We start from the raw sequence: 144,179 nt of genomic DNA, 5'->3' as shown, positions 1-144,179 counted from the left end.
TCCCACTGTTGCTAATCCCTGGGTTGCAGCCCTGTCATTGTTGGAATCTCAGCTCTTCCAACATCTTGGTAACTGGTTCTCCATATTAAATCACCCCTATTGATCTACTGTTTCTCTCATTGGACCCTAACTGAGAAATAACCTTTTTGGACACTTCACACTCTGTTTTCTGTGGGAAAAAGAGGCTATGGGATGAGCAGGAGCTTGAGGCAACTGAAGCTCTTACCGAGGTACTTTAAAAAACAACAACACCACATTCTGTTTACCTTCTGCTGAAGTGGTTGTAGTCATTCTATGGAAATATTTGAGCTCACTCCTGATCTGGGGCCAAGGTAGGTTTCCATTGTTCCCAATGCCCATGTTCTGGGACACAGCGACGATGCAAGAATCGACCTTTAAAGGACAGGATTAATGCAGTCCTCAGTAGAGAACTCAAGGAACCTCCACAAGGAGCTCATTTTCTTGCCAGAAGTCTGGATGATGCCTTAAACCTTATTGAGAAACTAGAATTAACAAATAAAGTGGACATGGTTTGGATAATAGGAGGCAGTTCTGTCTATAAGGAAGCCATGAACAAGCCAGGCCATGTTAAACTGTTTGTGACAAGGATCATGCAGGAATTTGAAAGTGACACATTTTTTCCAGAAATTGATTTGGAGAGATACAAACTTCTCCCAGAATACCCAGGTGTTCTTTCTGGTGTCCAGGAGGAAAAAGGAATTAAATTCAAATTTGAAGTATATGAAAGGAGTAACTAATATGAAGATGTTTTCTGATTTATTTCAAGTTGTTTCCCAACCCCTCCAAACAATTAATGTATTTAAACATTAGAAAAAGACACTTCTGCCCTGGCTGGTGTGGCCAAGTGGATAGAGCATCGGCCTGTGAGCCAAAGGATCGCCGGTTCGATTCCCAGTCAGGGCACATACCTGGGCTGCAGGCCAGATCCCCATTAGGGTTTGCACACATACATTGATGCTTCTCTCCCTTCCTCTCTCTCTCTCTCTCTAAATAAATAAATAAATAAATAAATAAATAAATAAATAAATAACAACAACAAAAAACGAATGGTGGAAACTGCTGAGATGACATGATCTCTTCTAGGAATGTCAACAACTGCCACCAGTTCAGCCAGGCAGTCCAATCATCCAAGTTGACCCCAAATTAGCTTTCTCACTTGAGGGGCCACCCTGACTCTTCCCTGGGAGGATGCAGCAGAAGGGAATCAGGATACAGATTGAAGCTTCTTAAAACCAGTCTATTTGTTATTGGTCGCTATTATTTTTTTTGTAAATAATTTTTATGGTTACAATTTAAAAAAATTATTGTAGACATTTTGGGTAATTCAGAAAATACTGTATTTAAAAATTAAACACGCACAAAACCCAGAAGTATATTTTTAATTGAGAAGGGAATCTGTTTTTATTAAATGGGACCTATGAAACAAAATATTAGATCTAAAATATTTTGTTTATTTGGTGCTATGTTTTAAATGCCCTGCTCTTTGCCGATAAGGAAGCTGAAATGAGGACCTTTGTGATCTGACTACTGGGATAGTAATGAAGGCCTCAAATTGGAATAAATTTGTCTGTGCACTGATATCCATCAAGGTACAGATTTTCCCATTAATTATAAAAGGATAAAAACACTATTGTCAAATGGTTTTTCTACAGAGCCTTCTTCATATCAAATGCAAACCTGCCACATTTATATGGACATAAAGGCTTGTGATAAAGCCTTTGACAGTCCTGGAAGATAATGGAACAATTGTAGGAGATGATGTTGGTAAAAAAACTACTTATTATTAATCACATGGGGATGTGTACATGAACTTCCATTAAGCTCAAAGCATTTTTGCCTTCTTTCTCACCTTTGTCTGGGTTTTTCTTTAAGGAAGCACAGGGAGATTTCTGGTGTTCAAGGCAGTGAACACTAGCTCTGTTATCTTCCTTCTACAGTGGTTTAAAACAAATAAATAAAAGTTCTTATGACAATTTATAAACCTAAAACTCACTGGGGAGCTTTGTTTTTCCAGACAGTGAATGTATGTATGTGTGTGTGTGTGTGTGTGTGTGTGTGTATCTATATCTATCTATCTATCTATCTATCTATCTATCTATCTATCTATATGTATTCAAAAATATATATTATTCTGAGCTTAAAGACTGGCTGTAGCAGTGGCTGTCACACCACAGCCCTACACGGCTTGAATAGTAGCTGGCAGGACACCCCCCCAAGTAGTACCTCTCCCTATAGCATCTCTCCTGTCTTTTCCTTGCTCCTGTCCATCCTTCTCTTAGATCTACCTTCTCCCAACCTCTCTGAACCAGAACTGGCTCTGATTCACCACCTCTAGACTCACTCAGTGTGTATATACTCAACCCAACCCAGCAGGATGAGTCTTGGGCCTTAGGCAAATAGACTGCCTATTGTTCCTCAAGTATACCCTGGGGGTCTCAAGAAAGAAATAATTTTTATTTTATTTTATACAAATGAAATCATCTGACTCCAGACATAGTTTTGGGCAAGTGATTTGTTAAAACTGAACAATGTGGACATTTTCACCTATTAATTCACATAGTGCTTCCCCTTTCTTTTTCATGGCTGCATAGTACTTCATGACACGCTGACCATAATTTTTAAAAACCAATTCCCATGTTGACTAACATTAAGGTACCTTCCCTGTGTTTCGCTGTGACAGATAATGCTGGGACAGACAATGCTGTGATTTCTTCATGGATTTGTCTGGGGAGTCAGGTAGAAGTGGAAGGAAGGAAGGGTAGCATGTCGAAGGACTTCCAGCATGGTTTTGGATGTGACTCCAGCTCCTTCAGTCATCACTTGTCTGGGGAGACGATCATTTCCTACACAGGACATTTTGCAAACAGCAAAGTAGCTTTAACAATTATAGCCACGTGTAATATGATGTGATCTGTATATACTAAACTACGCATCTGACTGCAATCTAACACCAGCCCTCCAAAAGAAAAACGTTGGAAATTCTGTTTTGTAGAGTATAATTGAGTGTCTGAGCTAAATTCCTACGTAGGGATGACTGCACAGGAAGGCTTTAATTCCCTTTCCTTCTACCGATGTTCACCCTTTGGTTAAAGCATGGCTGTGCTTCCCAAACCTCTTCCCACCTTTGCTCTGCTTTGGGCTTCCCTGTGGGTAACCTGCCATCGGGCTTCTGTTCAGCCTGGTGCCTCCCAGGCTGAGTTTCTCAGTCTTTGTCGTCAGGACCAAGTGAGGGCAACTCTGCTCGCTGCTTCACATAGGCTGCCATTTGCAGAGAGCTCAAGCCCATGGAGAAGCCCTGGAGGGACCAGAAGAAGGCACCTTCGACATTTGGTGCTTTGCTTCTGTCATGAGTCTCTCATATTGCTCCCCCTGCCAACCTTTTCCTACTCCTCTCAGGAGAACTGTCTTCTTCCCTGCCAGGGCTTTTAGCCTTCGCTTCCACAGGAAATGAGTTTCTCAGTCTCTCCACAAAATTCCAGGAGGAAAGGAACTGGCCTTTCATTCACAATTGACCACAGAATGATACGAGAGGCAGTGGGAGCCGGAGTAAATGTTCTCCGGAGTTGACATAAATGCATCTTCCAATAAAAACCAGCTGCTGCTGTCACTGGGACGGGTAGAAAGCTTCCTTTGTTTGGAATGATCAATGATGGGATTACTAGAAAGTCAATGTGTCCAGGAGTGACTTAGAATATTTACTGGATGAGGAAATGAAGATCAATTTGTTTTATTCATGGTGTATATGAATGAGTATGTGTGTGATTTCCTTCCTTTGCAAAGGAACAGGCTTCTAAAATTGAGAGGGCCAGTCTCCAAGGGGATAATTAGGATTTTAACAGCCTGCTGCGGGTGGAAAATTTCGCTTCTTTCAGTATCGAGAGGTGCATGCTAATAGTTATCCCAGCCATCAGTTAGTCGGCCAAAGATTTCTATCAGACTCAGACACTCAGATAGATGTTCCAACCAGCTCTACAATCAGCAGGGACTTGTAAAGACTTTTCTGGAGAAAAACAGTTTGTACCCGATGCATTATCCAGGCATGTTTGTTTTTTCAGATTCATAAGTCATTTTGTTATTAGAGCAGCCTTTTTATTCCCCTTGACTTTCTATTGAATTCTTCAAAGCAGCTGTTCCAGATACTTTTCACTCTTCCCAAAGAACTTCGGAGCTCTCCCCCGCCCCTGAGATGACTTGCACAACTAATATGCCGAGGATGTCATGGCCTCCGCTCCAGTCTCTGCTGTCTCGATTTTGTCTGCGGGATCATGTAGTCTTTGCTTTTTCCTTCATTCTTTCTACTCATTTCCAGAGAAGCCACATCCTATCTTTGTTCTCAAAGCTAACATTTTCTGGGATTCCTGATTTGACCAACTCTCCATCTCCACTTCTGTCTCCCTCTTTCTGGCATCTTCAAGTTCACATTTTGTTCTGGTTTCTTCCTCCATTGTCTTGACTGCAAAAACCTATACCATGACTACGCTATCCTGTCTGTGTGGAAAGTGTAAGCTATAGTGAATTTATCTGGAACCATCACAATTTTTATTAAAGCTGGCCTCCTAAAAGTTGTCAGTGAACTGCTTAAACACCACTTCCAAGGACCTCATCTTGCTGATTTCTATAACCCTTGATGCTCCTGACTGCGGGCCATACTTAGAAAAGGAAGACAGTGGGAATTAGAAAGTGAGAAAGAAGTAAATGAGAGTCCAGAAGGAAAGTGCAGTTTTTGCAAACAGCCAATGGGAGACGTAAAGCTGAGTCAAACAGACCAGGACCTTGGGCTTTGTTCCTCACTGTGGAGAGTGGAGAGGGCGGAGCTGGCTCCCAGGCCCTCCCGTCAGAGCCAGGACAGCAGTTCTGTGCAAACTGATGGGCTTGGGTACAGCACAGCTTGGGTAGAGCAACGGCCATGTGGCTCTTATTTTAAGAACAGGAGTTAGACAGACACCCCAAAGGTCACAGGAGGTTTCCCTTTACTTTATGAATTTAGGCGTATTCATAATGCTTACCCCAAATTTCTCTAATCTAAAGAATCCAAGTTATTCCAAATCCAAGACTGTACCCAGGAATGGAAGGTAACCTTAGAGGCTCTCTCTTTCTTTAGATTCTTAGCAGAATACCACCCTATTCCTCCCTCTCTGGCCTTTCTCTGTCACTGGTTCGTCCATTACATGTGCTGTAAAAGTTAAACTACCCCAAGGTTCCCCTTCAGGCTGATTCCTCTTCTCTCAGTTTCTCTACACTTGATTTCTCATTCATTCCCATGCTTTCTGAAAGCTTGATGAAACTGTCTTTGATGTGACCGAGAGTATACTAGGTCCTAGGGGGTACAAGTGTATTTTGGATGATTTTGAAAGGTGAGCAAATTTGTATTAAGTAACCTGACCCTAATTCACCAGTTTGGAAGACTGTATGGTGATGGTGGCCCCATAAATACATGTTAGAAATTACATTATCCGTTTCTATAGAAACAATAGTGCTGATTTCATAGGTCCCTTGATGTTGCTACATTCTTTCACTATTTGTGACCTTTAATTTAATGGTAGATTTCCTAGTTGGGTACCTGAGGGCCTATTTCTTTAAGACGCTCAAGATGCATTGAATGTAATAATAATTAATGAAGACGTGTAGGAAGAATGATGGGATTAGAAAATTGCCACTGGCCCTCACCACAGTAATAATTGCTTTAGGCCCAATTCATCAATACAAGCTAAAATTAGCGAGCAAAAGTATGATGAGGAACAGAATACTTATGTAATAACATCTCCCATAAGAGACTTCTAAAAAAGATAGAGTTAGCAATTTTACGATGGAGAAACCTGGCAGATACTGCCTTAACCAAGTGATCAAAGGGAACATCCCCAGTAGCAGGATAAACAGGAATCACGTACCCCTGACACAAAATACCCAAAAGCCACTCCAGGGTTTCTGGAATAGTCCTGACAAAAAAAAAAAGTATAACTTAATCCAATTACAAGGAAACACCAGACAAATGCAACGTGGCATTTCTACAAACTAACTAGCCTGTGCTCTTAAAAAATATCAAGGTCATGACAAACAAAGAAGGACTTTTTCACATTAACAAGTATTAAAGAAACATGACAGCTAAACACATCGTAAAATTTCCAATTTGATTCTGGGCTGAAAAAAAATTAGTGGGGCAATTGGTGAAATTTGCATAAAGTTTGCAGATTAGCTAATAATATTGTTTTTATGCCAGTTTATTGATTTTGGCACTTGTGCTATGCTTAGGTAAGAAAATGTCTTTGTTTTTAAAAATTCACATTGAAATTTTACATGTAAACAGACATCACATCTGTAATTGATTCTCAAATATTTCATTAAAAATTGCATATGTATAGGGATAGAATAATAAAATTAAGAGTAATAATGTATTAATATTTGGGAAATTTGGTACATGGCAATTCTTTGCACTGTCTTTGTAACGTATCATTCTGGAATTATTTCATAATATAAAGTTTAAAAACAACTCATAATACCAATACTAACATTTACTGAAGGCAATGGATACTTACCAAGGACTTACTAAGTACTTTTCCCTGTACCTCACATGTATAATTTCTTTTAATCTTCACAGTAACCCTATATGGTATATACTCATTATTAACCTCAGATAAAGAAGGAAACAGGTTTAGAAAGGTTTAAAAAACCTGGCCAAATTCACACTGTTAGCAGTGGTACAGTCACAATTTTAAAAGAGGATGTCTGCATCCAGAGGTCATGTGCTTAGCTTCTGTGTCATGTATAATTTACTGAAGATTGCTTAGGTAAGTTAAGCCGTTTAGCTGGCTAGCTCAGTTCTCTGGACAATTTAGCGACACCACAACATATAGATATAGCCAGGTGACTCTGGCTGAGACACAGTTTTCAAACACAGTTTTAAATAAGGTAGGGAAGAGACTTCTTACCTGTATCTGGTTCTTTCTCCTTCCTAGAACACATCAAACACTACATTTCCTAGCTTTCTTGCTATTAGGCAAGGCCACGTGACTAGTTCTAGCCAATAACATGTGAGCAGGAGTGCTGTGCTTCATTCCCACGGTGAAGCATTTAAGGGCACGCGTGTCCCCTCTGTACTCTCTCTTCTCATCTATGGTGACCATGAAATCCACAAGTTTAAATGGCAGAGCCACAAGGTGGAAATAGCCTGGATACTAGAGTCACTGCAAGAGAGACAGATGCCTGGAACAATCACCCACCCCTGTTGGATTTCGGTTGAACAAGAAATAAAACTTCTGCTAAATTAAGCCACTGAGCTCTTGAGGTTTACAGTGACTCTAGCCTATTGTAGTCTGTGGAGACTATACGGGCTTAAAACTGTAGGGGTTTGAGCTACAGTAGGCAATTAAAACGAGTTAAGTAGCTATGAGTGGGACTGAGAGAAGGGACTAGGAGTGGGGAAGAGGACTATGCAGCATTGGGTGGGTGTTTCATTACAGAAAAGAGCTGCTACTCAGATCAGGCTCATTCTCTTATGCAGTACTTTGGGGTCATTATTGCCAGATCTTAACCTAATTATTTTTCAAGAAAAAAGCTGGAAATCTGGATGTTGATGTAAAATCCCTCAATTTTTAAATGTTGTCTGCTCATACAGACAAAAAACAAACAAACAAAATGAAACTGAAAACAAAGCCAAAAACAAAAGGCAGATACCCTCACTGTTTCCTAAGCATCATAGATATGTTTCTGTCTCAAGGATTTTTGCAGTTGCTTGTCCTTCTGCCTAGAATGGTCTCCCTCTAGACAACTGCGAGCCTTGCTCTTTTTCCTCTTCACGTTTTCGCCCATATGACACCTTTTCCACAAAGCCTTTCCTGACCACCCTCTTTGAAATTATAATACCCTCTCTCACACATTTTATAATCTCTCCCCGTTCCCTGGTTTCTTTCTCTATACTATTTTATCACCTTCTAAGTGGACAATAATTTACAAAACCTATTGATCGACCCACCCATTTCCTACCACGGTAACCGAAGCGTACAAAGACAGGGCTGTTGTCCCGATTTGTTCACTTTTGCATGCAGAGCACCTAGAATACTAGCATCTGGCACATAGAAAATGCTCGGTATTTATTTGTCAGGTAAATTCATTTTTTAAAACACCCCACTATGTGGGTCAGACAAAGCTTGGTTGGAGATTTAATTCAGTTGTGGGACATCAGTGTATGATTTCCCTGTGAGACCGTTATTGAGCTGACCTTGGAGAAAAGTGCCATTTAGAGTTGCAAGCAGTTTTCTGCCTCCCACAGAGTAGACATTTGATTTATTTTGTTCTGAGCAATGGACCACAATGACTTTTAAGTCTTGTAAATTCCAGGGAGCCTCATGCTCGCCTGTGTCTTCACAGAACACTGACAGCAGTGTATTTGTCATCTTGTCTCTGCTATAAGTCCTCAATTCATTCATTCATTCATACTCAAATTTCTGTCTCCGTCCTGGTGTGCAGACCAGTCCTGGTCTTCCTGTGGCCAGACTGCTTCCCGGCCAGGGGCTGGCAGGGTCCGGGAACTTTCACATGTCAGATGACCTCCAGGTCCTTGCCTCAGCCAGGAAAAATTTCAAGGACAAATTGGAGTGAGAACAAAGCAAATTTTACTCAGGGAGAGAAAAAGAAAGAGGCCAGGGCATGGACACCGCTGAGAAAGAAGCGAAAAGTACATGTCCGAGTGGATGCTGGCCAACTCCAGAGTGAGTTGTGCGCTTGCTCAGTTAGTTCCTGGGGTTTTGTGTGTGTCCAAGGGTGAGGGTGTGTTGTCTTCAAGTTTTGTGGCTCCAAATTTTGTCTCTGCCTTCTGGTTGGGAGGGAGCCTTGTTATTGTGACTTGTAAAACCACCAAGGCAGGGGTTTCCTGCTGTGAACTGTTTCCCTTTGATCAGGCCCAAAGGTAGGGGCTCTGGGGAGAGGATGTCAGCTCCTGCTTCCTCACTCCACCTGATGGAATCTTTCCCTGACTTCTTTCTGCCCTTCCTCATTCACAGTTACACAAGCCAATGCATTCCCTTGTGCTTGTTGAGGTGGTTTGATCTGGGTTTCTGTCACTGTGAACGCAAGAGCCCTGAGCAATCTAATGTGACTTTGAGCAAGTGGCTTCATGTTCTAAGTCTCGGTTTTCTCACTTAAAAAAAGGAGGGGGTCTGGGTAAATAAGCACAAAAGCCTTTTTCAGGATTTTCACATTTCAGAATTCTAACATAGAAGGCCCCCAGTCTGTGGAGCCCCAGCATTTTTGACTGTGGGTGTGCTTAGTTCCCTGGAGGCACACTCTACCCCTATCACCATCGACCCCTCGGACTTAGGGTGTCCACTGTTCCCACCTCATTTCAGGGTAGGCTGTTCTGGCTGTTAGCATAGGTGGCTAGTTAGTCATGAAAGAAGGTCGTAAAGGGAATCAGACATTGTTGAGTGAGCCTAATGGGCTGGGGGGCTGAAATGGACACTGGGCCTACTTGCTTCACTAGGCAGTTACAGCATCACACACTCCCCAGGGCATCTTCCACCCTGAAGCAGACAGGAAGGACCAGTCCTGAGGGAAGAATGAAAACAGCAGGAGAAATTCCTCTGCTGGGCACATGCCCAGTAGAAGTTAAGATGGTTCAGGGGGAGGTACCCCCACTTTGAGGCACGTGGGCCAAAATTGTGACCAAAGAGGCCTGTCAGTCTAGTGTGGTGAAAGGATTGGATTGGATAAGGGACACAGCACTGAGGGGAAGATCTATGAGATGGATGGTTAGCAGGAGGACCCAGTGCCAGTCTGACAAAGATTGGGAAGTGGATTGGTTAGTTTGAAGAAGAGCCTGGTCCTTCCCAAGCCCAGGATAATGAAAAACCCAAGCTAAACATAGTTTCTCTCTATCTCTCTCTCACCCCTCCCTCTAACCCTAGCACACACTCACTTTCACTATAGCTTTGGCTCTAGCCTGGTAACACTGCTTGGTCCATTCCTTTGGGCATTTTCTCTCCATAGCAACCATGCAGCCCCAATACCCACCTGGGGTCCAGCAGTCTGAGCGCAGTGCCAGCCGGTGGAGCCCAGTGGGGAGCAGACTAAGCTAAGCTGATCGGGACAGAGACAAGGGCTAAACCAATGGCACAACATGTCTGGACGCTGGCCCTGTTTCTGGGCCTGATGAAGACCAGGCTGAAGTTTTTCCAAGGTGGGACAGTCAGAGATGGGGCACTGGGAGCCCAGGGGCAGTCCTCTGGTTTTGCTTCTGCAAGAAAACCTTGCCATGCCACACTTCCCGTGTGTAGGTATCTGGATTTTCGATCCCGTGAAAGAACACCATTTCCACCAGCAAAATGGCCACACGTTCAGGACCTGCCCCTGGGCAGAGCCACTGGTACTTTACTTTGGGTGTGTCCAGATGTGTCCTCCAACATGGTCTTTCTCTGCACCTTTCTTCCTTCTGACCCCAACTTCTGTTTGTCTTTTTCCCTTCTCTTGTTCCATATCTTACTGAAGTCATATTTACTTGATAATATAAAGGCTTCGGATATTTTTGATCTTTCATTCCAAGACCCCATGATATACCTTTTTTTCCTTCTCTAGTGCCTTCTATTTTTCTCTGGGATGGGTAACAATCTTGTTATCAGTTCAAGTTAGAAGGTTATGTTACTTTATTTCTTCAAATCACAACAGAGTCTAATTCTGAGTCCCCATTTGGCAGGGCTGGTGGGAAATTCAGTCTTAGGCATTATTAGAGATTCCTCTCCTCACTCCAGAGTCAGATAAAATCCTGGGGATCTTATCCAGAGCAAAACAAGTGGAGGGGTGCTCCCAGTACACAGAATGCTGGTTACTGTGCATACTTTCCTAGCTTACGTCATACCCTGATGTCTGGTAGCTGCTGGGCCACACTTGGGCCTGAAAATAACAACAGTGATGAATATTTATTGAATGTTACTAAAGTGCCAGGAAGTAGTTGTGCTTTACATAAATAATTTCATATGTACCAACTCCTCTTTGATCTAGAACATACTTTTCCCCAGATAACTGGTGATTTTCCTTCATCTCTTTCAAGTCTTTCTTCCATATGGCCTTCTCAGTGACGCCCGTCTTGTCTACTTGCATCCATGCCTGCCCCCCTGCCCCCACAACTCCCCATCCTCTTTCCTGCTCTGCTTTTCTCCCCATTGCATTTATCTTCTAACTTACTCTGCTGCACGATTTACATAGTCATAGTGTCTTCTGTCTGCCTGCCCCCTGTGGCATGTAAGCTCCATAAGGGTAGGATCTTTTCTTTGTTTACTCTGTCTCTCAAGCCCCTAGAACAGTACCTGACATAGTTCAACAAATGCTTGTGGAATGCATTAATAATCATTATTTTGCAGATGAGGACTGGCAGAGCTCAGGGTCACACTCGGGCCATCTGATTTTTTTTGAAACCACTGTACTATCTTTGTGTAAAATGAGTAGCCCAGAACTAGATCTGGCCTCTCGGGGCACATCACTCCTCCAGCAGGCCCTGCCGTATCCCTAGACCCCTGAGAGAGCATAGAGTGTGGGCCCGTCACCCAACCACCCATGGACCCTCTTCCTCCTCCAGTTCAGCCCTCCCCCAAGCACTGTCCACTTCCACAGTAATACGATGTCCTCAACAAGGTTAAACTTCTTTCATTTAGGCCAGGAAAAGCATTTATTTTCTAGAAACACCAGAATTCCACCAGGCAAGTGCCCCTGAGGCTAAGGAATACAGACTAGCCACTTTCTTGGAATGAGGAGATGAAATACCCAGCAAACCAAACAATTAGCTTTGAGTGTGACTGTGTGCATGTGTATGTGTGATAAGCATGACTTTTACACCCTGAGCTCCCCTCCCCATACCAGCTGCAAGATTCTCTCTCTTCTATCAATTCTAGTCTCAAAATCCAGTCATGCTACCAATACCTGCTAAAACACCCCTGGATGGAACAGGCTTGCACAAAGCCTACCTCCCAAGAGGGCTGGAGGGAGTGGAGCTCCCACTTCAGGTGTGAGATGGGGTCGTTCTTCCATCACTGGACGATTTCCCCTCTGCTCCTCAATACCTTCAGCTGTAGCCTGTAATTAAAGCCTCCCGAGAAAGTTACTCCTCCACATTGGGAAGAAAGGCTAGCTTTTTCTTCATGGAAAGTCTCCTCACTTACCCTCCTGCCCACTGGGCTAGGGATGGGGATGTTTTGAAACGAAAGAGTGTAACAAGTGGAGAGGGAAAGAAAGACATGCTATGGCTGAGGGCAAAGCTCCATGGACAGTACTTAGAAGAGGTGGCAATGGCTTTTCTGCCCTTTGAGAGAAACATGTGTCTTCAAAGTGCAGCCTCCCCTTCAGGACCCGACCCCTTTGAAGACGTTCACAAAGACACTAATATTAAGAGGCTATTCTTTTCTCCTCCTCCCACCTTCCTTCTAGAAAATCAGCACTTGTGAATATTACAGGGAAGGAGAGGCAGAACATTCCCTTAATCCCAGTCTGCCTAAACGACCCTGGCAATTTGTGTGAAAACACATCTGTGCCATCTGACCAGGTCAGTTTGAGGATGGATCACCTTTCCATCCTCTCTCTGTGGTTGACAAGTAGTTTTACATGCTGGAGCCTGATTAAGAACAAACCCAAATCCTGTTGTGATCCTTTCACCTCTGGACCCTTTATGTCCCATCTCGGAGTGAGAGGCAGGCAGGACCAGTGTGATTAAAGAAGAGAAAGTTGAATGCACTGTCACACCCAAGGAGAGAGGAAAGCAAAGTGAGGGGCGTGGAGAGAGCCTGCGCCGTGGGCCCAGAGCTCTGAGGCGCCCGGGTCACAGGACTGGGAGAGGCGGCCCCACACACGAGGCAGTGAAGCGCCCTTAACACCAGAGGAACTCCAGGAGGGTCACTTTTCCTGGCCTCCATTTTCCTCTCAGGTAATTTGGCTGGGGGGCAGGGGGGAATTCCTTGATGGGATTGCCTCGGGCAGACCAGGCATTCTTTCAGTTCACTGTTCTCATTTGCAAAGGGGACCCGTATGCAATAGCTGCCTCTAAAATGACAGGAGGCAGGAGGGGCCAAGTCTCAGGAAGCCAAGCTATCCAGGAGGACTCACTAGCAGAAGTGGCCACATCTCTCTCTGGACAAGTGGTTTTCAAACTTGAGAGTTCCCCCAGAGGGCTTACTAATTTAGCACAGACAGCTGGCTCCACCCCCAGAATTGCCTTTCTGTAGAAATGGGGTGGGGCCTGAGAATGAATATTTCTAACAGTTCCCAGGTGATGCTGTGTCTGGGGACCAAGCGAAGAGAGCCACTGCTCTAGTCCCCCTCCCAGTGGGAGGAGCCCTCTGAGACGGGGATCACCTGGGTGGGGCCTCGCCTGTAGGGGGCAACCTACACTGGTTCTGCCTCAGTGTAGAGGAAGGGCTGGGTTAACTGTCAAGTTAACTCCTGATAAAATCCTCCTAATTCATGAAAATCATAGATAAATGCTAAGGCTGCCTAATAGACCCAGGCCTGGGCCTTGAGCTGGGATCCCCGTTAGGCTGCGGTCCCAACCTGGGTGGGGTAGGGCTTTACTATACCCCGAAATAGGCAGCTTTGCCTATGCTGGCTTCCCAAGGGCAGGGACTGTATCTCATTCTCCTTCGTGTCCCCACTTCTAGCCAAATGCTGGCTCAGCATTAGGGCCGAATCAATGTTTCACAAACCAACAAATGAAGGCCTTGACTATTTGTGCAAGAGCTACTGAAAAAGGACAGAAATTGATGGAACAAATTTTGACATGATCAGTCCACAGGGACACTTGACCATTGTTTCTAACAGCAAGAGCATCTTCTGAAGTTGGATGATTCTCCCCTGTGAAACCACACAGGACTATTACAAAGGCTAAATAAAGCATTTTGACCTACAGAGGGCTGCAGGGGCAAAACTGGGCAGCAGGGGGAGCTTTTACCTTTCTTCCTTAAGCTCTTAGCTACAGGCAAGGTCTCCCTTTTCTTCCTCTCCTCCTCTTCCTCCCGCTCCTTCTTCAAAAGAAATCTGTTATATTGCAAGATGACTCAAACTTTTGTTTAAAACAAGGTAAAAATAAATAAGCAATACACAAAAAATCCCCAAGTTAAACAAAAGCCTTCTATTTGTACAGCAATCAGAACAGACAGCCTGCCCAGTCCAGAGGTAGACTGCTCCACCAGATGACACCTGTCCCTTTCAGGAAGCTTCCAGGGGAGTAGAATCGTCCAGGGTAGGAAAGGAATTATGGTGTGTTCTGGTGACACGGAAGGCGCAGCAGAGGCTCTGAGATGGGCCAAAGATGTTTGGGGAGAAAAGAGAGGAGTCTAGGCTAATTGAAAAAGATTCCTCTCCTCTCTCCATCCCTCAGGCCAGGTCAGATTTGGGCAGAGACTCAAAGCAGGGCCTGAGGACAATCACACTGTCAGATCAGTTAGCCCTGTGTGCTCGGGTTTCCACGACCAGCAGATTTCTGTCCAACCTCTAGACGTTCAGAAGATGTGAAAATGGTACCACACTGGTCCACTCTCAGTAGGAGAAGCCTTCTGGTTGGGTCTCTTGTGGGGGGGTGGCCAGGCTTGTACTGCTCCACTCCCACAAAGTGTGTCTGGTGGCCACAGTGATCGTGCCCTGGGGCATGGTCAGCATTGAGGACAAGCTGTGGATGTGGGTCAGAGTACTTGAAGCTATTACAGGGAGATCAACTCACAATGGATCATTGAAGCAACGACTGACATTAGCAACATTTTCTGTCCCCTATACTGGTAACTGGACACAGGATTGAAATCTTAGGCATCATTATATGCTACTTTCCACTAAAGCCGTTCCTCAAGTTTTTGTCACCCCTCCTCTAGTCTTCTGGTGTTACCAGTCTACTTTTAGTGGTGTCATCATTCATGAGGTCATGTAAAAAAGAAACTTTCTTGTTATTTGTACTTTCTTTCTGCCATACACATCCATCCAGCCAAGAAATCCTGATCATTCTGCCTCTTAAATAATCTGTATCTTCTCTCCTGCATGGCCATTAGCTGGATGGCTACTAGCCTTTCCTTCTCTAATTCTGTCCTCAACACTGATTCCAGGTGATCTAAAGATCACATCTGAACATGGAGTTCCCCTGCTTAAAAACCATTGGTAGCTCCCCAGTGCCTATCGATTATGAGGCCGCCCTGCTTTCAAGAATAAGGCGAGGTGTGGATACACAAATGAGTGGATGAAGAGAAACAGACTGAGGAGGAGAACTGGGGGTAAGAGAGGTTTTTTGAATTCCTGTCATATAGGAGACAACCCACTGCCATTCTGCAAGCCCTACCATGCCCTAGAGTTGAATTCCAATCAACACAGGGGAATCAAAACTGTATTTAAAGCCTTTTATTCCACTGTTCATGCCACCCCAACCAGACATACTTCTAATTCCCTTCCGCACTCTCCTTTTAGATTCCGAAAGCACTTGGCACTATATTCCTAAGATTCACCCTAAGGAGAAATGAGGTACCATGTGATCAGCCCCCTGCAGATAGGTGGCCCTTCAGTAGTCATTGGGTGAGTAATTCCAACTGGATTTCCCTTCTAGCCCTGCCCAGCCTCTATATGGAGAAGAGAATGTGATCTCAGAAGTTGAGACATAGTTCCTCTTTTAACACAGGCCCTTCTTTTATACTCACATTAGAAAAATACCTTTTTCTGAACATTCACGCATTGTTTAGCTTCTTATAAAAACTACTGTTTATTGCCCTGACTGGAGTGGTTCATTTGGTTGGGTGTCATCCAGCAGAGTAAAGGGTCACCAGTTTGATTCTCGGTTGGAGCACATGCTTGGGTTGCAGGTTCAGTCCCTGGTTGGGGCTTGTATGAGAGGCAACCGATAGATGTTTTTCCCTCACACTGATGTTTCTCTCCCTCTCTTCTCCTCTCTCTAAAGATAAATAAGTAAAATCTTTTAAAAAACTGCTGTTACTGTCTTTTCATCCTTAATGTTTGCATTTCGGGGCGGTTGGCCCTTGCGCTGCACTTGACAGGAGCTGACAAGTAACCACTTGTGGGTGTCACTGATGCTGCATCTGAAATGTCTCCAGGACGAAGTGAAGAGAAGCTGGCTTTGTGTTTATGCACCCAGGCAACCTCATGTTTACTGTGTCTTTTTGGTCAGCTTCCAACCCAGCAGTACTGCACTTGTTAACACGGGCTTCCACACTGGTTAGTGACGGGCTGGCCTGCCAGTTGTGAGGAGTTGTTAGTTTTAACTTGAGCAATTAGTGTTTCATCTGAGGAAGAGTTTTACAACCGCACATCAGAGTTTCGCCTGACAAAAATTCCTAACGCCCAGTGAGGCCTTGAAACCAAAAGGCGTGGCCATATACCAATCAGACTGTCTGCTCTTCTTCTTGAGAGACTGATAAATATTATGTCTAGCAATCCATGTAAATTTGGTGAGATCCTCTTGTGTGTTTGGCATTGTTTTAGGCTTCAGAAATCCAAAGATAAGTAAGGTTTAGTTTGCCAGGAGCGAGGAGTAGGTGAATGTAATGTAGGGCCAACGTCGGGTTAGAGAAAAGCAGGCAGGAGTAAAGTGATGTGGGAACACAGGGGAGGTGGGGGGCCACCGGGAGGGAGTGTGAAATAGTCGACATTGAGCTGGGGTGTGGGGCAAGGACGCACACTTGACAAAGAGTGGACTTGGCTTGGTATTTCCCCTTCGTTGACTCATGTGCGACGCTCACAAAGCCCCTCGGAACTATTACTTACCCCCGTTTCACAGATGAGAAAGCAGAGGCTTAGGGAGGTTAAGTCACTTGACTAAGGTCACACACCTACTAAGCCAAGGAGCTGGAATTTGAGATACTGCCAGGTACATGGTCAGCTCTCAGTAAACATTAGCTGTTAATATTTTTTTACTATGATGGTCATTAAACCCAAGGCCACTGACTCAGAAGCCCATGCCCTTGGCTATGATGTTATCATGGTGCCAACAGCATGTGAAAGAATGTGTCTGGGACTTACCCTGGGTCACTGGGGGTAGGAGTCATTTTTGGTGACATAGTTCAAGTACTGAGTTATAACTTGGAGCCTTGCCTGCAAAGAAGGCAGTCTTGTCTTTGTGCCCCTTTTATGCTTCTTTCTTTAGGCTGCTCCTCCTGTGTGTTCTCCAATTTTGAAAAATCTATTTCTTTGCAAAGGATCAAACAGTTTAAGTAAGAATCTCAGAATTTGGAGTACAAAAAAAAGGAGATTATTTAGCTCAGCTCTTTGATTTTACAGATGAAAAACTGAGGCTGAACTAACCAAGATTCTTTTTACTTTAAGTGACAGAGTCCAATTTAAAGTGTCTCAGGAAGAAAAGGGAGTTTAGCTTTCGCCAGGAGAATTTACTTTAGAGATTCAAAAAGGTCACTAGTTTATTTTTGTTCTCTGTTTAATCTCAAATCTTTTGTCTCTCCCTTGGAACGTGAAGGCTTCCATTGTTTCTGGTATAGTTGGAATTCTTTATATAGTTGATAGAAGATATGGCCACGGGAAACCCCATGCTACGTCATTCCATGTTAGTGATTTAAGATGAGACAAGATCGCAAGCTCCTTTTTCTAATATATAGAAAGTCAAGGAAAAGCTCTGGTTGGCCAAGCTTGGTCCAATCACTGTAGCCAGGCGGATGTGCTATGATGACGAGCAGGCCCGGGTTTCATGCTATCCCAGTGTAGCATTAGTTGGGAATGGCAGGTATAATGAACATAAGCCCTGCCAGAAGCATATGCATGTTTAGAGAGGAAGGAGGATTGCTCTTAGCACAAGGGCAGTCAGGTAATCGGTCTCCTAAGAGGGTCCCCAGTGATCACCACCTCTTGGTATCTGGGCTTTCATGTAATCCCCTCTCTTTGAAAAGAAATCCCTTCTGACATTATTTTACCGAAGTCTGTGATTCTCTCTCCTCCCTGCTCACTCTGAGGAAGGCAGCTCCCACATTGTAAACTGTCCTGTGGAAAGACTCATGTGGCAGGGAAATGAGAGTTGCATTTGGTCAATAGCCAGCAAGGAACTGAGACCTTCAGTCTAATAGCCCACGAGGAACCGAGTCCTGCCAGTGGCCACTGAATGAACTCAGGGGTGGATCCTTCCCATCCCTGCCTTTGATTGATTACCCAACTCTTTGATTGCAGCCCGGTGAGAGAGCCTGAGCTGGATGATCTAGCTAAGCCATACCCATGTTCTAGACCCAAACTGTGAGATAATAAATGTGCATTGCTTTAAGCTGCCAAGTTTTGGAGTAATTTGATACAGCAGTATAAAACTGGTACAGGGAGGAAGGACATTGAACAGACAGAAAAACACAGATACCCACCACAGAAACTACTAGAACACAAAATACCATCATTGTTCTGGTTTCTGAATGTGCAGACTTTCCTTCTCAGGCTTTTGCTTCCAGCTCTTTCTCTCTGACTGGATTACCCCTTTTGTCTTCATACATTTTCTTTATTCCCATTTTCTTTGTGCTCATAAGAGCCAGCAGACAAGAGCAAGGAACAGGGAAGAGAAATATGTTAAGAAACTAGCAGTCATGAGGGCCTACTATGTGTTAAGCACTTTGCAGGCCACTTTTCATGACTGATCCCATTTGATCACTCTCCCAAACTCTGTGAGGCTGGCTTCATTAGTTCTCTCGTACAGATGAGAAAATTAGGCCTGGAGAGCTGACATAACTTGCTCAAGATCACTTACGTGGGCAGTGGCAGTGCTGAGACACAGCAAAGCCTGTCGTTCTACTGTGGCGCACTGCCTTCCCATGCACAGGTCACCGTTCCTATCCAACTATGAGTCCATTTGTTCCTGCTCGTGGGGCATGGGGCCAGCTCCAGCATCAGGCCTTCACACAGGGACGGCGGACTGGGTTGATTGTTCAGGTTTCGCAGAATTACTGTGTTCTTTTCTTTCTGTGCCAACAGGTAAATTTCTAACCAGACCTGCTGCCAGCTAAACAAACCCCCGAGAAGAAATCCCTTCTTCACTCTCCAAGTCAAATCGCTTCTGTGTTAAACCAAAGGCTGAGCATGCCAGGGAGGACACAGTGCCACCTGCTGCCACAGGTGCCTGTGACAGCCTTTGTTTACTGAGGGGGCTGCCCACCCCAGAGGAGAAGGCCAACTAGGAATTTGGGGGCCCGGAGAGGATGCCCCAAGCCTCCATACCAAGAAGTGGGATACCCTAGTGCTGACCTCTCTACACTGATTGAGACACTCAGCGGAGTGGACAGGCTCTGTTGCAGATGTAACTCCGACTCCTTCACCAACACAGTGTCATAAAGTCTCATCAGCTGGACAAGCAAAACCCGTAACAGAGGCTAGACTGCAGGCCTAGTTTCAGAGACACAGAAAGATAACTTCCCTGAAATGCTATTTGGTGCCGTGGGAGCCGTAGCTGAACTGCCAGAGGGAAGTAAGTGCTTTTAGAGCCTCACGGTGGGCACAGTCCTTGGTCTAAACCTTTGAAGGACTACATTTTGTAAAGGTCAATTGCTTTTTCCCTGAAGAGGGTCCTTCTAATAGGGACTACAGATGTGAAGAATTAATCATTGTAATGTTGAGAAAGTGGCCTGAAAGAAGGGAAATACTACTTGGAACCAGCTTCTCACTGGAGACCTGCCCCCTCCGTGCCTGCATTGCCCGGGCCTGGGGCTGCGGGGATGTGGGGAGCAGATCCCAGCGCTCACGGTCCTGACAGAGTTAAGAATCACATTTGAGCAGAAACCACTAACATGGAAATGTATCACAAATTCTTTTTCCTTCACTTGTATTTTCAAGATTCTTTATTAATTGCCATAAACTTTTTCTCATGACAAACGAATGATGTATTTGCACACACACCTGTAATGAGCACATACCTGGTATATAGCCTAATTTAAAAAAAACAATAATTGGGGAAAAGAATTGCATGTATGAGTTTTGAAGGCAGAACTATCTCATTTCTGGGACAAGCCACCCATTTTCAGTTTCACCTTCACTTTGAGAATTTCTCCCAGGCTGGTCTTCAGTCCCAACTGCCCCTGAATTCCAAGCGTTTCCGTCCCTGCTCCTTGGGCTGTTCTGCTGCCTCCTACCAGATTCTCCTCTGCTGGGACTATGACCTGCTGATGCTGCATCTGGCCCCCTTGGAATGGATCAGACACATTTTTGCTTGGCTCCTGCTGTGTTCTTGTAAGGCTCATCCTACTCTGAGAGTTGTTAATAATGAACTCCCTTGTTGAGCACTTAGATATATGCTGGGCTTGTGCTAAGCTCTTTACAGGCATCATCTTCATTAATCCTCACAAGAAGCTTGTCCTTCTTGTCATCCCTGCTTTACCAATGAGGACACACCGAGGAACAGAGAGGGTAAATAATACACACAAGGTCACAAATTCAGTAACGGTGCTGGAATCTGAACCCAGTCAACTTGGCTCCAGAGGCTGTGTTCTTCACCATGTTGCTACAGGTTGACTCCAGACCTTAGCCCAGGTCCCGAGGTGACCTCTGGGTCAGGTGCAGCGGTAACATGAAATAAGGATAGTCAGCAGTCTATTCAAGAATCATGTGTTGAACTTCTAAGGCTAACTTGCAAACCTGGGGTATAGGTTTGATGTAGGGATAAAGCATGCTAATCTTTTACTGAATGACTGGGAGGGGAGTCCTTTGGTGTGCAAAAGTAGTAGATCTGACCTGAGGCAGAACAGTGGGGTGTCTGTGTCTCATAGTCCAGCCTTTCTTGAACCCTGTTTTGTTCTTTTTTCAACTCACCAAGCTTTCCCTTCTCCTCTACCCAGGACGGTCTCCCCATGTTTCTGCACCCAGCACTGTACTCAGAAGTAGGTCACATGCTCCCCAGTGCATCTTTGATGTAAGCTTTGTCTTCAGATTATCCAGGAGTATGGGCTTCAACATTTATTTAGCTGCCTGGCTTTGAACAAGCTGTGACAGGTCACAGTATCCCAGCCTCGCTGAGCTTATACTTTGGTAGGTGAAGGCAGACGCTAGTCCTTCTCATAGGGTGAGATAAAATAAGTAGGAAATCTGAAGGGGAATACAGAAAGTGAGGTAGGACCCTGGGTTGATTAATAAGAGGCACTGTTTTTTCCTGGGGTGATGGAAATACTGCAAATTTCGAGGGAAGTGCTGTTTGCACAGGTAATGCATTTTTTTAAAGCTCATGAAATTGTGTGCTGAATATGTGTGCATTTCTCTGTGTCAGTTTTACCTAAATAAAACCTTTTTTGAGTAAGAAATTTAAAAAAGCATAGTTCTAAAGGAACACCAGTAAGTAGACACAGAGGCATTTCTAAGTGTCATTGAGGTAAATCATCTAACAGCCGTTCATTCAACAAAGGTTTATTGAGAACCTCATATGGACTAGGACCGTTCTGGGAGAAGAGACAAAATTCCCTGTGTGCAGGAGCTTCCACTCTACCAGGACCCGGTGAAAGGTGCCGAAGTGATGGGGGGAGGGGGCTGGTCTCAGATGGGTTCCATGGTCCATGAAAAGGGGGATTAATTAAAAAGGCTCAGAAAGCAGAAAGCAAAAAGTCCTTACATGCTTCGGAGATTAGACCTACTCTTTCAGGAGGGACACAAAGAAAGAGCCTGCGAATCTTCCAGGCCCAACCCAAGAGAATCCCTGAAGCTTGGGAGGGCAGCACGCGCCCCACCCCCCCATCTCCCCACCGCCCCACCTCCCCACCGGCGACTCCAGTGCGCGGAGAAGAGAGCGCCTCCGCCAGAGCTCGCGGTTCCCTTCCACACCACGGGCCCTGGGGCTCGGGCCAAAGGCAGCAAACCAGAGGTTGCAAACTCCGTCTCTGAATACTGGGAGGGGCGGAGAGGTGTCGGTGCTTTTTGAAACTAAACCTCCGTCCTTCTAATCACCACAGAAGGGCCTGGTAGACCCCCTGGGAGTTGAACGGTGCTGCTGAGAAGCACAGGAACCCCAAGAGACTAGAGGGGATCAGATTCTTCTTAAAAAAGGGTCTGGGAAGACTTGATCACGCAGAAAAGTTTAATGTCATTATATATCATAAAGGACAGTGAAGCAACATGTAGTCGTTGTTAATTTTAAATAAGTGCACGTGATCTCTGAATGTACAAAGATAGCACTATTTAGGCAATAAATAATATTTGCATTTAGCCTTTTTCAGTGGCAACAACTAGAGGATGTTAGAGGGTAGAGTTGGGGCTGTAGATTATGAGACACATAACGTATCTCACCTCTCGCTCCAATTTCTGCTCTCCCTATAAACCATGTTTTTGTCTTTTAATTGACCACACACACATTGTTTGCTTTCTGTTCTATTACTTGAAAACATATATGGTACTCCCAGGTGACATAGAAGTTTTGTTTGGATACTGAATAAGAAAAAGTAGGAATAAGAGTTTCCTTGAACCTAAAAACATGAAAAACTTCAACAATGTTATGAGAAAGATCAGAACGATCCCCAGGAACAAGCAAGCACCCAAGGTCTTCTGTAGCAGACTGCAACCCTCTCCAGAGGTGGGCTCGCCTGCTGGTTTGTCCCGGGTAGCGCGCCCCTCCCCCCGCCCAGGGCCTTCGGGGGCAAAGGAGCAGGAGTGGGAAAGACTCACTCAGCAGGGAGAGAACAACACACTTTTGGAATCTGGAGAGCTGAGGCATCTCGGCAGGAGTCATCACATTTTTTCTGTAAAGATCCAGGTAGTAAATACTTTACGCTCTGTGGCTATAGGGCATGAAAGCATCCAGATACAGTAAATAAACACGTGGGCAAGATTGTGTTTCAATAAAACTTGGTTTACAAACACCAGCCATAGGCTGGATTTGGCCCACAGGCAGTTGTTTGCCAGTCTCTGTGGTATCGGTAAGAGACAGCAGGCCGGAGACAACTAAAAACAGGAGTGGAGGACATGGGGCTGGGGAATGGAGTCAAGGACTGTGAAGTGGTCACTAAGCCCCGATTGCTTTTCCCTATGAACAGGTAGGTCGCTTATGTTTTCCCAGCCTCTCTCACAGTTAGATTGGGGCCATTTGACTGAGGACTATATAGTGGAATACAGGCAGACATGAGGTAGGCCAATTTCGGGCCTGGCTCCTTAAAAACTCTCCAGCGGATCTCCATGTTCTCATTTGAGAAGCAGAGATCTGTGTCTGCTGTCTGGGTGGGTACAGAGGATCTAGTGGAGAACTCGGAGGTCCTGGAAACCACAAAGCCACGTGGTGGAAGGAACCTGGGTTTTCAGATAATGAGGCCAAGTGCAGCTTTCTTGCCAAAGCCATCTCACTTTTGCATGAGCTAAGCATTCACTTTTTTTACACAGACACTGAGAATTGGGGGTTGGTTTGGTATAGCAGCCAGGGTTACTTATGGTAACCAGTGCATATTATAAGCATCTTGTTACTCTGAGCCACAGGTACACCGAAAGCCCCAGAATTAGAAGCAACATGTACCTTTGAACATGGGGTAAGGGTGGGGTTGAAAGCAGTAGAATTGTTTGAATTTGGGGACAGTAAACCAGTCAGATGCTGAAATCCTACCCTAACTCTGCAAAGTCAGGGGACAACCTTTCTACAGGAGTTTTCAAATGTTTCAGATAAAACGAGCCTGTCTGATTCTCACAGAAGCTTTGTGAACAAGGGTATTAGTTAGGACCCACACCCCAGGTTTATGAGTTAGTAATGGGAAACAGAGACTATTTAAGCTAGTAAGCAAAATTGGGGACTTTATGATAAAAACAGAGGGGCATTTTCCAAACTCACCTTTAAGAATAAAATCAAAGTGAAGTAAAGAGTAAAATTGTCATCTCAATCTTTAGGCCTATCTTTGACTGTTTCCTTGGAGTGAGGTCCTAGAATTCCTGGCTTAAATGGCATATCCATTTTTGATGCGTTTTGCCAGTGGCCTGCCAGCAAGGCTGCTCCGGTGCACGTTTCTACCAGCACTGTTTGAGAGTGTCTGCTGACAGAGGTCCGTTTTTTTTTAAGTGTTCTCTTCCGCTTTATCGAATGCTTTGAGGCAGCCTGCCAGTTCTTTCAGTCCAGGTGAGACTCCTGACAGGAAAGACTGGCTTGGGCGTCCGGATGCTTCGGGAGGTTGTGTACGGGCAGGCACCTGGGAAGCCTTCCAGGAGAGTTTTGATCTGAAATAGCCTCTTCTCCCATGAGCTGCCCTTTGGTGATCCAACAAGGAGGAGAAAAAAGGGAGTCTCCACGTTCACACACTCTGAAGCTCACTAAGTGTGGTTTGACGAACACAGGGACTTCTTACAATGCTTTCACCAGGAACTGAGCCCTTTTGAGACGAGAGGCTACAGGCTGCAGGAACATGGCATCCATTGAGGGCAGTGAGTGTGCGAGTCCACCCACAAGGCCTGGGAGTGGAGATGGCCCTGAGTCCTGCTTGACCGGGCTCATTATCAATGGCCTGAGAACCATCACTGAATTCAGAACCAAAATGAATTATGACAAAGCCTATGTCTTAAAGCACATTCACATTAAGGATAATCTAATCATCACAACGACCAAAATCAAAGCCACAGAAACTGTTCGTAACATGTATAAAGTATCCTAGGTCACACAACTAGTAACTGGCAGTTTTAAAATTGGGACTTGGTTTCCTGAATATTTGCTGGTTGGGTTTTCTACTGCCCTGTGATCTTCAAAAGAACCGTACCATGGGGGGAACTGGCTACGAAAGAAAAACACTAGGTCAGTGTATTCAATGTTTACTTACTGCCAGGGTGACTGGTAACTTTCTAAATGATGGCATTTCCATCAGCCTGGATCTTTAAGTGAGGGTGATGTGCAGCCCAATACCCTCCATCAGCCTGGGATAGACATGTAACAATGAGCAAGAAATAAATCTCTGTTGTTTTCAGTCAGTAAAATTCAAGGGTCGATTATGACTTCAGCATACGATCTAAAGTGAGGCAGGTAGGGAAGTTGATGGGTGTAAGCTACAATTCTTAGCACCTTTTTCCTCAAGGCCCAGGTTACACTTGGCCTTGGTGTCAAATACCACCTGCAACTCCCACCCACATTAAGTTATCAGTTACTGGAAAACTGAGGAGCTCCTATTATGGGGAGTATGGTGGTGAAGAGAAGCCCAGAAACTTGAAGTTCTGGCTGTGAGAACAAACGTCCACCTCACAGAACCACAGACACCCAATATGTTTGTGGAAGTGTAGCATCCAGTGCCCTCCATTCTCCTCAGCCTCAGTGACGGATGCAGTGTCCCAGGCTCTCTGTGCTGTCCCACTCCCCACATGGGCTGCTTAGGGTGTGAGTGGGGGCCTCAGTACATTTAGGGAAACTTGGGGCCCAGCTGTCTTCCTCACTGTCCCCACCCCATGTCCTTTCAAGGGTCCATATTCCTATCATCTGACTTAATTGGAAGGCCTCTTAGAAACCCTTGCCATTCCCTATTTCATAAGGATGAACAGTCCTCCACAAGGTGGAGACCCCAGGACCCGTGGATGAGCTGTTCCTGCAAACCAGCGCCTCTTCGGGGTGTGAACAGTGGGCAAACCTGGCAAAGTTGGCCCTTGGCACCTGTCTTTGGATAACTATGTCATTCTTGCTATCACAGATGATGAGTGTATCTCTGTTCTCTTTTAAGCTATAGAGATGCTATAGATCTGAACCCTCTACAATGTTTCCAGCAGGCTGCTGTATTTGCACAGCCTCCCAGTTCACCTTCACCCTAGCCCTTCTTTTGTAGGGCATCTAACTAAACTGAATAGGCCCATCTCTTTGTATTTTTTTTACCCATGAAGCAAAATTCAATTTCTTGGAGAGCCACCTTCATTATCCCCTAAACTGGGGTTATTCTTGGAAAACATGTGAGGTATTTGGAGTCCCCAAGTCCTTTCTTTCCCGTGGCTCTCCAGCAGCCTTGGAAACTCCCACCTCAGCTCTACCTCTCATGCTGCCTCCTCCTGCTCCTGGCTCTTTTCTTGCGAAGAGTCCTGGCCTAGGGAGTAGGAGATCTGGACTCATATCTATGTTTGGAAAACTGTGCGAGTTTAAGCAGTTGACTTCATCTTTTCTCAGTTTTCTCATCTGTGAATGTCAACCTTTAGATCAGCTCAAGAATGAGCTCTGTGCCTCCATCTGTCTCACTTTAGACCTGCCTTCTAAGTCCCAGTCTTACAGGGCCAATATGCTGTCCTTCTAGACACTTTCTTTGAACTCTTCCCAGTGCCTTCTGGAGGCAGGGCCTTATCTCCAGAGTGTGATCCTCCTGATGTGAACAGCACAACCTGCCTCAGGCGTAACCCATGGTGATATTCTGGAGCATGATTGTGTGGTGTCCACCACCCACTGAAATACTCAGCTACTGAGAACTACTAGTCTGATTGGTCCTCTCCCGGCCTAGACACTTCACTTGTAGCAAACTTAGTGCAAAGTGGGAGTTTTCTCTCTTTTAGGACATGGGGTGGGGGTAGGGTATATCTTGAACCTATTACAATGTGAACACAGATAAACCTTCCATTTAACTTTCATGTTGCGGAGGCAGGCACTATCTTATATATAGAGTTTTTCATAAAAAGCCTGCAACAGAGAACCATAACCTACCATCCTGACCTTAAAAGGGTCAGGTGCTTTGTTCATTGCTTAACCAGGGAGTTACTTTTTGTAGAAGAGAGGACAGAAAAGGAGAACTTCTAGAGCCCTGGGTAGGTTGTAATAGGTTCTAGAATGAATAAAAAAAAGTGTGTGCTCTTTGGGCTAAAGATGGAAGCCATTTAAGTGAATTAAAGGGAGATTGAAACCAGGCAAATACAAACACAGTCCCATAATTTCATATTTGCAAATGACTGAATGTCTACCCGAAAAGTAGGATGTAACTGTATGGATGACTAATTAAAGCAGGAGACTGCCCAGTGAGGAAAACCTTTAAAAAAACATAACAACCCCCCAAACCACCCCAAAACAAAAGCAAACCCATAACAACCAACCAACCAACCAACCAAACAAACAAACAAACAAACAAAAAAACCAAAGCACAAACAAAAAGATGGGATAATTAGTAAGGCTCTCAGGACTCTCCAGAATTACAAGCTTGTTAAGGCCTAAATGGTTGTTTTCCATGTGGCGATAGCTGCTAGACACACTCAGATGGCTCCCTAGAATTAGGGTGCCCCGTCACTGCTCTCCTACCAGCTGCTAATTAGTCCCTTCAAACCACTCCTGAGAGGTGGTGGGTCAGGCACAAGAGCCTTCTCTGAAGAATCAACCAGGGCAGTAACTGGAGTGGCAGCTCACCCCAGGCTGACCTCAGGGAGCCCCGATAGGCTACTGCCGTCTCTGCACACTCACCACCCTCCCAGGCTGGTTCCCCCTGTGTCTTCTCAGAGAGCCCTGCCCAGGATCCCGACAAGCAGCGAGCAGCAAAGTCACACTGTGGACGAGTCACCTAAGCTCTCTGGACTTGTTTTGCTCATCTGCAACATGATAACCTGACAAGATCTGCTATTCAGGTCACCATTCAGAACGGCTAAGTTGAGGTCTAGAATATAAAATAGCAGGTGAGGGTGTCTTCACTCTGATGTAGTTCTAACAGCAACCATTTACTGAACTCTCATTTCACTCCAGGCACGCTGCTAACTGCCTGATGGACCTTCTTTTGCTCATCCTTACTATAATCTTGCTAAGAAAAATTTTACAACCTTGTGTGACAGAAGAGAAAAAAGTGCTCGGATTGGTCAAAACTTAGACGGGGAGATCATAGAGCTGGCGAGCAGCAGGAGTTGAACCTCAGTCTGTGTGCTCTAATGCTCTTTCTCTTTGCACAGTATCTCTGAGTGGAGAGAAGCCGATTGTCTTCAAGTACAAAGCAGGCACCCCAATTATAGAGCCCCAGTCCAACCTTCCGATGACTGCAGCCCTGGCTGACAGCTTAACTGTAACATCAGGAGGGTCTGTGAGTTAGGACCGCTCAGATAATGCTGCTCCCAAATTCCTGACCAATAGAAACTATGTGAGATAATACATAGTTCTTATTGTTTTAAGCCTCTAAATTTTGGGATAATTTGTTGCAAAGCAATAAATAACTAATACAGCATCTTGGCTACCACTTATTCTTTCAACAAACATCAATTCATTTTTTTGTTGTTGTGGCACGGTGAGTAAGGTTAGCAAGGTGCCTGCCGTGGTGGAAATGACCAGCTAGCCAGAGAGGTGGACATGAAGCAAGAAGACACTGAGAGGCAGGAGGCACCTTCTCTAAAATAAGGTTGTTGCGGCGAAGAAAGAGGATACGTCAAACCTGAGTCTCGAGGACAGAGAGAACCAGGAAGCTCTGGCATGCTTCTTCTCCCCTCCTGTCTTAATGTCCTCACTTTCTGATGGCTTGAGTTCTTTTGAAAATGATGCAAGGTGTTAAAGAAACTAACAAATAAAAGAATAGAGAATTCTTATTTTTCTCTGGGGCAGAATTTTCCCTGTAGAGAAAATGGCTTCTTCAGGGTGAATGCTTTCAAAAGCCCCTGAGAAAGATGGTGCAGTCCCTAAGGGATCCATAAGGAGGGGAGGTGGGGAGCTTTAGAAGCTGCCTAGGACGGGCTTGGACAGGGACTTGAGGAGGAAAAAAATGTCTGCCAGGGATTGTTATTCCTTTGTTGAGTGGTATGTGGTGAAATGCTCTTCTTCCCACAAAATGGCAAGTAAAATCTCGTGCTCCCTATGCTTTCTGGAGTGGGTTGGCTTTTTGAGGATAGGACAAAGCACTGCATCCTCCTTCAAGACTGGCTTGACCTGGCTGGTGTAGCTCGGTGGATTGAGCTTGGGCCTGCGAACCAGACAATCGCGGTTCAATTCCCAGTCAAGGCACATACCAGGGTTGCAGGCCGGTTCCCTGCAGGCCAGTTCCCAGCAGGGGATGCATGAAAGGCAACCATACATTGATGTTTCTCTCCCTCTCTCCTTCCCTTCCTCTCTAAAGATAAATAAACAAAATCTCAAAAAAATATTAAAAAAAAAAGACTGGCTTGAGGTGAACTCAAGGGTGTTCACAGGAGACCCATCACTTACAGGTTAGACAAACACATAAGTACAGTGATGTTAGTCATAAAAATAACTAAAGGCTTCTGATCATCACTGCAATTCAAAATGGACAGCTGTGCTCCTGATGCTCATCGGTGACATCAGTGTTACTGCTCACCGCCAAACAGAGGTGGCTGAAGACTGAGGCCCAGGCAGGTGCTGTGGCAGCTGCCAGCACTGTTGCCAGCGTCTAGCACCATGCCTGGCACTTGGGGGATGCCGGGGAAGTGTCGGCTGGATGCGCGACTGGATGCTGGTCATGTGGTCTCCACCTTACCCCTCTGTGCTCCAGGGAAGGGGTTTCCCAGGGAAGCAGCGTGTTTATTGTTGCCCCTTGTTCTAGAATTCAGGTGTGGCTCCATTGAGCTGGGCCTGGGACAGAGCGAGCGACAACATGGAACTGACCACAGAGTTACCACTTTCTCCAGGAGCTTTCCTGACTTCCTGAAACAAACTGCTCTGTGGATTTTTTCTTCCTCTAGGATGAGTTCTTTCCCGGAGACACCTTGGTCTCATATAAATAGGTGTCTAGTAGCCTTCAGAAAGTGCCTAGACTTCCCTGAAGTTCAAAAGGGCTTAGTTTCAAACAGGAACTTCTGCTACTTACAATATTCCCTCAAGATCTATACCAAACATAAGCTCAAGAGGGTCTGATGTTCTAGACTTACGCTGTCTAATATGGTAGCCACAGGCCACATGTGGCTGTTTAAAGTTAAATTAATTAAAATTAAAAAAGTAAAAATTTAGGTCTTCAGTTGGTACTAGCCACAGTGTAAGTACTTAAAAGCTGCATGTGGCTAGTGGACTGTGCAGGTGACAGAGCCTCTCCAACACCACAGTGTACTTGGACAGCCCTGGGTCTAGGGCTGGGGCTCATAACGTGGATTTTGCTATCAAGGAGCTAGACATTAATTACAAACAAGAAGACTACCCATGGGGGATAAACACACACAGGTTAGGCACAAAAGTAAGCTTCATGTCAAAATTTTCCTGGACAAATGGCTTAGGAAGGGGATCACTTCGGAGACAAGTTCTCAGTAAATCCGACACTGCAGTTTTTCATCCAGTGTTGGGGCATGAAAACTTTGTTTCTTTGTATGAGCATCGGAAGAAGGATCTGGTTTGTACTTAGGAGCCGGGCACAAGAAAATCAACACTATCTGTAAACAGTGGCCTAACAGTGCAGGGAGAGGCCCAGCTGAGAGAGACCCAGGCAACGAGCAGGACCACTAAAGGCACATCTGCATCACATTCCTATTCTCAGGCTGTCCGCTCTTTCAGTGGGACAGCAGGTGGAATTGCTCACAGCATTGAATGTTTTTTTCCTACACCTGGTGGTTTTGTTTCGTTTTGTGTTTTGGTGGCAAATGTGTGGAGCTGAAGTTGAGTACAGTAAATGTATTTATGATACGGTCTCCCCACAGATACTCCACGAAGCAGTCTTTTCTTTGCTCAGGGCTTTGTTTTTTTTTCCTGCATCTGATCTTTTAAAAAATTCAATTACAGTTTATAGTCAATATTATTTTGTATTGGTTTTGGGTGGGCAGCATAGTGGTTGGACAATCAAATACTTTACAAAGTGTTCACCTGATACTTCTAGTACCCACCTGGAAATACTGTTACCATATTGCAGTATTATTGACTATGTTCCCTATGCAGTAGTTATCTCTGTGACTATTTTGTAACTACCAATTTGTACTTCTTAATCCCCTCACCTTTTACACCCAGCCCCTCAACCCCACTCCCCTTTACAACCGTCAGTTTGTTCTCTGTATCTGAGTCTGTTTCTCTTTTGTTTGTTCCTTTGTATGTTCTTTAGGTTTCTCATATAAGTGAAATCATGTGGTATTTGTCTTTCTCTGACCAACTTATTTCACTTAGCATAATACCCTCTAGGTCCACCCATGCTGTCTCGAATGGCAATATTTCTTTTTTATGGCCAAGTACTATTCCATTGCATGTATCACCACTTTTAAATCTACTCATTTATTGATGGGCACTTGGGTTGCTTCCATATCTTGGCTATTGTAAATAATGCTGCAATGAACATAAAAGTGCACAGGTTCTTTTGAATTAGTGTTTTGTGGTTTTTGAGTATATACCCAGAAGTGGAATCACTGAGTCATAAGGCAGTTTTATTTTGAATTTTTTGAGGAGATTCCATACTGTTTTCCACAGTGGCTGCACCAGTCTGCATTCCCACCAATAGTACACTAGGGTGCCCTTTTCTTCACATCCTTGCCAACACTTCTTATTTATTAGTTTATTGATGAGAGCCATTCTGACAGGTATGAGGGGATATCTCATTGTGGTTTTAATTTGCTTTTCTCTGATGATTAGTGACATTGAGTATCTTTTCATATGTCGATTGGGTATCTGTATGTCTTCTTTTGAGAAGTGCCTATTCAGGTCTTCTGTCCATTTTTTAAAAATATATTTTATTGATTATGCTATTGCAGTTCTTTCATAGATTCTGTCCACTTTTAATTGGATTGTTTATCTATTTATTTCTTGGTGTTGAGTTTTATAAGTTCTTTATACATTTTAGATGTTAACCCTTCATCGAATGTACCATTGGCAAATATCCTTTCCCAATCAGTATGTTGTTTTTTCATTTTGTTGATGGTTTTCTTTGGTGTGCAAAAACCTGTTTGATGTAGTCCCATTTGTTCATTTTTTAAAAATTTATCTTGCCCAAGGAGATATATCAGAGAAAAAATATTGCTAAGAGAGATTTTACTGCCTGTTTTTTTCTAAGAATTGCTTGGAGCTTCTTAAAAGAAAGGGTTTCCTCCCTACCAGAGACCCGACCCCGTCCCCCCCCCCCCCCCGCCAATGTGTTCTGTAATTAAAGAACACCAAGCTTCTCCTTGAAGTTTCTCTTTAGGAGGCCAGATTTCAACTTTGTCACTGAGCTTTGGGAAACACCATACTTGAAGTATTGATCAAGTTTGAAGCTGGTATATACTGACTGGTGAGTTGTATTTCAGCACAGGGTGTGAATGGTGCTCAGGCCCTTGGAACTTCGTTTGAAGCCCTTTCAACCCTGACACCCTCTCGAGTGGCCCCAGTGATACACAAGCTCTGTCTTCTGGAACTCCTGTGACAAGCAATGTGCTGCCCACTTAAGTCCAGCCCTATATCTTTATGTGTATTTTATATACATGTGACCTGTCTTTCGAGTTAGATCATAAATCCTTCAAGGAAAGGTGGTATTACAGAACTCAGCCACTTTCGGGTGTATGAAGTGGAAGTTTATTTTATGTGTGCGGACTCAGAGGAGTCAGTCTCCAAATTCTGGGCACTGGGCAGTGGGGGAGCAGTTATTTTTATAGAGCAAGAGAGGGCCGGTCCTTCGGACCCTTACTTCTGGCACAAAAGCAGGAGGCAGTTCACAGAAGCAGAAGGAGCAGAGCGTTATCTCTGGCGTGTAGACGATAAGTAGTCCAGAAACACCAAAAGAGGCTTTTGGCCTCTGGGCCAAATCAAGCCACCGGGCTGCAAAAACAACTGGGCTGCAAAAACAAATCACTCTCTAGTCACTGTGTTGTGTCTTAAAATAGCTATCAATTTCTCCCAACAGTGGCACATGGCATTTACCTCTTTTTATAATCTAAAGTGTGTAATGCTGTGCCTTCACAAAAAAGTGTTCCATTCATATCTAGCTTCATTAGCATCAATTATAAGTGATTCTTTTATAGGAGAGAGTAACTTCAGACAGGAACTAACTATATAGACATACTTTAAGAGCACAAACTATATAAAAAGGCCAATATTTGCCCCTTCTACTTAGCCAGTTAATTTTTTAAAATCATTTACTTAATTTTGAAGTTATTGAGGATTGTAACCTCAAGATTGAGGATTGCAAGAGGACTTTCAAGTCAGGAATTTACATCATTTGCAAAAGTAAAGAGAATGATTGTTGCCTTTGAAAAAATCCCAAATTGTGAGGTAACCCCGAATTTTGATATATCAGAGCTTATGAGTGTGTGTCTATTTCTAACCATGTCAGGTAAAGAGACCTTGGTTTTGTGTCCCGTATTGTGTATGGGGTTTTTTATTTGAGGATTTTAAAATGTGGGAAAAAGGAATAGTTAATTTGAATCTTAGGGTAACAGACCACATTACTCCATGAAGATTCTTATGAAAAAAATATTTTCAGAAGTTTCTCATCACTTTGTGCATATCTCTCTTATTCGCTTTTAAAAATAATATTAAAATTGTTTTATGTTGAACTAAATATTATTTTTATTGTATTAGGAGAAAGTTGTGCTTTTAATGTTGGAACCACTATAACAATGCACTATAACAAAAAGAATCCTAGGTACAATTTATAAACATCATTCTATATATTACCTAATAAACTGAAAATATAGGCTAGACTTTAAGTATAATAGATTTCAATGAAATTATATACAGATCATATTCCAATGGATTAGAACCAGTCCCAGGCTTAACTCTTTTATTTTTTATTTCCTAGGAAAATATAGTTTATTTATTTAATTTATTTTTTTACATAGCCAATTAATTTTCCTTTATTTTTTAAATTTTATTTAGTTATTTTTCAAGTACAGTTTTTTTGTCTAACTCTTTTAATAATATTGTTTTACAAAATTGTAGAGATTATAGAAATTAGTGTCATGATTATTTCACTCTGGCTTTACCAGTTGGAAGAAAGGTTTTATTACTATACCACCTGTTGTTGCCCCTGGCTCTCCAAACCCATAATAAGTGTCATTATTTCCAGTTCCTACCAGAGAAGAATTAAGGCTGGAGGTTTAAAGCACCCACCTGAGCACACACTCCAAATCCCTGAGGCCCGGTATCCCATTCCCGCTCCTATTTTTCATCCTCACAAAAGACAAAAGCCTTTTCCTCCTATTGCAGAGCCAACTGTGTAGGTAAGCTTTGATTATTTGCTACTGCCTTTTTAGAATTAATGACAGATTAGCTACAGAAAGGGAGGTGCTGGAGTATTAGCGAATGTTGTTATTGTTCTCTCTCATGAAAGCTCAGAAGGCCCCCCAAGCCCTGCATCATCCCCGCAGCCTGTGGCCTGCTTGCAGCTTCTCAGAATCTATCATTTAGGGGCTGTGTTGCCCTATCAAACCATATGGCCCTCCTTACCTTACGCGTTTGCTCGCTTAGTCACCGTCTTTCCCTGGAGGATGGGAGCCTGTATCAAAGCAAGTGGATGCATCAGTGGCTATTTCTTCCCCTCCTCTCTCGGTTGAGCGTTGTTTCCAGACCTTATATATACATCCACTTTAGTTAATTATGAAGTATATATCTTGGCCCTGGCCAGATAGCTCAGTTGGTTAGAGTGTCATCCTGATACACCAAGGTTGTAGGTTCGATATCTGGTCAGGGCACATACAAGAATCGAGCAATGGTGACTTCCGCCAAGATGGAGGTATAGGTGGATGTGCCTTGCCTTCTCACACAACGAAGTTTAGGGACAACTAAATATTAGCATCAGAAAACACAACCAGAACACGGAAAATTGAACTTTTCGGAAGTCCGTTAACAACAAATTCTTCAGCCCGACCGGTAAGGGGCGAAACCGGCGTCTGGTGAGAGGTTGCACAGGAGGACTGGGTCGGACCCGGGTGCGGAATCCAGACGCGCGAATCCAGATGCATGGGTTCCAAACGCAGGATTTGACCTAGTGACGACCGAGCAACCCACCGGGTGAGCGACTGCAGAGGAGACAGTGGGGAGGCGGTGCTGCATGTTGACTATTTGCCCGCGAGCGGACAGGTGAGGGAGTGGGTGGTTGGACCGGCTGTGGCATAGAGGGCACCGCCATTTCCCCGCTCTGACCACGCCCCCACATACAGCGTCACAACCCAGCGACCTGGGAGTCCAAGGCGCCGCTTCTCACATTTAAAGGGCCAGAACAGACCAAAAATGTCGCAGGAAGACCTCAAAGCCCCAGAGATAAATCTAAGCGACGAAGAAATAGCAAAACTCTCAGACGCACAGTTTAAAACACTGGTCATCAGGATCCTCACAGATCTGGTTGATTATAGCCACAAATTAGACAAACATATGAAGGCTAAACTAATGGAAATGAATGGAATTCCACAGGAAACCCATAGCGATGAAAAGGAAACTGGGACTCAAATCAATGGAGTGGACCAGAAGAAAGCAAATAATGGCCAAACAGAAAAGAGTCAAGAAGCAAGAATTCAAAGAAATGAGGAGAGTCTTAGGAACCTCCAGGACATCTTTAAATGCTCCAATATCCGAATTATAGGGGTACCAGAAGGGGGAAAGACACAGCCCCCAGTGGAAAACTTATTTGAACAAATAATAAAAGAAAATTTCCCCAATCTGGCAAAGGAAATAGACTTCCAAGAAATCCAAGAAGCTCAGAGAGTACCAAAGAAGTTGGACTCAAGAAGAAACACACCAAGGCATATCATAATTACATTAGCCAAAATTAAAATGAAGAAGAGAATCCTAGAAGCAGCAAGAGCTAAGGGGACAATCACCTACAAAGGAGTCCCCATCAGACTGTCAGCAGATTTCTCAAAAGAGACCTTACAGGCAAGAAGGGGCTGGAAAGAAATATTCCAAGTCATGAAATCCAAAGACCTACAACCAAGATTGCTCTATCCAGCAAAACTTTCATTTAGAATGGAAGGACAGATAAGGTGCTTCTCAGATAAGATCAAGTTCAAGGAGTTCATCATCACCAAGCCCTTATTATATGAAATGTTAAAGGGACTTATCTAAGAAAAAGAAGTTAAAGAAACATGAACAGTGAAAGAACAACAAGCTCACAGTTATTAACAACCACACCTAAAACGAAAGCAAACTAAAAGAACAGCTAGATCAGGAGTGGAAACATAGAAATGAAGATCTCAAGGAGGGTTAGCAACAGGGGAGTGGGAGGAGGAGATGGGGGGAGAAGGTACAGAAAATAAGTAGCATAGACAGTAGATAGAAAATAGATGGAGGGGGCAAGAATAGCATGGGAAATATAGAACCTAAAGGACTTGAGACACATGGACATAAACTAAAGGGGGGTAATGGTGTGGAGGGGGGGGCAGGGTGGAGGGGAATGAAGGGGGGAATAGAACAACTGTAACAGCATAATCAATTTAAAAAAATAAATTAAAAAAAAGTAAAAAAAAAAGAATCGAGCAATGAATGCATAAATAAGTGGAACAACAAATTGATGTTTCTCTCTCTCCTCTCCACTTCCTCTCTCTCTAAAATCAATAAATAAAAAAATTTAAAAGCATGTCTCTTACAAGGCAATTCTTTGCTCTTTGAAGACATTTTTAGAGAAAAGTCACTGTAAAATTACATGGTGATGAGGAAGCAAGGCAAGCACGCACTATCCTGTATAAACTCAGTGGTATTTTCTTGGAAGACTTTAGATTCATTTCCAAAATGCTATGAACAGCTCATTTGGGCCATTACTACTTGCCCTCTGTCCTCTTTACAAGTTATAAGTTACTTTGTATATTTGCCTTATGGAACAATTGGACTCCACTCTGCAGATTCTCCGTGGAATGAATAACTAATTGAAATGTTACCCCAGAGGAAGCAGCCTTGCCCCAGAACCTCAATCTTCTTCCTCAGAGCGTCCACTGTTTAAAGTAGGTGTCAGGGTGCTGCTGAGGTCCTAAATCAACTCAGACGAGGAGGATTTTTACAAAACTCGTTTGAAAAGCATTTTTGCTGACTACAGTGTTTTATATTTGAGGCAGGGGCAGAAAAGGAAGTTAAATCGGGGATAATGACACAGTTTTAACATTGCAATAACAGTTGCGTGATTTTTTTTTTTTGGCAAAGCTGACTGCCCAGTGTTGAAATAAAAGTTTTCATATAAAGATATCCACAGATCAGAATTTTCCGACTGTGCACAACTGAACAATTTGATTTAGTAAATGTTTATGGAGTTCCTGAAGGCAGAGGTGCTTAATTTGAAATCCAGGAAAACCCACACCATCCCAGATGTTTCTTAAAAATACAAATTCCTGAGACCTACTTGAGCTCTGCTGAAACAGAATCTTCCAGGGCTGATGATACAAATAGATCTGTATCGACCTGGCCAGACCATGGGGCAGAGGAGGGGCTGAGTGGGGAAGAGGTCTCAGGAAATGCAGGGCACAGAATGACAGATTTCCCTAGCCTCAGGCACAGATTCACTGGGAGGGGGCCGTGAACAAAGTCTGCAGGAAGCTGGCTAAGGTAACTGAGGAAGGGAAAAGGCCTCCTACTCCCTTCCCAACTTGATGGCAGGGAGGTACTGACCTGCCAGTCTAGACTGGGAAAAGTACAGTATTGGCTGGGGAGCTAGTCCCTTCTGGAGTGCACAGGATTTTGGGTCAGGAGATTTAAATGAGGGTAGGGAGAAACATGGCCTCTTTATTTTCCTCGCTCACATTGTGGCACGAACCTGAGGCGCATGCAGAAGAGGAGCAAGCTAAGCTGCCTGGAGGATCATGCAGCAGCTGCCTGCAGTTTCCCAAAGTATGATATTTATTTTTTAAATGGAAGAACAAAGTCTGGGCACCGACTTGGATTGGTAGGGCAGAGAGTGGCAGGGTTATTTTTCTCTGGGCGTTCTGAGGGGAGGGGCTCTGAGGCAGAAGCCTGCCATTCTTCCAAAATTGTGTAGCTTTTGAATAACTGACCACTTTTCTTTTTCACTAGACCTCTGCCTCCAGAGTTTTTCTGCGGGTGGCAGGCAGCAGAATCCCATTTAACAGTAAGGCTGGACTTCTGGTCTGTAAGGAGACTTTCTGGGTGATTCTTGAGCACACTGAAGTTTAAACCACCAGAGACCCTTCTCTGTTTTACTCATTGATGTATCCAGGTGCCCAGAACAGCAACTGACACAGCTCATTCAATAAACACCTATTGAATGAATGAAGGTCCAAAGTGTCTGAGGCACTCCAAGTAACGGATCTCTTCCACACCATTTAATCCGAAATGATGCCATAAAACAAGTATAACATGAAGGGGACACTGAAATTTTGCCCCTCCAAAATATGCCTTTTGGAATATTGATTTTAAACTGGTTATTAAGAAAAAAAAGACTCAGAATCTTTGATCCTTCCCATTATCTGCTTAAAGGAAGGGGCACATCACTTAGCCTCATCATATAAACTAAACGTGGCAAAGGAAGGAATTCAGCACAGCCTGTTGGTTGAACTTGTCTCCTCCGTGTCCCATTAGCACTGGGTGGCCCAGCAAGAATTTGTTTACATGTTTGCTCTTTCCGCCTCTACCTGCAGATGACCTGCTTTCCACTTGAAATCCTAGACCCCTGCCTCCTTCTTCTTGGTCCAAAACGGCTTACAACCCTCAACTGTTCAATGCATCTTCCAGTTGCATTCTATGGCACCCCTGAATGTAATAAATTTTAGACATTTTCTCCTACTAATCTGTTTCATGTTAATTTGATTATGAAACCAGCAAGAACTTAGAAGGTGGGAGGAAACCTTATTTTCCTCACAAATGTCATATCCCCCAAGGGACCTTCCCAGTGAGGCTGGGGTAGGGGACTCTCTCCTATCTCCGCCCAACAGCCTCAGCAAATTGTCCCCACCTTAACTGGCCTCTCCCTGCCTATTTTAACTGCAAAAGCTGTGAGCCCTGCCTCACATCTTTGAATACTTAGAAAAATTTTTAAAAGGATTAATAAAACTAATTAAGGTATAAGTAGATAGATGCCTAGATCCAGCATGTGAGTAAATATCTCTGTGCTGACCACTCATCACTGAAGCAAGGAAAACTTATAAGCCATAGCTTTACTTATCGGTAAAATAGCCAAGGGATCAAGTTTCCTTCCTAATCGTTAAAACCACAGGAAAGAGAAGGCAAGCAAAGTGCAGTCTTGCTTTTTAATATATTGTACTAAGACTGTATTTTATAATTTATTAAGAATCTACTCTATCCTTAACAGGAAAGAGGTTAAAAAACGACTGATAGATCTACACAATGGAATACTCCTCAGTAATGACAAGCAAAAACTATTGATACACACAACGTGGATCTCTATTATGCTAATGGAAAAAGGTAGCCTCAAAAGAGTATATACTGTAGGATCCTCTTATTATATGACATCCAGGAAAAGGCAAAGGTAAAGGAAGGGGGAGCGAATCAGTGGTTACCTAATTAGGGTCAGAAGTGGAGGGCAAGTTTAACTGCAAAGGTGTAGCACGGAGAATTTTGGGGGATGATGGAACAATTCTGTATCCTGCTTGAAGTGATAGTTATATAAATCCATGCATGTGTTAAAATAACTCGTAGAACTGTATCCTCCTCCCAAATAATGAATTTACTCTATGTAAATTGTTTTAAAAAATCCATAATAGGCTAAAGATAGTGTATTCAATAAATGGTGTTGGGGAAATTGGACAGATATGTGCAGAAAAAGGAAACTAGACTACCTTCCTATACCACACACAAGAATAAATTCAAAATGGATTAAAGACTTAAATTTTAGACTTAAAACCACAAAGATTCTAGAAGAAAGCATTAGCAGTAAAACCTCGGACATTGCTCATAGCAATATTTTATCTGACATATGTCCTCAGGCAAGGGAAACAAAAGAAAAAATAAACAAATGGGACTACATCAAACTAACAGGTTTTTGGACAACACAGGAAACATCAACAAAAAAAGACAATCCACAGAACGGGAAAATATATTTACTGATACATCTGGTAAGGGGTTAATGCCCCAAATTTATAAAGAATTTATAAAACTCAACACCAAAAAAAAGCCATCCAATTAAAAAATGGGCAAAAGCCCCGTCTGAAGAGACACTTTTCCAAAGAGGACATACAAATGGCTGATACATGAAAAGATGCTCAATGTTACTAATCACCAATGAAATGCAAATTAAAACCACAGTGAGATATCACCTCACACCTATCAGAATGGGTATCATCAATAAATCAACAAACAAATGCTGGTGAGGATGATGGAGAAAAGGGAACACTTTTGCACTGTTTGTGGGAATGCAGACTGGTGCAGCTACTGTGGAAAGCAGTATGCAGATGCCTCAAAATGGACTACTTTTTCACCCAGTGATCCCTTGTCTGGGAATATATCTGAAGAAACTCAAAACACTACTTTAAAAGAACATAAGCACCCATTTGTTTGTTGCAGTGTTATTTACAATCACCAAGATATGGAAGCAGCCCAAATGTCCATCAGCAGATGAGTGGATAAAACAACTATGGGACATTTACACTATTTGGCTGTAAAAAAGAAAAAAAATGTTACCCTTTGCAACAGCATGGATGGACCTGGAGACATGCGAAGTCAAATAAGCCAGTCAGAGAAACACACATACCTATGATTTTACTCATATGTGGAATCTAATGAACAAACTGAACTAACAAGCAAAACAGACGCAGACTCATAGATAGATGGTCAGAGGACATCTAAGGGGGAAGGAGGTGAGGGGGTGGAGGAAGCAAGAGAAAAGAAGGACTCATGGACTTGAACAACAGTTTGGTAGTTATGGGGCAGGGAAGGGGGGCTTAAGGAGGATAAATAGTAATGGAATAAAATTTTAAAGAAAGTGAAAGAATCCATTGCATACACAACATAAACTCAGTAGGTCTCTCATGGCCCTGAGACAATCTCCTTTCCTTTGACCAGTTTATCAGTGTGGGACATGGGGACATGTGGTCTTGGAAGGTGCGTGTGAAAGTGAGGAAACACTGCTATATATGGTTTATGGGACGTACATCACAATGGTGCCAAATTTAGCATGCTATCAACTGGAAACCATTTTGTAGAAAATTTCTTTATTATAGTGCAAATAACTTTCAGCAGTGACATAATAATGTAAGAACATATTATGCACATTTTACACCACACAGTAAATAAGAAAGTGTTTCTTTGAAAATATCCGTCAGAGGAACATTATCTCTACAGTAATGCCGGAAAACGCCGAGGCTGTTTCTCTCCAGGCAGTAGGGCTCCCTCCCTCTTTTTGGATATTTTCTTTTTAATGCAAATGAAAAGGTTTGCCATTTTAACAAATCACCTTCAATTCTATGAGTGATCTGTTAGAGGGTTTTGAACTGAGGGTGGCAAGATTTGAAATGGGGTTTCAAATTAAAAAAATAATGAAGAACTTTAAGACAATTCTGGGATAGCCCAGAAGTAGAAGCCACTTCCATTGACTTTTACGCAGATATAAACATTCACTCCAATTTTGATGCAGAAATGGACAGATTGTCTAAAGCCTGCCTTTTATTCTCCTAGAGCCTGACTGTTGTCACACTCCTTGGTTTTGGTCACATTGCAAAAGAGGGCTCTGGTCAGAAATAACTCCTTACATACCCGATGCTTTCCTGTGAAGCTTTAAATTGCACTTTCTATCCTGAATTCCCACCGTAGACCTTACATGCCAATGAGAGGGAGTGAACATTGTTTGAACATTGTCTCTAGTTTATAGCTAATGATCAGTACTGCTGGGTTAGGCCCCTACTAATTTACCTATATCTGAATCAAACTATCACATCATTTATATTAATTCTAAGAGGTTCCCACAGACCCCATAGAGAAATGAAGGGTTAACAGCCCATCTTTACACTAAGCTGCCTAAGGGCTTGGCTGCTAACCGGTTAGCTGATAGGTGGATAGTGCAGAGTGTCAATTCCAATCAGTTACACTTCCAACTCCTCTAGTTTCTGCTGAATTATGCAGTGGGTGGGAATGGATGGCCACGCAAGGGAAACCTCCGGTGGGGGTCTTCCACCATAAGTAGAATCAAAACCCCTACAGATATATTTCAGGATACCCTCCAAGTTTCTCTACAGACACTCCTCAAAATCTAGTGGCTTTGTGAGCCATGAGAAGTTAACCACAGACTTGAAAATACCTGGAGCCACAGGACAGCCCTCTTGGCTGAATATGGCTGATTAAGTCAGCTGGTCCACACAGCTTTTCAATGCTCAGCCAGTCTTGTTTGGGTAAAGTATCTTCTTATATAACACAATGGAACTGTGCTAAACAGGTTCAAAGGTTAGAAGAATCCAAATATATCATCTATAAAAAATTTTGAAGTTTTAGTTTTCTTTTTCTGAGACTTTGGTACCGAAACACTGTCTACATTCTTGACACATGAAACGACATGGCCATCTCAGTGCCTCTGCATGTTGTGTAAAAAAACTCAAAAGCAAAGCTGGGCAATGACATGTCATAATAAGACGCGGTATGCTGTACAAACAAAACCTAAATTATGTATAAATACACCCCTACCCCAGCACCCCTTTCTCCCCATCCCCCCACTACCTGACCAAAGCAATGCCAAGGGTCCTTCCCTCCAGGGCCAATGTGGTTGGGGGAGTTTGGCACCCAGGACCACCACCCCCCTTGACTCTCAACACTAACAGCACTGCAGGCTCCCGCTAGAGAGGCACTGCTGTCCGATCAGTTCCACAGGTGCAGGAGTCTCCTACAGCTTAGCTGGGAGTGTTTGCACTATTCGCTGGACTCAAAGACCTGGAGTTCTGGGGGTTAACCTTTTAGATAAACTAATTGGATCACCTCCTAATCTGGAGCCTGTCTTATCCTAGTATCTCAGCAGAGCCAACCCAGAAAACAGGAAGCATCTTCTACTCTGAAGCTGCAAAGGCATTGCTTAGGGATACTGGTGAGGGTCACGTAATAAAAGTGATACAATGAGCTAACAGCATAAGTTGATATAAATTATTTGCAAGTAAGTTATCTGGGGTCATTTGCTTCTGCTTTACACTGCAGTCCAGTATCATTTTCATATTATCCCCTTAAAAGTTCATATAATAGTCATTTAAAAATTGTCTATGCAATCACTTCTCATATGTTGTCAATTAGTTTAATAGCAACTTATGGAGACATTATGTAAATCTAGGGAAAAGTAGCTAGAGTATTTTTAAAAAGCCAATACTGTGGTAACTCACAGTAAGGAGAAAAAGCAATGTAAATATAATTTTACATTAATTATTAATAACTCAAAAAGCAGTTTTCCCAAAATGTTGGAAAATCTTCCCCAAAGCACTTACAGCAATTTATATCAAGAGATCCTAAGAGTTAGGAGTCTGGAGGATATGAGCCAATTCTTTAAGGCAGAAATCCACCTGTTTCATGACTGTGATATGTACTTTTCCCCCTGGGACCTAAGGTATTTGTACATTCAAAAGTTCTTAACTTGTTGTTGAGATATTAATCATTCTCTAATACATACGTTGAGTATAAATAAATATGAGAAAGCTTTAAAAACCTGAATTAACATAATGCTATGCAAAAAAAACAAAAACAAAAACAGACAGCCAAACGAACCTTGAACAGCCTACATTCCATGTAAATACCCTGACTAAAATGTTGGTTGTGCGACGCAATTCCACTTCAGTGCAGAATGAGTTGACTTCGGTGTACCGTTTTTGTTGTTATTTTGTCTTTAGCACTTTTGTTTCTGAGCATCACCTTGCTTTGAAAAGATAACTTGCTACCAAATCACAAATCATCACGAATCCACTTCAGTTTATCTGAATAAAATCCAGCATAAATGTATTACTTTGTTCTGGGAATAAGGGCTCGGTGTCTGTGTGCCGACAGTTCTTAAGGGCGAACCTCGGTTGAAGCCATTTTGGGTTTAAACTGCAAAGAAGAGACAGTAGAGCTTGCCTTTTGTTTTTGTTTCCTTTTTAAGTCTCCAGGTGTTGCCAAGACACTTCTTCCAGACCAACAGTCAGGGAGTTGTGGCACCTGTTCCTGTTTATGAAACAGAGGTGGTTTAAACATCAGCCGAGCTTTGTGATCTGGAGGTCCCCGTTTATCTTTATGGTGTCAATTGCAGATAATGTGTGAATGCGGTGGTAAAAATCAAAAAGTTGATGTCCATCCACAAACACTCTAAAACGTGGGTGCTCACAGAGAATTTCCACCTGGAAGAAATAAAATAATAACCTCAGTTCACAATTTCAATGAACCCTGCTGGGGAAAACAAACAAACAAACAAACAAACAAACAAACAATGCTTCATTTTAGAGAAAGAGAGGCAACATCGTCAGTGGTTCTCACACGATGCAGTGCAGTGGAATCACACAGAAGCTTTGTTAGAACACAGATTGCTGGGCTCCACTCCTAAATTTTTCAATTTAGTAGGTCTAGGGTAAGATCTAAAAATTGACATTTCCAAGTTCCAAGGGGATGTTGCTTTTGCTGGAAGGAGGAAAACACTTTGTCAATCGTTGCTCTACACTATTCAGTATCTTTGAAAAATCAAAAAATTGCTTATGCTTGAACATTTCTCCCTTCTCTTTGCACTCTAGAAAAGTGAAGGTAGCATAGCTTTATTTACATGGCACTTAATACCTCCACTGTCATCCCCCTGAACAATCCACCCCACCTTCAGAGGAGACCCTCACAATGCAGTACTGGTGCCTGTTAGTAGCATATAATAACAGTGGAGACTCTCAAACCTGGTAAACACTAAAGCAGACAGGTTACACAGTAATTACCACTGGAGCAAGGATGTATAATTAACAAGGCTTTGTTAAGCCAAACAGAAATACTGATTCCATATGGTAAAAGCTTTTTCTTCCCCTTTTCACTAAGTAATTCACCATAGAGTTTAATCACTGGTTCTGTACTGTGTATTTATTAAAAGCATTGGTATTCACCATGCAAGGAGAGATTCCATATGTGATATTAGTCACATTTAATTCATATTGTTACTAAAATTGTATCACCAAGAAGGGCTGACTTCATTTCAGTTTGGTTGTTGGGGAGCATTATATTCCTCTTGGCAGTTAGCAGCTCTGTCTACTCACGCTCATGAGTTATGCATTAAGATTCATAATTAAGAATCTGTCACAGTCAAGAGCCGCTGAAGGGACCATTACCATCCTAGAGAAAGGGATAATGAGTAGGGGTGCCTTCCCCAGACTATGATTAAAAGGACAACAATCTCAATTCTATTATTGATGTGAAAAGTCATGGATTCTTATTCCCCCTGCCCCCAGACTGTAAGATGGGAAGAAAAACAATTACTTCTTCATAAGGCCCTTGTAAATTTCTAGATGAATAGCAACAAGTAGGTAGTTCTGATTTATTAGGAGTATATGCAACACAGAGCTTTTAACTGAGTTGTTATTATTGTGATTTTGGTTAACCAGGGGTAATGTGGACAACTTCATCACCTGGTCTGACATTTCAGTAAATCCTTTCTTAACACATTACTGATTTGCATCTCTTACTTGGTGTTGTCCTTCATAGAGGAATGTGCTAATGCAGCTTAACTGGATGGGAAGTTTGGCCTATGCTTCTAGCCCAGGAAATAGTAAGGAACCAATTTATACTCATCCAGGCCCACAGAAAGAAATGTGTCAGCCACATAGTCTGTGACAATGAAACAGACTGAGGCTACTTAGCCCAGAGCGGGAAACAAAAACAGAGCCAGGCCTTCAGAAAATGAAATGATAACCACTATATTCTTTAAAAAGTCACACTCATAAGGCTTAGTGCTACCTAAAAGTTGAGGGGGGAAAATGGAGAAAATTAATATTTATTAACCAATCAGCTATTTTGAGACAGATACCTATTACATGCCTAGTTCTACAGTAAGCCCTACATGGAAAAGTATTCTTAACAATCAGGACATGTAAATATGGATTTATTTACTGAATGTATTGGCTAAACAGAGCAAGAGCTACTATGGCGAACATTAATTCGTACAGAGCTCTTTTGATCGTTTTCACCGAGTGACAAATTTCCTGGAGATGCAAAAATTCTGGCTGCTTAAAGTGTTCTTGGCATACGTCAGAGGAGGAAAACATCATCACCCTGCCAGTGGTTGGAGCTGACGCACTCGAGGTACTCACCCTGAATGGCTGGTCCGGGATGAATGGAAAGTAAGGGATTGCTGACTGCTCTTCACCCCTTTCGCCATTTATACAAGAATTTCTGAGTAGCTGCCGGTCTGTGAACACAGCTTTGAGTTCAATTGCCACATCAGCTGGAGGATCTTCCGAGTCACCACAGGTCAAGCTGATGGCAAAGCTGGTAAGAAAATATCTCATTTATTCAGGGTTGGATATAACAACATTTAACAATGACCCAACATCCCACATTTTCTCTCTCTTCTCAGGGTTTGTCAGCTGTTGATTGGACACTACTCTTCACACAGAAGGTTTGACTAAGTATGGAGATTACGATCAAACCAGTTACAGTATTTTGTTACATAAAGGAGGCTCTGGTGGTGTTGAAAATGATAACATTTGGAATTTCAAATACCCCAAACTACCCACACAACTGTATCTTAATTCATTTCAGAATTCTCAAAACCACCCCCAAAACTGACCAGGGGAAATACTATCTTGTAAATTTGGTTCTCATTTATATTGATAGTTCTCACTCTAAGCATCATGTTTAAAAACCATTAAAAAATTCTTTTGGCCTCCCTAAGGGTCAAAGAGAAAATGATGTGGGCCTATATTTATAATCTCTGATATAAATAGCTGTCTGGAGAAATGATGGCTGGGATTCATACACATTCTTTTCATGGGAACATGGTACTTTCTTGGCACTTCCAACTAGCAACACTGGCCACAGGGAGAGGAAGAGGAGGAGCAGTAAATAGGAGGGGGCAGGATCTTGTAACTGCCTGATAGCTCTGCCTTACCTCTCAGGGTTGAGGTCAACGATGCCCATCACTAACACCTTCTTGCCTGGTCTCATGCCCCCTTTAATATGCCCACAAAATGGAACTATCTGCAAAGGATGAAACGGGAAACAGGACATTTACAGCCTGTAAGGGAAGAGCCAAGCCCTCAGATCCTGAGGTCCTGACCATTAGAAAATGTAATTAAAAAAGGAACAGGATGCAAGCAAAGACACAGAGCACAGAACAAAATCATTTACCAGTCGTGGGAAGTACACGTCGGCTTGAACTGGAGAGCTCAAGGAGTTGTTTAAATGTCCACCATCTAGTTTCTAAAAATAGAATCACACATATTGTCTTTCCAAAGGCTCTTGTTTGGGGGAGTGGGGGTGCGGAGTATGGGAGACTGCCAGGAAGAACCTACACAGATCTGCCGGAACCCAACAACCCTTACAAGAATACTGGCAGCGTCTGCAGATGCTGCCGCCTCACTGTCCATTGAATAACCGCATAAACCTCGGAACAAAACCCGTCCTTTCCAACTGGTAGCTAAGTCTCTGAAGATATCCGGATCCTTCAGATCTAGCTCAAAATCAAGGTCGAGGCACACCGGGAAGCCGGAGCCCAGCACGGAAGAAGGGCAGGCCCCCCTCCAACCGCAAACGCATCCGCACCCCTTGTCTCAAAGGCCTGTCCTCCCAGACCTGGCTGGAGCGGAGCGGCCGCGCTCAACTTCTCCCGGGAGCAGCCGGCGCGGACCCATTTCCAAGGGGGAATCCCCAGTCGGGGGTGGGCGCCGGGCGCGCGCCCCGACACACTCACGCACGCGCACCCACACACGTGCAATGTGCACACACCTGGCTGGGGGCTGCACAGCACGAAGGAGGCTGTTAGTTACCCCCATTCTGCCCCCAAACACCCTCGCCGCTAGCGGCGCCCCCCCCCCCGCCGCCCCGCTCAGCCGAGGGCACCCCTCCCTCTCTCACGCCGTCCGCGCACTAGGGCTCTTGCTAACAGGTACCCGGGCGCCTTCCCACGCTGGGGGCGCTAGGCCGGGCCTCAGTTTCTCTCCGCCACGCTCGGCTGGAGCAGGCAGCGCCGCTTAGGGGACCTCAGGAAGGGGGCGCCTCGCGTGCTCCCAACCACACTCACCACTATGGCATCACTGTCTGCCACCGATCCCGCCATCTTCTTGCAGAGCGCGGCGGGCTGCACGACTGGAGGCCGGGTGTCGGGGGACTGGAGACTCTGCGAGCCGACGGAGATCCCGGGGTAGTCCTGCGCCGGGCGGGGGCGCGGGTCCGAGAATGGCTCGGGCGCGCGCACACACGGACGCGCGCGGGCGCGCGCCTGGGCCCCACGCCGACCCGGTAGGCAGGCCGGAGAGGTGGGGGAGGGGAGTTGGAGGCGGTGCCCGCCAGGAGGTCGGAGGTGGCCGCAGCTGCCCTGACCGCAGCTGAAGAGTCGGGCTGCCTTCTGCCTCAGGGTGCTGCTGTCGCCGCCCGAAGAAGAAGGGTGGCCAGGGCTTCACTGCACCGGCCCTGGGCGGCATTTAAAGGCCGCAGGGGCCCACCTTGGGAACCGGGAACAGGGCGGGGACCCGGCCGGGCTGCCGCGGCTTGCTCAGCTTGTCCTGCCTTTCGGCCATTGGACGGCGACGGGAGGCTGGGGCGGGAGGACCGGCCTGTTCGGGTAGGGGTGTGTGGGGGAGCGAAGACCAAGTCAGCCCTCCTGGGAGTGAGGGTGGGTGGGGCTGGGTGGGCATGGGGAAGTGAGGGAGCTTACCAGGTGACAGGTGCTTGTGACATCCCCGCCCCTCCCTTATAGCCAACCCGCTTCCTTCTCCGGCTGTGTTCTGGGGCACGTGGGGGCAGTGGAGGCCGAAGTCTACGGAAGATGGAGGTGTGGGTGTTATTCCAGAGCTCGAGATTTCTGTCAGAGAATTCCCCCCAAAAAGTGGGAGGTAAGAGAGCTTTCGGCTCTCTAGGGTAGAAAGGTAATGAGAGGTCTATAGGCTTGCATAAATAAATATTTGTCCCGATAGCCAGAGGCAGAGAGGATTCACCGTGGGCACTTCCATATCCCTGGAGATGAGACACAGAGCAGACCTCCCCCTCCTGTGGAAGGATGGGCAAGCCTGGGGATCCCTGAAGGCTCTTTCAGGCAGGGGTCGGCTGAGTCTTACCAAAATGAACTGGGCACAGCGACTGTCCTCAAAGAGCCTCTGTTCGGGCCCTGTTTTTTACAGGAGACCTGCCCAGTGTAGGATAATAAACTCGTCACTGAAAATCTTTGTGGAGTAATTGCCAGGAGGTGCACCCCTCTTTATTCCAAGACACAAATTCCTTTATGGCAGTTCTACATTAGGATGATTATGTAACTTCTCAGATAAAGCTGTATCAACATACCTAATGGTGACGTCTTGGCTTAAACATTCCATTAAGTAGAATCATCAGGGTGTTTTAAACTAATAAGTAAAGAGCACGTGTGACCTACTGCAATCCCAGAGGGGCCCTGCCAGCCACCGTTGCTGGCTGTGTGGCCTGGAACGTCACTGCGGCTTTTGTGTCTTAGCTTTCCCTTTATGGACCAGAGCTAATTGTGGTAATCTCAGTAGAGTAGGGAGAATTACCTGCACACGCTTCTAAGCCACAGTCATCTGTGTGTTTTCTGAATTAGGCACCGAAGTGCTACACAGTTGTAGCTCACAGTTTTGCTCTTACCAGTCTTAGCTCAAAATCACACTTAACTGATTACTTTAAAAATATTAGGCAGCTATGGAAAACTATTGAAATTGTAAAAGTGTACTTCGGTATATCTCAATTTCTGAGAGGCTGGTGTCACTGAAGTTGTCATTAGCTAAGCTAAGAGTAACACAGTACATCATGATGGCTAAAGTGTGTGTCATGGGTTCAAATTCTGTCTGCTATTGACTAGCTAGGTGATTTGGGGGCAAGTTACTAACTTCCCCGTGAGTCCATTTCTTCATCTTGGAACCAGAGGCCACAGTAATGGTGGTGAAGATAGTGCTTATCCCACTTATTGGGGAGATTAAGTTGGGTCCTGTACCTTCCTTGGAGTAGTGCCTGACACACAGAAGCACTTACTACAAAAATATTAAGTGCCTGCCATGTGCCAGGCACTGGGAGTCCATCTGGGATGTTTTTGGTTGAGCTTACATTTGAGTGGGGAGAGGTAGTCAATAAATAAATTTATAATATGTCAACTGGTAAAAAGTTTTAGATAAAAGAGTAAAGCAAGTAAAGTAGGAGAGAGAGCTAGACAACAGGGCATAGGGTGGTCAGGGAGGCCACCTATGGAAAAGTGATGTTTGAGAAGATACCTAAAGGGAGGGAGGGAGTCACTTGGAAGTCCGAAGAAGTTGCTGGCAGAGGGAACTGCAAGGGCCAAGACCTAGGGGAGAAATGTATGAAGAAAGTGTTGGGTGCAGCTGGGAAGTAATTGGAAATGGCATAGGCCATGTAGGCCATGTGAGGACTGGCTTTTTACTCAAGAGAGCTGGGAGGACATTGGAGGTTTCTTAGCAAAGGAGTGCCTCAGTTTGCCTTCTGTCATATATGCACGCTTCCCTCTGGCTGCTGTGTGGACTGGCCTGCCTTTATGGGCAGGGTGGTGTGTAAGAGACAGGGCAGAATCAGGCCTTAGCGGCTCTGGCACAGTCCAAGTGAGATACAGTGGTGGCTTTGACATGGTGGACATGGTGAAGGTGCGAGAAGCCGAAGGCCCTTGGTAAGTCTTAGCTATTGTCATTAGGTAGCTTTGAAAGTTTATGTTGACTTCTAAGCCTCAGTTTCTTCACCACACAGCTAAGGGGGTAGGCTCGTTCATCATTCCTTCTTGGATCTTACGAAGTCCTTCCAGTTTCTGAAGAGCTGTGTAAGTAGCATCTACATTTAAATGGGTTTGAGAGTAGATGCTGCTGAATGAAAATAATCTTGGATTCAGTCTTTTGATAAATGGTGTTGTGAGGTGAAGAATAACCCTTTGATTTATTTCGTAAAGGGTTTTAAAGACATTTGGATGCTTCAATGAGTTTCTTACATTTTGGGAATGTAAAGAATAGAATAAAAAGTACCAAACCTGCCCAGAATATTTTTACATGGAAAATTGCCTTTTATTTTAAAAATGCTCCATTTCTTCTCAGTCTATGGAATGGTTCATTTGGAGAGTGGGGAGAAAGCCTAGATCAATTCTTTGTTAAAATTAAAGCTAAGCAGAGTCAAACTACCCTTTACAGGGAAAAAGTCATTAGCAAATTAATGAATTATAGAACTTAAAAACATTTTCATGGTTGTACAGTGATGGATAGACAAACTTTGCTCTGCGCTTCAATTACAGGCATTTGTGTCTAAAAACAGTCCCTGAGATTGTGACTCTTTATGACAGGCAACAGTAAAATTTCAATGGACTGCATGGCTACTGGAAACTGCTAAAAAGGCCAAAGAAGGGGGAGGCAGTCGAACAGATGACTAGCATGCAAAAAGGAAACATAAGCAGGTTTTTCAAAATAGACTTTGCCAAATGACTTTCCCAGATAGCAAGAGTAAATCACTTCCTTTTTCCTTGCTATTTAATGTTGTGTTCAAATGTACACATGCAGAATTTCTTATTTGGGGAGGAGACTACAGCACTGACATTGATTCTGAAGCCATTCTATGAGTATTGCTGTGTGCTATGACACCAGGGACCAAAAGAGACATACTTGAAAAATGCACAAGTCTTGTCCTTGAGAAGCTTGTAGTTCACTCTGGTGACTGAGGCGGAAGGTAGTGGTGGGTAAAATAATAAAGACCTCAGACCTATAGCCTTAGCACTGGGGGTGGGGGGTGTGGGCTGGAGAAGGATTCACCCTCATTTGGAGGACCAAGTCAGCTTTTTGGAGGAGACAGCATATCTCTGACCACATGTATACCAGCAACTTCCAGAAAACCCACAAAAGCAAGTCTTCAAAGACCACATTGCAGCTCTGTTCATGGTCTGAATTCTAAACCTATTCTTCTCTTGACCTGGCAACCAGCTGAGCCCTGTTCCCAGAGGCTGCCTTTTGTCTCCTGCGCTGGTCCAGGTAGACTCGGGCCTCCTTCCCTTCTCCATCACTGTCTTCTTAGGCTTCCACTGGGACCTTATTTGCTAGGTCTGGCTTTGACCTTCAGACCACTTGCTTTCTAGAGCTGGGGTTCTCAAACTCAGCAATATTGACATTATAGGCTGGGAAATCCTTTGTCGTGGGGGCTGTCCTGTATATTATGGGATGTTCAGCACTAGATGCCGGAGTATCCCCCTTCTCAGTGTGACAACCAAGAAAGTCCTCAGAAATTAACATATGTTGGGGGCGGGGAAGGACAAAGAACGTTATACCCATTATTCATATTTATACAGATGACATGAAATTTATTCAGTCTAATCTAGAGTAGAAACTTGCACATCAGAAACCCCTTCCTTTTTATTGGCAAGTCATTGTTCCCTGACACAACACGAGCACTTCACAAAAGTTCCACAAAAATTCCTAAAGTGAAGGAGGACCTGTGGATGTAAGGCCTTTGTAATATTGAGAAATTTGTGTCAGTTTTGCATTCCGTTCCACAATGTCGCCATGTTTATTTTTGGTAAGAACATAATGTTCTCTCCACACCCATAAATGCAGTACAATTAAAGCATCCCAAATGTTTACCTTCTTTATCCTGTGGTTCGATTCGCTCCCCAGCCCAGACCCCAAAGCGTGGTTGTAGTGCACTCTGAGGAACAGGGCACTGCAGTTTTATAGGCCAGCCAGGCTTTCAACTTTCCGTGATTGTTTTTGTCCGGCCAGTCTCTGCTCATGATAAATATTCATGTAGGCCACAAAATATACAAACTCAGCACTCTTTTGTTTACCTAGTTAGGTAGGAGGGTAAACATTTATCAAGCTATTTTCCTATCTTTCGATTCATGATTAAAATTCTTAATTATTTCAGGAACAATGGTCATGGTTATCAAATCATTATGTTGGACACACACAAAATTGTGTTGTAGCAAAGTAATTAGGGGACAACCATAAAACTTGGCAGTCAATGCCAGCTCCTAACATTTCATTATTTTCGGTTTATTTATGAGGAAACCAGAGCCAGCCTCCTGCTTGTGTTTTAATTAGCGCAGGAAGGATTGATTTCAGAAAACCTGCATGCTGAAGAATAATGAGCCTACTCTCAGGAGGAGTTCAAGGTTTCAAAGGCATGTGCTGCTTCCTGCCCCAGGGATGTCACTGTGGGCCCATTAGCGTGTCTGAGACATCGCTGAAGTGCACCCCCTCTGGAGAAAGCTCGCTCCTGTGAAAGGTAACGAGAACCCTCGGTGACGGGAAGCAGAGAGTGTTCTGCTCCACTCAGGGTAACAGAAAGGACACTGCTTCCAGCTTTCAGAACTGGTGGCATGAATGAAAGATATTTTAAGATTCTTTCCAGCAGGGCTTTGTGCGTCTACTGAGAGCCAAGATGTATTTCTTCTGTGCTTCTCCAGCCTCACCTTTAGCAATTCCAAGAGGCGGGTCTGTTCTTCCACCCGTTGTTTGCCAATGAGGAATGCAACAGGTCTGGATGGCAGTGCCCTAGGCCCAGTTTCATTTTTCTCGTTATCCATGGTGTTTCTGTTTTCATTTGCTGCTTTTTAGTTCTCCTTTTTATTCCCTCTGTGACTTTATTTTCTTGTTGCTAAATGGCATAAAGAGTTTCTTAGTTTTGTAGTTTTAGGAAAACTTGCTGGGTAGAAGGAGACCAAGATTGGATCTAAGAGTCGTGTGGAAATCCTGACTAATGCAGAAGAAAACTCAGGAGGCATGCTGCCAAGGTGCCAATTTGACTTTTAGAGGAATCATGTTTGGGTGACTTAAAAGGAGAGCTACACAAAGTCGGGATGAGCACCACACAGCTTCTGCACAAATCACTAGCCTGAGAGACCTGGATTTAAACTTGGCACCCAAATTTGATGAACCAAAGTGATAGAGAAAACAGATGTTATTTTACTTTCTTTAAAAACAACAACAACAACAAACCACACATACACTTGAACTTAAAGTATTTGCCCTCCTTTTAGACATGAGTTTTTAAGGAATATCTCATATTATATATTTCTCCCAGTCCACTACCTCTTCCATCTAACAATACTCAGAATGAATGGGTCTGGAGCTCCCCCCGCAACATGCAACAAAGCCCAGAAAATAGAAATGAAATGTTCTGAATTCAGAGGCTAGTTCCAGTCCACCTCCAATCAGATAACATTTTCTATCTAAATTTAGTTTATCTGAAATGTGTTGATTTTAGACCTGAATTGTTCAGGTGATTAATTTATCTCATAGAGAAGATTAAGTGAAGAGTTAAATGTTTTAAATTGCAGAATAAGTTCAAATAGCAGCTTATATTAATTAAAGTAATTACAGTTCATTCATTCATGACTTTGGTCTTGTTAGCTTGGTGCTGCTTCCAAACCTATGGATTAGTTGGCATTCTATAAATTCAGGAGGGTTTGGCTGGGCTTGACTTCTCCAGATTGCCTGGTGTGTGTGTGTGTGTGTGTGTGTGTGTGTGTGTGTGAGAGAGAGAGAGAGAAAGAGAGAGAGAGGTGGGGGGGGAGAAAGGGAAAGTGGGGAAGAGTGGGGAGGGAGGGAAAGGCAATCCTCATTTTAATTACCAGGAATAAACAAAGGTAACTTGGGGAGAGGAAGCAAAGTAGCTGCCTGTGCTTGTTTTTGATTCCATCTAGTGAATGTCAGGGAAGGCTCCATCAAGAGGAGAGAGGAAACATGTCTTTTTTTTTTTAAGCTGACTGAGGCAGAGATTTAATATCTATTCTTTAAACCTTTCTCTGCTAATAGTTGCTGTCTTTGACACCAATTTAGAATCTTCCCACACATAGCTGGACTCCTGGCCCATACATCAGTTGCATGGCAATTAATGATCCCAAATAACTCATTTTCCCCGGTAATCCCAGCTTTTCTCCTGGACAGGTTGGCCCGCTTCACTTCTGTCTCTTCAGCCTCCTCCCTACCCTTCCATTAGCTCTGGACTCTCCTCCATACTTATGTTCGGTGAATGAGTTCTCAACCCAAAAGAGAAAATTAAAAACAAACAAGCCCTTTTTACCTACTTTGGCAGGAGTTCCTGTCTTTAATGAGGCCAGTATTCACCCTTTTCTTTTTAGTCACCATTGACAGACTTGATGCCACAGCCAGGACAGACCGAAGAGCGAGTATCATCCCATTTCAAGCCAAAGTGATATAGCTGACAATTACTGTAGAGAAGTTATAACTAAGAAGAGAGGATGAGTAGAATTTCTGACTACAGGCGAAAAGAGTTATTTTCAGGTCTAGTGATAGTTTTATTGATGTACAGTGTTGTTTATCCTTAGTGCCCTGATAGCCACTCATAAAAAACATCCAGAGGTTGACCCAAAAGCCCTTAGAAATTTTTACGCGATGTTAACATAGAATATCACCCAGGAGTGTGTGAGTGCCTGCATCTTTTAGTAAATTGTAATTCAGTCCCCTTCTTCAGTGTTCAGCTTGTATTTAGTCAGTGGGATCTTTAAAAAACACAGATTGTGTGATGTCAGCCCTCCTTAAAACGATTTTGTGGTTCTCATTGTATTTATGGTGAAACCCTATATTCTTTTCATGGCTTTTAAGGCCCTCCAGGACCTGGCCCTGTCTGTTCAACATCACCTGGGAGCCTCACCTCCCTGGCTGTCTACGCTTCAGCCAAGACTGGCCGCTCTGGTGTTCTTCCAACAGCCGAGCACACGCATTTCATTTGCTGTTCCTCCTGCCTGGAACATGGTTCCCCGGGCACTTTTCTAGTTTTTCATCCTTAACTTCTTAACTCAAATGTCACCTTTTGCGAGAGGCCTTTTTAAATGTAGGCCCTAGCCTGGGCTCTTTACTGCGAAGTCATCTTCTCCACAGTATTTACCCCATTTAAAATTGTTCTCTTTATTACCTGGTGTGGTCTTTCCGCACCAGCAGGTAAGAGCCTTGAGAGGAGAAGCTGGCCTTTCTTCTTCACAGCTGTGAGAAGTGAAGACGAACTGATTGTATGAGTGAACTGATGAATAATGCACAGCCATGGATCCGTGGAGGAAGAGCTGTTGCGCAGTCCCCTCCTGGCCCTCCTTTACTCAGCCTGAGAACAGGCAGCTCTCTCCTTGGGTTGACATGTGATGACTGAGAAGTCTGGGTTGTAGATGCTGTAGGGGTTATGTGTAAGTTCATGTTAGGCAGCAGTCAAAGTTGTTGAACCTAAATTTAAAATGTTAGAAAATACCCTTGTAAGTGGTGAAAACTGAATTGGTAAGATGAGCACAGAAAAGACAAAGGTGGGGGAAAAAGCCCAAAACACAAGTATAGCAATACAATAGCTGTATTAGTGGTATTATTGTTTCCCCATCCTGATTAGTAGACTCTGAGGCTCTTTGAAGTAACCTGATATTGAACATTAAGAGGGATGAGCAATGAAGGTGCTGTCTCTCCAGATTTCTTCTTTAATCTTACTTAACAAGCACTTACATAGTGTTCATTACGCTCCAGGTACTTCTCTGAATACTTGACAATGCCTTCTCAGGTTAAGTTTCCTGGAAGCAGTAGTTGAGACAGAGTTTGGGATGTTTATTAGGGACTAACAATGCCTTTGAAGAGAAGGGAGAGAAAGCAGGAAAAAGTTGATCTGCAGTACTGGCTCAGCAAAGCCTCTCTGCCAACCTGGCAGGAAGCTGGGGATAAGTGATGCTTGACAGGGTGTCTGCATCAGACTGGAATGGCCCACCTTTATACACCCACGTTGCTCAGTCGCCAATCATAGGCGTCCCCAGGAAGGGCATGGCCTCCTTGGGCCGAGCAGCTCTCTTCAGCTGAGACAGACTGGAGTTGCCCAGAGCTGGAGTTTGTCTGCTGACCATCCTCCCTGCAGCTGGGCAGCACATCTCTGTGTCTACTCAAATACTAACTACTTTAACTCCTGTGACAACCTTGTGAGGCTGGTCCTTTTATAGGTCCCATTGAACAGACAAGAAAACTGTGCATGGAGTCATTGGGTAATTTGCCAGTCCTCGGTCAGGTAGCAGAGCTGAGATTTGACCCAGGCAGTGTGGTTCCAGAACAAGAGCTCTTAACTAGTCAGCTTTGCTGTGTTAGCTATTACTTCATAGAGAGAGTTGAGAATAGCCTGGTAATAATAACAAAACAATATTGGCATTGCACTTTGACACTGTAAAGTGCTTTCACGTTAGTGTTTTAGTTTTTTATTTAGCTCTTACAAAAGTGGTATGTACAAGTGTGTGTGTAAGCTTCACTTCGTATTGGCTCATTTATTAAAGATAATGCCAAAAGGTGACAATTTGGGGCTGTTTACTGCCTTCGAATATTAACCCTGCTTGTAAAAATTTAAGAATCAGGACTAGATGCCGAGGGGCAATGACTGGGATTGAATTCCTGCGTAGGAAGAAGGAAAGGCCCCTTTGGAGTTTAGGGAAGGAGTGAGTAGGTGGAAGAAGGACTGTAAAATGCCGGGAAAGGCCAACCAGTTTTGTGCTCTGCAAGTCACAAGAGTGAGATATTAGATAAAAGGGCTCGAGGGCAAAGCAGGTGGCACCTTAGGAAAAGGGTAAAGGAAGGAGAAGAGGGTTGAGCAGGTGTGAGCAGGGTCGGCACCGGACACTCTTCAGAGGGTCTCTAAGGTAGTACAACACTGTGATGGACCAGGAGGGCATCAAGGGAGGTGAGCCACAGGGGTCTGGGCTTCTCCTCAAAGGGAAACGTGTGGACTTGGACAGAGGTGGGAAGGAAAAAGGAAACCCAGTGAGAGCAGAGCATTTTTTTCATCGCTGTTTGTGGAACTATATATTTTTTTAAAAATTAGACTTCTTGTTTCTAAAGATCAGGCTTACTTAGGTAAGGAGGAAATCCAAGGATAGCAAGTTTTAAAAAAATTTTTTCATCCTCACCCAAGGATGTTTATTGATTTTAGAGAGAGGAAGGGAGAGAGAAACATTGGTATGAGAGAGAAACATTGAGCAGTTGCCTTCCCTAAGCGCCCAACTAAGGCTCGAGTCTGGGACTAGGCAAGTGCCCTGACTGATTTGGTTTTCAGGACAATGCTCCAACCAACTGAGGCACCCGGCCAGCGCCAGGGATGATGAGTGTTATCTTGGATGATTCTGAATACACATTTTCCCATTGTGCAATTCTATTTTTGCCTAGAAGAGATCATGCAAGAGAAGTCATTATCTTGAAGATCTTTAGCTCCAGTGAAATTCACTGGTTGCACATTCCTTTTCTGGAGTTTGGTGAAATCCCCTCTTTGAGCCCCATTGAGAAATTCTGTTTTAATCCTGCACTACTTTATTTGTATATGAAAACAGGGTCCAAAAGGCTGAAACAAAATGTTGGTAGGAAGTGCTGTCTGCAAAAATAGTAAGTGGGGATAAAATTCAGCAACATGACATGTAAACTTCCTAGCAGACCAAATGCGTCCTGTGAGCTAGAGGGATTAAAGGATTCTACTTGGGATCTGAATAAAGGTCATTCTTGTTACTGAACGGATTATGTCACTGTCACTGACCCTTATGTTAACAGGTTCTTTCCCTTGTCACATACTCTGTCACATTCTCTTATGGGTACTTCAACACAATTTGCCCATATTCATACCACATAAAGCCGTCTTAGAAACTTGCCCTATAAACCCACAGAATAACAATACTCTACATAATTCACAAAGCAAAGCAAATATGAAGATGTTAGAATCTAATTTACAACTACAAGAGAACTCATGATGCAGATTTCAGAATAGTTACTCAAACTGATTTATTACACTAAACCAAATGGAAAGAATGTGAAGAGAATGTATTCATGTATGTGGAACGTAGAATATTTTAATGCCATCCTCTTGAAAATGAGCATGATTTCAGAGCAATGCAGCTGTTTCCTGGAGTAAGTGGTTTGTATTTGGAATGGGAGAGCAACAAATTTTTATGAATTCTAGGATTCTACTAAAGACTCTTTTCCTAAACACGACAGGCTTATGAAAGCAGAAGCAGGGATAAACGTGGAGGGTCACCGTCTAGCAGTAGAGAGCGAAGCAATGCTAGAAGGGAGAGGAGGTATCTTGGAACCCTTCAGGCGCCCTGATGACCATTGCCAATTCTGATCTGCCTTTCCACAGTCACTTTTCAGCTGGTCATAGTACATGGGACCCAGTGAAAATGAGCTTTATTGCAGAAAGCACTCAAAAGTTGGGTTGTTTCAGGACTTTGAGGTGCCTACATTCAATCCTTAGACATTGCCTTTGGAAGCCACCTTGACTTCTAAGACATTTGTCTCTTCCAAGATTTGGTATCAAAAAATGTACTGTTTCATAGAATGCTATGCATAACAGAAAAATCGGGCATGTTCTTGTGAAAAAATCAAAGCACTTGAATATTTAGAGGTGACACTTCTGGATTATAGGGTATACACATCTAATAGTTTTGTAGATACTGCTAGCTTTCGGTCCAGAGTGGCTGAACCAACTAAATACATTTTTCCATTCCCATATGTGATGTATCTCCACATAGCTGAACCAACCCTAGGGCAAGCTCATGTTCCAAAAGGCAACATCCAAGTCACTAAAATTTAATCTCTAGAAGACATTTGGTCACAGATAGATCTAAAATGAATTCGAAGGGCACTTGATATGGGTGGACCCTTGTTCCTGTGCCTCTCCCCTGTGATGCAGGCCATACACGTACTCATCAGCCTGGTGTTGTCCTCGAGTTAACTGTACACTTCTTCCATGAGATGACATTCAAGCCACATGAAGACAGCAAGGTCAGGGAGGGCTGGAAGAGAAAGTGAGCCTGGCTCATAAAACCAAGAGGCACTTACAATTTAACAAGATTAACAAGTGCTGTTGAAAAGAGCTACCCGGCCTGAGTCACGGGGGAAGGATGCCAGCTCAGTTCTCTTGGCATTGCTGTCACACGACACCATGGAAAGCTATGGAAAGCCTTGCTTGAAATAGCAATAAAGTTTTCTGGAAAATGATTGTATCTTTAATGATTATTTCTCTTGCACCTTTATGGAAGGAATGAGTCATTCTTTTTCACTGTTTTTTGTTGTTAACATTTCTTTTGTCTGCCTTACTGAGAAGGTCAAGTCTGAAGCCGTGCAGGTTTTAAAATCCAAGTCATTAAATACGTAGTAAACTCACACTGCACTGTTTTGGAAAAACTTCAACTAAAAAACTGTGGTGGATCCAGCAACAGCAAGCTGAGGAAGACAATTCTTCCCTCTTCAGGCTGTGTGGAAAGGCATGAATTAATGGGATTCTCTAAACTACTCATCACTCAAATGTCTCTCAATGTGCTTGTCCATGGGCAAAAGCAGTTCTCCAACACCAGTTTTTATGACAACTGCAGTTTTCAGAACACATATATCTCATATGCTGAAAGTTGGCTTTAAATGCTTAATAACCAGGAGATCTCAGGGATATTGGGCAATCCCTCAGTAAGCAATTTGTTAAGTGCTATATATATAAAAGGAGCTCTCATAAAGTTATGTTAGATATATATGTACACTGCAGTATAGGCAGGTAAACAGACATTTGTTTAGATGCCTGATTTTGGGGTGACATCCATATAGACGCTATCAGGGCTCTCTGCCTGCCAGGGCAGGTAGACTGGTGTTTCTACTATGTCAGACACGTCTAGTTGATTACCTATTATCCAATCCTCCCTTCGTTCTTACCCCAGAACCTATTTGGGGGCAAGTGGCTACTTGCCAGCTATAAAGCTCTATTTCCTCAGACTTTCTTGTTCCAGAAAATCATCATGTAACATAGTTCTGGCCAATGAAATTTAAAAAGAAGCCTAGATGATGAGGCTTTCAGAAAAGCCACTGTTTTCCCCATAAAAAGCTGGCCTATGCCTTTTGATCTTTGGTTACAGGCGCTCCTGGTCTCAGTGATGTCATAGGTCCCCCTCTCCCAATGGTACAATACGATTCTCTAGTAAACAAGTAACATCAAGAACAAAAGTCAGTTTCATGCCTCAGAGCACCAAATAATCAAGACTTCCTTAGTATATGTGCATCTGTACATGTACATGTGACCTTGTGTGTGCGTGTGCGTCGATGACATTGTTCTTTAGCAAAGAAGGGAAACCTAGACTTATTTTTTCTTTCACTCAAAGATCTAGTTTAAATTATGTAAAAATATATTTTAGGTTGGTAAACAGAAATGGGCCTATGAATTGAGAGGACAAGAATCCAGAGCAGTGGACTCCTGTTTGGCTTTCTTAATAAAGCCCTTTCCCCAGTGAATAGTTTGGTCAGAGTGGGGTACTTGACACCTGCGTGTGAGCGAGCCTGGAAAGGCAGACTGGGGGCTGACTGTAGGGTACCTTGAGGCCAGGTTCAGGAGTTGGGAATTTATCCTGGAGGATGGCTTTTCCCAAAGGCTTCATTAGAACCTTGAAACAATAAGATGTTTCACAAAAGGAGAGTTCCATGGTCAGATAAATTTGAAAACTATGCATGCTATATCCCTCTCAAAAACTCACACTTGTACTTACATATTAAAGGCTGAGTTCTGCATTAAAGGAGATGGTTAAACTTCATTCAGGTTGACCTCACCCTCTCTTAATACCTGTTAGCAAGGACTCATACGCTGTGAAAGGTACTAGAGGGGCAGTGGGGAGCCACTGCAGGTCTTCGAAAAGAGTAATATTAGCATATGCTGTAGAACTATTTCTGAAAACAATATATATATATATCCTGGGACAAGATTTGGGGAAGAGGGTGCTTGAAGGAAAAACTAGAGGCAAGGAATCATTAGGTCGGGGGCTCGTCAACTTGGCTACATATCGGAATCACTTGGGATTAAAAAATTTTTCTAGACTTTATTGCACTTCTAGATTCAGTAGGTGTGGGTTGGGCCTGGAAGTGTGTGTGTGTAATATAAAGACTAGTGTTGGGAATTTATGAGTCCAAATTAATCAAGAGAATTATGATAGCTCACTTAAAAGTTAGTGAGACTAGTTCTTGGATAGAGGCAGTGGGAATAAAAAATGGGAAGGATGAAATAAACAAAGTGAAGCAAAAATCTACACGCCTTGGCAAGTGGTTGAATGTGAGGCTGGCATAGAAGAGGGAGGAATAAAAGGGGTTTTAAGCACCTCTTTGATTCCTGGTCTATTGAGGAGGATGAAGGTATAACTATTGGAGGTTAAAGTCAGGGGATAAGTAAGTATTTTGAGGGAAGATGATGTTCTGGCCTTGTTTTGTTTTGTTTTGTTTTGTTTTGTACAAACAGCACATGGAGAGCCATTGCTGAGGGCACAGGTCTTTATCCGGACATTAGGAAGTTTCCCTCATTCCTGGAAGATGAGAACAGTTGTGGCTGCCCCACCAGTGGGATGTATGGGATGGGGGTGTCTCCGACCAGGCCACACAGTCCAAATGGAAGATACCAGTCAGTCACGAAGTCATGAGAGTGTCACACAAGCCTGGCTATAGGCCCAGGCATCACATAGGAGCCTGGGTGGCCTTGGACATGTTTTGATTGGGATGCCACATATGTGAAGGTTTACCAGGCCATTGGAAATGTAGGTTTCCAATGCAAGAGAATGAAGGAGTCTAGAGCCACGGAGAAATGGTGCTTACAACTTGGGATGCCAAGTGTTCCAAGGAATGGAGTGTAAAGAAGAGGAAAGCCAGGACTAAAGCCATGGGAAAACCCATATTCCAGGCTTGGAATTCAGCAGGAATGGTCAGAGAAGCAGAACAGCCACGAACTGTGTTGTGAATGTCAGGGAGGAAGGCATCCAGAAGCATGCATTGGTTCAGTCAGGGTCCTCTTCTCCCAGCCAGATCCTTCAGCAGACAAGCCTGTGCTGCAGGCTTTGGGCCTGACTTCCAGCTCTACTTCTTTACATTGTGTTCTTGAGCAAGTGTACTTAACCTCTCAGAGCCTCAGTTTCCTCATGTATAAAATGAGGATTCCATTGCCTTCATGCTATAGATTAGTGCCTAATGTAATACTGTGTAAAATGGTAGATAATGGTATATATGTTACACTATATTACATATTATTATTATCTTAGTGAGGTGTCCTTTGACTCTATTAAAATTAGTTGTATAGATAAAATAAGTGAGAAAGAGAAATAATCAACCATGTTTCTATTATCTTAAAAATCAGTTCTTTGGAGTTGCCATTTAAATTCCTCCATTTAGCATCACTACAATTTTGAATGCTTTTGAACTTAACTTTATACCCTAAGAATTTCCTCTCATTGTTACCTAATTTGCTTATTTATCATTTTACTTACTCAACAATTTTTTAATCAGTGGACATTTAAGTAGTTTCCAATGTGGTTGCTTGCTTTATTTTAAATGATGATCTAGCAAAGATGTAACAATGGAAGCAAAAGTCAGAGCAAAACAGAGCTTTGAAGATGTTATGCTGCTGGTTTTGAACATGGGGAGAGGGGACCATGAGCCAGGGAATGTGAGTGGCCGCCAGAAATTGGAAAAGGCAAGGAAATGGATTCTCCCCCAGAGCCTTCTGAATGCAGCCCTGAATACACCTTGATTTAAGAACATCTGACCTCCAGAACTGCATCTTGGTGCTGAATCGAGAAGTCTGTATTATAACAAGAGAGCAATGGAGAAACAAGAATTGAGATAAAAGAGTCTGTTCATGGCCAAGATATTCTCATTATACAGACAATATCCAGAGATGTGAACACAGCTGTGAGAGTTGTTGATCATGGCTTACACACTGAAGACTGTGCCAGAAATGTTATTGGAATCATTCATATTTCTCCTACAGCAAGCAAAGCAAGATGAGATAGATGGATTCTATTGTGTGCAAGATCCTAGCACCTATGTTGGTGAAAGTGGGTTTAACACATTATCATTATGGATCTTCATCAAAAGGAAATTCAAGGCATTTTCAGCTTTCCCATGGACAACCTTAGAGCCTCACCTTTCCTGCTTCAGTGTATCCAGGAAGAAATTTCAAATTACAGAAATGCAGTCATTGTAGCCAAGTTTCCTAATGCTGCAAAAAGGGCCAGTCGTCTTCTGAGAGACTATCTTGGTTTAGCTTTAACCCATGGAGAAGCTCAGTGTACTGTGCTGGACATGAATGATGGGCATCACTTTCCCCCAGTGGTCAAAAATGCTACTGTCCATCCTAGCCTGGAGTTGTCATTGATGATGTTCAAAGAGAAGCCACCAACAACTGTAGTCTAAGACATTGGTGGGAGCATAGTAATCATGGTGGATGACATTATTGATGATGTGGAAAGTTTCACTGCAGCTGCGGAGATCCTGAAAGAGAGAGGTGCTTATGAGATCTATGTCATGGCCACTCAAGGTGTCCTTTCTGCAGAGGCCCTTCACCTGACTGATGTGGTGGTGGTGACCAATAATGTCCCTCACAAGATGTAGAAGCTACAATGTCCCAAGATAAAGACTGTAGTATCAGTTTGATTCTTTCTGAGGCAATTTGGAGAATCTGCAATGGGGAGTCCATGGTGTACCTTTTCTGAAACATCAGTGTGGATGACCAGCTTTCATGGTTTCCTTGACCCAGCACTCCTAAAGAAAACAGTGCCAGCAATTATTTACACAGTGTTCCCTTTCAAGGGAGTCAGATAGTCAAGAGGGAGACAAAGACAATGGATAAATGGCCTTAAATGTATGCTCTCATCATTCTGTTCATTAAAGAAAAGACACAGGCAAAGAGTCTGAAAATATTTTAGTATTGAAAAGAAGTTAATGGCAGATAAAGGTTTAACTCTATAATTGTTCATTCAGTTGTGTCAATGGCAGGGAACTGTGTTAATATTGAACTTGGTTAGGGAAGCTGAGTGCTCTGGCACTGTTTCCAAGCCAATTGTCCTCTCCTTAGTCAACCTCACATATTTATTTTACAGAGAATCATATTTTTCTCTGAGAAACTACTGTGCCTAGAGCCATGGAACAAGTAAGTGCTTGTAGTGTTACCCCCCAACAAGGATGCCAGAGTAGAGGACAACACCCTCATTTGATGTCTGTGTGGCTCTTCAGTTGCAAATAAAAGAATCTGTTGTCTTGAAAAAAACCTCATAAAAAGATGATCTAATTAATTTCAACATTAATTAGCCCTTTAATTTTTATTAATTATTTCCTTTTGGATGAACTATCAGCAGAAGAATTATTGAGTCAAAAGGTATGAACAGTGAATGATTTGAAAATATATTGCTGATTGACTTTCCAAGAGTTGTATCAATTAGCAGTTTCCAAGGGTTGTACCTGTTAACAAAGTCTGAATGTGCCAGACTCAAGGTTCTCACCAGACCTAGAAATCTTATTATTTTTTATATTTTTGCCAGCGTAATGGAAAATGACTCACAGGAAAAAGTTTATTGTTGCTTAATTTGTCTTTTGATTAAAAAATGGAGCTAGATAATGAATAATTTCCCATATGTTTATTTTACTAATTATATCTTCTCCTGTAGAAAAGTCCTGTTGATATTAGTACAAAGGTAACCTTGTTCACTTTTAAAAATTAAGGTGTTAACTATAAAAAACAGTATATAAGGTCCTCAAAAAATTTAAAATGAAATGGCCTTATGACAGCAATTTCACTTCTGAATATTTACCTGAACAAATCCAAAACACTAATTCAAAAGAATATATGCACCTCTATGTTCATTACGGTGTTATTTACAATAGCCAAGATATGGAAGCACCCCCAAATGCGTATAAATACACAAGTGGATAAAAAAGTTGTGGTACATATATACAATGAAATATTCCTCAGTCATAAAAAGGAATGAAATCTTACCCTTTGTGACAGCATTAGATGGAACTAGAGGGTGTTATGCTCATGAAACTAGTCAGAGAAAGACAAATGCCATGTGATTTCTCTTATGTGTGCAATCTAAAGAAAAAAATAAACAAACAACATTGAAACAGATTCATACATGCAGAGATGGAAATGGTGTTGCCAGAGTGTAGGAATGCTGGGGAACTGGGTGAAAAAGATAAAGAGATTAAGAAGTACAAATTTGTAGTTACAGAATAGTCACAGGAATGTAAAGCACAGCATAGGGAATATCATCAACAATATTATAATAATAATGTACGGTGCCAGGTAGGTACATGAAACATCAAGGGTACCACTTTGTAAAGTATATGATTGTCTAACTACTATGCTGTACACCAGAAACCAATATAAAATAATACTGAAAGTAAACTGCAGTTGAAAATAAATCAATTTTTTAAAAATTAAAGGCTTATGGAAGTTGCTCTTGGAAAGTTGAAAGAAAATGAAGAAATGGGTAGGATATTCTGTCAGTCAAGTTCTTAATCTTGAACACGGTGAGGGAGGAGTATTTAATAAAGGGAATATTTACAAAGGCAGGGTAATGTTAAGAGAAGCTAACGGGATGGTGCCTTGCCCAGGACTGGCAACAATGGTGCCATTTCTAGGCCTGAAGTGTTAAAGAGAAGGCCCAGGTAATAAAACCCAGAGCAACAGTTACAGGAAAGGGCTCCCTCAGAGGGGCTGCAGCTTTTGAAAGACACAGTCAACCAACCCGTGGTTACCTGGAAAGAAGGGAACAGAGTATGAATATCCTGACCTGGATGATTTCTCTGATCTCCTGGGGTGCCTCCCACTGGCCCACCCTGCCCCAGCTGTCGGAGGGCAGTTAATGTAATCCAGAGAGGTCAGTCTCCTGAAGCCCTGAGCAGGATGAAAAAGAGAGGTGAATGTGTTTGGAAGAACAAATGGGAAATATTCAGCACAGGTGTTGTGGCATTAAGGTGTTTGAGAGTGGCTAGGTAATCTGAGCCTTCACAAATTGATTCAAGATTGTGGAGCTAAGGTTTCACTTAATTCAATTTTTGAGTATTATTAACAGATTATTTAGTTTACCTAATTTAGCCTTCAACTAGAAACAAATTAGAATGTTAATGCTGTTACTTGATCTTTTTTAGGAATCCAAATAGTAGAATTTATTCCTTTCTTGAAAGAAATTTTATTGGGTCAGAATCTCAGAAGCAGGTAAGAAAGAAGCACTACAGATCTCAGAAGTGAGTAAGAGGCAAAGGGATAAGCGAAGGGGAAACAGTTCAGGAATGTTAAGAATGAAAGGGATTATAGTGAGTCTACCCCAGACTTTCTAATTCAGTAGGTTGGATGGGTCTTGGAAATCTGTATTTGTAACAAGGCTTCCAAATGATTCTGATGGAGCCAGTGGGCTGTCATTTGGAGCAAATGAACAACAACACAAAATTAAGACAGAAGCTTCAAAATCTACAATCTCAGAGACATTCATGAACTCAACCCACATGGAAATGCCAGACTTGAAGGTGATCAAACAACTCACCAGGGACGAGGATTCCCTTGTCTTGAAAGCCAGTGTTTGCAGCCACAACTGTGTATGACAGTTAATAACAATGGTGATTATAACAATAAACACATCCTACAGGCTGAACCCTGTGACAAGCATTTAATGTGCATTATCTCACTGAAGCCTCTCAACAACTTCATGAAGTGCTATTAGCATCCATGTTTTATAGAAGATGAAACATAGGCTCATGATGATTGAGCATAAACCTTACGTCCTGAGGTTCCTAGTTTGTCTTCCTTGTTATCGCTATCTTTTAGAATTTTCTTATATTTATTTTATATATAATATCCAGAGTTTTTAGTAGTACCTAATGGGAGGAATAGAGAAAAGTATGCTACTTTATCTTTGTAGGGGCAGAAGTACTTTAAAATATTTTTTAAACAAAGAGGATCATTATACTTTACTCTAGCAAGAGTCATTGGTCTCATGCCTCCACAGCTCCCCAGTCTTTGGCCATGCATGTAAATATTTGTAAGAAGTTATAACCACAGTTCATAGTATTATGATGGAGTACTTAAGACTTTGGGCTTTGACTTGAGTTCCAACTCCACAACTGACTATGTGATCCAGTATAAAGACCACACAAAAACCCTGGACTTCTACCTCTACCCATGGTACCCCTTCCCTGCTTGCTGAGGAAAAGTCTCGGGTCAATATCTAAGCTCCCACCACTGGAACCTAGGAAAAGAAGAGCAAAGTAATCCCAAAGCAAGCACAAGGAATGAAATAGGAAAGACAACAGCAGAAAAATCAATGATGTTGAAAATAGAAAGACAATGGAGAAAATCACCACAACAAAGTGCTGTTTTTTCAAAGGTTGTGTGTTTGATAGAACTGAAAAACTTCTATCAAGACTGACGAAAGAAAAAAGAGACAGAAGGTACAAGGGCCATGTGGCGACCCAGCAAGAAGACAGCCATACTGGCCAAGGAGTGAGGCTCCAAGAAAAGCCAAACCTGCTGATACCTTGATCTTGGATCTATAGTCTCTGCCACTGTGAGAAAATGAATTTCTGTTGTTTAAGCCACCCAGTCTGTGGTGTTTTATCATGACAACGCTAGCAGATGAATACATCTGCCATCTGGAAAGTGTCTCCCTCAACCACGGAAAAGAGACCTCATGATCTATAACTTTGATGAGCTCCATCTGCCACCCTTGACAGACTTCTTCAACAACAGCCCTGGGCACTTGTGGGCCCCTCCACAACAGAAGGTGCTTGGCCCCCAGAATGGTGAGGATGGTGTGGAAGGCAAGACCCAGCAGAGGAACTTGAGTGGGGCTGGACCATGGTGAAAACCTTTCTGGTCACAGGTGCAGAAGTTCTTCATGGCTGACAGAGCTGCATCTTGGTAGGTTATGATTAACCTGCTTGTGAAGGGGCTGAGCCTCTGGGAGAAAAGGGTGAGGGGAAATTGGATTCTTCCTCTCACAGGATTCATTGACTTGGGGGGGACCTGCCTTTTATAAACAAACTGGGGGTGGCCTAGAGAGGCAAGTTATGGAATGACAAGTGACCAGCAAAGCTTCTGACAACAGCCATCCACAGCAAGACCCATGGATTTGCATTCCTGAGGAATTCTAGAAAGCCTTGGGTAGAGGATTCATTGAAAGGCTGGCCTCCTGGGGTAAGTACTTCAGAGTCTCAGACACTATTTTCAGGCCCCAAGGCAAAGGGTGACCTCTCAGTGTGGAGAAGTGAGGGACAACTGGGTGACAAGAGAGGCTTTGTGGTGGCCCGCATTTTCTCATTTTGCTCTGAGCCTCAGCTACCACAGTACCCTTATCCTTGGATAAGTTCCTTAGATCTGAATTTGGTGCTCAAATTGAAAAATAAATGATGAATTTGTATATGTTACCAAAAAGGAAGCCATGGTCTTATGCATGGGTAATGAGCAGAAGCAAGAGATTCCTTCCTTTCTTTAATTTTTTTTGACTTAAGTCAAAACAACAGTTGCACAGATGAGGAAGGGAGGGAGAGAAAGGGAGAGAGAGAGACAGAAGAGACACTGGGACCAAAGTCTTACCCAATGTGGATATTTCTAAAACTCAAGGAGAGGCACAGTGTGGGTTTCCTTGGCACTGAGATGTGAGGAAAACACTCCAGCCTGGGAGTGAGAACACACACTCCTACTTTCAGCTAATCCCCAACTTCTTTACCTATGGAGTGGAGAGGTTGGATTAAATGATTACAAAATATTATAAATCTAGGATTTGTAATTCCTACTTAGATTCTTAAAGGGGTTTACATCAAACCCTATCTCTGGGTTCCCCTTCCTGAAGGTGAGATGGCTGTCTATGTGTGTTCAGTGTGTGTGTGTGTACTGTGTATGTATAGTGTGTACATAGATGTGTGGTTTAGGTGTAGTGTACACGTGCAGTGTGTGTACGTGTTGTGTGTGGCATATGTGTGCAATGTGCATGTGTTATGGGTGGGTTGTGTGTATAGTATACATGTGTTTGATGTGTCCCGCACCATTTTCTTTTGCTATCCAGAGCCACCCCCTACATTTCCCCATCTACACTGGATTTCCGGATCCTTCAGAAATCCTCCCTCCCACACCCAGCCAAATAAACAAGAACACATGTGAAAAGCCTTTCTTATTTCAGTGCCCCTTGAGATGCAGCCAAGCAGCTGGAATTACATGCTTTGTAGAGAGCCAGAGACGTGGCATGGCAACAAGAAATCCAGTTCGTATTTGGAAGCCAAATTCCTTTTCCCAAATCTGAGAGGGCAAGAAAGGGTACAGGCTGGGCCGTGTCTTGCTGGCAGCTAAAGGTGTGTGTATTTTTAGTGTGTGTGTAGGGTTGTCTTTCATTAAAATCTCTGTCTTCTCTAGTGTTCCCCTGTTTACGTGTGCATTTGCATCTCAGACTCCAATTCTAAATTCAACCTCTTCTTCCCTCTGCATCTCTTCCTCTGGTTTTATTGCTACTCATTTATTTCTCCAGCCCCCTCGCTCTCTCTTTTTACTGTGGACAGTAGCTTGGGGATTCCCTGCATGGAAGATACCTGAGGTCAAAGCAGGGAAGACCAGAATGCTGTACAATTGCTGGATGCCTCGGAGCCTTCAATACTTCCACCACCCTGGTTATGGGAGGGTTTCCTCCTGGTTCTGCGAGCTACAGAGCTGCTATGGTCTGACTTGCCATTCCACATCTGTTCTAGTCATGTATTGCTGTTTAATAAGTCACCCCCAAATTAAGTGGCTTGAAACAACATTCATTTATTTCCCTCATGAATCTGTGGTTTGGACAGGGTTCTTCGGCATGGCACTTGCTGGGGTGGCTTGGAGCTGAGGGGTGACTGGGGTCTCGAGTTATCGGAAACTTATGTGTCTGGTGTTTGTTACAGGTTGTTGGCTGGGACTTTAGTGGGATTGTCAGCTTGGACACTCACACGTGGCTTTTCTATGTGACTGTTGATCTTACTGTATGGTGGCTGGTTTTCAAAAGTGAATGCCACAAGAAACAAGGTGAAAGTGCATATTATTTTTATGACTTAGTCTCAGAAGTCATTTAGCATCACTTCTGCCATACCCTATTGGCTGAGGCAGCTCCAAAGTTCTGTCCAAGTCCAAAAGGGGATGACATAGACTCCACTACTCAATGGGAAAAGTGTTCAATGACACATTGTCCACATTGTACAAGTTGTATGTTTAGTGTATGTATGCACACTATATAATAGCAATGCAGAGTACATATATATTCTTATAGTCTTATTGGCTTAAATTTATAGACAGAGATGGAATTTGTAATAAGGGTTGCTATCACAGGGGTGCTAAAGCTTGCACTTTTGCTCGAATCCTATGACAGGCAGAATCGTCTCAGGATGGAGCCAAAGATTTCTGCCCCCTGTTGTATACCCTCTATAATCCCCTCCCCTTAAGTCTGGGGGACCTGTGAACAGGATGGGTGTTTAGGTTACATAAAATGGCAAAAGATAAGGGATTTTGCCATCTTAAGCTCCAAAGGGAGCTTACCCTTGGTGAGCCTGACCTAATTGAGTGAGTTCTTTAAAGGTAGGTTTAGGTCTCTCCTAAAGAGAGGGATTCTCCTGCTTGCTTTGAAGAAGTAAGCTGCCACACTGTGGGAAGGCCATGTGGCTACAATATGAGGGTGGCCTCTAGGAACTAAGAGCAACCCCCCAGACAACAGCCAGCAAGAATATGGGAACCTCAGTTCTTCAACAGCAAAAAAAAAATTCTCCAGCACTTTGAACTTGAGTTTGGAAGAACTCCAGATGAGAACACAAGATGGCTGACATCTTGATTTCAGCTGTGAGACCCTAAGCAGAAAACCTAGCTACTCCTGACCAACAGAAACTATGAGATGATAAATGTATTGTTTTTATGAGATGATGATGTATTGTTTTAAGCCACCAAGTTTGTGGTAATGTGTCATACAACCATAGAAAACTAATGCAAGTCATAACCATGAGCTCAACTGGCAAGAAAAATTTATTGAGTAATCGGAGAAATTCATGGCAGATCCAGTAGCAAGACTGTGCACATGCTTTCAGACCAGCTCAAGTGGCACCTCCAAGATCTTCATGGATTTTCTTCAGCTAGAAGTACTCTGAAACCCCATAGCTGTGTTTGTACCTCTCTGGCAGTACTTCCATATTCTACTTGTATTTGTCAATGTACATGCTTTGTCTCCATGAATGGATTGTAAAGTCTGTGTAAAAATGTTGCCCCAGTTATTTTTCTGGCACCAAAGTAATGATCATAATTCTTTGCATATCAATAAATGTTTACTGATAATTTACTGGGTAATTTTCTCAATGATAGAACTTCAACATTTATTTGTTGAGTCAGTTTGAGAATACATTTTGATATAAGGAAAATCAAGAGATGATCTTCACTATTATTTTAAGGGTACTAATTTAAAATATAAAAACTAGCTAAGCATTCTGATCTTCATTTACAGTCAGTGAGAAAGTTTCTGTCACTTGAGATTCTGAAATTAAGCCTATGAATGTTCATCCAATAGATTCGGGTTCCCAGACTCTGAAACTCTCTGCCAACACAGAATCACAGATATGAGTGGTCTTTATTTTTATCTTAAAAACGAAGAAAAGAATTTCCTTCAACCACTGGGACAAGCTTCTATGCAGGTATCACCTCCAGAATCAGGGCCATTACGTTTATGAAGGTAGGGATAACGTTTCTTCTTGGAATATTAAACCCAAGTCTTCTTAGAGAGACAAGTAGCTCTTAGCTCTTCTGAAGTTAGTTTTGAAACACTGAACACAGAGGAAGCAGAAAGGTCAAAGAGCGTGAAATAGACATGCTTTTAGGATGGCAATACTTTTTTAGCAAAGGAAACCAGCAGTTCCTGGGGCTTGGTTGGTTTGAGCCCCAGGAGGCTCCTCACGTCTCAGGGAACCTCATCAGAGCTGTGCCCGAAGACCCGCCCACCACAGGAAACTGTTTTTGCAAGCTCAGTTATTAATAACAAAAAGCATCACCATTAATAATCTTCCTCACAGCTCTTATAAAAGTAAAATAAAACTGTAGTGCCAAGAGGAATTCTTTCTGGGCCGCATGATTAGTCAGGCCCACGATTATGTGCTTTAGGGGAGTGCCAACTCATTACTCTGGGCTCAAGAGTATCTTTCGAGGACTTCCAGATCTGGGCCTTACATAAATAGTGAGTAGATAAAATAGTATGTTTATATTGAGAATTTGCAGAGTTTCATGTGCCTTACCTCACTTTACCTGGGGATGGGTAAAAGCTGTCCTCTCCTAATGTGGGCTACTCCGGGTGGGGGAATTTCAGGAACCATAATTATTAAGGCCTCAAATGGCATCCACTGTGTCAGGAAATTAAGAGCCTGTGTCCTGCTCTGGTTGCCAGTCTCACGAGGTCCCAGACATCGGGAGCCAACCGAGCAGATCACTATTAGTTAGCATCAAGCTGGTGTTGAAGGCCTGAGTCAGAAATTAATCTCGCCCAGCCATTCTCTGGTTCACACTGTGGTTATCCCCGTGGTCAACAATAAAACTGGATGTGACAGGTCCAGATTTTACATTTCATATGGAGGACAAGCCAACATTTGTGAAACCTACCAAGGATTATTCTCCAAAATCCTGGCATGCAATCAGAGGTCTATTTGCTGTTTAGATTCTAGGCAATTCTTGGAGCTCAGTGGATATTTATTCTTATAATCTGGAGGGAGGTGGGATGGGAAAAAGCTGAGAAGAGAGCTGGTATCTGGCACTTCCTGTCCCAGCGTTATTGGGAGGTGGTGGGGGGACTAAGTGGAAGGAGGAGCTGTAGGATTTGAGGAGAAAGAAAGTGGGGTAAGTAAGGTAGGCCAGTTCATCTCTGCCTTAGCTTCACTTGGAGAGGTTTTTAAAAATGCAGATTTCTAGACCTAGCTGTAATGAATCACAGTCTCTGGGAGTTGAGCCCTATAATCTGCATTTCAAACAACTAGGTAATTTCGATGCACTGATTGGTTTGCAAACGGATGGAATAACAAGTAACAGACTATAAGCAACAGTGTAAAGAGCACTGGACTAGGAGTCAGGGTCCTGTATGTAAGTTCTACCACCAGCTTGCCGTGTGACCTTGTGAAGACAGTTTTGCCTACCTGGGTCTCAGTTTCCTCATCTATAAGGTGGGTGGTAGACCCAAAAAGTGTACCAGCACCCATGTTAGAATCCAAAGACTGTCTATGACACAAATTTCTGGAGCCGTTTAGGGGTTCTATGGAGATCTCTTTGTAGGTGCAGGGAGGACAGGCAATGGGAAAGAGAAGCATGGGTGTGACAGGCAAAGGGGGAAAGAATCCCAAGCAAGTGGCCTCTCCTTCAAAGTGGATCCTGGTCTTGTGGAGCCTGATTCTTACGTAATTTGAGAAGTCCTCTTTAAGGAAAAGAACAAAATCACCATTAGAATCAAGTATAAAAGTGAATACTTAGAGTGATAAAAGAAGTCACGTACTTCCTATTTTACGAAAAATATCATAAATACTGAATCCAGAAAAAATAATATGTTATTTTTATTAATTTCTTCCTTGACACACCTTTATAGTACTTTTTCCTATAGTTTTGCTATGCATGACTAATTTTTTTCTTCATGTGACAGTAATTTTGTACTATCACTTTCTTTGGAGAGAACAGAAAGGCGAGAATTCAGTCTTTCCTTTAATGTGTTTGAAATTTGTTTTTAAAGCTGTTAATAGTTTACTAAACTTGTGTGTATTTTTAGAATTGTAATTGGATCTGGGAAAAACTTAATCAAGTTTCTTTAATATCAAAGCTGCAGGAGTTGGAGAATTTTTTCCATATACTACCTTCTGACATCTAGATTTTAATTCTTGGCTTTTTTCCCCTCCATTACCTGACTAGTTCTGGCGGGAGCCACAGGTCACATTCATAGCACAACATCTTCTCTGTGCCTCCACATCAGGACAACGGATGAGCCGGCAGAACAGGCAGTTGAAGCTGTTCCTTCAGTGGGATGGCTAACCCTCCCTGAAATGCACATGGACATGACCGCAAATATTCCCTTAAGTCCATACCAAGTGTATCTCCAACTTGAATTCTTCTTGGCCAGATTCTCCAAACACCCATGACCACTCCAGGGCTGCCTGGCCTGGAAGGGGTGCATGAAAGAGGGGGAGAAAGAGTGGAAAGAGGCCGTGTAATCTTTAACTAGAGCTGTTAGAAATACAGTTGTCCCTCAAACAACAGGGGGTTAGGGGCACCAGCCCATGCAGTCAAAAATCTGCATATAACTTTCGACTCCCCCCAAACTTAACTACTAATAGCCTATTGTTAACTGGAAGCCTACCTACCGATAACATAAACAGTTCATCTAACACATATTTTGTAAGTTGTATATATTATATACTGTATTCTTACAATAAAGTAAGCTAGAGAAAAAGAAAATGTTATTAAGCAAATTAAAAATGAGAAAATACTTTTACAGTATCGTACTATGTTTATTGATGCTGTAAGTTTGCTATGTCTTATTTAAAAGATAAATTACTTATCAGTACCTACATCAATATTGTCCTATACAAAACACTGTAGATGTTATATGTATTACTAATGCTAAACATCAAAAGTGAAAAGATAATATGCAAAAGAAGTTTATGTTTATTTACAGATATAATGATCCATGCATTAATAATGAAGAAGCAGCCATATAATTACTTTATGGGAGCCTACTGTAATTGGTGCAATTGCTTCACTGTAGTCTAGCCTATACACTAATAAATGAATTGCTATAACATTTTTATAACATACAGTATTATAGCCATAGCTGTCATACAGTATTGGAAACATCATTACATTTTTCAAAAAAACCACTTACCTGGGATGGTAGGCTAAAATGCAGTTTCTTCGATAATGAGAGAGAGGCATACTATACAGTAATGTAATTCTTTAAAAGAAAAGTTCTAAGACAAAGTTAGAAAACTAAGATGTTAATTTTGCATCAAATATTACTTACCTTATGTCTACGTAATGATAGGCTATCCACTTTCATAAAGTCTAACACATGATGAGAATACAATGGTGATGATTCATGATGAATTGTTGACGACGACAACAACGATGATGATGATGATGGTGATGACGGCACAAAAACATCTCATACAGTTCTTGCCCTATAGTTTCAGATTTTTACATGAAGACACACACGTACACCACAGCTTTATTTACTGTGCAGCATAATGATTATTTAGTATTCATTAAGTGAATGTGGATAAAGTCCTTCCTCCTTGTTGTCTTCTCATTGAGTAGGCTGAGGAAGAGGAGGAAGAAGATTGGTCTTGCTGTCTCAGGGGTGGCAGAGGCAAAAGAGATGGAGGAGGGAGAAGAGGGGACAGGAGTGGCAGGCACACTCACTGCAATTTACAGAAATACCTCCTAATTTCTGTCTGATTTTTTTGCTTTTTCATCTCTCTAACAATGCTTCTATATGGTACCATTCCTTCTTTCACCATTCACTTTAGTTTCAGTGACAGTATCATAGAAGGGTCCACGTCACAAAAGAAGTTAAAAGCAGTCTCTTGAATAATGAAAATCTTTCTACCAGGTTGTTCAATGTCAATTTGTTGCTGGGCACTGCTTCTTCTAGATCTTCTTCCTTGTCGTTTGGCACTAACTGGGGAGCATTCATCTCCATCAAGTTGTCCTCTGTAAATTCCTCTGGTATGGTGTCGATTAGCTCTTGAGTCTCTCAAAGATCCAGATCTTGAAACCCTCCATCCCCCACCTTTTTTTATATCAGAATCCCTTTCATGATTTCCTTGATTGTCTTTGCCATAAATCTTGTGATGTCATGCACAACATCTGGACATAGTTTCCTCCAGCAGGAATTTATTGTTTCAGGCTTGATGGCTTTAACAACTTTTTTAATAACAGTGATGGCATCTTCAGTGGTGCAATCCTTCCAGCCTTTCATGATGTTCTCTTTATTGGGGTTCTCTTCCATGGCGTTGACAATTTTTTCTATGGAGTACCCTGTGTAATAAGCCTTAAAGGTCCTTATCACCCCCTGAATTAGAGACATCGTGTTTGGCAGCAAGGAGACCACTTTGATGCCTTAGTGTCGAACCTTGGGGTTCTGGGTCACTGGGGCATTGTTTAATATCCTTTCTAAGGCAGTTCTTTAGAAAAAAATCAATGAGAATAAAAAAGTACTGTGTTTACTTTGTGAAGAAGAACAAGGTTTTTGGTGCTAGTGTTTTTGTCACCAGACTATGGCTCATCCTTTCGTGAACACTCACTTCACTGAGAGGAAAGTGATCCAGGTGAACCAATGAGGGGCACATAGTGTGGAGGAGTGTGGAGAAGGCCACTTGTCATGCCCATAGCTGGCGGTGTCCTGAGGGCCAAAATGAAGGAAGGTGTGCATATGCAACAGAACCGGGAGTTCATGCCCAGGATGACAACGAGCCCCTGTTCACTCTGGCCAGAGAAGAAAAGCCAATTTTCCTTGCAACGAATATTTGCAATGCTTTGTCTATGATGTTATTTTATTACCTTTAGAAACCAAGTTCTAAGCTTGTTACAGCTGTTTAACTGGGAAGTAGATTAATATTAATATCAATTAAAAAATGAATCTTATTGGAAAAAATAAAATAAAATAAAATAGTCTCTCACTGGCAAGGTACTTCCTGAGTTCTGGAGTAAAGAATCAGTGGAACCAATCCAGAAAAAGTGTTCTTGTCCAGGCCTTCTTGTTGCAAAACCAAAAGACTGGCAGCTAGTGTTTGTCTTTTCCTTCAAGGCTCAGCAGTTAACCAGCATCTAAACTGCCCTGTTTAGATGAGGGCTGTCCTGATCAAAAACCTGATTGTATTTGTATAAAACAGTAGAGTTAGCCTATCCCTTCCTGCTTAAATTCTGGTGCTCCCTTCTCCTCCTTACTAATAAATGTCCTTTGTGGCACTTTTCCCCAGAATAGGGAACTTTCGTCTACATTAAAAACTTGTTCAGGTATATATCCATTCTTTTCAATGACTTTCTTAATGGCATCTGGGAACTCACCTGCACCTTCTTGGTTAGCAGAAGCCACTTTTTTTTTTTTAAGCCAAATTGTTACCATGGGGTGGTTGGGTGGGCCACTGGGGAGTCTCCCTATTGACTGGGACAGCAGCAGGTTGATGTTCTTACACTGAGCACTTGAAAAGCCCTTCCCCTGGCCCCTCTGATACTAGATTGGGGGTGGGACTAGAGGAAGTCATGAACATGCTCCATAGAAATCGAAATGGTGCAGGGGAGGTTCTGGACCCAAGACACCTGTCATTCTAGCCTGAGGAAAGATGGGATTGGCTGGGAGGTAGATCCACCCAAAGTACAAAGTATGGGAAAGTTTGGGAAATTAATTAGTCATTTTGAGAAAGCACTTGATCTGTCCCACACTCAAAATTAATACAATCCCAGGGGAACAATGAAACACACACACACACACACACTCTCTCTCTCTCTCTCTCTCTCTCTCTCTCTCTCCTCTATCTCTGTCTCTTGCTTGTGGCTCACTGGTTCATGACTTTCACTTGGATGGTGGAGTGGCCTGTTCTCTCCATGGGCCATGAGGCTGCTAGGGTCACCTGGCCCATGGTTTCCAGAAGGGAGCCTTTCTCTCTTTCTTGACCACCTGGTGATGCACCAGTGCATTTGTGTGCTCTTGCATCTGGGAGTACTTGGCCTACCAGCCCTAGCAGCCACTTGGCCCATGGATCCCAGGAAGGAGGCTGAAATGGACTGCACCTGGGAATGAGCTAAGTTACAGGGACTACTACTTAGCAGCCGGCTGTGGGCTCTAATCGACTGCCCTGTAAACCAGAGCAGAAACTTTAGCTTATGAGCTGTGAGACAGGGAGTCTGTCATTCTCCCAGATGGTGTGGCACCTGAATAAAGCCTCTTTGCTTTTACACCAGCATCTGTCTCATGAGTTTGGCTCTTGTGGCGGCAGGCAGACAAACCTCCATTTTTGTTTGGTAACAAAACCTCTTTCTAAAATTATGAAATCATCTTTTGCTGTCATTAAATTCTCTAGGTTTAGATCTTTTACCTTCCTTTTCCATTGTCACATAATGACTTTGCTTTTTCTCGTATCATATTAGTTTATAGCAATCCTGCATTGACATAGAAGCTGCATTTTCAATATGAGAAAAAAAGGTATTTAGCAAAATGTGTAAGATTTGCATGGCTGCTGGTGTCGCTGCTGTGATGGCTCATGAAATCCCTTTTCTTCTATTTCAGTGGTCTTTACCGTGGATTAATTTATCTTGAGTGGCTAGCTATTGCACCTACAGGCTTCAATCTACAGTACAGATCAAGCAACTCAACTTTTTCTTGTCATGTCATGACTTTTCTGTTTCTTGGGAGCATTTCCAACATAACCAGCGGCACTTCATAGGGGTCTCATGGTGTTATTCAAAGTTCATGGTATTAAACTAACCACAGCGAAAAATACATGAGAACCACAAGAGATCACTTTTTACCCTGATAGGCAATTTACTGGAGAGACAAACAGCCCATGTGGAGATGATCAGCCTCACACGATGTTTTAAGTGGAGACTTACAACATTTGAGCTCATGGCAATAGCAACGGGGTGGCTGTGAAATTATTACAGTAGTGCAGTATGTGCTACAGTTAATTTTATGCAGTGATGATTTAATACTTCATCTTTACTTTGGTTTCTATTTCTCTTGACTGCAAATGGAGCCATGTATGGCCTGGAAGTGATTTTGTGCACAAATTCTGATAAATTTTAACTTTTTATAACAGACTTGTGACTATTTTACAGTAGTAAATGGTAAAATAGAATAATAACTACATATATTCTATACATTCATGACATACCTAACTTTTTCTTAATTTTTTCAGTATCTCTAGGCTACATGGTTTCCAAGTTTTTTCAAATTGTCGATTGAAAAAATGTGTAAGTGAACCCACACAGATAAAATCTGTGTTGTCGAAGGGTGAATTTTATATATATATATTTATATATGTATACTTTATTATTTATAATGTATATAGTATAATGGATGTTACAGGTAGATTCTATGATTTCCACATAATATATACCCATATATTCACTACATATATCCACTATATATTATACGATATTATATATCATACTATATACATATTCTACATACATACACAGATGTTGCTAATTTCACAAAAATTTATAGCCATATGAACCCATTGCTAGGACCCTTCAACGGCTGTGGAGGAGCCAGTGCAAGGAGAGTCCGTGAATCTTGCATCTTCATGGGCTTTACGGTAGATTCCCTTTGCTCTGATGCAGGAAACAAACCAGGGCTGACTGTGGGAATCACGGGGTGGAGATTCTTTCTGAGGGTGCTGAATGTTTTGAAAGTTTGAGACATGTGCCTCTTGGGTGAAGTGCTGTGACCGTGATAGTGATGTGGGTGTGGGGTTCATCTCTATTCTCTCCCCCTCCTCCTGTCATCCCTCACCTGGGAGTTAAGAAGGTCAGAGGCATGCAGAATGTGTCCACCACATTCTACTTCATATCTGGTTTTTTGTGCAACCAGATATATATGAGTTTCATGCATGTTGATAAGTATATCCATGGTTGATTCTTTTTCATTATTGTATAGTATTTCTCTGTGTGAATAGACCACAATTTATTTATCTATTCTGCTACTGATGAATAGTTGCAATGTGCCTAGTTTTTGGTTATTATGAATAAAACTGTATTAAATATTTTTGTACACATCTCTAGATAAATATATGCATTCATTTCTCTAGGATATATGATTAGCATGCTAAAGTTTTTTTCTTTTGTAATTTAATTCATTCAACACTTATCTACAGAGTCCTTGGGGCAATTAAAAAAAATCATGATTTAGGATTGGGCTGGCAGATAAAAGAGAGGTTGAATTTTGATGTGACAATTGTGATTCACCTTGCCAAGTGATCAGATCCCTATTTTATGAAAGCCTCCCTGATGATTTCTCTCCTCTCCATTTTTCCTTTCAGCAACCAATTAAACAAAAAACAGCAACCACTCACCCTAAACTTGAGAGACTGCACTGTGGTTGCTAATCCGATTTCAGTGGGATACAGATTCCTAGTTCTCAGGGATACGCTTTCTCTGCTTTTCTCAGTGCACGGCTTCAGCGTGCACACACTCATCTGAAAGACCTGGAGCATGTGGAGCCCTCCAAGGGGCTGGAACTTAAATCCGTAAACTTGGGAGGACTGCCAAGTGAAGGCCCCACTTCCAGGTGATACTTTCCTCTTCCAGTGCAAAAGAAATGGAGAGATTCAGTCATATGTGTGTTTAATCTATCTCTTCTTCACCTCCACAACTCTGCTCCAAAATCCTGCATCATTGTTTCTGGATCCATAATAATGGCTACCACTCATTATAAATATTCACCATGTATTGGGAACTATGTTAGGCACATTATGTGCAGGATGTCGTTTAATTTCAGAATATTCATGAGAGGTAGATACTTTTCAACCTACCCATGAGGACAGTGAGGCTCAGAGAGTTTTTGACCTTGTCAGGCCATGCAGCTTATAATAACAGAAATGAGATTCAAACCATTTGGATATATCAAGGCCAAAGTCTGTGATGTTCCAATGGGGCACTCTGGTGGTCAGTTGATCCTGCCCTAGACAATTAAGAAGCATGCTCTCATCCACTGATGAGATGATTTAATGGTGGAGAGCTAGAAGTGATTTCAACAGGAAATTGCTCCTGCTCTTCAACTATTGCCGGAAAAGAACTATTCTGAAAACACAATTGTCATTTAGGCAGCATCTTGGAAATTTAATTAATGTGTATCCAACAATATGATTCAAAAGGTCAAGTAATTTAGTTACTTATAGGTATATTTTCTAAATAATTTATTCCGGTATGATCATTCTTTCATTCAGCTAGTATTTACAGAGCACCTATAATATGCCAGACACTCTTCTGGGTACTCGAGATATAGCCATGAAAAATAAGACAAAATCCCTGCCCTCATGAACTTACATTTTAGTAGGAGAAATAGGAAACAGGCAATAAATAGATAACCAGACAAAGGGATGAACAATTATTTATTTTTTTAAAAGATTTTACTTATTTATTTTAGAGAGATAGGGAAGGGAGGGAGAAAGAAAGGGAGTGAAACATCAATGTGTGGTTGCCTCTAACACACCCCACACTGGGGATGTGGCCCACAACTCAGGCATGTGCCCTGACTGGGAATCAAACTGGCGATGCTTTGGTTCACAAGCCTGCACTCAATCCATTGAGCTACGCCAGCCAGGGCCTGGATGAACAATTATATGTGAGTGCTATGAAAGACGTGCAGAGTGCTGCCATAAAGAATAACGGGGGGGGGGGGGGGGGACATTTAGACATGAAGAGTAAGAAAGAGACAGCAGCGTTATACACAACGGGAGGAAAGTTGAAGACAAACACATCATGTGTACAAAGCCACTGAGCTGTAAAACAGTGGGAATTGTCCCAGGATCTGAAAGAAGTTGGGTTTGTGTGGTGGCCGAGGGGGAGAGGAACATGAGATGAGATTGAAGAGGTAGTCTGGAGCCAGATTTATAGGGCAAGGGGTTTGGGTTTGCTCTAAGTGCAATAGAAAGGCACTACAAAGATTCAGGCAGAGGAGTGGAATAAGATTTATGTTTTTAAAAAGTCACTCTAGCTTCTCTGTGGAGAGTGAATTGGAGAGGGGCAAGGAGGAAGCTGTGGAGAGTAATTATAAGGTTTTTACATCCCCTTTACTTCGTGTAGTAATCCAACTGTTATGAGACTTGGATTACTTGTATGGTAAAGTCCTAATGCTCAGTATTTCAGAAAGTGACTATGTTTGGAAACAGGGTCTTTAAAGAGGTGATTAAAGTTAAATGAGATCAGCAGGGTGGGCCGTAATCCAACATGACTGGTTTCCGTATAAGATATTAAGACATTATGAAGCACAGAGAAAGAGACCATGTGAAGATACAAACAGAAAATGGCATCTATATGCACAGGAGAGAGGCCTCGGAAGAAACCAGCCCGATCAACCTCTTGATCTCAGAATTCTAGCCTTCAGAATCGTGAGAAAATAAATTTCTGTTAAGCCACCCTGTCTGTGGTGCTTTGTTATGGAAGCTTTAGCAAACTAATACACAAAGCTAGAGATGGTGGTTTTGGACTCGGGTGGAACCAGTGAAGAGAAAGAGATGTAGGTGGACTGAGATCTATTTCTGAGGAAGAATTAACAGATAGATTAAACACAAAGAGTGAACATTTAAGGGTGACCCCTAGAACTCTGACACATACAACCAGAGTGGATGATGGTGCCATTAACTGAGATGGGCTAGGGAGAAGCATATTTGGAGAGAGAAATCAAAGGCTCTTGACCTATTAAATTTGAGCTGCCCATTAAATATCTGGGTGGGGCTGTAGAGTAGGCAAATGGCTGTAATAAGTCTGAAGTCCAGAGGAAAGGTAAGAGCTGGCAATATAAAGTTGAACAGTTCTATGCATGTCAATGTTATTGAAAGCCAAGGGAGTGGATGAAATCAGAGAGAAAGGGTAGAGAAAAGAGCTGAGAGCCTTGGAAGACACCCACAGTTTGGATATCTGGCAAAAAAAGAGTCGTAAAAAAAGAGAATGAAAAAGAGTAGCCAGTAAGGTAGGGGAAATACCAGGATTTTATGGTATCAGTCAAAAGAGAAGTTTTATAGAATGAAGAGATGTTCAACTATGCCAAATACTGCTAACAGGTGAGTGGGATGAAGATAGGACAATGTTCCATGAATTTGCTAATGCAGAGGCCATGTTGCACTTAACAAGAGCACTAGATGACCTGGCTGGTGTGGCTCAGTGGATTGAGTGCTGGCCTGTGAAGCAAAGGGTTACTGGTTCGATTCCCAGTCAGGGCACATGCCTGAGTTGAGGGCCAGGTCCTCATTAGGGGACACTCAAGAGGCAACCACACATTGATGTTTTTCTCCTCTGTCCCTCCCTTCCCCTCTCTCAAAATAAATGAATAAAATCTTTTTTAAAAAAGAGCACTAGAGTGGAAGTTGCTGAGGCTAAATGAAGTGGACTAAGAGTGAATGGGAAGTAATTAAGTGGAGACACTATATGTAAATATCTTCTAAAAATTTGGTTTTGGAAAAGAGGAAAGGATGAGACCGTAACTGGAAGGGCTGAAAAGCAGAGTGAGGAAGAGAATGGTGTTGCAGGAGAGGAAGGAGAGATCTGAAGAAATAAAGATCTTCTTGAGAAGGGATGAGATCTGTGTGCTGTTGGAAAGAGTGGGCTTTGACCGAAAAGGAATAGTTCCCTTCACAAGGGAGGAGGTGCTGGTAGACTTAGGCTCCACCTGATGCTTTCCATTGTCTCAACCAATCAGGAGACCAGGTCATCAGCTGTAAGGGGAAAGAGAAGGGAGTTGCTGAGAAGGGAGAAGAGGGAGGAAAGGGCCAGTTTAAGGGATGGTGTATTGGTCTTGGTTCTACTAGAAGTAGATGTCAAGGTGGGAATGAACATACAATGATTTTATTAGTAGAATGATGTGGGTAAAAAATGGGGAGGGAAGCAGAAAAGGTTGGGAGAGCTGTCAGACAGTGAAGGAGAGAGGAAAGAAAGGTTGAGTGGAAGTGTACCAGACTGCCATGAAATCTAGAGAAGGTTTAGCAAGAACAAAGGGGAGGCTAAGTTAGTTGTCAGAGGAGTTACCTGTTTCCTTGTTATCCCTGCTGAGCTCAGCCATTGGCTGGAAGCAGCCCCTGGGAAGATGGCCTTAAGCATCAATGCAGTGATGGATTTCAGAGCACAGCCACTGGGGCCTTTGGTTAATTGTGCTCCCTGAAAGGCATTCTCATGGCCCCAACAATGAGGAAGATGAACTTACTGCTGCCAGGCAGTGCTGGGTACCCACTTGACATCTGTGATTATGAATTTAAAGTGAAAGCCATCTTTCCTTGGAAAGTATAATGCTCCAGTTTAAATGTTTCATGACGCATGACTGAGCTCTATAGCTCTGGGTAGATAGTTGGTAATTCCCAACATGAACAAATTTTAAGCTATCATCAATGTGGCCAGCTATTCTATAGTTTTGAGATGCTGACTTCTCTTTTTAATGTGTTCTAGATTGGTCTCAGAAGTACTTTCTGAGAAAAACTTCATTCTTTCAAGAGTACTGCCCCAGTGCACCTTTGGACAGAGAGGCAATTGTTATTGTTCATGAGAGTCATGGCCAGGTCCTTAATTCTCATAACAGGTGTCAACAGGTAGCTTCTGACAAATTGATGTTTATAAATATTTTTCTGATAGCACAAACAGTATATGTTGAAAACCTAGAAATCATAGTGTTGATCATCTGCACATAGTTCTTGACCTGTGCTAGAGGTCCCCCCCAGTGGGTGGACAGTTCCCTCATACAGCATGTCAATGGCTTCCTTTCTTCAGCACCTCCATCCCCTCCTTGAGGACTTTCTCTGGCCATTGGAGCTTATTTGGCCTGCACCAGGGCAGGTTAAAAGTGCCTGGAGTGAAGGCCCCAGGGAGCAATTCTCAACAATGAGAGATGAGAGTAGGTGGGTGAAAACCCAGCTCTTTAGTGGGACAGTCCTGAGATATGTTCCGTATTGTCTCTCAGAGGGCCCCTAGGGAGATTTAGTTCCTGTTGCTGATAGTAGTAACCCACTCAGTGCACTTCTTATTGGCTGTCTTCCTTTCTCTGTTTTACTTCTCCACCCTCTTCTAGTGCTTCCTGGGATTATCTCAGAGCGTGATATTTAAACTATGACCAGGACAAACCAGTAGAATTGTACCACCTACAGAGAGACAGTTAACATTTTATATTCTCCCATCCCACCCACCTCTCTTAATTGGTTACTTAGAAGTAACCAATTAATATTTTATGTCCTTCCTTTTTTTCTCAGTGTTTCATGCTGTACATTATATTTTGCTACTGATTTTTTATTTAACTGTAGTATTATAGACATTTATGAGATCATGAAAGTTACTATATAGAAAGTAATTGTTAATGACTTTCTAGAATTTCTTTGGATATGTGTTAGATCGACTTTTAAAATTACTGATCTGCCTTTAAATGGTTATAGAAAATTATTCTAGCTGGGTTCTTTCCAATTTACTAACTTCTGTGAATGACACAACTTGTAGCAAGCATTGTGGAGGATTGCTTGAAGGATGTCAGTCTGTTGTTTAGACAATGCAGATTTTATTCTCAGATCCAGATCAGGTACGGTTGCCACCGTGGGTTGATGTGTTTGGCCTTCCTTTTCTGACACCTCACAGAACTGCTAATCAAGCTTTGGAGTATCCACAGGGATCCCATGGAAACTGCCATAGAAAACAGTGCTGTAAAGATCGCTGAAAAGCAAATCGAGAACAGGGGGACAGCGACCAGAGGGGGGAGGGGAGGGAATTTCAGGGGAAAAAGGGGAAGGATTTACAGGAACTAGCATAAAGGACACATGGACAACAACTAAGGGGGGTGAAAAGGGGAGGGAGGTGGGGGGCATGAGGGGGTGGGATGGGATGGGAGTTAAAGACAGAATACTGTAGTTGAAAAATAATTTAAAAAATAAAAGCTGTGAGGACAGCCCAGGGCTTCTCTTTTGTGAGGGCTGGGGTGGGGGTGAGGTAAACGTGCACTCAGGTCTCAGAACAAGAAAAAGGAAAGCTGTTCCAGAGGAACTAGTTTTCTCTTATCTTTTGTACATTGTCAATTTTGTTTTCATTTTCACTTTGTCTCTAGGAAGTTCAAACTCTAATTCATTTCCTACTTTTGTCAATGTTATAAGGCCATTGTAGATCAGTGAGTACAAACTTTTCTCCTACTTAATCTCCTTTCTTCTATCTGTTCTTTATTTTCTCCTTTCATGATTTCTTTATCGAATTCCTCCCCACCCCCAAAATCTTGTGTTCGGTTTGGTAAGTCACCTCAAAAAACATTTTAATGGTACACTGTATGTATATGGCTTCCCCTTCCCACCACTCTTTCCCTTTCCTGCGTGGGATGTCAAGAACTACACTTCCGGGGTATTTTTAGAGTGGGGGAAGCAGGCCTCTCCACACAGCCAGTCTGATAGGGCTGCCTGTCTCAGGCACACCTCCAGCTGGGGTGTGACCCCCCCCCCCCCGCCCCAGCAGCGCTCACCCAGCGGTGACAGATAACTTCGCCCCACTGAGAGACACGGCATGGAGATCTGCTCATGGGGAAAAAAAGAGAAGTGCCAGCATCCAAGGTGCTGGCAGTCCCTCACTTGGACCTTCCATCCCCAAGGCTGTGCCTTCCTCTGTGCTACCCCTCACAGCCCGCCCCTGTCCCCTTCCCCGTCGCCCATGGGGAGGGAGGAGGAAGGCTTCTGCGGAGGGGCTGTTATCTGCCCGCCCCTCTTCTCTGTTCTCTTCTAAATTGGGTTCCCAAGAGCCTTGCCAACTGATTCTCCAGAGCACCATTTGGAAGAAAGGAAAAAAAACCCAACCACCTACTGAATATTAACTGTGTTATTCTCGTTACATTTCTGTGAAGAGAATCATTATTTTCTTGGGCAATGTGCAGGCTTTTGCTGGCTAGGGAAGACGGAATAGAGGAAGAAAAGCATAGTTATCTTACCAAGATTATATGGCTGAAATGTATGCATACATGTGTCTTTTAAATGTGCATATGTTTAGAATATTTAAATATCTTAATTGATTGTTATACGTAGTGTGTTAATACATAACTATATATGTGTTTGTGTATGAGTTTATGTCTCAGATCCAATTATGTTATACCGAGCTTTAAAAACCTTCCATAGTTCCTTTTTCTTATTATAGGATAAAGTCCAAACCCCCCTGGCACAGCCTCCGCACCCTCCGGCTTCTCCACCCTTCAGCCCCAGCTCCCCTGCAATCAGGCCGCCTCCCCACACCCACACTGCGGCTCAGACCTTGGGAACCACTCACTGGCCCTGCTGTGAACTTTGCTCCTTCCCACTTCATAGCCTTTGTACCAGCTGTTTACTCTGACTACAAACTCCCCAGTTCCCTTCTCACCAGGTGCCTGCCTTGGAAACTGATTTTCATTCATCTTGAAGGAGCTCAATGTCTCTTCCGAGATAAACACTTTGAGATCCCAGCACCTAGCACAATGAAACCAGCACTGGCTGAACTCTCCAGGGTGGCCCAAGGTGGAGGCAGGAGTGCCCTCCCGTCTCCCTCCAGACCACCAGGCTCCCGGGTCCCTTCTGAGAGTGTTTCTCAAGCGCACCCTGTTCCTGGTGGTGCCTGTCTGTCCCGTTACAACCCTCAGGGCGGGACCCATGCCTCTCCTCTCAAAGAGCATTCCCAGTGCCCTGCACAGGGTCTGGCACCTACTCAGAGTATGTTTTTTGAATGAATGAATGAATGAATGAATGAGTATCTACAGGTCACAATCCATGTGACAGATAAACTGGAAGCAGGGAAACTGAAAGCAAAATGTTGGAGGCATTGCCCAAGAACAATAATCAGGAGCGGGAATTGAGTCCCCTTCTCACTCACCCCCTCCCAGATGACCAGTTCACTGCGGGGAAACTGAATTTGATTTGCAGAGACAGAGACATCACCACAGCTCTTAAGGAAGGCAGTAGCTGTTTCTTTCGGGGTCCTCCCTCACTGTCATCGTCAGAGGCCTGCGGGTATAATAATGTCACAGCTCCTACAACAACCAGAATAGCAGCCGCAGGCACATAGGCCAAGGGCCCCTCCTGAGTCTGAGGGAGACCCTCTGATTGCCAGCCACTCTGAAGACATCTGCAGAGAGGCTCACTGCTGCTGGCTCCAGGGTCTGCCCACCGAAGTTTCAGATGGCTCACCTCCTGCACCTGACTTGGAGGAACTTCAAAGCCACATTTCCTGTTTCTCACTCCCATTAACCATTGCATTCTGGTCTGGGTTTCTGGCTTTCCTGATTGCCAGATCTGGGTTTCGGGCCTGGTGAGCCCTAGACGCACCCAGAAGATTGCAACAGGGCCAAAGGCTGTTGTCATTTTCTGGAAATGAGAAGCCTTCTAATTACTCTCTTTATTATTATTTTCAACGACTTCCTATTCCTTCCTTCCTTCTATTGCATTTCTAACATCCATCAGTACACACAATTCACAAGGGCACAGTACTGTGAACAGTAGCTAGTACATAGTAGATACCTTTTAGAATAGAAAATGAATGAACAATGGTAGTATGAATGAATGAATGAGCACCTTCTGCTTAAGGAGTGATGTGTTAGAACTAAATGAATGGAAGCGGTAGACACTCCTTTGGTTGTTTCTTCAGCGAAGCCATACCCTTGTAATCTATGTTGGTTTGTCTGGCCCTAAGTGAGGGATTAGGACTAGAGGAGCTGGTCTAATTCTTCTGGTGTAAGGATTCTAGGACATAGAGGCAGGGGGAGAAGGTAATGGAAGGAACTGAGGGAAGAAATGGCTGAAAGTTCTTCTGGGAGCCTCAGTGATGGTTCAGTGAAATTTCCTTTGGAAGTTTCCCCCACATTGGCCCGAAGCCCGTACCTGCCCATCTCATAGAGAAAGTTGCTGTGGTTACACTGTGGGCTCCAAATCAGGAACAGTGAAGGGAGGAGGGGCCCCTCCATGGGGCCAGAGGTTACAAGAGGGGTTGAAGGTCGAGGAGCCAGAGCTCCTGTGGCATCCGGTTTTAAACAACTCTGTTTAGAAATAGAAGAGAACCTCTCAGGAAAAATGGGAGGCCTCTGGCAGGCCTCCCAGGGCTGAGAAACAGCAAGTTCCTGCCAGCTTGTGACGGAAGTGGGAGATTTGTGGGAGAGGAGGAGGGACAGGGCATTGAGGGAGCAGACACAACCCAGGAGCATTTTTCCTGGTAAAAATCAGGATGGTTTCTTATTCTTCAAGGCTGCTGTGCACATGGTCTGCTTCCTGTGAGTGAAATTACTGCCAGGTGTGTGTGTGTGTGTTTGTTTTCACAGAAGGGATATTAGAAGCCCTCTGTGGCCCCTGCCTGAGAATGCTGTGGAATATAGAATGCAAAAATTGGCTCTACCTCTCTGAGTTTCTCAGGCAGGATCAAGTCTTCTAGGTTCTTTATTCCAGGACAGGAAACAAAAAGTAGAAAACACCTTTTCTCCTGGGAAGCTCCTTTTCAGACTAGTAGTGCCAGACGACCCCTCTTCACTCTGAAATACTGTAGAATTGAGGACCTCAGATAACTTTTGTTTAGGTGAGTTATATTTACAATAGTAGAACTTAAGACAAAGTATTAAAAAAATTAGTAATTCATTTAAAAGCAACAGTGATAAACCCCTTACATACTAACATAAATAATGTGTTTATTTTTTTAAAATAGCTATATTTTCCAAAGCAAAACAGTTTAGTGAGAAAGGTGGCATTGGTTTGTAGTTTTGCAAATCTGACTTCATGGAAGGCAACTGGATTTTCCTATCTGCTTCTGTATCCATGTCTTATGATAAAGCGTGTCAAGTAGCTGTTGGAAAACTCCATTGTTATTTGTGAGAGTAAAAAGCAAGTAACATCCTAGTATTATTATGAAAATAGTTTTGACTTAACAGATTCCCCTGAGAGGATCTCAGAGGCTCCCAGAAGTGCTTAGAAAACACTTTGGAAACTGCTGCTCCAGAGAAGATGTTACACTTCTTTCCAAACAGATGTGTACAAACATGTTCATAGTGGTTTTATAAGTAAAAACAAAGCAAAAAACCAAGGTAAGTATTTATAAATAGTAAAATGGGTAAATTGTGGTATACTCATAGTGTCAATGACGCTCAGAAAAATATTTTATAAAAATAAGAATGTGATCTCATATTTATAGAATTCAAAAACAAAATATATTATTTTTATGAATACATGTATATTTATTAAAGATTTAAAATTAAAATATAAAACTGAAAGTGTGGAAATTATCTTTTTTAAAATTTAATTATTGTTCAAATACAGTTTTCTGTCTTTTACTCCCATTCCAGCCCTCCCCCCAGTGCTCCCCACCTCCCTCCCATTTCCACCCCCCTTAGTTGTTGTCCATGTGTCCTTTATACTAGTTCCTGTAAATCCTTCCCCTTTTCCCCCTGAAATTCTCTCCCCTCTCCCCTCTGGTCACTGTCCCCCTGTTCTCTATTTCAGTGTCTTTGTTTTTATTTTGCTTGCTTATTTGTTTTGTTGTTTAGCTTCCTGTTAAAGGTGACATCATATGGTATTTGTCTTTCACTGCCTGGCTTGTTTCACTCAGCATAATGCTTTCCAGTTCCATCCATGCTGTTGTAAAGGGTAGTAGCTCCTTCTTTCTTTCTGTTGCATAGAATTTCATTGTGTATATGTACCATAATTTTTTGATCCATTCACTTACTGATGGGCACCTAGGTTGCTTCCAACTCTTGGCTATTGTAAATTGTGCTGCTATGGAGATCGGGGTGCATAGTTTCTTTTGAATTGGTGTTTCAGTGTTCTTAGGGTATAATTCTAGCAGTGGAATTGCTGGGTCAAAAGGCAGGTCCTTTTTAGTTTTCTGAGAAAATTCCATACTGTTTTCCCCAGTGGTTGTACCAGTCTGCAATCCCACCAACAATGGATTAGGGTCCCCTCTTCTCCACAACCTCTCCGACACTTGTTGTTTGTTGCTTTGTTTATGATGGCCATTCTGACCTGTGTAAAGTGGTATCTCATTGTGATTTTAATTTGCATCTCTCTGATAGCTAGTGATATTGAACATCTTTTCATGTGTCTCTGAATCTTCTGTAGGTCCTCCTTGGAGAAATGTCTGTTCAAGTCCTTTGCCCACTTTTTAATTGGGTTGCCTGTCTTCTTAGAGTGAAGTCGTGTAAGTTCTTTGTATATTTTGGAGATTAAACCCTTGTCTGAAGTATCATTGGCAAATATGTTTTCCCAAACAGTTGGCTCTCTTTTTATTTTAATACTGTTTTCTTTAGCCGTGCAAAAGCTTTTAATTTTGATGAGATTCCATTTGTTTATTCTTTCCTTTATGTCCCTTGCTCTAGAGGACATATCAGTAAAAAAGTTTCTGCATGAAATATCTGAGATTTTCTTGACAATGTTCTCCTCTAGGACTTTAATGGTGTCATGACTTATATTTAAGTGTTTTATCCACCTTGAATTTATTTTGGTGTATGGTGTAAGTTGGTGCTCGAGTTTCATTTTTTTGCACATAGCTGTCCAGTTCTCCCAACACCATTAAAAACAAAATATATTATTTATGGATATAAATATATGGTAAAACCTTAAAGAAAAGGAAGGTTAGCGTTGTCTCTCGGGGGGAGGGAGAGGGTACCATTGCTGAAGAATATACACAAAGATTCGGAGATATTTCTGTTTCAGTTATGATGGGCTAGTTAGGCTCCAGTAACAAATAACACCTCAAATCTCAGTGGATCATACAACAAAGCTTTGTTATGGGCAAGCTAATAGGCCTCCATCAATTTGTATGTCTCTAGTAGGTGTGGCAGGGGAAGGAACATAATAAATCATGCACTGATTCTTAAAGTTCATCCAGCAGTGGCACTTTTTGCTTCTTCTTACCACATTCTATTGGCCAGAGCAAGTTACATAGTCATGTGTAACTTCAAGGGGGAGGGGTGTACAATCTGATCATGTCCTGGGAAGGACAGAAGAAGGGAAGCTGAAACATTAGGGTCATTGGGCATTGTTCTACTGCTTAAGTTGAGTGATGAACTCATAGGTATTTGCTTAAGTATTTTATACTATATATATTTATAGATACATAAATTTATGCTTATTATATACCATACATGTATATATTATTTAAATACATGTATATAAAGTATAAAATATTGGGAAAAAAGGAAGAAAAAGAAAAATAGAACCTTAATTGTGTTGAACAAATTCACATATTTAAATTTTAAAAAATGTAGTGGTCAAGAGAGGAAATGGTGAGAGTTGAACTGAGAAATATCTGGAACTCCTGGAGCAGTGGTTTTTAAACTGGGAAAAGCATGCTCTCAGGGTCCATGAAGACACTCTACAGGGTCACAGTTCAGATAATATTAAAGGAACCAGTTTCTAGGTGCTCATTTCCAGATGTCCTCTTTACTGAAACTGATCTCCCCGAGATGCCGCTGTGTTTGGACTGTTCTTCTTTCCTCTTTTCTCTTTCACAAATGTCCTTTTCCCATTGTTTGTAGAAGAAAGATGTGGCCCATCCTGTCATCCTGTTACTGGTAAAAATTTCCAGACTTCAAAGAGCCAATTGAAAGTTCTTGGTTCTGGCCAAGAAGGTAAATTACTCTAAAGATTGGATTATAAGTCCTTTTGCAATACAGATACGATCTCGTTATTTTAACAAAGGTGAAAGACAAACTAATGAACATTTAATATCAGATGACAAATCACTGATAATCTTGTCAACATGACTGACTGTTGGCACACCAGTCAGAAAAAGTACAAAGAATCAAATAACACCACTGCAATAAAACCCCTTAATTCTGAATGAGTTTTCTTAGCGCAATCCTTTAAAGTGAGAATTAAGGGTAGAATTGATGCTGAAGTTGTTCTCATTCTAGAGGAAGTAATACACATACACACATTTTTAAAAATCACCAATCGTGTCATTAAGAAAGGCATATCTAATCTAATATTACTTTTTGGATTATAATACTATCAAAATGTTCAATAATTCAAAATGTGCTATATTTGTTTTTAAAGAATTGTGTGCTACTATTAATTGTAATAATAACTGATTCCAGATGAAAATCTTTTTACTCCTTGGGTTCATGCTGTTCAATAGAACCTTATGCAATGATAGAAATGTTTCCTATTTACTCTGACCTGGATAGTTCCATAAGTCACATGCGGCTGTTAAGAACTTGAAATGTGGCTAGCATGAATAAAAAAAATGAACTTTAAATTTTATTTAATGAAGAAAGTTTAAATAGCCACATATGTGTAGTGGCTACAATATTGGACAGCACAGTTTTAAAACTTTATGGCCACAGAAGAGACAAAAAATTGAATTTGCATACATTTTAAAAGAAATATGATAAGGTGATTAAGAGATTTTTGTCATAAGTGTCTATTAAGATAAAGTTCTATGGGGAATAAAAATGAAAATACAAATTCAAGGAGAAAGAGGAATAATGTGATATTTATGAATGTTAAATAAGAGTGCATTCATTTTTTAAATTCTTGCCCAAGGGTATACTCATTGATTTCAGAGAAGAAGGAAGAGAGAGTGAGAGAGAAGCATCGATCAGCCTCCCACATGTGCCCTGACTGGGGACCAAACCCGCAACCTACACACGCACCCTGACCAGGTATAGAACTCGTGACTTCTTGGTACATGGAATAGTGCTCCAACCAACTGTGCCACCAGGCCAGGGCTCATGGTATTTTTTAAAAGGATGATGGAGGAAATCAATTGCTGTAAGACTTAAGTTCTATTTGGATAATTTTAAATGAGTGACACAGGTTATTTAAAAATGTTTAAACTATTAATATGTTTCAAAGTTATAGTGAAATTTAATTTTTCACCTATTTAAACTTAAGATGAAAAATTTTAAATATCAACACAAGAATGTTTGAGGGAAGTGCATAATTGTTCAGTTTTTAAAGGGTTATTCAAGCAAAATTCTTGAAAACCCCTGAATTCATGGCATTTACTGTTCCTTTTAATTCTTTGTATTTTGTGGGTATGGCCTAAGAGGTCACTTTACTGAGGGGGACACTGTAAATAACATGGGGACACATTCTCAAATGTAAAGGTTCACTTACAAATTAGGGTTCTAACAAAAAACAAAATTCAAACCAAAAAGACAAAAATATACCCCTACCCCATCTCTTTCTTAGACACACACACACCCCTCCACTGATATCCCCCACCCCCCTCATCCTACACTGGCGATTCTAGTGCAGGAGTTTCATGAAACACTTTTTTGAAAAACATGAGCTTGGTTAGCAATGGGGGGTGATCTTGGCAGTGAGAAATCTCTGGAGGTCAGGGTGGCCTCAGAAAAGTTCATTAAAGATCAAAAATCCATTTGAAGTTGTTCCCATTGCCACAGTGTAAATCCTGTTGGCCTGAGCAGCCCTGGGCAGAGTCTGCTACAGACACAGAGGCCTTACATGGGAGTTTGGGTTGCTTATGATGGACTTCCAGACAAGGTCCCAATTTCACATCTGAGTGCAGACACAGGACAGTGCACACAGATGGCAAAGTGACTCAGACTGAAGGAATTCATTGGAAGCAGAAACTGGGAGCCAGAGGTGCTCCCAGGAACACGCGCCCACTCTATCCCTCCCAGCCAAAAATATGCAGACACCTGGACACATTAGCCTTTCCATGGAAGTGGGCCTGAGGTTAGGGTCCATCTGCTTTGCTTTTGGCAAGGCAAGATAATCCCAGCTTGGTTTTATTCATTCAAGCATGGCCTCCCTGTAGTGTTGCTCAACTCAGGATTAGCTCTGCCCATTCCCCGTGTCAGCAAGGGGACAGGAGGGACAGAGGAGACTGAGCAGGCAGGTCTCCAAATGACCTCAAGTCACCACAACAACCAACCCCCTTAGGTGCTGAGGGGAATGGAAAAATATTCCTATGACCCAGTGAGCGCTTCCAATGAAGGCGAGCAACTGACAGCCGGTGAGGGCACGGATCATCCTGGCAGCAAGGAGAGATTTGTCATGTTGTGGGAGCTGGGATTCCAGATTGGCAGCGCTGAGTCAGCCTCTGATTGGTGAGGGAAAGTCCCCCTTTCCTAAGGTTTTCCACCCTCAACTGGGCCCTGCTCAGGTCAGGCGGACACAAGGGGCTGGAGCTCAGCACTGGCCCTGGGACCTGCTCCAAGGAAATAGCAAGGGAAGCTGGTGGCCTTGGCACTATTTCAAAGGCTGGCTTCAGATGCTTATCAGCTGGCTTTTGTACAAGGCTTAGGCTGTGATTGCATCAGAGACTGAAAAATGCAACAGAAGCCAGAACTTTCTTTAAATGGGGCTCGAACAATAGGCAGGGTGCTTATCCTCCATTTTGGCCTTGTGAAGGAAAATGCAAACCTTAACCCAGGGTTGGAGAAAAAAACAGACACCTTTTAGGAAGATGGAGGACTGACTCCAAGAGAAGCCAAGAGACAGGGAATGCAAAGGAAGGCAGGGTCTACACTTTTGCTTTTCTTTGAATGCTGTGCTGTTACCTCTGAATGCTGCCGAGCCTGGTGTCACATCACACGGTAAATGCCGGTGGGGGGCTAAGAACCGAGAACAGTGTGATGACCACTCCCAGAGACTTCTGGATATTTTAAACCATAATGAGGAAGAGAGAGGCAATCATGCATTTAACCAACATTGAACCCCTGGAGGGAAAAATCTATAAAAATCAATCATTCTTGATCTTTATTGTAATGGAACTCACATTACCATTACCTGCACGACTCACTCTTATGGACCTTACCAGATTTTGACACAACTGTCAAATTTCTGTGCAATTCCTGGCTCCCTAGCTTTAACTTCATTGCTTCCTCTCCAACTTAGGAGCACAGGAAGAATGCATGTAAGAGTATTGTTATAAGATAACCTAGAATTGCTCAAATTCATTAAAACACTAAATTCTTTGCAAAATTAAAAATGAAATGAGGTTGCATCTCTTTGATCACTTCCATTAGTCTGGCTCCAGCTTCAGCCCCTCTATTGCAAAGACAGCCTTCTCTACCTTCCCAGTGTCCTGTGATGAGCTGAAGAAGTCCAAGTTCCCAGATGCTAATGTGAAACCCAAGCATTACTCCTGGTCTTTTAGGTGACTAGATCCCCCTTAGAGGCCTGCCTTGAGGTTGGGGGCTCCTCAGTCACTGCCAAGCATAGGGGTCTTGGACTCCCGCCAAAATCAGAGGGGCCAGAGCCTGAACAACCAGCTCCCACAGCTGTAATTGATGCCGGTTTGTGATTCTATGACTCTGCCAAAGCCCCAGAGCCTCCCCTGGTTGCTCCCACCTCCTCCCTGCCCCTGAGGCTGGGACTCCTCTTGTTACCGATCTTGGAGGTCATGGCACAGCCAACAGCCTTGGTACATTTCCCACTGGCAATTGTTTTTTTGAGCACAGGATAGGACAATCCCTGCCCCCTTCAGTGCAATGCTTAGCTAAGGCTGCTGCCCAGCTGGAATCACAAGGAGCCACTTCCCCCAGGCCCGCCCCGGGGCGGAGGGCGGGGCGGAGAAAAGCATGTGGAGATAGGTTCCCCTGTCTGCTCCGGACGACTGAGAACCACAGTTTCCTCTGTCTCTGTGGTCCTACAACCCAAGCCCATACCCAGTTCTTTTCACTGAACAGGTGATGTGTCTTCAAGGAGACAAACTCCTTTGGGTTTCCTTTCCTCTGTAACAAAGTCCTCGGGATCCATCTCACAGTCAAGGATTTTAACTCAGTCTTTGAGAACTGCTGAACTTAAACGTGGGCCCTCAGCACAAATGTCTCCTCAGCCCAAAGCAAGCCAAGCTCTGGAACTGTCCCCATCTCATTCTCAGGGGACCACATTGTGTGTTACCATCCTGTGGCATCAGCCGTGAACACCAGCCAAAGGTTGTGTTAGATTAGTTAGAGTTCCACTAACTGCTCCAAAAAAGTAAACCCCAATTTCAGTGGCTTTACACATTAGAAGTCTACTTATCACTCACAGAGGAGTCTGGTGCCAGGTTCCTAGTCAGCAAGTAACTTCCATTGTGTGACTCTTGATCTCTGGACCTGGAAATTCTGTTTCTCACTGGCAGATGTAGAGAAATCACATACTCTGCTTCTTCTTTTTCTTTTCAATGTGGTATAATACACATAAAATTTACCATTTTAACAACTTTTAAGCACACAGTTCAGTGACCTAAAGCACATTGACATTGTGCAACCCTCACCACCTGCTAATGCAGGAGATGAGTGCAGAGATCTTGACTACTTGTTCAGATAAGCAGAAAACAACCACCGGGAGGACCGGATGGAGTGGACGGAGCCTTTATCACTCTTGTTACAGGAAGCAACAGCGGCAGCATATCAGTGAAGCAGAACTGTACTTCCCTGAGTCCAAGACTTGTTTTAAGGGGTCCCAGACAAGAGAGGCACGTGTCCTACCCCAGCGTGTACATGCAAAATGAAAAAAATGTCAAGAAGTAGTCACAGGACAGGAAGCCACTCCCAAAAGGGGATAAGGAGGGAACTATAATCCATTTCCAAAACAGGACACATTCCTGCTGGCGGGGGGCCCTCGGGCCAGCCTGCCATTATGTGTGTTGGAGAGCCATGTCCAGCACCACCCACACTAGCATCCATCTCCAGAACCTTTCCATCTTCCCAAACTTAAACTCTGTACCCATTAAACTCTAACTCCCTATTCCTCCCGACCCAGGCTCTGACAGACACCATTCTGCTTTCTGGCTCTATGGATTTGGCTACTCCAGGCACCACATATGAGTGGAATCATGCAATATTTGTCCTTTGTGATTGACTCATTTTACTTAGCATATTGTCCTCAAGCTTCATCTATGTTGCAGCATGTGTTAGAATTTCATTTCTCTTTAAGGTTGAATAATATTCCATTGTATGTATATACCACATTACATTTATCCATCCATCAGTAACCACCTGGGTTGTTATTACCTTTTATCTATCCACACCCTTCTCTTAACCATCTTGACCGGCAAATGACACAAGTCATTTCTGATCAGACCAGAAATTTCCCTGTAAGAGGGCTGTGTCATTTCTCTGTAAGAGAACCAACTGCATGGCCTCACCTGCATGCAAAAGGAGCCAGGAAATGTAATTCCTGCCTGGACAATCACTTCCCAGAAAGAATCCAGTCCATGGGAGGTGAGGCACAATTTGTTGGTGGACAACTATCTGTCCTTGGCACCATCCGCCTTTGCAATTCCTGCAACAGGTATTTGCCATGGCCCAGGAAAAATGTCTTCCCCCCCAGTTTCAGTTCCTCACAGGACAGAATTTCTCAGGTCTAAACGCACTGCCAGTTAATGGCTACAGCTATCTGTACTCTTCTGCAATTCCATGTGCTTTTCATGTGGCGTTATGGTTCAAGCTCTGATTCTGTCTCTACTGTTTTCTCACTGGGTGGTGTTTGTAGAGCCCTTAGTGTGACAACAAATGAAGCAAATAGTAATTATTAATCTTCCCAGCAACACAAGGTATGCATTATCTGCTCATTTGTATGGATGAGAATAATGAATCTAAGAGAGATGAAGTAACTTGTTCAAAGTTACCCTGAATGTAAATGGTGACTCATCTTTCTGTCTACCCTGCTCTCCTAGGCAGCTATCATCATGGTTTGGAAAAGAAACCTTGATGCTATTCAGAGAATACTTTGAGTCCCCAAACCAACATCTGCTTCCTGAATGCCCTCCTTGTACTAGAGCCGGGTGACTGTCCTGTCCCACTCCGAGTCCCACTGGAGAATGCAGTAAGAGAATGAGAAGAAGTCGTGTCATTCAGGACCCTGTCCTGTGCTCCTGGCCCCAAGAAGGTTCTCAGGACCCTTGGTGCAGAAAGACAAAACAAAACAAAACTTTGCTGCTGCTCCTACTTCTCAACCACATTCATTGAGCCCCTCCTTTGTCTAGGCCCTGGGGATGCAAGTAAGAATAAAAAATGATCCCGTCCCTCCAAAGAGTGCATTTATCCAACCAGTGAGACGGACATGGGAACGAATACTCTCATATCATGTGACAAGCAATATGGAGTGATGTACAAAGTGCTATGGAAATCCGGCTGAGGGAGTAATTAATTTTGTGTGACAGGTTGTGGCAGGCTATGACAAGAAGGTGACATCTGAGCTGGGTGTAGACAGCTAAGAGAGGATTTGGGGGAGAGCTATTTTAGATAGAAGAAACAACAGTCTCAGTGGTGTCAAAGAGCACGGTTGTTTGAGGATAGAGAGTAGGGATGGTGCAGGCAAAGCGTGGGTGGAGGCAGGGGTGGGAAGGGAAGGGGTGAGGCCGTGGGTAAAGGGCCATTATTCTGTAGATGAAGCAAGTTTTTTTCCCTTTTTTTAGAAATTATTTTTAATTACTCCCTGGCTGGTGTGGCTCAGTGGATCAAGTGCCGGCCTGCAAACCAAAGGGTCACTGGTTTAGTTCCCAGCCACGCACATACCTAGGTTAAGGGCCAGGTCCCCACTAGGGGTCTCACGAGGGGCAACCACACATTGATGTTTTTCTCCCTCTCTCCCACTCTTTCCCTTTCTAAGAATAAATAAATAAAATCTTTCAAAATTTATTTTTAATTACAATAGACAGACAATAGTATATTACTTTCAGGTGTACAACATAGTAATTAGACATTTATGTGTTTTACGAAGAGGCTAGGAGATTATTAATTGGGGGCTAATATGACCAGAACCATCTAACACAAAGCTTCCTCTGGCTGGGGTGAACAAAGGGAAACTAAAGTGATTAGCCCATTTTATTCTAAGTCCACTTATTTCTAGAGGGCAGACCCATCTCAGCCATCTTGGGGTCAAAAAAGAAACCACCTGAGAATATCCATATTGCCACAGTGACACTTTCCTCTTTGTAGGTGTTGAGGGTCTTGTGATAGACTTTCCTCTTTTAAGCTTATAGGGTCAGACTAAGGTGAACCTCAAGTTGGCCATCAGAAGCCAGGGTCTCTGTCTGACAACTGCAAAGACAGAATTGGAGGCTGAGAATGCCAGTACCACTGTGACTTCTCTCTCCTCCCTTGGACTATGTGAAAGAGGCAGGGGAGACCAGGGAGAAGGTGGGAGAGCGGACTGTGGAACAGTGTCAGAACCCAGTTCCCCACCATGGCAGGTAATCACCAGTGCACTCCTCACATGAGCACTGCCTTCCCCATCCCCCAACATCAGAATGTGATTCTCAGATTTGTTTTTCTAAGTAATTTACAAAGAGAGGCAGAGAGCAAAGGAGCTCTGGGTTGACAGTGGACCTGTAGTTAGAAGTCAAGACCTGAAGACAACAGCTGCTCTGCCCAAGGAGCCAACACCCATTGTCTCACAGGAGGGTGTGGGCTGGATGCACTTGGTCTTGAAAGGGCCCTGGAAGCTCAGGTCCTCCCTGCATGGACAAGGGCAGGCCTGGGTTTGAAGCCTAACTCCTCACTTCTGTGTGATTTGGGGAGACATTACTCTATCAGCTTTATTACCTGAAAAACACCTCACAGGATGGCTGTTGTGATTAAGTAACAGCATGTAAGTATAGAACCCCATTCCCTTGACATTGGAGACCATTTGGATTTACAGTGTTGTGGTTAGTAATGCTCTCTGGGTCAGGAAACCTGGGCCTTCAGGTACCATACCCTTCAGGCTCTTGCTGCCCGGAGCTCAGGAACCTGCAAAGGACCTTCCTTCAAACTGCTGAGAGTCCTTCTTTCTTACTTCTCCTCTAGGCCCCTTGATCTGATGGCACTTATGCCAGCAGAAGTGTGGAAAAAGTCAAAACGGTATCAAGGTTGATCCCTGAGCCTTCCAGGACTGAGCTCAAACATACCATTCAACATATACTGATGCAGCTTTAGCAGCTACATGGGGTGTCATTCACTTGTTATACATGCTCCCAAGAATTGCTGACTAATGTTTTGTAAGTTGGAGCGTTCTAAAAGTTGTAGGGAAGTTCATTGCTGAGAAGGGCTATGTGGCCAATCCTTTTTAAAAGTAACTAATTCTCTCCTATTGTAAATCTTATCCTGATCTAGACACTGGTGTTTTCAGGAGAGGATGTGTTCCCATATGAATACAGGTGTGCAGAGATGCACAACATGTGGTTAAAGCCAGAACACATCCCCGATTAATTTGTTTAAACCGATAAAATATCAGGGAGTGAAAACCTTTTATGAAACATTTGCTGAGAATCTACCTGTGCCAACCCCGAGGGCACAGTGAGGAAGGGAACCTGCTTCCTGTCTCTCAGGTCCTCACAGTCTAGTGGCAGAGACAGGCAGGTACACGGCTCCCTACGGCAGAGCACGCCAGGTGCCACACGTTGTGTAAACTGTGATTAATTCTAACTTCTTCATGTCTGGTCAGGATCCTGGGTTTTCTGGCTTCCTCTTCTGCAAATTTGCCCTCTGTGGGATCCATGTCTATTATGAATATCACACAGTATCATTATGAATGAACCATAAATGACACTGTCAGTTTGATACCAAATCTAGTCAGATAAAAAAATTCAGATTCTCTCACCAACATATGTCAGTCACTATATTGGCAAAAGCTTTAATTATTTCATTTTCCTCTCCAGTTTTGTCCTCATCTTCAAGACGACTTTGTACAACAGTGTGCTAGCTTCCTTAATTCCCCTGATCCCACCAGGTCTGGGGCTGTGGAGGTGTTCGATAGTGGGGCAGCCGAAACGTTCAAAAGTCAAGGCAAAGCTCGTGATTGGGTTTCATAATAAGCCATGAGTCTAAGCTGATGGTCAACATAACTCAGCACGGCAAACATTTTGAGAAGTAGAATTTATTTTGAAAGAGTGGAGTTGAGGAAGTTAAGAAATGACATTGGGAGACCTAAGGATTAAAGGATCTTTGGATGAAAATGACAGGAAAGTGGGTTTGGAATAAAAAAATGAAGAGTTTATTATATGAAGACTTGGAGCCATCTAATATTGGTGGAAGCAATGGGCTTCTGGTGTGAACAGGGGCCAAGCCATAGTGTAATGATGGCCATGGGTTCCTCAGCCAGGTGCAGGGTTAGATCAGATCAACTCTATAGCCCTTTGTGCTGAACTTAAGTCCTGGCTTCTGCTTTCAATTCATGGAAGAAACCAAACCTGAGCCAACAACACCACCTCACCTATTTTATCAATGCTAAAGAGGAAGCAATGATCAGAACCCCCTCTGGCCACTATGAATGAATGAATCCCAGACCCACAGCCTCAGACTTAGAGGTGAGTGATCACGGTCTTGGGAGATGGGCCTCTAGATCCCTCAACTCTATCTGAAGACTTGGAAGTTCCTTCAATTCCCCAATATTGGAGAGCAGCAAGACTGGTTTGTCATGTTCTAATTATTATTTAGATGACTATTTGGCTCATGATTGAGCAAGCCTTGAGTCAAGTCAGACCAGTTAACTGAATCAAGATTATATAATCATATTTGGGCATTTAAATACAAACCAATTATGTTGGAGCCCAAACATCTTATGCACAGGAGGGAGTTTTAGTAAGTGTCAGGAATGTGTGCTAATACACCAAGCCTAACTCTCAAAGTAGAGGGTGGAGCACTCCGGGGCACTCCTGTTTCGCTGAAGTTGTTGTAATGATGACTGCCCCAGGCGCATTCTGGGAAGATGATGGAAACATCTCAAACAAGTATGACATCGATGTTACCCCAGCTCCTTGAACCCATTATATTCGAAACATGTCTGCCTGTAGCATTTGGCTTGGCTTGTGAATGCATTCTCAGAATCCGGAGGAGGCATGTGCAAGGAGGCCTTTCAGGTTATCACCATTCCCTTCCCTTGACAAACATATGCCACAGGGACCAATTAGGCCTTATATTCTTCACTTGGACCTCTTTCTAGTTCCAGTCTCAGCTTCTGTGCCTCCAAATCTTGTACTCCCCAAATACTGCCCCACTCTACAAAGAGAGAAGAAGGGAGGAGGCAGCAGAGAAGTCACTGGTGAGTTTGTATGGGGACTGGCAGCATAAAGCAACATATTAGGAACAAAGCACCAGACTGGGTTTGGTGTTCGTCCCTAAACTCTCTAAGACTCATCTGAATTAACCAGTTTCAGGGGGGGCCTTTAGCCTGTAGGCTCCCTATATATCCTGCTCTCCTCACTTGCACGTGACAGATGAGATGTCCAATCTCTACCTGGCAGGCTTTGTAGAGATATTCCAACCAGATGCCATTGCTGGAGACAGCACACTCCCAGAGAAAGCCCTTCCTGTTCTCACACTCTGTCTGTGTCTCTGACATGAAATCATTAGGCACCTCTGAAGAGGGCCTTGTGAGGGAGAGTTTTACCTTCACCACTAGGGAAGCCTGGCAAACTGAGAATTGCAAAAGTCAGGGAGGGGCAGCTAACTGGAGGCGGGGTCCTTGGGGTAAGTTTCATTGTAAACACGTGGCTGAAATGTGTCACAGGTGAGCAGTCATGCTAGCGTGCCCTGAACATAGCCTTTGGACAAAGGCCACTGACTTCAATAAGGCCAAATGAAACAGCAGGCTGATTTATTTCGAATAAATTTCATTAGGTCCACGAAGGACTAACCCTAAGCCTCATTTTTGGATAGCACTTCTTTTCTCTCTTTCTTTTCTTCCTCCCTTCCTTCCTTCCTTCCTTCCTTCCTTCCTTCCTTCCTTCCTCCCTCCCTCCCTCCCTCCCTCCCTTCCTTCCTTCCTTCCTTCCTTCCTTCCTTCCTTTCTTTCTTTCTTTCTTCTTTCTTTCTTTCTTTCTTTCTTTCTTTCTTTCTTTCTTTCTTTCTTTCTTTCTTTCTTTCTTTCTTTCTTTCTTTCTCTTTCTCTCTCTCTCTTTCTTTCCCCTCCCTCTCTTCCTCTCTCTCTCTCTCTTTCCTTTCTTTCTTTTTGCCAATAATTATATTAAATGAGTCTATCTGGGACTAAAGGTCTATGTTTTGAGAGTCAACTATGAAGGGCTCCTATTCATTCCAGGTCAGCCCTTCATCCCCCTTCCTCCCTGGGCAGCTGTGACACAGATAAGCCCCAGGCGTCTGGCAGGGCTGGCAGGAGTATGAAGTTGAGGTGGGAATGTGGGTGTTAGCACATTAGAATAAATCTGAGAAAACATTCCAAACCAACCCTTGCACCCTGGGAACTCAATCACTAAGAAACAATCAAGATAAGGACAGTAGTCTCACCTCTCAGAGGAAAGTCCAGGTTAAAGGTCACACTGCTATGTGCCAGGGATCAGGGGAGGGAGGCTTAGCTGGGCCCAGCTCGTTCTCTTGATGGTCTTCCACAAACACTGCTCTGGAGACGAGGGCATGCAAAGGGGAAGGAAAACACCACCCCCACCCTGAACTCTGGGATGGTGGCAATAAGCCCCCAGATCACTCATCAAAGATTTACGAATGGCTAATAAGCACATGAAAAAGTGCTCAATAATATTAGTCATCAGGGAAAGACATTGAATCACAATGTGATACCATTTCAAACCCACCCAAAAGGCTAAAATGAAAAGTTCCCAATGTTGGTGAGGATGTGGAGCAACTTGATTTCTCTTACATCTCTGGTTGTAAAAATGCACATTGAAAAGCCATTTAGTGATTTCTTCCAAAATTAAACATAGACCTACCGCTATTGACTGAATATTTGTGTCCCCCCAAAATTCATACTTTGAAACTTAATCCCCAGTATTAAGGGAGGTGGGGTTTAGGTCAGAAGAGTGGAGTCCTTGTGAATGGGATTAACGCCCTTCTAAAAGGGACCACAGAGAGCTTCCTAATCGCTTCCACCGTGTGAGGACACAGTGAGAAGATACTCATCTGTAAATCAGGAATCATGCCCTTACCACACACTGAATCTGCTGGTGACTTGATCTTTGACCTTCCAGCTTCCAGAGCCGTGAAAATTAAGTTTCATTGTTGATAGGCCACTCCGTCTATGATACTGTTACAGCAGCTCACATGGATGTAAGACTCCTACCCTATGACCTAGTCACACTATTTGTGGACATTTGCCCAAAATAAATAAAAACAAATACCTTAAAAAAGAATTTTGTAAAGTCGTTCACAGAAACATTATTCATAATGGCCCCTAAACTGGAAATAATGCAAATACCCATCAAAAGGATGGGCAAACAATTGTGGAACATTTATAATGTGAAATACTGTTTAGCAATCTCTCTCTTTACACATACATGTACACATTTACATTTATTTTTATTGCTAAGTGTGCACATATGGAAAACTGTGAGTTCTCATTGATGCCCACAATTCCAACCCAGCCATTGCAGGTTTCACTTTTTTCTCTTTCCATGGTGGGAACCCCCTTCTCTGACAGTGACATCCCCTATCCTTAATACATTTAGAAGTTGATCAACATCCCCGTATATCCTCGGTCTCCTAACTCTCCCTGAAAGCCCTCTTCTCCACACTCAGGCTTTGATATCCCCTTTGGGCTGCCCCTGTGTGGATGCCCTCCTTGCTCTGCTGGGGCCTGAATATATTGCTTGGGGCCACCGAGAACCCCCACCATGGACACGCACCTTGTCTCGTCCATCTTGTGGCTTTAGGACCAAATAAATGAATGGATGCATTTAACTCTTGGTTATTATTATTCATTTATAATTTAAGGTCACTTTTCTCCTTTCTAAACCATGTCCCAAGTTGGGTGGGAAGCGTGGAATCAAGGAATTTCCTTAGGCAGAGGGGCAGTCCTCTCTCTAAAAGAATCTCTCTCATTGTGCTAAGGGCATTTATCTAAGAGTTGCTAGTTTTAAAAATAATTATAGTTTTTCCCCTTTCTTCTCACTGTCAGTAATATCAACAAACTCTTTCTTGGTGCCAAATGACAGGCACATTTTTATCTGTTCTAACTCCTCTGATCTAGGTTGCCCTCATTTTACAAATGTGAGGTTTTGAGTCTCAGAGGGATTAACAGAGTAGCTGGGACTTGCAAGACGATTTTTTCCCCTCTAAACCTTGCATCTTCCACCATACCGAACAGCTTTCTTATAACCTACCAAGAGGCCAATGTGCACATACACACACACAATTGACTGTAACACAGTTGAGAAGAAGCATTCTGATAGTCTGGGGAACTCAGGTGAGGGGATTCCATAGAAAGAAGTTCTAGCACAGGCTTCCTGGAGGAGGGAACATCTGATCAGCCAGAGAAGTCCTGTCTGGCCCAGGAGGCAGGGACAGGGAAGTCACACACACCCAGAGGTGTATAGGGCTCTTTTTGTAAAATAACAGGTGTTCAAACATAATATCTCCATGATTTCATTAAATTAGCACTAGATTTAATTATTTGATTTCAATTTATTAGAGATTCAGTATTTAATTTTTAAGATCTAGTGACTTATTAGACACACATAAATCAGCCCTGGAGGATGTGGGAGATGGTGGGAGAGAGCTGAGCAATGAAAAACTTCAATATGGAACTATTTGAGGAATATAAAAACCCTCTTTGTTGAATTATTACCTTTTTTGCTAAAATCAACTCTATTACAAATTTAGAAACTATTTAAATGTGGGTTCAAATTACCCATAAACTGAATATTATGGATACATTTATGAAATACAGTTATTTTCCCCAAACATTCTCTTTCTTTATTTCCCAGATTTAACCCCAGTTTTAAATACACCCCCCCCCAAATTGTTCTGTCCTTGCTGCCTCACTCTACTTTTCATGCTCACAAAAAAGAAGGAGGCTTCGAACACTTGTGGGAATGTCAGATATGATTAGGTCATCCATGCCTGTCAGAGGAACAATTTGTAAAGGGCAGAAAGCAGGATGCAGTGGATGGAAGAGCGGTTGGGTATGAGGAAGTAGAAAACTCCACTGCAGGCTTCTTTCATGGAGTGTGGCAATGAAGAGAAGTTGGTGGTTGGATGTGGGCAGGCTTATTGGCTGAGAAGGAGCCAAGGCAGAGAGGAAATAACCAGGCCTGGGAAACCTGCAGAGGAAGTAAAGAATGGGACCAGGAATGAAGGGCAAGCCCTGGATGCAACCAGGGACGCATCCTTTTAGTCTGAGTGCAGGAACCAGCATTGCTTGGAGATGCCAGGTTTATGGGAGCAGGACACTGAGAAGCTGTACCCTGTTTCTTGGTGGAACAGGTGACAAGGCAGTTAGGTGAGAGTGAGGGAAATGGGGCCTTGAGGACAAGGGCACTTTGGTGTGGCCACTTTGGAAAATGACAAAGGGACAAGGAAAGGCATTACTGAGCAATAACTCCCAGGAATGTGCTCTAAGATTTTAGCCATATTATTCATTCCTAACTAATTCTAAAAAGCAGCCCCTGTCCCCAACATGACTGACTGACTGCTCCTGGCTCATCTCATCTTCAGGGGAATGGCCAACATCCTGCCTGTGGGAATAGCTTAGGGACATTCTTGTCTGGAATTAGTAGAAAGCAAGTATTGTTTCTTTCACCAGAGGAGTGATTAAAAAACAGTGTAAGCTCTAGATTAAATTCTGGTTCCAATATGTATTAGCTGTGTGAATTTGAGTAAATCACTTAACCTCTCTGTGCTTCAGCTTCCTGTATATAGAGATAATAACAGTGCTTATCTTATAGGATTTTTTGTGAGGATTAAATGAGTTATGTATATGAAATATTTTAGAACTATTTGAGGGCTCAAAAATATTAACTTATTATTGCGAGATCTTATTCTGATATCCTAATTTGCCTTGAAAGAGATAGAATGATCTGGCTGAAACTGTAATAGGCCAATAACTCACAGGAAGGTTCTGGAAACCACTTATTCTTAACCAGCCAATGTAGATTTTTTTTTCTAGCAAGTGTACTATCAGTTATCTGCTAGAAATAAGGAGAGAAAGGTTTAGACTCACTTCTAAAGACTGATCCTGTTGTCTTGAAAATTCTTAAGATGCTCATAGCTGCTTGTCAAGGCTCTAGAAAGTTAGTTCTGAGAAGTTTGAAGAGCAGTTGACACTTTTCTTGGTTTATTCAGCCAGGACTTGCCTAGAAATCTTTCCATTTTATACATTCACCTCTTCTATTGCCAGGACTCTTCCAGGTACAAGTGATACAAGTGACAGAAAAACAATACTTCAGCAAAACAGGGCATTCATTTTAACACGCATAACTGAAAAATCAGGAGTAGGTTTATCTCTCCTGAGACTTTTTGAATTGTAACTAGGAGAAAAAGAGGCAACATTTCTTAGCACTCATTTGCTAGGAAGGAACTCATCTGTAAGTGATGTTTCTGAGCCTAGACTTCTTCTTGAGTCTGGTTGGTCTCCTGTAACGATGGTACTTCAGGAAGCCGAGGGTTCTCTCATGTCTGTGGAAGCCAGCTGTACCACAGGTGGACCTTCCAGATGTGGTCACATTGCCAGAAAGTGGAGATCACCATCTAGGTCACACACCAATGCAACCCCTATCTAGCACACAACACAGTGCCAGGCCTGGGTGGACACTTGGTGTTGTGGAATGCATAAATGTGTATTTAATGACATGTCATCTCCATGTTCTTGAGACATTTGGGAAACTTCCTGCAGGCCCATGGCCTGAGTGGAGCCAGGACAGTGCCTTCACGAGCAGTCCTTTCTCTTGGTCCACAAGCCGGAAATAACCAGTTGTTGGGTGTGTATGAAGGTGCCCTGGGTGTTGTGACTGTGTATAGCCATCCTACAAAAGCAAAGTGGCCATGTAAATGCAAAGTCATGAAAATGTACTCTCACTCCTGAAGGTTCATCCAAAAGAAAAATACATACACATAAAGGAGTTAATCACCATAATAAGAATAAGAAAAGAGTTTTGGTGGGGGAGGGAGAAATTCCTCAACATAACACAGAAGGTGCTTGGCTTGCCCTGAGCTCTCCTTGGACCCATGTGTTTTGCCTGAGAAAGGGGAAGACCGGCAGAGAGAGGAGTGGGGTGGATTGGTCAGGGACAGCCAAGAATTCTGGGTTGGAATTTCCTCCTGTGACACCTCAAATCCTTGCTTTGTAACAAACTTTTAAATGGAAATGGAGTAGAACATACCCAATATAATAAACTGCACACATCGGGGGTAAACTGTGTGGTGTGTTTTTACAACACAGACATACCTGTACAACCATCTCACAGATCAAGATGTAGAACATCACCTGAACCCCAAAAGCTGTCCTTGTCCTTCTTTGCAGTCATCTCCCCTAAAGGTAACCACCATTCTGATGTTACGCACTACAGACCCGTTCTACCTGCTGAACTGTACACAAGGGGACCTCACCTTGCACTCAACATGAGGACTGTGAGCTGCATCCATGTTGTATGTAGCAATGGTTTATTCTTTTTATTGCTGTCTAGGGTTCCATCAAACAGTTATATCATAATTGACTCATGTACCCAAGGCTTCATTTAAGTTGCTCCTTTACTGGTTTGATGTGAACAGATGAGAAGTACCTTGTGAGTGTGGAGGCAGAGAAGCTTGAGAAAATGCATGGTTCGGAATTTACAGGATTGTAGGGGGTGTTTTGAACTCCCAGGAGCCTTGGATTGGACTTTTGGGGAAACTTCATTTCACTCTATGAGGAGAAGGAGTGCCTCTGGGTTACGGTAACTATGTGGCAGGCACTCTGCTAAGAGTTTGACCCTCTTTACTTCAGTGAATCCATATAATGACCAATCTAGGTATTACTGGCCCCATTTTAAGGATGAGGAAGCTGAGGCTCTATGATGTGAATGACCTTCCCAACAACTTCAATGGGTATTTAGAAATACAGAAAAGTACAAATATAAATGAAAATAATTTGAATAAATTTATAAATAAGGTGATGATTATGACTACAAATACAAATAGAAATACAAATACAAATTTTGTTAAGTTGTTAAAGATTAGTGAAATTATAGGGTCTTATTTTTTCACTATTATATTTATTTTTTAATGAAAAGAGTGATTTGAAAAAACACTTTGAGCCCTGGCTGGTGTGGCTCAGTGAATTGAGTGCCAGCCTGCAAACCAAGAGGTCGCTGGTTTGATTCCCAGTCAGGGCACATGCCCTGGTTGTAGGCCAGGTCCCCAGTGGTGGGTGTGTGAGAGGCAACCACACATTGATGTTTCTCTCCCTCTCTTTCTCCCTCCGTCCCTCTCTCTCTAAAAATAAATACATAAAATTTTTAAAAAGAAAAATACTTTGAATCCTTTGCACCTCCCAAACCACCATGCTTAAACCTTTCGATTCAGTTTGGCCTCCTCACTCTTTCTTTTCCCAGACTTCAGATCAGATTAGATTGCCTATCTAGTTTCTCCCACGATCTTACAAGTATACACACACCCTTTTTTGTGAGATGTGGTATCTTTTTGGAGTGTCAGCTTTTTGCTTAGGAAGCCTTGCTCTGGTTTGATAATTTTCTGTTGTGCACCCATAAAAACTATGGGACATTCATGGTTTAACACAAGTAAAAACATCATTACCTTGCTATCTTGGAGGTGGTCCCTCCTCATCTGCAGCCAACGGGTCTGGTTTGTGCAGCCTGTGCACTGGTCTTCAGGGAGCTCCAACCTCACAGAAATAGAATTTTGACCCCTTGGCCTGTCCAAGCCACAGACAGCAGCTGCTGAGGTGGGGACAGGTGGCTGTGTGGCTGGCAAGCCTTTGATTTCCAGATTGACTTTGCCCACTGTATCAGTCCAGGTATCGATTCAGCTGTTTTAATTAAGACCCCAAATAATAGAGGGTTAAACCAAGCAGAAGTTGGTTTCTTTCTCCCCTAAGCAGTCCAGGACTGAGACAGGGGCTCCATCCTGTCAGGGACCCAGCTTCCTCCTATTTTATTGCTTTGCTAAATTTTGGGTTTTGCCCTCATCTGTTTTCTCCTGGATGGCTCACCACTGCACTGCCATATATCCCAGCCAAAGGGATGGGAGAAAGGAGGAGGGGGCATGCCTGTCCCTTTAACACGGTGACCAGGGATTGCCCCCATCAACCCTGTCATAGGGGGTAGGGCTGCACAGCAGGAACATGGCCGCAGAAAGCAGTGGTTAAGCATGTGGACTTCAGGGCCTGACTGCCTAGGTTTAGATTCCAGCTCTGCCACTTACTAGCTAATTAACCTTGGATAAATTATTCATCCATTCCATGCCTCCGTTTCTTTACTTATAAAAATGGGGATGATGATGACAATAATATTACTCTCTTCTAATCATTGCTGAGGCTTAAATGGGCTATTATGTGAAAATGTGAGGCTCTACATCATTTACATATAAGTTAAATGTATATAAATCATATATAAATGTATGTATTAAATATAAAGCTTTGCCTTTTGGCTCACTTGCTTCTCTCTGTCTCCCCCACTACATGTAGATTCCATAAAAGCAGGGACCTTGCTTATTTCTCCCAGCACCTGACGTACTCATATGTTAGCTGCTCAATAAATACTTGTTGAATGAATGAATGACAATTCTGAGCACTGGAGAGAAGGTTGGAGAGCGTCACCTCCAGAGAGTTCTGTTTGTCCACTCTTTCTGCAGGAAGAAGGAGCCATTGTATTGGCTGCCCTGCTGGGTGGGGGTAAAGAAGAGATGTGGATTGTTTCAATTTAGCTCCAAGGTCAGGCTTTATGATTTATTTATTTATTCATACCCCACCTCATCTCACAAATTATTAGATGTGGCTGGCTTACAGGAAATACACTGTGCATTAGCGAAACATAAATACAGAATAAAATTAGGGCAAGGCAAAGGACCAATCAGAATAGATAGTCTAGACAACAAGGTCTTACACACCTGAAATATTTGGGTGGCATATGAGTGTCTGAGTGCTAGTGGTCAAAAACAGAAGGCACAGGACTTCCTATGAGATGAGGGAAGGATACAAAAGGGAAAGTGGGCCTGTGGCTGATAGAAGAACGTAGGTAACTGACTGTGGATCTCTTGAGAGGAGTTGGTGGATCTAGTCTTACATTTCCTCTGCTCCAGTTTTTTTGGGGGGTGGAGAGGAAGAGATAGCTAGGAGGGAGGACTCACTGTGAAATTCCAACTCAGTGAATGGCCACACCTCCTGTTTTGTTTAACTCTGCAAGCTGGGCCCCAGCAAACCAGCCAATGGGCCCACCTTGAGAAACCCAGCCTTATCATCCCTCCCCAACCTTCCTCCTGTGAGACATACATCACCCACATTCCATTCTCTGACTGCAGGGTAAGTTGGAGACACTCAAGACAGTTATGTTTTGTTTTATTCCCTTGTATTAACATGTCTGACCTACACTTTGTCTGAAGTGGAGGTTCCCATCTTAGCCTTCAGTTGGTTCATTGTTTTGGAACATGAACAGAAGAGTAGAAGGTTGGAGCCCAATTCATCTTGTGAACTTTGCTAATTACAGAAGGGCCATTGTTCCAAGAGCAGAGTTACTCACTAGGGTGAGCTGAAGTGGCATATCTGGACAAGTCTATTTGGTAGTCAGTTGTCAGGCATCCGTGACTACACCTGGCTTACTGGTTTCTGACTTACCTTGGTTGCCTTTCCCTTAATATGGATGCTACACACACACACACACACACACACACACACACACACACACACACACACACACACACACACACACACACACACACGGGAATCCCGGCCTCTAGGAAGCTAAACAGCTCCTAGCAAAGTCCAGCAAAGTCTAAAACAGTGGTTTTGAATTCTGCTTTAACAGCTAATCCTACATGGACCCCTACAGTATCTGTGAAATACATAAGAATGGAATTTAAAGTCACAGGTAATGGAAACAACCCAAAGTCCATCAACAGGAGAATAAACTGTGTTCATCTATACAATGGAATAAAAAAATGAACTGAACAATAAAAAAGAATAAGCTACTAATATACACTGTAACATGGATGAATCTCAGAAACATGTTTAGTGAAAGACCACCATCAAAGAGAAAATAATGTGTAATTCCCTTTATATGAAGTCTTAAAACCTATAAAACTAACACGTAGTAATAGAAGTCAGAACAGTGGGTGCCTGCAGGGCTGGGTTCCATGGGAGAGGGGGTGAGGGAACTTTCTGTGGTACCAGAAACAGTTCCTGACCTGATGGGGAAGGTGGGTGCATGGCTGTATGTGTGTATCTGTTAAAACTGATCCAGTCGTACATTTGTGGCCCATCACTGTCACCATATGTAAATTTTACCTGCAAAATTAAAAAATTATAAAATAAATAAGTAATTATTGATCTTGGAAGGTAGTCCTGCTGTACTCTTAAGAGCATATCAGAAGCATCTGTGCTCTATAACTACGTGTGTAGGTATATATGACTATCTATAGCAAGTAATATTTGTTTAAAAATCATCTTCCTGAACTTGTCCACCAATGGCTTCTGAATGTAAAATGAGATCAAATTTGCAATTCCCCAAGTGAGAGGGAATTGCTGGATCTCAGTCCCTATCGCCCAATCACTCCTGCCCACTGCAAAGTGTCTTCTAAGAATTTCCGGCAGTCCTTAATGAAATACCACATGTGCTTACAGTGCAGCCTGTCCGTGGCCATCACTGTGCAGAACCTATGTGATTTCTCTCTCCCTTCCAGCCAACAGGGAAGGGGTGTGGTCTCCACCCTCCTGTAGACACCTCACACTGCCTCTTCCCAGAGATGCTCAGTACCAGGTTGAGGCAGGGAGACAGCATTTCCCTACCACCCTCAGACCCAGGCAAGTGGGGCCCCTGCCCCTGGTACAACCCCTACTCCCTCTGCTTTTGGATGTCTTCCTCAAAATTTGAGGTGGTTTCCGGTAAAGCACCCAAGTGTTGCAGGAGTGGCATGGAAGTCCTGTACCTTGTGACACACCAGCTTTTCTTCATCACTGTCATCACACCTGTACCAAAGGCTCCGGGCCATGAGTCTATGACCTGAGTGGCCTTGTCTATCTCCTTGAGGGATTGCTCTGCAATGCTAATGGGCCTTTCTGATACATTTCTTTCCCAGGGGGTCTCCGGCCTTGTGGGATAAGGAATTGACTTGGTGTGAATGAAACTGATCTTCTGGATCTGCCTCTGGGTCCCTCACTCATTCTCCCTGCTGGTTGGTGGTGTCTGGAATCGGGGGACTTTCTCCTGAAGAAAATCACATTTTAGAAATGTGGTGATTGTGGCCTAACGAGTTTAAGAGAAGACAAGATGGGAAAGATGCTTTTCTAGGCTTTAGCTATAAAATGCCTATAAAAAAAATTTAACATGACTAGAGAACAATTTACTGTTTACACTTTCCCGTGCACTCTGAATAAGACTGCCATTTGTGGTCATCATCAGGGAGGCCGAGAATAGCCTTGAGAGATGGCCTGCGTGGGTTGGTTGGGTGTTATTGGTAATAGGTGCAGAGTAAGGAGGTGTTGTTAAAAGGGAGGTGCATGGATTGTGAGGAACCAGTTGCCTAGGAACTAGGCCCATAGGGTGGGGCAGAAGTACCTCTATTCTACCCATCATTCCAAATCTTTATAGCTAAATGGCTAGATGTAATGAGGACCTACAAGTTTAGTACTGTGTTTTAAAATTATACAGTTTCTATAGACAGAGGATCCCCCAAAATATTGCCTGGGCCTCCACACTTTCTAAGGGAAGCCCTGATATCTCCTCTTCCCTGTGCCAAGCTTGTGCATTTGAGTTCAAGAAGCAGCTGCCCACAGCCAGGTCCCCAAATCTCCCCCGAAACCATTCCCCTCAACTTCTGCAACTGGCTCTCAGCCCTGAAAAGCCCATCTGGTGGTGGAAGTCCCCACCCAAGGAATACCCTTCCCCGAAGGCCAATGGAAGGGTCCTCCTCTAGAGGCTAATGAGCCCTGCCTGGCACCTGTAAAACGAGCATCACTATCTGGGCTGTTAGCCCCACCACGTACCCACCCTGCTCCCTTTCCTGTCGCTCCAGTTTTAAAACCCTTGAGACCCAGGCACAGCCTAGCCACCCTGTGTATGACAAGTGTATATCATCAACAAGCTTTGAAATAAAAAACACTTATCTCAAAAACTGATCACCACCTTCTAAGCAACTTTGGATAAGCTGTTTAATGGAAGTTTTGATTTCCTTTTACTTCTCTTTATTTTGTACAAGTTGGTTTGAGAATTAAATGTGTTACCATAGAAGCACCCAAAACAGTGCCTGCCACTAAATGCTGTGTGTGCAATGAACGCTGGGCCCCTCGTCTTTCTTCTCTTTAGCAACAGCAACTTAAATTGCTTCTCATCAGGGGATATTTACCTATTTGGATCATGGAAGCCATACTTCTCCTGAAGGTGTTTTATATTTGCTGAGTCCCTCTAGGTCAGGTTCTGGGGCAAGTGCTGGGCTGCAGGATCAGAGGTATAGTTATAAGGGCTGAGGGAAAACAAATCCAGAATAATTTTTCTTTTTCTTTTTCTTTTTTGGCTGAAGCCTGCTGAGACAGAAGCAGAAAAATCCCTGCTAATTTAGATGATTCAAAGCAAAGCACATGAAACATTCAAACACCTGCTGAACAACTATGCTTCGGGAAATAGACTTTTCTAATGCAGAGGTTCTCCAGGTTCACACTCTCTCCTTGATGGGACAGGACCGAAGGCAGCTTACGGCAGATCTATTGTAATAACGGTTCCCCTGAGTTTGGCCCTTGAAGGTTCACCAAAGCAATTCAACCATGCTTGGTCCTACAACTGCCTGAGCCAATAAATTATGTATTTATCTTCATCCCCAAGGAAAACTTGAGCCCTGGTGTCAAAATGCCACTCTTTCTGCTCTACCCTCTGCCCAGTATAACCTTCTTATTGTATTAATTGGGTAGGAGGAACTGTTTCTTTTTTTTCAATTGTACACCAAGCTCCAGAGGATAAGTAGATAAAATATCCCTGAAGCTATTAGCAGGAGAGAAGAGGCCCAGTAGGACAAACTAAAGCGATAAAAAAAAGTGCTTTCCCCTCTTCAGGAGATGCTCTCTTTCACCGGGATTCCACTGAAAATGAAGTTACTCTGTGGTGATGAGGCACAGTGGAAAAATCAGTCTGCTTCTTTTGTAGCTTCTAAAGGGATAACAGGGAAATCAGCAGATCGTTGCAATGCAAGGAGCCCTGGAAGTTCTTCCCACCAACCTCCCATGCCATGGATGATGTCCCAGATAGTGATGATCTAGCCACTGCTGACCACTCCCAGATAGGGACGCCCCCTCCCTCACAAACAGCCCCTTCTTTGTAGTGCAAGCCCCAGTCACAGACAGGGCTGTCCTAAGCCATGGCCACCTCTTATGCCTCTCAACTCTTATCTTACCTTTGTCCTTTATAGCAGTGTGGAGTAAGAAAATTTCCCTCCAATAGGACACTTCTATAAGGTGACAGTTGTATCCACCTAATTTATTTCTCTTCAGTTCCTGGCACCATTCCTAATACAGCAGGATGTCCACATGCCTTAGCATCCTAACTGTGTTCCTCAGGGCATATTTTGGTTGGTCAGGGTCCATCTTTGGCAGATACTGTTCACTGGCTAACCCAGCAATTGTTTGTAATATTTTCTCCTTAGCTACCTCCAGTGTAAACAATGGAAAAACTAAGCAATTTCTTACCCAACCTTTTCTGTGACCAGGGACATCCATGAGACCCAGTTCTAGCCAATGACACATAAGCAGAGACTTAACAGAGGGCTTATGAAAAAGCTTTTGTTTTTTTTATTGAAGTGATAGATGCTACTGGTATAGTCACTTTATCCATTCTTGCTCCCCTGAAAGTAGATGTGATGCTTGGAGCTAGGGCAGCAATGTCATGACTGTGAGGGAGAGGTAAAAAATGTCTTAGAGCCCTGGCTGGTTTGACTTAGTGGGTTGAGTGCTGGCCTGCAAACCGAAAGGTTGCCAGTTTGATTCCCAGTCAGGGCACACGCCTGGGTTGCAGACCAGGTCCCTGGTTGGGGGCATGTAACTGGCAGCCAACTGATGTTTCTCTCCCTTTCTTTCTCTCTTCCTCCTCCTCTCTCAAAAATAAAATCTTAAAAAATATCTTAGAGACTCTAGCAATGAAATTGTTTAAGTGTAGATTTAGTGCCAACAACTGCCTATTTTCAGCTTGATGTGAAAACTAAACTCTTATTTGTTTAATGTATTGTAAACTAAATTTTATGTTATTTACATTATTATTATTTTATTTTAATTAGAAAAAAGAATTCTAATTAAATATAATTAGAATAATTATATAATTATTATTATATAAAAGAACTATATTATTTTCATTGCTCTTTTTGTGTGTATCAAGTTTGTATCCAAATAAAATTCTTAAATGCTTTACACCTAACTTCTGAGAAAATAAGTTTCTCTATTCTGAATTTATTTTTTTAACTTTTGAAACAATCACACGTTAACAGAGCAGCTGCAAGAACAGCATCCTTTCACCCTAAAACAACTGAGCGTGTGCATACAACATGATGCCTTGCCCCGCCCTGAATATTTTAATGTGTATTTCCTTTAAAAAGATATTCTTTTACATAGTCAGTGAATGAGGATTGCTGAGTTACAACCATCTAATTCCTATACAATATTCAAGTTTGGCTGATTGTCCCAAATACGTTCTTCACAGTGAAAGGAGTTACACTTAGTGGTCAAATCTCTTTAGTCTTCCTCCTCATTCTGGGACAATGCTTCCAACTTTCCTTGATTTTCACAACCGTGACACTCCTGAAGATCTCAGGTCATTCATTTTGTAGAATTTGAATTTGTCTCATGTTTCCACACAGACTCCTGTTAAGCATCCCGGGTGGTCATCGCACCTCAGCGCCAACCCTGTGTTCCTGGCACTGCATTTCATCAGGTGGCCTGCGGCTTCGATTTGCCCCATTGCTGGTGATGTTAACTTTGAGCACTTGATTAAAGTGGTGTCTGCCAGTCTCTACACTATGAACTATTATTTTTCCCTTTGTAAGGAATAAGTATTCTACAGGGAGGTACTTTCAGATTGTGGGAATACCTGGTTTTCATCAAACATTCAATTTGTTTATTCATTTATTTATATCAGCATGGACTCAAAGATCCCTATCTTATTAACTAGATTAAATTCATTACCATCATTCTTTAGATGCTCAGATCGTTCTGGGTATGTCCAGTGGGAGTTCTCGCCAGCTGGCTTCAGTTTCTTTTGTCCATTCCCACCATTCTTTGGGCGCCTTTTTGCTCTCTGGGACAAGATTTTCCAGGCTCGTGTACTTTCTCTGCTCCAGTCCGAGAACTGGCTACTTCCCGAGGAACCCTGATTCCTCCTGGAGGAGGATGGAATGCACAAACCAAGACCGGAGTCATCCTTATCCTTGCTTCCCATCCCTCTAACACAGCAATTTTCAACCTTTTTCATCTCATGACACACATAAACTAATTACCAAAATTCTGCAGCACACCAAAAAGTATATTTTTGCTAATCTACCAAAAATATAAGTATGATTTTGATTCATTCACACTAGATAGCTATTGTTGCTTTGGCTTTTGCCATTTTTTTAATTTGACAATCTAAGGGAAAAGAGGTCAGTGCCCCTGACTAAACAGTCAGGTATGGCATGTTTTAACATTCTTGTGGCATGCCAGTTGAAGATCTCTGGTCTAATGTGACAGGAGAACAGGCTGAGGCCTGGCCGTGAGCCTGGCCCCGCCCCAGGTCAGGGCTCACGCGCTTTCAGTATTACTGTGGAGGAGCAGTCCCGGCCCTCTGTCCACTGGAGAAGCCTGGGGTTGCAGTGTGGGCCCAACCTGTAGAACCAAAGGAGCTCCAAATCCTCTATCCAACCCCCACCTCCACCCCCTAGGGGAGCCAAAGGGAAGTCTGCCCAGTTGGGGGCTTCAGAGTTAAACTTGAGGGGTTCCAACAACCCAAGAACAAACCCTTCATTTCTGCCTCCTATAAGAAACTGAGAGGGAAGTTGTGAAGAGAAAATCAGGAGGAAATGGGAGAGGGAGTGTCTGAGGTCTCCTACGTGTGCCTTCACCGCATCAGACAGACTGAAGCTGGGGGGGGCCTTACCCCAGCAGGTGCTTTCCATAGTCTTTGCTTGAGTGCCTCTCTGTGCCCGGCACTGCCCCCAGCTAGAACGCTTAGTTCCAGCTCACAGCCTAGCACAGGAAGACCCAAAAAGGGAAAGAAATATTACATAGAAGAGCAAGGGGGAATTGGAGCCAGCGTGGTCAGGAGTTCTACCTGCCATTTCTTAAGGCTATAGTAGGGGCAGAGGGATCTTTCAAGCCCATCCTTGTCTACTTCCTCAGGAGTGAGCTTCCTAAGAAATGATCTTGCTGGACACTGGTAAGAAAAGGAGGATGACCAGGAGGAGTGGATGGACAAACCAGCATCGACACCTCTGTCCAGACTGACTGGGGCTGCTGTTCACTAAGGGTGGAGAATTCAAGAAGGCACATGGGAGTTACTTTCTCAATGGCCATGACAGGCCATAGGTTTCTCATATAATCAGACCATCCTTGGCCAGAAGACGAAGGCATGAAAAGGGGAAGATGCTGCCTTATGAAACTGCAAAGACTAGATAAAACATTTCTGGGCAAAAGAGGGTGAGGAAAACAAGGCTGTCAGGCCAGAGTCTAGATTATAGGGAGCTTCTGTATGAATCAGTAGAATATGCCCCTTCTTCGTACACAGCCCAGTGAGTGAGGGGTGCTTTTGAAGAAAGGAAAAAAAGGTGTATTCTGTCCCACACCAGAGTACACAGCTTGGCACCTAGAGCTCTGGCTGAACTTCAGCCTCCACTCATCCTCCAGCACGGTGTATTTGTGCACTACACAACCTAAGCATCTGTCCACAGTGGTTCTAAGGGTTGATTGAGTTATTATCGAAAGACTCTGAACTTGCTGCTTTTCCTCAGTGGAGGGAAATATACCCACAGGAACTTCATCTTTCCTGCTGAAGACTTTCTTAGCTTGAGTTTGGCAGTGGGGAGAAGTATCTGGGCAAGTTCTGACAGAGGGAGGAAGATGGTACACCCTCTCCGGATCTTCCGATACTGAGAGAAGGAAGCACATTCCTGGTTTGTAATGGATAAAACACTCAGGAGTGGAGGATGAACTTCAGCGAAGACCACACGTGGCACCCCCCGGGGAGGGAGAGTTGTCACAACTTTGGGAATGAGGAAGAAAGCAGGAAACAGCATCCCTTCGGGGCCAAGGGAGAAACTCTTTCCCACCAGAGGTGGAACAGCTGTTGTCCTGTGAAAGCCGTGGAGGGAGGCAGCCGCATTCCCCTGGCAGCAGGTCACATTCCCTGAGCAGGTGTGGACAGAGAGAGTTGAGGTGACTCGAGCACGGGAGTGGCCTGTTGTTGTTAGGCAGGTCTCAGAGCCCTGGGGTGATTGCTTTCTTACTCCCAACTCTACCACTTTTCCTGTGACCCGAGCTGTGGGCTATGTGTGTCAGGCTGCCAGCTAGGGCTCACTCAGGCTGGGACTCAGGAGTCCAGAGTCTGGCTTTACAACAGGTCTCTAAACTTGGTCACCTGCCTTGGCCCAGCAGGCCCTGACTGAGATCAATGCATAGAGGAGAGGATACAGGAGGGGTGTGTGCGGTGTGTGTGGTGTTTGTGTGTGTGTGTGTGTGTGTGTGTGGTGGGGGATGCAGAACCTCCATAGAGGGAGTCATATGCACCATGCATCCTTGAGCATCTTTACCTGAAACTCAGGAACATAGCTTCTCAGGTGAAATAAACCCCGTGGGAATCACCACCTACTCTCACCTGAGTGTGCTGTGGTTCATAGGAGTAGGAGTTATTGAAAAGAGAAAGGGCTTGTATTCAGTGGCTGCCCCAGGCACGGGGTGAGGGCTCTGTGGCTGGACTAGAGGGTCTGACCTTTAGTGAGGGGGCTGTGGCTGCAGTCCCAGGTCTGGTTTTGTTGAAGGAAGCAACTCCTAGGAATACCTCCTTCTTGTCACTTGTTTCTTCCCCCAGGGATACTTTCTTTCACCCTTTACCTATCCATCAGGAGCCACCTCATTTCCCCTCCTCTGTTCCCAATAACTCTAGCTCCTCACAGACTTGTGATATGGAATGAGCAGGGCTGAGGCCAAAGTCCTGTCTCTGAGACTGAGGCCATGGTCACCCCAGCAGTCGCTGTGTGCAGTAGGCAATCCGTGGGAGGCGAAGGATGGCCATGTCCCTGCCCTGCCATCTGGAATCCCTCCCTCTTCCTTTAGAGATTCTTTGACCCACAAATCTCCTGTCGACTCAAGTCGACTCTCCTCAGAGATGTCAGTGGCACTTCACAGCTATACTAGAGTTGGGTTCCTGGGAGTAGACTCAGAGATGGCGTTTGTAAGTATGTGACTAAGAAGGTGGTGCCCCCATGAGAAATCTCAAGGAATTGAGGAAGCAGACAGGGTAGGTATAGTAGAGGAGCCAAGCATGGCTGGGACCTCAGGTGGTATATATCATCAGCCTATCCCCCTGAGCAGTTCTGGAGTTGAAATTGCACCTTAGCATTTGTACCACCTTGAGAGAAGGCTGCTGAGCCTTTGTACTGCATCAGCCCTGCCTACAAGTGACCTTCCGGGGTTTCTGAATTTCCAGGCACTTCTTGGTCCTAAGGGGAAAGTGGTTCCATTAGCCCAAGGACAGGCCTCAGAGGAGGCCACTGGTGCAAGTTGTTCAAGGCAAAGCACACACAGATGGGAGGAGGGATGTGAGAGGATCTGAGCAGAGCATGATAAGAGAATCCAGAGGTGAAGTGGTGGCCAGCACCTCACAGGAATCGGCTGAAACAGGCTGGGCCTGGGAGCAAAAGACTAAGGGCTCCCACAATGGTGGCAGAGTGGAGAGACTGGGGACGGCTTTTGAGATCACTGCAGGCATCCCCTATTAGTCCTCTCAATGTCAAGCTCTTAGTGGAACCAACAAATTTTCACGGCAGAGTTTAAGGTTTTCATTTCCAGAATATTTCCCCTTCCCTTTTCACACATTCTCCTTCTTCTTATGTCTGTTCTTTTCATTCTTCTGAATTCCTGTATCATTTCTATATGATAGCATCTGTACCATTCCCAGGGCTGCTCCAATGCCTGGTATCCTTGTAGGGGTAGCTCACAGTAGTGTTTACAAATATAGCCTTTAAAGATGGACTTCACTTGAAGCCTCAGCTTAACAACTCACTTACTATGTGACCAAAGGCAGATTATTGAACTTCTCTGAGCTTTCCTTTCCTCTGTGAAATCGAGTGGAGTGCCTGCTTCAGGTGTGCTGTGATCATTAAAGTGGGTGATCCATGTGAACTGCTCGGCCACGTATCTGGCATGGTCCATACTCAACAAATGCTAGCTACAGTGCTGAAATGATTATTGTTATTCCACACTAAACTGCAGTCTCCTTGAGAGCAGGCACCAGGTACCTTATATACTGAGTACGTGCTCATTACGTGTGGGGTTTACACAGAGAAAATCCTGGGCAAGGAAAGAAGACAATGAGTTCAGGCCCCACCACCAATTTCACAGCAGAGTCCAGGATTCCTATGCTCCTCACAGCAAAGCTAAACTCAGGGCAGAGCAGCAGCCATCCCACCCTTTCACTATCCCAGCATCAGGGGGCCCCCTGGGCTCTCTGGGAAGAGATACAAGCTATGTGAGAAAAGCCCATGGAGAAGAAGGCTTGAAAATCTCCACATTGGGGAGGGCAGGGAGCGAGGCCTCCATGGGTTACGCTCTCCCCAGGACAGCTGGAAGCCCAGCGCCCAGCTTGTCAGAGAACAGAGAGCCAGCAGGCCAGCCCACGCCGACCTGGACATTACTCAGCCCTGGGTGTGGTCACTCCCACTTCTTGCTGAGTCTTAGAGCCTAAGCACTCCCTGGACTAGCTTCCCAACTTCATTGCTTGCTTGTCACTTTTTCCACTGCCAAGGGGAATGGGGCCAAGCAGGCACTGGGGGCGCTGGCTGCGCCAGCTGCTGAGCCTCTTGGGAAGGGAAGGACAGCACTTCACTTCATCCACAGCCACTGCTCAGGGAGGGACAGGTGGGGCATTGCATCTTGTTGAAAATAAACTGGCCCTGGCCAGGAGAAAAGGATGACATCGAGTTTGAGGAGTTTGAGGTGGGCAGGGGCGGGAGTGCTGGTGGCAGGGGTTGGTCTCCCTGAGGAGATTCCTGCCATTTTTAGTGAGCGTCACAGAGCCCAGGGCAGCTGGGACCTGCCAATAGGGACAGGCCCAGGGAAAATGGTTACGGCTGCATGTGTGAGATGTGACACACATACTCAGTGTGAGGAGGAACACAGGTCTCTTTCACACAAACACACACACACACACACACACACACACACACACACACACACATGGCATAAGTACAAGATGGAGAGTGAAAGGTGGCCCTAACATACTCTTCTACCCTCAAGTTCTCAGAAGACCAAACAACCCTTTGTCTCTTTCTGTGTCCAAGGAGGCCAGTCTCACCCAGACAACCTCATTCCAGACCTGAGCCAGAATGATGTGAGAACTCACCCTCTCAAGGCCTTCTAGAAACTGTGGGAAATTGAAATTGTGCGGAGAGTGAGAGCTCAATGGGACAAGATTTTGGCAGTTTCATGGACAACTTTACGAATCTGAGGAAAATTAATGTATATAGAATACTCAAATGTACATAGAATTTCAGGGATTTATGCTTCCTCCTCCCCAAGACCCATCTATCAACCCTGAGTTAAGACACCCCATTTTGAAGCGTTCAGCCCCAAGGAACAGAGCAGCACAAAGGCAAATCACACACAATGTTGGCCCCACCAACCACCACACCTGGACTCCTGAGCTAAATGATGTCATCCTAAGACTCAGACAATGACAGGCGACAATGTCAAACCAGTGACCCACCCCAAAGAGAAACCATCCCTTATGGAGCACTTGCTTCTGAGGCCCCCAGGAGCTCTCTCAGAACCACCCACTAGGTTCCAGTCTTTCCAGCATTCAGGGAACAGTGTGCCTGGGCCAGTGGGAGAGCTGGCTTGGGGTGGCTGAGTTAAACATTCTGGGGTGACCATCCCCCACTGTAGCAAATAGGGAACCAACCTATTGTGGTGAGTTTCCCCGCCCTGACTAAGGAGGCAGCAGCAGAACAATGGAAGAGAGCAATCCCACTTCATGGGAACCCGGGAGACAGGCTCTTAGAATGCATTGTGATGCAAATTGCACACCCAGTGTGCAGCAGACAGTGCAGAGTCTCCAAAGGTAAACACCAGGGCATGGGGACTGGTGCCAACTGTCTATTTCACCTTGCTTAGGACCTTCATGCTTTCACTAAGCTGACATTTGTTGAGCTTCATGGTGCACTGGATGTGGAGAAACAGAATCAATGACATAGCCCCAGTCCTCAAAGAGCCCACGGTCCGTAGGTGGAAAGAGAGACCTACAGTGAACACTGTGGAATGATGACATATGTGAGATGAAAGTCCAGGGTTCTCTGGAGCTGAAATCCTACTGTGGGAAATGAAGTGTGGTAGAGAAAAGCCTTGGGAAGATGATGCCAGTGTGGCCCAGAGTGCAGTGCTCAGCCTCGGCTCTGCATCAGAACCACCTGGGAAGCTTTGGAAATTATCAACAACCAGGCCACTGACTCGTCCAGAACAAGTGATTCAGAAAGGTCCCAGCCATCAGCATTACTTAAAGCCCTCCAGTAATCCCAATGTGCAGCAGGATGGAGAGCCACAGAGCTTCACGCCCCTTGCATTTGGTCTTTCTTTAAAGGAGTTAGAACCTTGGGGGACAGCCAGGGTAGGAGGTGGAGTAATGAGTAAGCTGACAGACAAAAATGTTTTTCAATGTTGTTTTACGTTTATATAACTCAAGGACCTGCCCACTACTAGCATCTTCAATGTTTCCAGGCATTGATCGGAGAGTGGGATTAGGTTCCCATCTAAGGGAAAGCTTACATGCTAGATGTAAGCATCTAAGGCCCAGAACCAATTCTTTGGGGATTGAGATGCACTGAGAACATATCTTTCCTGCAGGGGAAACCTTCTCTCCACTCCCCACAGGAAAGGCTATGGCCTGTCCCCGTGGTCCCAGCAAGGCAGTCCTCAGAGTTCATAAAACATTTTCCAAATCCCAGAAAATATATGGGATATGGGCTTTCATTGGTTTTGGGGTCATAATTCAAAATATTATAGACCCAGTAGAGAAAGGCAGATAATTCAATAAAAAAATAGGCCCAGGGAAAGTGACACACTGCTGCCTACCAGGACACTGTACACATGGTGAGTAGGAATAGAACTCTAGCTGCCACACACACACACACACACACACCCCATTTCATACACACACAGATTTTATCAGCAGTCATCATCATTCAGGATGAAGACAAGAAGAAATTCCTTTAATTCTAAAATGCTCATAAATACATATTATCAATTGCTTTGGATTGGTCAGACTTGGCACATCCATGAGACGTTCAATGGGGAGAAGCCACATAAGCAAGTAAGTAGTTCTGTGAACCAGTCTTGGGCTGGAGAGGTCTGGTGTGTTGAGAAAAACTTAGGAGTCAACAGCATAAGAGTGCGTTTTAATCACTGGGCACTGATAAGATGGCCCAGGGAGAGGGTATAGATAGAGGAGAGCATAGCCTGAGACAAAACCCTCCAGATGCCCCGACATTAAAAGCTGGATGGAAAGACTAAGCAAACGATGACAGGGAGGGAGGAGAAAAACCAGGAGGGAGGACCCAGAGCCAAGCTAGGGTCCAAGAGGAGGAAGTAATCAGGTGGGAGAAGGATTAGGACAAAAACACAACCACAGGACTTGGCAACAGGGCTGGCACTTGGGCCCTTGACAAGGGCAATATCAGTGGTACTGTGAAGGCAGAGCCTCAGCCTCAGCAGTGAGCAGAGAAGTCATTCTAGAAATTTGGGGATGTCGAGGAACAATGAGATGGGGTTATAGCTGGAGATATGGAAGTAAGAAAATTTTTCATATTTATTTTTTTATGTAAATTGGAATGACTCAGGAGATAGGGGGAGGTACTGAGACAGCAGAAAGGAGAAAGAGGGTTACCCCAAGATGTGAAGTCCTTGGGAAAATGGGGAGTCACCTCATAGGAGGGAGGGACTGACATCGGTTGAGATGAGAGATATCTAACAGTACACATGCAAAGGACGGAAGTTAAAGTTTATTCAACTAAGCCATGAGAGAAAATATTTCTCGGATCTCGTCCCTGCTCTTCCCACCAGGTGGTTTGTGTTTATGGGATGGGCCTGGGAGAAATCGCCTTTAACAGCAAGATTCCTGGCAGCAGAATGTAAGAGATTCAAACTCCTCTGCCCTGAGCTAATCAGAATTTCAAAAGGCATATTTAGATGTACACGTTTAATCAGAAAAAGTATGAGTGACGCATGGGCTGTTCACCACCATCTAGGTCACACTTATTAAAATATAGAAATGTGAATGCTCTTTAATGCATAAGATGAAAACAAATATTTCTGGCCAGCAGCAGGAGTACAAAGAGACATTCCATCAGTGTGGACTTGGAGTCGTAGAGTTTTAGGAAAAGTACAGTGAGGGTCGCAGTCAAAGTCAGGAAGCCGGAGCAACACCCCTCTATCCTGTCACTGTCTGACTTCATGAAATAACGTTCTTCTCCTTACCCCACTCACTGACAGAAGGGTGGCCAGTAACCTTTAAAAATGGATGTGATGATTATTTGTGAAAACAGAAAGCATTCCTTAGACATAGCACAAGATAATTATTGTATTCCATCTCTGGAAATAGACAACTAGTTGGGGATATCAGTCTTCCAGAGAAAAAGTTATTTGGGTTTTTAAAACCTTTTATTTCTTCTCAAAAACTGAGGAAGAGCTTTCCAGGGAGACAGAAAAGAACACAGGTGGGGCAAAAGAAGGTTTATAGTTGTGAGTACGTCAAACACAGAGTTTATTCCTGTGCTATTATTTACCAATTTTTGTTCCATAGGAACAACGGAAAACCTCCTTTTGCCCACGCCCTGTATGCAGAGAAATGCATCATGTTAGCTGATTCCGTGCGTGCCCATAGTGAAGTAGCTGCAAACATGCATAGCACAAATGAGGGCAGAGAGGGGCTTCCCTGGGTTTAAGGAAAGTAGGAAAAGTGCTTAGGATCCTCTTTCACCTAATAACCTCCCTTCAGAAGGCAACCGGCCCTTCCCTCTCCTGTACATGGACTTCCTTCAGCTTTTATGCTTTTGATTCTTGCTGTAATTTCACAGGCTGTCTTTCCAGAACTCTCTAGACATCCCCTCTTCTCTGAACACTGGCTTCACTCTTCATTCCTCCTCCCCAGCAAAGGAGTATCACTCTGAAATTTGCCCCCCCACAGCAATCATCACTCTCCTGAACACATTCATTAACACTAGTTGAAATGAACTGAAAATGTGTCTGCTCCAGGACAGCTCAACAATGGCGTGCTGCCCTAGGGCGGAACCACAAATTTTGTTTGGTTTTCCTTTACCCAATATAGCCTCATAGCCTCCTAAATGCATAATAGACAGAGGACCTAGAGAAAGCAATGGGGTCCAGTCTGCTTTCCTCGTCCATTTTGCTCAGGACATGCTGTGGCACCTGGGAGTTCACACACCACTTGAGTTTTCAACAAAGTTCCCAGGCCCCTGTGAAGGGTGGGAATGAGTGTAGAAGTCTAGGAGGGGCCCCTGGGCTCAAGGCCAGGAGTTGAGAGTTTGCCAGCAAGCCTTGGAGGGTGACTCAATGGGAAGCAACTTCATAGAGAAGAGTGGTGAATAGGGTTGTGGCCAAGAGAGGCATGAGGGGAAGACGCCTTTGACAAATTATAAAGGTGATGTGGCATGGTGGCTCATTCAGCATTTCTCCCCAGTTAGTATTGAGATCTCTCCCAGCCCAGCTTCGGTTTACAGTCCAGCTCTGAGCCCGATGGGATCCTCACTGGAAAGGGGCACCTCCCTCCCACTCTCTCAGTGATGTCCTCAGCCAGAATAAAGAGAGCAAAGGAAATCTGTCGCCTTTGGAACAATCATATCTTGAGGGTACACGGTGACCACAAAAACAAATAGTTATGTTTGTGGTTTGGACAGTCATTCCCATTGTAAGGATGCGAGTAATCCTGAGTAGGCAGAAGTTTGCTTGCGGTTGATGGGGACAGATCACAAACTCTGTCATGTGTTTCTAGGAAACACTGATACCCTTTCCTTTGGGGATTATTTTTAGACCAAAGATGTCACGGGAGGAAAACCCCAGCCATGCTGATGGCCTCAGACCGATCCCCTGCTGGCTTCGCTCCAGGGTATCCAGTAGCACTGACACTGGACACGATGCCAGCCTGCAAGAGCCCTGATGCCCGGCCGGTGGCTCTGGTGGTGCCCAGGCACGATGCAGGCTCGGAGTTGCCAGTGTCGACCACACACTCGTGACAACTTTGCTCAGCATCCTGCACCAGCCAGACTATCTCTTCCAGAAAGGGTTGGTGAGTCCTCATCTAACTCATAAAACCTATTTTAATACGATTTCTAAGGAAGCCCCAATTGCCAAGAAACTACTAAAAGTTGTTGCCTATTTGTGAGGAAGGGGAGAGCATAGAGTGAAGGTGGGAGAAAGGTTTCTCTTTTTATATCTTTTTTAATTTTAACCATGGGAACATATTATATATAATTAAAAATATATATGGAAAAACCATCATTACCTCAGAAACCTTCTTCAAGCCCCAAACTCCTAGTGGTTCTTAAACTTGCCTGGTGTACAGAATTCAAGGCCTAGGTTCTGTATCAGGAATGTGCAATGTGCCCCTTGGCCTTTGATTCAAGGTGACTTGTCCCTAAAAACTACCGACCCCCACAAGTATAGCAGTAAGGGTAGGATAATGTTGTCCCCAGTTCCAGTAATCTCACAGCCTCCGAGAAAGTTGTGACATGGGATGAGATGACTCCCTGCACCCCCAATTCTAAAGGGCAACCCCAGAGGGACAGACTTGTAGACTGAGGGGAGCAGCATCCACAAGAACGCCCACCCTGTTTGACGCAGGCACAGCAGGTTCCAGACGGAGACTGTCCACTGTGGTCGATTTACCACCAGGGCCGCAGGGGCCACGTTGGAGTCCGAGGCGGAAGGAAAGCTATGCATCCCCGCAGGCATCATTTTAACGGTTAATTTTTCTAAAATGTTAACATAGTAAAAAAATTGAAAGATTGATAAGTAGATATATTAAAACTCACATTATTTTAAGTTTAGATACTTGATTTACACCCAAGTAGCGTTTACTATTGTTTTCATTCTGCTTCAAGTCATTAAAATTATTTAAGATTGTCACTTAGTAAAGAGAGATTGTAAGACTTGGCAATTCCCTCATTAAAAATGAGATAGGCAGAAAAGGAGATTTAAAAGATACGGTCGATGAGTTTGTTTTCACCAAACCTAGGGGCATGCATTTCTCCTTTTGCCTCAGGCTCCAATATGGCTCAGCCCAGCACTGGCCTTTATGTAAAATTTTGATATTTTGTTCATTATGGGTTTCTTCTTTCTTTTCTGGTATTTTTAAAAATATGGCATTAAAATGGTTTTCTGATTGCCGAGTTGCATTGTGTCTGCCTTGTCCTTGCCCTGTTGACCACAGTGGCCCAGAGCTGACCTCTGCCCTGTGAATTGCTTCCAGGATCACTGTTGTCAGACTCGCACTCGCATCCTGCCCAGCTATCAGCAGTCCTGCAGTGCCCATGACTAGGGAGCCACGCTCCCTCAGAGTGCTTGTTCTCTGCATTATATCCTCATTATTCAAAGCCCTAAGCCCTGGAAAGAGTTTCAGTGATTCTTCTTTTTCAAGTGTGAAGCTGGTCAGAGAATTGCCAGCAGTTTTCCTTCAGCCCCGGCCAGATGCAGTATACAAATGAGATCCTCTTAACCCTTTGCAAGGCCCTTCATCATTCAGAATGTACTTGGTGTGCTGATAGAGCTGCATCCTGATGGAGCTGGTACCAGCAAGAAGGGGCAACAACAGCAATGCAAGGACAACTAATACCCACCTCCTTCCAAGCCTCTTCTGACTGTCCCCATTCCTCCTCCAGATGCCACCGTGGGAGAAGGGGCACTGTATGGTGCCTCCTTTTCATTCCCCAGCTGACACACTCCCCGACATCAGATGGTTTACAGCTGGAAAAGAGAGGTGGGCAGTTGTTTCCTTTGTAAAGAGCCGCAGCACGAATGTAATTTTCCACATGCTGACTCATGAGACTGTCAGTGCCCTAGACTGCAGCATACGGTTCCAACTCCTTGCTGACTTAGGTGGCAGAGGCAAAGACGGAACTTTGATCTCATGATTTAAGTTGCTCCTTGCCTTGGTTTTCCCATAAGGAGAACATTTTCTCCCTTGTGCAGGCAGGAGACAGACTCGGTGACCTCTCACTGTCTCCTCCAGCCACAGGATTCTGTAGGGCTATTATTAGCATCATCTGAACAGAGCTGCAGTGTGAAATGAGGTTACTGGGTGTGCAGAACGAAATGAAAATGTTTACGGGTGTTCTGGTGCACCAAACCATCTCTGACTCTTTCTGGTGTCATTCAACTTTACAGGAGTCATTTCCCTGAGCATTTCTTTCCATTAAATGTTTCTGCTTATTTTCCTCCCTCCATTCATTTCTCTCACATTTTCCATCTTGATTAGGTTCCACTAACATGAAGGTAGGGGAGCCCCACTGCTGACAGTACCCGCCACCACGCCCCACATGTGGGATGCAGCAGGTGAGAGCGTGGCATTCACAATCAGGTGAACTGGGTTGGATCTCTGCCTGTTATTTGCTAGTTAGATGGGTTACTGGGCAGATTACCTAACTGGTCTTTGGTTCCCAGATTCCTCCTGTATAAAATGATGATACTGTGTGACTCAGAGAAAACGGTGAGTATTATAGAAGATTAGTGTGAAGCATACTGTTCAGCATCTAGCAAAGAGTCCAAAATATTAGCTGTTGAGTGCAAGTTTGCATGATTAAAAAATAGCTGCGGGAGAAATACCAGTGCGTGCCTGCTGCACATAGTCAAATAATACAGAAGCACACAATGTAAAAATGAAAGAACCCATTCATTGACTGCTTCTCCCCACCTCCTTCCCTTCCTGAGCATTAATAATAGTTCTTTCTTCCTGTGGGGGGAAGGAGTTAGTTATTGGATATGTGAATTTATCCATCCTGTAAAGATCCAAATGTTCAGAAGCATGTCACCTCTCCAAATGCGAAGTTTCCTCTTATCGCCTCTTTCACTCTTGCTTCTGCCTCTGGAGGTAACCACTCTTTTTTTTTTTTTTTTAAGATGTTATTTATTTATTTTCAGAGACAGGGGAAGGGAGGGAGAAAGAGAGGGAGAGAAACATCAATGTGTGATTGCCTCTCACATGTCTCCAACTGGGGACCTGGCCCACAACTGAGGCATGTGTCCTGACTGGAAGTCAAACAGGTGACCCTTTGGTTCATAGGTCAGTGCTCAATTAACTGAGTCACTCCAGCCAGGACTGGAGGTGAACTCTTGAGAGAGAACCAGTTAATTATGGGATATGTGAATATATTCTTAGTGTACGGGTCCAATGTTCAGAAGCACATCACCTCTCCAAATGTGAAGTTCCTTCTTACTGTCTCTTTCACTCTTACTTCTGACTCTGGAGGTAACCATTCTTGATAGAGATCCTTCTCATCTCTATTCTATGCATTTACATATGTAACATATCTACACATACAGTTATATATATTTTTAAAAATACATCCTTTAAAATATTTTATATCACAAAATTGAACTATATTTGCTATTCTGAAGCTTTTTTCTAACTTAACCATAGTTTTAGACATTTTTCCACGCCAGTCCACATAGATCCACCAAGTTATTTTTAATGGGAATATAGTATTCTATACCATCATATGTACCCCAGCTTACTTATTCCCACTGGCAGACATTTAAGTTACTTTGAATGTTTTACTACCATAAATAAATATTTTAAACCTTTGCAGGCTGAAGACCGCCTACTGTCTTTGCTGTCATCCGCATCATTGGCTGTCCCCAGCGCAACCTGGAAGCCATCAACCTCCTGCATGGCCACAGAAGCTCCTTTCTGGGTCTCAGTGAGGCCCCGTAAGACCCGAGGTCACCCAGATTCTTGCAACACCACCTAAAGCCACGTTGGTGGCTGTCATCAAAGTCCAGTTCCTCAGAGGCCACAGGAAAGAGCTGAAGCCCAGACAATCTAAGTGCTCCACAATCAGAACATAGAAAGAGGCGAGATGCTTCAAGGAGGCTGGGCTCCAACTGTCTTTGCTTCCTTGAAAGACTAGCCAAGGAGCTGTAAGTAATAGACAGTTTGCACTTCTCAGGTATTTGAAGATCTTAAATGTGAGCAAATGTAGATTTTCAGTGTGAATAATTGCCCAGCTCTACACATTACAAAACCCAGAAAGGAACATCACTTGAGTGCAATGCTGATGTGAGAGCAGATGGTGGAGGTGTGTGCTCAGCATGTGTTTGCACGTTGTAGGTGCAAAGAACACCACAAAGGTCAATGAAATGGAGGAATGCATTTGTCTGACATGGGGTCAACTACATTTCAGTTTCATCTTGGTTTTCCTCTGGAGTTTATCTCATCAGACTTTCCCAGAAGCACAGGAATGACAAAGAGATGTCTCATATCCATAGTAGCCTGAGATTCCTCCTCTTCCAGAAAGCCTGCCTGGGTCAAGAGATACTACCAAAGGACACTGTCATTCTATATGCTCCCAAGTTGGAATAAGTAATCTCAGTCATGCTAATTTGAATATATTTTAAATATTGCTTTCAGAGTGTTTCTATGCTCATGTATCATTAAGCTGGTAGAGGCCTCTGAGGTAGGGGTTGTCTTATGTAGAACTGAAACTATCATCTAATATGACAAACCCACATTATATTAGCACTACACTGCATCTGTGAGAGACATGTGGACAGTGTCCAACAGAAGCTCACCATCCTGTTGTGGAGAAACTTCCTTCATGTCTGAAATGACTGATGAATTAAGTGGTATACAATATGGAACTGTATCAGCCAGGGTTCAAGTCAGGCAAATAGGACTCACTATAGATATTTCAAACAGAGATGGTTTCATACAGGAAACTAGCTACAGATGTGCTGGAAAGGCAGAAAGAAAAAAAGATAAAGTAACCAAAGACTAGAAATGGTGTGGGTTGGGAAAATGAACCCAGGGGGCAAAAGCTGTCCAAACCACCAAGCTAAAAGCCGCCGTGACCCTCTATGTGAATTACAATAGAGCCATGGGCTGTGCCCTTAAGGAGCTAACATCTGGCTGAGACATGAAGATTCAGGACCATTCCCAGTACAAATGGGTACCCTCTGAGCTACCGTGCTCACAGAATAAGCAGAGCTATGCTTTAGGGCATATTCCCCACTGTGTCTGGTGTGCTGTGAGCACAGAGCTGACAGTGCCCTTGCCTTCCTCCCTCATTCAACGCTGGACCAGAGAGCTAGACGTGGAGGGAGAGAGGCAGTGAGAAGGCGTGAGTAGAATAAAGCTTTGGTCTGACAGAGACAATACGGTGTCGGATGGGCATAGCATCTCAGGACTTCCCTCACCTCAGTTCCTTTCCCTGGGAGCCCTGGGGTCAGGGTCTGGCCCAGGCATGGGGTGACAGTCTCCATGTGCAAGGAGATGGCAAGCGATGCTGGACACAGGAGAGGTTCGTGGGCTGCTGCAGTCCTATGGGAATGTCAGGTGCCATAGACATATCAAGAAATCTCTTCCGACTTCCGCCAAGATGGAGGTATAGGTGGATGTGCCGTGCCTTCTCACACAACCAAGTTTAGGGACAACTAAATATTAGCATCAGAAAACACAACCAGAACACGGAAAATTGAACTTTTCGGAAGTCCGTTAACAACAAATTCTTCAGCCCAACCGGTAAGGGGTGAAACCGGCGTCTCGTGAGGGGTTGCACAGGACTCCGGTCGGACGGACCCAGGCGCGGAATCCAGATGCGCGAATCCAGATGCACGGGTTCCAAACGCCGGATTGGACCTAGTGAGCAACCGAGCAACCCACCGGGTGAGCGACTGCAGAGGAGACAGTGGGGAGGCGGTGCTGTGTGTTGACTGCGGTTGCCTATCTGCGGGTGAGCGGACAGGTGAGGGAGTGGGCGTTTGGACCGGGCCCGTGGCAAGCGGGGTAGAGGGCGCCGCCATTTCCCCGCTCTGACCACGCCCCCACATACAGCGTCACAACCAAGCGACCTGGGAGTCCAAGGCGCCGCTTCTCACATTTAAAGGGCCAGAACAGACCAAAAATGTCGCAGGAAGACCTCAAAGCCCCAGAGATAAATCTAAGCGACGAAGAAATAGCAAAACTCTCAGACGCACAGTTTAAAACACTGGTCATCAGGATCCTCATAGATCTGGTTGATTGTAGCCACAAATTAGAGAAACATATGAAGGCTAAACTAAAGGAAATTAATGGAATTCCACAGGAAACCCATAGAGATGAAAAGGAAACTGGGACTCAAATCAATGGAGTAGACCAGAAGAAAGCAAATAATGGCCAAACAGAAAAGAGTCAAGGAGCAAGAATTCAAAGAAATGAGGAGAGTCTTAGGAACCTCCAGGACATCTTTAAACACTCCAATATCCGAATTATAGGGGTACCAGAAGGGGGAAAGACACAACCACCAGTGGAAAACTTATTTGAACAAATAATAAAAGAAAATTTCCCCAATCTGGCAAAGGAAATAGACTTCCAAGAAATCCAAGAAGCTCAGAGAGTACCAAAAAAGTTGGACTCAAGAAGAAACACACCAAGGCATATCATAATTACATTAGCCAAAATTAAAATGAAGGAGAGAATCCTAGAAGCAGCAAGAGCTAAGGGGACAATCACCTACAAAGGAGTCCCCATCAGACTGTCAGCAGATTTCTCAAAAGAGACCTTACAGGCAAGAAGGGGCTGGAAAGAAATATTCCAAGTCATGAAATCTAAAGACCTACAACCAAGATTGCTCTATCCAGCAAAACTTTCATTTAGAATGGAAGGACAGATAAGGTGCTTCTCAAATAAGATCAAGTTCAAGGAGTTCATCATCACCAAGCCCTTATTATATGAAATGTTAAAGGGACTTATCTAAGAAAAAGAAGTTAAAGAAACATGAACAGTGAAAGAACAACAAGCTCACAGTTATTAACAACCACACCTAAAACGAAAGCAAACTAAAAGAACAGCTAGATCAGGAGTGGAAACATAGAAATGAAGATCTCAAGGAGGGTTAGCAACAGGGGAATGGGAGGAGGAGATGGGGGGAGAAGGTACAGAAAATAAGTAGCATAGACAGTAGATAGAAAATAGATGGGGGGGGCAAGAATAGCATGGGAAATATAGAACCTAAAGGACTTGAGACACATGGACATAAACTAAAGGGGGGTAATGGTGGGGTTGGGGGGCAGGGTGGAGGGGAATGAAGGGGGGAATAGAACAACTGTAACAGCACAATCAATTTAAAAAAATAAATTAAAAAAAAAAGAAATCTCTTTATGTGTGAAGTGGGGGTAACACTATCCACCCATATATTATTAAGAAGAATATAATATTTGTAATATGCTTAGAACTTTACTGGTACATAGTTATTAGCATTATCTGCCAGGTTCTACTATCCCTCACTTACTATTCACTCAATAAATATATATACCATGTTTCAGGTATTATGCTAAGCTCTGGGGATAAGTAGTAAAAAAAAAAAGATACCATTTATCCTCCTGGACCAAGGGAAAAACATTAACTAATAATCAAACAAACATGTACAATTGAAACTATGAGTAGTGGTTCTTGAAGCCATGAGAGCCGGTAGGCCTTCTTGAGGAAGTGACATTTATATGCAATTCCAGGATCTCACCAGATAAGTTTCACTAGGTAAAGGTGGGAAGACAAAGACCAAATATATATTTCTCAGTATAAATCACAATATCACAGGCAGGTAAAGGCTAGAGCAGATGATCCTCTAAAGCACTGTCGATTCTAGGGGAAAGTGACAGGCAGCCTGGACAAAGACTTGTGGGAACAGCATGAACATGCACATCATTGTCTGTTCTTGGAAGAACCTCTGAAAGATGAAGGGCTACGTTCGCCACTGACTGGCTTGGGCCACATCCCTAGAAAAGCACCTACGACCAGGGCATGCCCTTCTTCTCAGCACCTGTGGGTTCTGGGCAGGCATCAGAGGAAATACAAGACAACAAACAAACAACAAAAACTCATGTTCTTTGGATTGTCTGTTTCCTGTGTCTGAGTATTTTACCGGGAGCAGGCACACTCTCTACGGTGATGTAAGCAGCAGGTATGAGGGTGCAGGCTGGGCTGCTGATGCACTGATACCAGGTTAGACACCCCCCACCTCCTCTAGCCAGGAGCAGCTATGAGACCAGAGTCTCTAAAAACAGGACTAGAGCCTACACTCGCCTCTGATTCATTGAGTCTGCTTCTAGCCCCAGCTAAACCAACACAGAACAGGGCATGGCAGACAGGAGAAAGCTTTTAGGTAGAGATAAATGTCTGGAATTGATAAGGAAATTGATAAAGGGGTGGGGGGCTGAGTCTAGCAATCCTACCCCACCCTAGCACCAGATGAAGACCAGCTCTGAGAGTGGGAGGTCTGTGGGTGGGTGGTCATGTAATAGCACCAGGCAGCACACAGTCTCTGGCATTGAAGAGATACTGCCTATTACGATGCTGTTCTTTCCTCCCATGTGTAAACTGAGGAAGTTCACTTCATTTAAGAACTTTGGTCAATGCTTTTGGTGTTAATTTTTTTGAGGGACACTTCTTACTTAGTGGCTGGTTATTCCTGGCCCCTGAGGCCCACAGTGATCCTGGGGTCTCCTTGCCTTAGAAAAAAGTCAGGCCACAACATCAGCGTCCCACACACAGTCTGGCCTGCACCAGAATCATCAGCTCACTTTTTGGCCCTCTCTCCAAGGCTCTCAGGGCTGAGGGAACCGGTGAACCTGTTGGACTATGAACAACCAGCCTGAGGGGCCACCGTGGCTTCCTGGAGGGGACTCCTGCCAGGGTGACCCTAGCTCTTGGCAAGAACCTTCTCCTCCCCACCCCCAAAACTGTTTCACCCTGGGACTACTGTTGCCTTAGAAACTAAACCAATCCCCTGCTAGAAAAAGATTCCAGGCTGTCTGAGACTAGTAGATGAAATATTAAGAGCTTACCAGATATTAAATGTTATTATGTATCAGTCTATTTAAGTACTTTACATTCTTACAGGAGCTGTCTGAGGTAGGTACTATTATCTTCATTTTACTAATGAAGAAACTAAGGCTTAAAATCTGGTAAGTGAATATAAGAATTTGACATAAGCTGTCAGACTCTGGGGCTCACGCTTCAGCACTGCTTCTCCTGTTTTGCCTAGAAACCACTGAGGTCTTTGGTTCTCCCCAGCTCTCCTTCTCCCGTTCCTAAGAAGATGAGTGCACCTTGGTCGCTGGGGACCACAGAGTATTTATTTAAACAGGAGAATGCGTACATCTCATCCACTACCGCGCCTGCCACATAGTGGGCACTCAGCACACAACACTCTCCACACACCCTGTTGCTTCTCCGCTCCCATCCTCCACATGTGTCTTCTTCAACTGAACTTCTGGCTGTTGGTGAGAAGTGGGTAAAAGAAGTAACCACTTATCTATTCACTCAGCAATGCTGACAGAGCACTTACCCTGTGCCAGGCTCTGTGCCAGGGGCTGGAGATAAAACATCAACAAAACTTCTACTTGCTTGGAGCTGACAACCTGCCCGAGGTTTTGAGACAAGCAAATATCTCATTTCCACAGAGAATGATGGAGGCTGGCACATGGATTGGAGGAGGGGAGCACAGGACAATTCAGTGTAGTCCAAGAAAGCTTCCTGGAAGCTGAACTCTGATGAGTAGGGAGTAAGAGAAGGAAATTTCAGGTAGAGGGAACAGCCTGTGCAAATACACAGTGATGAACAGATAAGAATAAGCAGGAAGCTATGGAAAAAAGAGCAGTGACCAATGGCTAAACCTGTGGTTCTCAAGAGGGGTGATTTTTGTCCCCAGGGGACATTTTGCAACATCTGGAAACTTTTCTTTTTTCTCATCACAACTGTTTGTGTGTGTTTGCACCTTTCTTCTAACAGGTGCGGGCCAGGGAGGCTACACACAGCACATTGCACCATGCACAGGACAGTCCTCCACAGCAGAGAGTTTTCTGTCTGGCTCAAGATGTCAATAGTGCCAAGACCGAGAAATCCTGAACTAGGGTGACAAATATAAAAACATCCATAGCACTTCGGTAATTAGAAGCTTTACAGTACCAGTACATGAATAAATAGACCGATGGAGCAGTTCAGGAAGAATATAAATATATTTAGGACACAACAAAGGCAGCATACCAAATCCAGTTACTAATAAATGCTGTTGAGATTCCTGGATAGAAAAAAATTAATTTGGATCCATACCTCACACTATATACCAGAATAAACTCCAAAGAGATTAAACATTTCAATGTAAACAACAAACCCACAGAAGTAATGAGAAAATGTGGGTGAATTCTTTCATATCAGAGTGGGAAAATTCTTCCTAATGATGACTCAAAAACCACAAACTATAAATAACAAATTGATAAATTCAGCTACTGAAAGTAAAAAAATGTTTAAAGCTTGTACATGTCCAACAAGCAAACAAACAAGCAAGCAAACCTGTGTATGTAAAAAATAAATGAAAACTGGGAAAGAATATCTGCAGCTCAGCAGAAAAAAAAGCTAATTTCTTTACATTTTAAAGATGTGTAAGCAAATAAAAGACCAATAAAAACATGAGCAAAGGATATGAAAAGACAACTCACAGATTTTAAAAAATACAAATGTCTGTAAAACATATGAAAACATCCAACCTTCCTCATAACAAAAAAAAATTTTAAAAAAGTGCTGAGATGTCTTTAAAAATCTATCAGATTGGCAAAAACCCAAGTGTGTAAATGCACACTTGGCTGTGAGGACACAGATATGCCCATAAACTCTAGTGGGTGTGTCACTCGGTACGGCACCGAGAAGGGCATTTTAGCAGTGTTGATTGAAATGAATACATATGTATACCTTCTGACCCAGCAATGGTACTTCTTACAGCTAACCTGCGTATGTGCCCGCATGTGAAGTGATGTACGTGCATGATTATAAACTGTAGCAAAAGATGAAAGACAATGTAAATGCTCATTAATAGAGAACTGGTTAAATAAATTAAGCATTGCCAAATTAGCACAAAGGGGCCAAAGCTGGCGCTTCGCCTGTTTTTGGAGAGCTTGCAGCTAAGAATAGTTTTAACATTTTTAAGTGGTTGAAAAAATTAAAAAATTATATTTTATGACATATGAAGATTATATAAAATTCTAACATCAGTGTCCATAAGTAAGGTTTTATTGGAATGCAGCCACACCCTTTGTTTACCCATTATCTACTGCTTCCTTTGCTCTAGGAGACAGCTGAGTAGTATCCACGGAGGCTGGATGGTCTACAGCACCTACAATAATGACTTCCTGGTTCTTTTTTTCTTCCAATTTTAAAAAGATTTTATGTGTTTTTAGAGAGAGGAGTAGGGAGGAAGAAGGAGAGGGAGAGAAACATCAATGTGTGGTTGCCTCTAGCACACCCCCACCAGGGACCTGGCCTGCAACCCAGGCATGCGCCCTGACTGGGAATCAAACCAGTGACCCTTTGGTTCACAGGCCGGCACTCAATCCACTGAGCCACACCAGCCAGAGCTACTCCCTGGTTCTTTACAGAAAAAGTTTGCTGGATTAGAGTTTATCCATGCAGTTAAATGCTACAGAGATACAAAAATAATGAAAGATCATTGGTATGGAAAGGTTTCTGGGATATTAGTAATAAATTTTTAAAGAGGAATTGCAAGTTATTATATGGGTAAAAAGAAGAGGATATAGTGGTATTTTATTGAATATGCACACAATTATCTGGAAGGAAATAAAATAAATGAGTAAACGGTGGTTATGTTTGGGGAAATGGGATTCTGTGTATGTGTGTAAGGGTGCTCTCCACTCCAAAAAGTAATCAGGCCACTGCAAGGGGTTGGGCCTGGCTGGTACGGAGCTCGTGAATGGGTTTGGAGATGATGAGGCTGGAAATAGCTGTGGGCCTGATGGAAAGGGCCGCAGCTTGGGCGGGCCAAGGGGTTTGCATTTTTGTGTATCCTGAAGACAAAGAGGAGTGAAACAGGGTCCATTGGTGCTTTCAAAGATGAAATTCTGGAAACCAGAAAAGGGTGACTGGTAGAGGCTTGCACAGGGAGGGAAGGCGGCAGACTGGAGGCTGGGGCTCAGTGGCTGCCTCTCGGGGAGACCTGGCAGGTGGGAACCAGGGGTGGAAGGGAGACTTACTTTCTACTATAAGTTCTTTTTGTTGGATTTATGTGTGTGTATTCATCTCCATGTGCATCTATGCCTATAAAAATAATGGCGTTTATTTTTGAAAGAAACCCCTTCGGGGCAGGCGTGATGAGGCCAGAACTGGGCAGTGACAGAGGGGGTGGGAGGATAGTCAGGAGCAGGGGTGCCAGGACTCAGTGACTCGCTGAAGTGGAGGTGATAGGCCTGGAACTCCGCCCACATCTCTGAGGAGCTGGGGACAGAACTGTGCAGGGCAGAAGGCTGGAGAGTGGAAAGTTTTCCTGCCCCTGGGTGATTTCTCTCTGACTTCCTGGGCTACAACAAAGCATCCCTTAGACACAAACCATTGCCCAAGCACTCCGGGCCTTTGCTTTTACTCTGACCCCAGCAGGACAGCTAGAGCCTGGACCTGACCTAGGACAAACCTCATCTTACATAGACGATAAGGTATAGCCAATGCCACCAGGAATACTGACCAGTCCCTTCCTCCTATCTCCTCCCAACCCCTCAAACCTCTTCCCTCCTCATTGCTCTGTAAGGAAGCTCTGCACAACCAAGCTTAGATATTGGGTTGGGAAGAGAGCCAACCAAGAAGAGCATAAAGTCTCTAAATCTTCGTCCCCTGTTTTGTTGAACTTTACTGATCTGATTGGGTCTTGAAACTACTGCAACTCTTTGCCAAATGCTCAAGCCTCAAGCGCAATTCCTTTAAAATTAGCATACCTATAGCAGGAGCTATTTCCCTGAAGGTCACGGAAAGAATGCCCACTAGAATTAAGTCAGAGAGCTTGAGCATTTCACTCTGTTACCCGTCCACAAACACGCTGATTGGCTGATTAGTGGGGACGTCCCCATAGCCTTCTTGGTAGCATTGCCAGTACACCTGCCCTCCCCAACACACCTGCCTGCCAACTCTATGGAGCCCAACCTCCCACCACGGGCAACTCCCCTAGTGCCCAGGCATTCACTTCTCTTCAGTGGTTCTCCACGTTCAGCCCTTCACTGTCCAGGTGGTATCCACCAAAAGCTGTCTTTACACAAGTGTTCTGACTGGTCTCTTGTACATCAAAGGGAACATAGAAGTGAAAATGATAATAAGCAACAATGACCACCATCATTTCAAAGAGACAACATCTGTGCCAAAAGTTCCAGTGAGACCCTGGGGTGTCAGTCACTTGATCTGCAAACAGAAAATGCAACTCACCTGCCTCTCTGGGTGTAAAGAGAGCTCATGGTGCTTAGCAAACTGGAAATCATTATAATGGCCACTATTTTTACTGTCCGTCAGAGTTTTAGGATCACAGCAATAGGGATTCCAACAGGCTCTCAGTATGTATGAGAGTGTACTCTCAGTACAATGAAACTGAAGGAGTATTTATGGCAACCTCAGCCCAGATTCCTGAACAGAAAATAACACCAAAACTCAGCTCCTCCAGGGCACTAAGGATCCTGGCACTCTGAAACAGGGCTCGGCAGGGAAGGAAAATGCCTGGGGTCAGGGTGGAAGTGGGTCAGATCAGCTCAGCCCCCAAGGGGAGGGCAGAAGTTGGGCAGCTCTCACAAAGGGGCCTCAAGGATCCGCCTCTTTGTTTTCTTTCCCCCTCCTTCCCAAGAGGAGAAAGGTCTTTTCCTTCCTAACCCTCTGGGAAGAGCAAAAACTGAAAAGGGTTACTTGTTCCTAACATTATTTTTAGTTCAGCTAGTAACTGCTGGATCTCCAACCTCCGGTCTAGAAACTGCCTTCCACAGCTACACCTGGACTGGGTCTCGGTGAACAGCAAAACCAGGGGCGATCTCCTGGTGGCGCTTTAGGCTTTGGTATAAACTGAAATAGCCCCCCAGGTCTCTAGAAAGGAGGGCACTTAACTGAAACATTTTTCCAGAAAAGAGTGCCTAGTTCGAGTTGCCGGAATAAGGTGGGGTTCAGCGCCATCTAGTGTCCACAATGGGGCTTGACGTGCGTCCCGCTCTCGAGTTTTTTTGGAAGCTGTCTCTAACCACAAGAGGGACTGAAATAAGGAAATACAGTCCTTGTGCATAGGGCCGCCCTCATGCACACGAACAGGGACTAGGATTTTGGTGGAAGAAGCTAAAAAGCTAGAATCCTAATACAGAAGGGGTGTTGAGTGAGGGGGTGGAGGAGTCTTTCTCTTGGAGAGAAGCTGGAGTGACTCACAAGTAATATTTAGAGTCTTAGGCCCCGAAGATTGGCTTGGGTTTGTCTGCTTGCTTGAATATTTTTGCTCACATTAAGAAAAAAATACTGGTGCTATTTTATGTCTTTTATGCTTTTCAAACCAGTTTTTCAGTGCTCCTGCAGCACCAGCATATGGGCTATTTACAAAAGGCCTTGCAAGCTGTTTCTTCACTGAACTGGCTACTGCTCCTCCCCACTGTCTGCACAGGGCAAGTCGTCCCCCTTTTCATCCTCCCACTTCCTGGCTGCCTCAAACCCCCTATGCATGATTCATTTAACCTTCAATCAGCCCAGAAAGTAGATATTAGTATTCTCATTCTATACTACATGAGAAAAGTTAACTTACCCAAGACCTTGCAACTAAATAAGCAGAGGTGGGGTTTGACCCTAGAGCTATTTAGCTCCAAAAAATTTGTTCATATAACCAGACCATTCCATCTGCAACATGAGAGGGTATTGTAGAGGGAGCTACAACATCCAGAAAGTTCTGGAGGAAACACACACACCCGTAGCTCAGAGGACACCTTCTACGCTGGGCCAGCCCCTGGGACCCCAAGGTTTGGCTGGACTGTTGGTGTAAACACCCTTCTTCATGGCATCTGTCCTACTGCCTCGCCCCCAACACAAACTCTTGCGTAGTCAACACTCCTACACAGTTGGAAACCAACCCAGGGGAATAATAAGAGCAAAGCGCAGGGATCTGGTCAATTTCAGCATGCCAGGAGAGTCTCGGATTTGTCTCTGACTCCCTGGGCCTCGGCTTCGCCCAGTGGAAAACTGGAAAAATTCCCTGCTGGCTCCACGCTTTCCTTCCCTCCAGACGCCCTCCACCATTTCCACCTCCAGAGGAAGGTTAAGTAAGGCTACTCTCTGGATTCCTCGGAAACACAATTCTTGCTTAAATACATAGTTTCAGAACTAAAGTTTAAATGGAGTGACTTGCTGCAGTGGACGCAGGCCCTGACCTCTACAGATGGGGTAAATGTTCAGGCTGCTAGCAGGCCATGGGAAGTGGTTTGTCATACAATAAACACGGGATTAAGAGACCTAGACTTAAATCTCCTGTCATCCCTGACTGAGTGACTTTGGATAAGCCACTGAACCCCTCAGAGACTCAGTCTTCTCATTAGTAGAATGAGGGCAAATCTTTTCTTACCTTCAAAGTATTAGATGAGCAAGTGCTTTGAACAGCCTTGCAGGGTGGGAGGCACCATGTGAAAGAACAGCAGGTATTTGCAGGACTTAGGAAGGAGATTTTTATTCACTTTGCCCCTCCAAAGGAGTCAGTCTCCTACAAAATGGATCTTACACACTCTCTCTCTCTCTCTCTCTCTCTCTCTCTCTCTCACACACACACACACACACACACACACACACACTGTCCAAATCCCTGTGGGCTCATCGCTTTTTTTTAGAGCTAAATGATCTCAGAAAAAAAAAAAAGCTTTTCCAATAAATACCCAGGGGCAGGGACCTCTGGATG

The 144,179-nt window shown here is 43.6% G+C and overlaps 2 protein-coding genes, 1 long non-coding RNA gene and 1 pseudogene across 7 annotated transcripts in view; 3 read left to right on the top strand and 1 right to left on the bottom strand.

Moving 5' to 3' along the window:
- Positions 1-1,027, top strand: part of LOC119035057 (dihydrofolate reductase-like) — a 5,049-nt gene extending 4,022 nt beyond the window's left edge. The window contains exon 3 of the mRNA XM_053663412.1: positions 375-1,027. Within this exon, the coding sequence (XP_053519387.1) occupies positions 375-758 (384 nt within the window). The 3' untranslated portion in view covers positions 759-1,027. The remainder of the gene's footprint in view (positions 1-374) is intronic.
- A 38,665-nt stretch (positions 1,028-39,692) lies between these two features.
- LGALSL (galectin like) lies at positions 39,693-48,357 on the bottom strand. The gene is made up of 5 exons (XM_037126310.2): positions 47,814-48,357; positions 46,922-46,993; positions 46,683-46,771; positions 45,883-46,060; positions 39,693-43,944 (listed from the first exon to the last, which is right to left on the bottom strand). Exons 1-5 carry the CDS (start codon positions 47,847-47,849, stop codon positions 43,801-43,803), a joined length of 519 nt encoding a protein of 172 aa, XP_036982205.1. The 5' UTR covers positions 47,850-48,357; the 3' UTR covers positions 39,693-43,800.
- A 14,737-nt stretch (positions 48,358-63,094) lies between these two features.
- Positions 63,095-64,271, top strand: LOC119035056 (phosphoribosyl pyrophosphate synthase-associated protein 1-like; annotated as a pseudogene).
- A 25,112-nt stretch (positions 64,272-89,383) lies between these two features.
- Positions 89,384-99,462, top strand: LOC119035021 (uncharacterized). 5 transcript variants are annotated; one of them, XR_008391223.1, is made up of 7 exons: positions 89,396-89,477; positions 89,650-89,776; positions 90,126-90,278; positions 91,309-91,387; positions 92,727-92,819; positions 93,736-93,854; positions 98,831-99,462. It is a non-coding gene; the product is annotated as an uncharacterized LOC119035021 (long non-coding RNA). The 5 variants fall into 5 exon arrangements; XR_008391224.1 differs by having other exon boundaries at positions 90,112-90,278; XR_008391226.1 differs by lacking the exon at positions 89,650-89,776 and having other exon boundaries at positions 89,384-89,497.
- The last annotated feature ends 44,717 nt before the right edge of the window (positions 99,463-144,179 follow it).

This window comes from Artibeus jamaicensis, unplaced genomic scaffold (genome assembly GCF_021234435.1).
Source record: "Artibeus jamaicensis isolate MK-2021 breed Jamaican fruit bat unplaced genomic scaffold, CSHL_Jam_final contig_3175, whole genome shotgun sequence".
Taxonomy (NCBI): Eukaryota; Metazoa; Chordata; class Mammalia; order Chiroptera; family Phyllostomidae; genus Artibeus; species Artibeus jamaicensis.
Note: the sequence above shows the minus strand (reverse complement) of the source record. Positions and strands in the feature narration are given on the sequence as shown.

Bases quoted from the DNA above. Each gene is read 5' to 3' on its own strand.
- LGALSL (XM_037126310.2), bottom strand. From the start codon at position 47,849: ATGGCGGGATCGGTGGCAGACAGTGATGCCATAGTG. The intron at 46,772-46,921 runs GTAAATGATTTT...CATCCTTTGCAG, and splicing joins ACGTGTACTTCCCACGACTG to ATAGTTCCATTTTGTGGGCA. The intron at 46,061-46,682 runs GTAAGGCAGAGC...TTTTCTTACCAG, and splicing joins GTTGACCTCAACCCTGAGAG to CTTTGCCATCAGCTTGACCT.